This window comes from Neolamprologus brichardi, chromosome 11 (assembly GCF_056152115.1).
Source record: "Neolamprologus brichardi isolate AB-2024 chromosome 11, ASM5615211v1, whole genome shotgun sequence".
NCBI lineage: Eukaryota > Metazoa > Chordata > Actinopteri > Cichliformes > Cichlidae > Neolamprologus > Neolamprologus brichardi.
In genome coordinates this window covers 23,640,508-23,757,649 of record NC_142114.1, presented here as the reverse complement: position 1 = coordinate 23,757,649, position 117,142 = coordinate 23,640,508, and the positions used below count along the sequence as shown (strand labels likewise).

General features: G+C 38.0%; 7 protein-coding genes across 12 annotated transcripts in view; 3 read left to right on the top strand and 4 right to left on the bottom strand.

The window, feature by feature from the left end:
- Nucleotides 1-18,642: 18,642 nt before the first annotated feature.
- Nucleotides 18,643-27,603, bottom strand: rhbg (Rh family B glycoprotein). The gene is made up of 10 exons (XM_006791769.3): nt 27,246-27,603; nt 24,171-24,357; nt 23,244-23,394; nt 22,952-23,099; nt 22,494-22,660; nt 21,382-21,519; nt 20,956-21,089; nt 20,205-20,326; nt 19,852-19,925; nt 18,643-19,289 (listed from the first exon to the last, which is right to left on the bottom strand). The coding sequence occupies exons 1-10, from the start codon at nt 27,421-27,423 to the stop codon at nt 19,197-19,199; spliced, it is 1,392 nt and encodes a 463-aa protein (XP_006791832.2). The 5' UTR covers nt 27,424-27,603; the 3' UTR covers nt 18,643-19,196.
- Nucleotides 27,604-39,528: 11,925 nt separating this feature from the next.
- Nucleotides 39,529-44,646, top strand: hapln2 (hyaluronan and proteoglycan link protein 2). Its single transcript, XM_006791768.3, has 6 exons — nt 39,529-39,659; nt 39,815-39,919; nt 40,618-40,974; nt 41,345-41,461; nt 41,552-41,734; nt 43,917-44,646. The coding sequence occupies exons 1-6, from the start codon at nt 39,626-39,628 to the stop codon at nt 44,192-44,194; spliced, it is 1,074 nt and encodes a 357-aa protein (XP_006791831.2). The 5' UTR covers nt 39,529-39,625; the 3' UTR covers nt 44,195-44,646.
- A 1,711-nt stretch (nt 44,647-46,357) lies between these two features.
- Nucleotides 46,358-78,934, bottom strand: bcan (brevican). 3 transcript variants are annotated; one of them, XM_087848392.1, is made up of 15 exons: nt 78,716-78,934; nt 67,495-67,577; nt 64,223-64,630; nt 59,608-59,782; nt 59,079-59,206; nt 57,347-57,640; nt 56,247-57,119; nt 54,490-55,230; nt 51,731-51,970; nt 50,576-50,680; nt 50,306-50,464; nt 48,864-48,946; nt 48,545-48,689; nt 48,248-48,430; nt 46,358-47,694 (listed from the first exon to the last, which is right to left on the bottom strand). In XM_087848392.1, the coding sequence occupies exons 1-15, from the start codon at nt 78,718-78,720 to the stop codon at nt 47,579-47,581; spliced, it is 3,738 nt and encodes a 1,245-aa protein (XP_087704518.1). In that variant the 5' UTR covers nt 78,721-78,934; the 3' UTR covers nt 46,358-47,578. The 3 variants fall into 3 exon arrangements, with proteins under 3 accessions (XP_087704518.1, XP_087704519.1, XP_087704517.1); XM_087848393.1 differs by having other exon boundaries at nt 64,223-64,615; nt 78,716-78,933; XM_087848391.1 differs by lacking the exon at nt 78,716-78,934 and having other exon boundaries at nt 64,223-64,615; nt 67,495-67,675.
- Nucleotides 78,935-84,268: 5,334 nt separating this feature from the next.
- On the bottom strand, nt 84,269-89,263 carry isg20l2 (interferon stimulated exonuclease gene 20-like 2). Of its 3 annotated transcripts, none has more exons than XM_006791767.2 (4): nt 89,206-89,263; nt 87,272-87,999; nt 86,333-86,533; nt 84,269-86,006 (listed from the first exon to the last, which is right to left on the bottom strand). In XM_006791767.2, the coding sequence occupies exons 2-4, from the start codon at nt 87,875-87,877 to the stop codon at nt 85,887-85,889; spliced, it is 927 nt and encodes a 308-aa protein (XP_006791830.1). In that variant the 5' UTR covers nt 87,878-87,999; nt 89,206-89,263; the 3' UTR covers nt 84,269-85,886. The 3 variants fall into 3 exon arrangements, with proteins under 3 accessions (XP_006791830.1, XP_006791829.1, XP_087704516.1); XM_006791766.3 differs by having other exon boundaries at nt 88,934-89,250; XM_087848390.1 differs by lacking the exon at nt 84,269-86,006 and adding an exon at nt 86,086-86,190.
- Nucleotides 89,264-89,668: 405 nt separating this feature from the next.
- On the top strand, nt 89,669-97,116 carry mettl25b (methyltransferase like 25B). The gene is made up of 8 exons (XM_006791765.3): nt 89,669-89,982; nt 91,152-91,270; nt 92,066-92,282; nt 92,367-92,429; nt 92,644-92,781; nt 93,666-94,480; nt 95,345-95,529; nt 95,617-97,116. Exons 1-8 carry the CDS (start codon nt 89,881-89,883, stop codon nt 95,703-95,705), a joined length of 1,728 nt encoding a protein of 575 aa, XP_006791828.2. The 5' UTR covers nt 89,669-89,880; the 3' UTR covers nt 95,706-97,116.
- Nucleotides 97,117-107,233: 10,117 nt separating this feature from the next.
- LOC102778891 (protein S100-A12-like) lies at nt 107,234-108,386 on the bottom strand. The gene is made up of 3 exons (XM_087847818.1): nt 108,337-108,386; nt 107,682-107,844; nt 107,234-107,573 (listed from the first exon to the last, which is right to left on the bottom strand). The coding sequence occupies exons 2-3, from the start codon at nt 107,817-107,819 to the stop codon at nt 107,436-107,438; spliced, it is 276 nt and encodes a 91-aa protein (XP_087703944.1). The 5' UTR covers nt 107,820-107,844; nt 108,337-108,386; the 3' UTR covers nt 107,234-107,435.
- A 4,725-nt stretch (nt 108,387-113,111) lies between these two features.
- LOC102778311 (uncharacterized) overlaps nt 113,112-117,142 on the top strand; it is a 7,107-nt gene continuing 3,076 nt past the window's right edge. The window contains exons 1-5 of one of the 2 annotated variants that reach the window (XM_087848389.1): nt 113,112-113,565; nt 114,246-114,605; nt 115,404-115,760; nt 116,607-116,960; nt 117,088-117,105. In XM_087848389.1, coding sequence (XP_087704515.1) covers nt 113,176-113,565; nt 114,246-114,605; nt 115,404-115,760; nt 116,607-116,960; nt 117,088-117,105 — 1,479 coding nt within the window. In that variant the 5' untranslated portion in view covers nt 113,112-113,175. Of the gene's footprint in view, nt 113,566-114,245; nt 114,606-115,403; nt 115,761-116,606; nt 116,979-117,087; nt 117,106-117,142 lie in introns of both variants that reach the window. The other variant, XM_087848388.1, reaches the window with a different exon arrangement.

Genomic DNA, 117,142 nt, shown 5'->3' with positions numbered 1-117,142 from the left:
GACATATTTGCGATTGCAATTTAGTTCTATAGGAACATAAATTGTTGGGGACAAGTTTGAAAAGTGTTAGCAGATCCTTACTAATACTATCTATCTTGCCTGCGTGATCTGTACTCTTTCCAGCATATATTAAACATTACAGTTACTCAGCAAATGGCAAATACATGAATGATATCATGATGACTACAGCATCATAATAAACCATTGCTCTTGGCTAGCTCAGTCTGTAAAAGCAGAAGTAATTTTTCCAAAATTTTCCACTGCTTCTTAAAGACTCTGAGTGTAGCTCCTGGGACTAAAATACAAAAATACTTACAAGTGGTCCTAAATAAACACAAAGATGCAGCAAAGTCAAGGAGCTGATTCATCCCACCCCTGCACTTTTTCACACACAGAGAGACCTCTACCCTTTTGTTGTTGGCTGGCTGCCTCTCAGGAGGTGGCTGTGGGATTGGGCCTGACTACAGAACCTCCTTCCATGTTGTTCTGAGAGACAGGGAGGCCCCTCCACAAGCATCTATGCAGTATTATATTTGCAGCCTGCCTTGTTGTCTGGGTGGAGAGGCTGTTCAGACAGAAGGGAGGAGGCACCTCAGGCCTCATTACAGGGATGTTCATTAAAGCTGTCTCGGGTGTCGACAGAGACTGAATGCATACTCTCCATACCTGAATACTTGCAGTGTGTCCATGCGTGCTCGTTTCATGACATCTCTAGCAGAGGAAGGAAGACATCATTAGAATCAGCCCAAAAATGACAGTATAGGTTAATTGTTTGATGGTGGTTAAAACAACCAGTGTTTATTTATTAAGGTGACCTCTTGTGGTTGTGTGAATAAGTACTGTACTTGTAAAATCTCCAAACCTTTCAAATAAGCGATTTCATGGTATCTCTTTTCCTGACAACCATCCATATATTGAATGGGATGAGAGAAGGATCTAACATGTGGTCAAAATTGTGAAAGGGTCTGTTTATATCCAAACCATTATCTCCTTCTAAGACTAAACTAATTTAACTGCCCCCAAAATCATAAAAGCTAATTAAAAAAAATCATAATATTAACTAAAAAATAATATTGTTCTCACATGGGGCACATAGCCACCAGCAAAGTAAATAACTGGTGATCATAGCCTTGAAGCTTGGAAAATGGATTACTTTGGGTTTATTTTGTTTTTGTTTTTTTTGTTGTTCACTGATGGTATGGTTTCTTTTTGTTCAGTGCAGTAATCTCCATGAATACAATAAAATACTTTTTTGAATACCGCTTCCCCGAATCCAAGATCTACAGGCTGATGTTTTCATAGCTGTTGATCATGTTTTTTCTTTCTTCACAGTGTGACTGGTGTCATGCTAACATTTCAGCCAGGGGAGGATCCCCGAAGGAGCCTGCCAGGCACAGGCCCAAGGGCCTGAGGTTAAGAGATCCTTGGGCAGTTCTTCTGTTGACATTTCCTTTTAGAAGTTTAATCAACCAGCTACAAAGAGGGACAAGATAACTATAGCTGCCTTTTTAACTGCCTCCTTTTAGCCTGGCAGTGCCGTACAAACATGTAAATGCAAATTGACATTTCCCTTCAGTTTCCATCAAGAGCTGTTTTCAGCAGATCAAAATGTATTTGGACACAATGGGCTCAACATACAACCACACAGTGCAATGCACCATCTGAATGATATAAAAATATATACACGGTTCAGCAGGCTGAGATTTTGGTAACAGAACAGTTACGATCAGCCTGGCATAAGCAGAGCAAGTGATTTGTTTCGAGGTACATAAACGTGGTTCTTTGAATCAGTGTCAATTAGGGTTATGTGGGAGGAGTGAAGGGCCTCTTACATATCTGTGCCCAAGATCCCATTGTCTCATAGGCTGTGCATGGTGCCAGCTAGATAAAGAGTATAAAGACTTTTTTTCTTTTTTATATGTTGTTAGCGTACAACAATACCTCATTGTGAGTTGTTTTTATCTGAGATAATACATTTTTTTTTTTAGGAAAAGAAGAAATATAAACATTTCAAGTTTCATAAAAATAGCAATTTGGGGGGGGTGTGTGTGTGACTGAAGACCACGCACTATGTAGAAAGTATACTGCTGCTGCTAGGTTATATGGCCTTGTACAAAACACACTATTATTGTTATTATTATAATCATTACATTTACTTATTTAATTAATTAATGTATTTATTAAATATACAGAATCGGTTTTGACTCATATTTACCTGATTTTGTCACACTAGAAGACTGCCATCCGTTCGTATTCACATGGGTCCTGTTTTAGCGGTTGTGGCATTCATATGTTCCGAGTCTCTTGAGTCTTTTTAAAGCGTGAACTAATCCAATAATAACCAGAAACACATTCGTTATGCTGATCACGACTCATCAGCAGCACCAACCTGCTCCATCATGCCTCCTTTGCTAAGACGACGGAGGGTCGTACTTTTTGCTTTTGTGGAAAGTTTAGCGTATAATGTTTTGCGCATTCATGACCGGAATTGACTGATTGATTGATTGATTTCTCTCCCCCCCTCGTGTTTATTTATTTAATTATATCCTTGACCTTTATTCACTGAAACACTGAAGCCCAGAAGTGATTTGAAGAAGGCATTTAATTTTTATTTATCATTTCAAAATAAAGTACCCGAGACGTTTTATTTTGAAATAAGCTTTTAAACGACAATAAGGATTAATTCCGTGTAGCAACCCAAATGTAAGTAAACCTCTATCCTCCTCATTTTATTCAGTCTTAATTCATTTTTTGCATCATCCGATAGCTCATGTGTTGGTATAATATGATATCGATACTTCAGAAATATAGTAGCAGGGTACTACAAGTATTAAGATTTTTTTTTTTTTTAATTAAATAGAGGAGAAAAAACTAAAAGTTTATCATAAATCAGCTGCTGGGATTATAAAAATGCATTTAGAAAAATGAGTTAACTCTGTCCTCTCTTAGGTTGGGAAATAAGTTTGTGTTTGTGTTTTTGTGTTTGTGTTTGTGTTTTTGTGTTTGTGTTTGTGTTTTTCAATCAGTAAATGTGCTTAAACTGAATTTGCGTCACATATTAATTTTTATGATGTTACAGTGACTGTAAAAGATGAAAAGATGAAAAATAAAGAAAATATACATTTTCCAATGAGAAAAAGATAAACTAGAAAATGATCATTTTTTTATTAAGAATAATGATGAGTGAAATCTCCTGCTTCGGGCAACAGGAGTTTCAAGCAGCTCCTTGTGTACTAACAGAGCTGATCTGTATGTCCTGTAATCTAATATGGCTGAAATAATCACAAAGATGTATTCAAATGTTCGAAAACGAAAAAGCGGGCCTTTATTTGTGATGGTCACCGGACAGGAGCTCTTCTCTCAGGGCCTTTTCTTTCTCTTTGCAGGCCCCGCACTCTCTCCATCTCTCTTTCTCTTGCCCTGTCTGCTGAGGGGTGTCTAATCAGGAAAGACAAGCGGCTGACGGAATGACGATGCTTAATTGGCATGGAGTCGTGGGAACGCGTAAACAAACAGCTGCCATTTTCATTTTGCTTGTTTCCCCCTCGTCCCTCTTCCTCATGAATAAAAGCCGCCGCAGAGAAGAAGTGGAACAGCAACCTGGCAGCTGCAGGGAGGCTGAACTGAAGGAACGAAAAAGAGAAGAAGAGGAGGAGGAGGCCCGGATTGGAGATTAGCTTCACTTTAATCCGCCCTCAACCTCCTCCAGTGATGGGAGGAAAAGAACACCGCACAGATATACCTTTCTGAACAACAGAAAAATCTCCTTTTTACATAAAGGGGAACACATTTCCAAGAAAAGTCCTGCATGTGATTATCCCTCTTTTATACAAGCACAGATATGCCCTGTAAGGAAACAAAATACCCCCCTCCCCCCCCAAAAAAATAATCAATTTTTTTTCTCAAGAGCCATGAACTGCTCCATATAAATATAGCGTATTGTCTGTCCCTCATGGCGCTATATTCCTATAATATCTCTGTTATAATGGGACACACAATTTAAGATCATCTTTTTATACTACACATAAAGATTTTAATTGCTCAGACAACTTCAGTCCACAAAAATTACTACAATAAATTAGAAAATAACTATAAAAGTTTAAAGATGCATAAATGAGGTATACATGAACAAAAATGCCAACTTTTCTTTCACAAAAAGAATGTTTTGTATGTTTTTTTATTTATGTATTTTTTTTTTTACATTGAATACATTTTATTGGCTATTTAACTATAGTGTCCACCCAAAATCTGTCAATTGATTTATTTTGTGCCTGTGAATTGATCACACTAATAAACAACAGCCAAAATGATCCCATATCAGATCAAAATGTACAGAAAAAAGTGTACAACTTAAAAAAAGTTTACATATTACAACTGTTAGATTTAAAGTTCTGCATCAAAGGTAAGTAAGTACATTTTATAGTCCTACATAAGTCTTAAAAACAAATATTTCAAAGTGCTGCATTGAAAATAAGAAAATAACAGACTAATAACAGATGCAAGTGCAGTAAAATGCATTTCACCAAAGAGATATGATGTAAGCCAAAAGACCAAAAAATCATATGAGAAAAATAAGAAATTTAAAAAAATATTTAAATATTATTGTTCATGGTAATGAAGGAACATGCTGACCAGTTCAACAGTGGACCAAGTGAAGTTTTTAATTGTTCTATGCTCCTCAGGGACAATATATTTCTCTGTGGCATTCACTGGCAATTAGAAAAATAAGGTAGATCACCGATTTGAGTTTTCTTTGCATGACTTCTTGCTTCTGTGAATTGTTGTCCCTGATGTGAACTTTAGCCATTACAATGCAAACATATTAAACTTTACAAATAAATGCATGTTATCCTCCAGCACTGAATGAATGAAAAGGACCTGTAAAGGTCTGACCTTCTATACATGTCTCTTTTCTGCTCTTCAAGCTTTAAATCACCCTGGTCAGTTAAAGAAGAAACATACATTAATGATCTGAGCAAAAGTCCACTAACATGTCCTGCTTACTTAAATTTATCAACATGAAACCAGCAATTGGAGACGTCTTCAAATTCATTATCTCCATTAACAATGCCATTAATTCAAATGGAAGCTGCCTGTTTCTTTTCATAATGTGTTTTGATGGAAATCCTGTAATTTCATCAACTTAACTGAACTCTGAATAAAGCCATAACTGCATATTAAAGTTAAAATGTCACATAAAGAATATTTTACCATCCATGTCTTCTGTGAGCCAAACTGACAACTGCACACTTATGGCACTAATTTATCTCTGAAACATGTTATTCAACAGTTAGTATAAGTCTCCACATTAGCTGCTCTTCTTCTTTGAATACATTCTTATTAGCATTTCATTTTCAGCTATTTAATCCCCGCATATGTTCTATCAGAACTCCATATAGTGCCGAGCAGACATTAAGATTAAGCCTTGATTAAAAATGAGAATTAATTAATTCTTTTGAAGTTACACATGTTCTGATTGGCTTTTGTAGTGAAGCAAAACTTCATCCTGAAATGTGAGATCTGCTCTGACAGGCCTCTGCAAAGGTAGTACAAACAGGAGAGCAGTGCACTAACACAAATGTGATATGTAGACTGTATTTATAGAGCAAATCAAAGCAGAAAAGAGATATCCAAAGTTTCTCCTTGCTTAGCAGTTGATGCAGTTTTACACAGCTTGTCTATCTTTGATAGTGCCAGTTAATTAGCCCACTTAATATACACATAAAGGGAGCTTGTGCAGTGGGATGGTCGAGTTAAAAGTCATCATGACTGATTCCTTTCTTTATTTTCTATCTGGATAAAATCAGAGCGAGAATCTGCACCTTCAGGGTTTGATTCTAGTGTCTTAACAAGCTTAATGCATATCAAACTTATCTTCCTCAGCAGATGGGGTTTGCATAGCTTTTTCTTTTCTGAACACTTAAACAGCTTCCAATATTTTGTTTGTAGTAGTTAGAAGTGTTTTACACAAAGAAATGTAACGCTTACAACATGCTGCATTTTCTATTACTTAATTTGTATATTACTATTACATGAAATTTCCCCTGTCAGAGGGGGCGATTAGCAATGTGCCTGTATGTTTGGGATAAATGCTGTTTGGCTTGTCTTGTAGTGTACTATTCATCTCTGAAAAGGCTTATTGGTGGACATGAGAAATGTTTTTGAAAAGGAGTCCAATCAGTAAGCGAACTCCCACTGCTTGAAGCCAATGATAGGTGGGATGAACAGGGAGGGACCGTAAGCAGAGCTCTTCTTGTAAGGATTTAAGAGTTTGACGCACCTTTGATATGTTTCTTTAAATATAAGGGAGCATTTTCCTTTTTTTGTTTCCCGGAGTGGTATAATTGAGTACGGCAGCAGAAAGGGGACACCTCTGCAGAGACACAAATTACGCCATTTGCAAAGCTGTGCTGTATTTTCTGCTCATAAGAACATGAGGTGGTGTTGGGGGTGCAACAGGAGAAGAAAAGCAACACGACCACAATTGGACCAATGAAGCATATCACGCGCATTCACTTTGCATTTGCCACTTCCTTCGAGACTTTTCTTTCTTTGATTTCTTTGATGCACTGCGGCACTCCTCACATGCTAATAATAGACTTGTCCATCAACTGTCCCCACCCTTGGAGTTAATTGGCGTTGTGCAAAGGGAGCCAGTGTTGCTCTGAAGTCGGGCCATCATTAGATCAGTGGATGCTGACCATCCTCTGCTCACATACATCGCTCTGATCTGCACACGCTCCCCATCTCTTTTTCACCACCCCACCTGCTCTCACAGCATGCCCACACCCCTGCAGAGCTGACCCTCCCTTTTGCCATCCCGTGGTGTCTTCTGAGAAGGTCTTGAGAAGGCCGACCTGGCTCTTTTCACATCTTCGTCTCAGATGCTTCTGATCTGATCTCACTTTAACTAGATAGCTCTCTTACAGTACCCCCACACCCCCCTTCCCCCACAAAGCTAGAAGAGGGTACTCATTCTGCAACGGCAGCTCGGTTTTACCTTCATAAAATTCTCTAAAAATGCTCTGTGTTCGTCCGTCAAATTTTTCCATTCAAAGTCTTATTGGATCACTTGTTTCTCTTATTCTATTCTCCTTCTTATCTTACGTAAAATCTTTTGCCAGTTTGTTGAAATTACTCCCACATATTCTTACTGGTTTGGTATGACTGGCTCCTTTTTTTTTTTTTTTTTTTTACCATTTTTTACCCTTTCATTGAAATGATTTATTAAAAAAACGGATAGTTAGATTGATTTTTCTTCCCATGTTGAAAAGCAATGCTTACAGAAGTAGCCATGACATAAACACACTGACTGCCAAGTTCATGTGTGTGTGTGTCAGTGGGTGGGAGTGTAAACATGTGAACCTTTGGCGCACACAAATATACACAATGCATATGTGTGCCAGCAAGTATCGTCCTTGTTTTTGGCTTCTACTGTGATGTGTATGCACATCTCCAAAAGTGTGAATCTTCACTGGTGTTTCACTGATTGATATTGGTGTTTCAGCAGCTTATGGTGGATCATTGTTTAAACATAGAAGAGATGTGGTGGTGTCCACAAAAAGGCAATGACTAGAGTAGTAAAACAAAACAAAACCCTGAGAAGAAAAACAGGAAAATATGAGATTTTCATGGAGTGAAGAATTTGGACACCCAGCATGGGGTTCAATTGTTTTTACAGTTGTTTATTTTATGATATTTTCTTTTTTACTCTCATTGGTTTATTTTTTGTTATTCGCCTGCCACTTTCATGAAAAGAAAGAAAGGAATTGAATCTATGCCAATAACAAGTATTTTATTTGTATTCAAAGCCTTAAATATCTTGCTTCTCTGTGCCACCGAGCTCCATTGTTGTCCAAAAGCACATTAAAAACACATCAGCGAACCATACTGTTGCATTGGGTGACATGATCCTTCATTACCATGAGAACGCACAAATCTTTTTCTATCCCACATGCACTGCGTTGCACAAAAACACTCTGTAGTTCACTAAATGTTGATTAACGCACAGCTGATAAACCCAACAAATGTCTTTCTGAGAAATTTGTCACAAAAACTGCAACAAAAATGATTTGGATTTTTTCTATGACAATATATAGATTTCTGTAGAAGATGCTGATCTTTAGTAAAATAGTAACTATTACTGACTGTTAACATGTTTGTCCCTGGAATTTCATTATTTGAATGTTATATGGCAACAAAAGAAGGGATAAGATCAGTGTTTTATTCTTAATATGTGTGAATCTGTGGGGTTGTATTTAGATAGGCGGTGTTTTGAAAAGTTCCATAAGAAATGTGTTAATAAGAAAATTGTGCTGAATACAGAATGAAAAAATAATAATTCAGATCTTTGTTAGAACAAAACCTCTAACAGCTAATGCCTAAAATATTGGCACTAACCTTAAAAAGCCAGCAGTAGCTGAACCCTGCTACATACATGCAAGCCCCAATTTGTGCGTGCAAGAGAATAAATGTGTCCTTTTGGGAGTTTGTGTATGTATATGCACAGCAATGAGTTTCGAACACAAAACACTGCCTCATGCCCTCTTTGTCCCATCCTCCCCTGCCCTGGCAGCTCTCCCAAGATGCCCCTGCCCCCGGCTTCCTGCCTCTAATGGCCGTCTCTGTGTGCCATCTCGGGAAGCCTGACATCCCCTCCAGAGGCCGAGGGCCTGGCGTTAATGAAAGCCATTGACGGGCGAAGAAAGCCTCTTTTGTGGTGCCGGGGGCAGGCGTGGGCACCCGTTTGCTCAAACACAGCTTCCCCTCCGCACACACTGGGCCCACCGCTCAGAACTGAGTGCCAAGAGCGGAGATCGAAAGACAGGAGAAGCAAAGTGCCCCCTTACCAGGGAAATGGCAGAAAGCGATGGGTAAAGCCGAGGGAGAGAGGAAGGGAGGGGGAGTGCTGGTGAGAATGAGAGAGGGAGGGTGAAAATGACAGGGGGTTGCGTTGGCAAAGAAGGGGAAAGCAAAGAGGAAGGGATAGGTGGGGATAGGCCCGAGTGAGAAGAAAGGCCGAGAAAGAGCATTAGAGATTAGCCCAAGAAGACAAATTCAATTGGCACATAGGAGGAATGAATAAAAAAGGGGAAATGGGGTACAAACCTCGCAACCAAACACAGAACACCATAGAAAGGAAACCTGGAGAAAAGGGAAATTGAGCAGCAAAAACAAAGAAACGGAGGTTGGACTTGTCCATGTAAATGAAGCTGGGTGGCCTTGAAGGATAAAAAACAGTGGCAGGGTGCTGGAGGTCTCCCTCTGCCACTGTACAGCCTGTCAGCTTCTCACTAGCTCACACCCCTTTTGGTGATTTATAACACCTGAATTGTTCTCCTTTAACAGAGTTGTGAATGGGAGAGAAAGAAGAGAGCTGCCAGCATGCCAAACAGTCGCTCCATTATTGATAACCAAACAGATGTGTCCAGTTTGGATTTAACATCTGACGCTAAATCTGGGCTAACGGTTTTTGTTGTCAGGGAAATACTGTAAACTGGCAGCCAGGCGCTCAATAGAGATGCAGAGTTATAGTGTGTAATATTGGCTTCATTCAGTTCAAATAAAACCTGTGTTTGCTTGTACATTGGTTCGCAGGTGAGCTCCCTTCCTTGCTTCATTGTTGGCTGTGAAAAGCCTTCAGCAGAAATCTAAAATACACATTTTTGATTGTGTTTATTTAATGACACCTCAGGTTTGAATGCACATTTTGAGGTTTATGCATGGAAAAAAAAGAGCTTTTGTGCAGCTTTAAGCTTCTTTGACTCAACATCGCCACCTATTGGTTTGACATTCACCCCATCAGCCACCTCTTGTCTCCCTGCTGCGCAGCACACAGCCTACTGTATTGTTCAGGCCACTAATTCATCCCAACAGCTCCTGCTGCTAATTTCCAACCACTGGCAAAATGCCATTGGCGGAAGTGGCAGTGTGCGCTGCCTGTATCCATGCGCCACCGTGGGAGAGCAGCAAGAAAGTAGTGCCATATTTGTCCCAGTATGTCATCTGTTTAACACGCCTGATTGGCTTTCACACCATAGCCTTCTAATTAATATGCAGTGGCCCCTCGCCCCGCCTCTCCTTGCCATGCCCTAAGACAAAAGCGTATTGTGTGAGCACCTCCTGTTTTAATTACGCTCAAAAGGGAGCTGTGTGAAGGTTTTCAGTGTGTGTTCGTGCTGCATTTATGAATGCATGAGCAGCACTTGTCCACTTGTTTGTGTATATGTGTGTGTACACGCGGTATGAAAAAGTACAGTATGTGCACCAAGGGAATCATAAAACAAGCACATTCGTCGTCATGTCATCCTGCACGTATGCTCCTGCTTGTGTGTGTGTGTGTGTGTGAGTGTGTGCATACTAAAATGAGAAGAATTGCAATTCCATTGCTAGGGGAGGAGCTGCTGCTGTCCTCTCCCACAGGAGAGAAAAAAGTGTTGTTGCTTGTTGCCTTTATGCAAATAGGCATCCAATAAAGGTTTTTTGGGAGAGCCACAAAGAGGGTTTGTGATCGGAGCACTGGGGAGAATGGGAGAGGTTAGGAGGGGTTATGGGGAAAAGACAGGGACAAAATTCCCATCGGCGTGCCCAGACCCATCATGTTACATCTCTTCTCTGACTTTCTTTTTCCTCCTCTTTCTTTTCATCCCTCTTTTCCTCACATCCATGACCCAGTTATTAATTTGGTTGAGATTAGTCACTCGTTAATTAACGCACCCCCCTCAAATCTTTTAGTCTTTCATTCTTTCCTTCTTTTGATTGTATCAGATTCTGGCTATTTTCTTTTCCCCTTTTTTTTGTCTTTTCGGTGATGAGAATGAGGTAATGCACGGTGTGAGGGGAGTAAGAGGAGAGGATTGTGTGGGTCTCCTCGATTCCATCAGGGAGCCTTTCCAACACAGATAGTGAACACTTTAAAATAGGATGGTCTGAACTGCTGAATTTAAAATTTGATTTCGACAGCTGAGATCTGGACTGATTGCTTAGATCTTCAAACAAATTGACTGAATTTCATCCTGGAAAATGACACACAGAACACGTTTCCACCTCTAAAAAGACCTTGTCTTGTCTTTGTTCTTTTGTAGCTCTAGGATTTAGTGAAATTGAGCTCAAGGGTCTCTAATATGAGGCATACAATAAGATATATGCAGTAGTGTAAACAATTAAACAGTGAATAATATGACCAGGAGCAAGATTCAACTTGGAAAATTTTAAATTTAAACCCCCAGAATCTAGCTGGGAATATGTGTGGTTTGGCAAAAGTCTCTGACATTGTCCTGATTCTTCTGATTCATGTATGGCTTCCTGTAAAGCGGTTGTCTTGATGTCTTCTTCAATTCTCATGAACCAGCATGTTTAGTTGGCAGATTATGTATCATAGTATTTCCTTTTTGGTTAAGCATATAGATGATTAATATTTCAGGCACACTCTTATCAGTAAGAACTTAAGACATCTAAACATTCCAATCAGACAACATTTTTCTGAAACCAAATACATACATATATATATATATATATATATATATATATATATATATATATATATATTTTATAGCTTAATTAAACTTTTTCCTAGTCATCTACTGTGTATATCCTGTGCGCAGTATTCAGATGACTGCTGTTCTTCCAGCTGTCTCAAGCTCTTTATATTCAGGTATTCAGTAGTTTTTATTAACATGTGGCCAATTTTGAGGATTAAATGCTGAATACTGAGCGTCATGATAACTTTAGACCGAGACCTGAGGTCAGCATTATTTAATTAATTATATTAGCTTTGTACTTTGTTGTTAAAAGGCAGGCACAATAAAATGTTTATTATCCAACAAGGTGATGTTATTGATAAGGTCTCAACAAGAACGCCTTTACAAAGGAATTTTATTTAGAAAGGGCAGGTAAAAATAAATAAATACAAGAGTTTCTTTTATATCTGGATTCATAAGGGACCAAATTAACATTAAGCTCAATACTGTAAAAGCAGACAAAACCACTCCAGAGACGTGAGAGGTGGTGTGATGGGTTCTGCTGTTCATTCATACTGTCATCTCTCTCTCTCTGAGCTTCTCCTGCTCTGCCAGCTAAACTAGCGTGACTTCATAGCTGCTCTCAGCCCCTGGTCTGGACATGCTGAGCCACATGCTCCCTCAGTGGCTCACTCAATTAAAAGGCCACAAAGCCCCCAACCTCTTCCGACCTCTGCCGACCCCCTTCTGTCACGTATCTCCACAATGCAGCACAGTGGGATGCGTGCGGTGGAAGTGGCTGATCTGGAGCAGAGGGCTCATGAGGGGGTTGGAGGTTTGTGGTGGTGGGGTTGGTCAGTCCGCTTTTGTTCCAGTGGTGTCCAGCTTGCCCCCCCTCCTTCACCCCTGGTGTCTTTCATAAGGAGTGTGTAATAACTGCCTTTGTTGGTTTTTCCTCTTGTAATGGGTCCAGTGGGAGGCCTTGTTAGTGCACAGGGTGCTAAGCCAGGGGACCTCGCAGGAACTCTGGGATTAGAGGCTGTCCCATTCTGCCCTAAATGTGATCCTTCTCTGTCAGAATGGTCATTCAACCAGTGGATGAATGTTATTCTTTAGATCTTCCTAATTGCAAAAGCCTTTTTTGTTCTATCTAAAGGTCTTACGTTTCAGTTTACTTAGTTATCTACGGGAGAATTGAAGGCCCAGTACGCAGCTTGAGGAAGGATAAAGAGAAGTATGAGTTATAGAGTGGCACATCAATGATATAATGACCTCAAAGAAATGAAGTAATAGAGACTTGTGGAATGAGGTCATAAGGAAGCTGTTTAGTAGCAGTAGCAGAAATTGACTTGCTGTTTCTGTGGATTTGTGATAAGACTTGGATGCATTTTGGTGTTGATGTGTGTGTGTGTGTGTGTGTGTGTGGGGGGGGGGGGGGGGGGGGGGGGGGGTAATTCCAGTACTTGGGTCTTAGTTTTAAAACAACAAGAAACTTTGGTTTCAACCACTTTTTATTTTTGATAACATTTTTTTCTTTTTTTCATCTAAGCTTGCTTTAAAATGACTTGAATGCCAACTTTAATTGCATTTTAAATAGTTAGCAACACTCTCAACTCTAATATCTATAAAATGGTGTTGAATTGATACAGTTAATTTAATCGTAAAAAATGGATAATGGTATTAAAACAGTGCTAAATAATGCATCCCTAACAATTTGCAACACCTCTATTTTTGAATCAGTTGCTATTAAGTTGCCAGTGACACAGTGATTATAACATATATATCAGGTCTTTGAAGATAATGATGGCTAAAATATTGATCTTGGTTGAGAAAATTTTAAAACACACTTCCCTTAATTTCCAAAATGCCCGGGGATAGGGTGAGATAGATAGCTACATGTGCCCTACAAATTCATGGTGAATTTCTAACCCATGTTTGTATGTAATTTGGGCCATTATGAGTTCAAAAAATCTTGAATTTTGTTCAAGCGAGAATATCTTCAAATCAGTATTTGCTCATGCTGGACTTGAGGGGAGGTCCAGGTGTGACGGGTTGCACTCTGCTTTCACACGCAGGATTTGTCGACCACAGGCAAGCTATAAAAGAGGCCCATATTTGAGGGGCCCGAAATTAACACTGCCTCTACTTTTGTTGATTTGGCATTCATACAGCTAGCCATTTTTCAGGGAGGAAATTCAAGTGAAGCACTCCCATGTACTTGTGAAGCACACTGAAGGCAATTTCCCCTCAGTCAAGAGGCTAAAACCCACTTAAACTGAACTACTTCCTGCATTTAGTCAACACCCCACCACCGACACTGCTGCTCCATCATCACCCTGCTTAGCTGGCATCAGTCACAACCTCTTACTGGGGCTCTGCTCTTTCTAGAATGGGGACAAGGAGGCTACAACAACAGCTTTGTTTCTGAACCTAAACCACAATCACAGACATAAATCTCAAATGTGCATTTAAGTTTAGTTTTTGCATAACATCCTATGGTTTGTTTTCCCCTGCGAAGATTTTAAGTTGTAATGCTCAAGCAAAAATGTTTTCTGTGGTGTGGTGATTATACACACAGCTGACAAGTGCTGATTGGAGAGCTGATATGGCTTTTGGGATGACTTCAAAATTATAAGTGTGTGTTAAATTAGCATTGATGAGTGTACACTTCTAAATGTACCTACAAAGTGTTTATATTTGTACTTGTGAGTGCAAATCGCAGCAAGACGTTTGCTTTTGAGGGTCTCAGCAAAAGCCATAAGCAGATGGAATAATCATGCAATCAAAAGATTATCACTGTAAATTAAGAAGTAACCAAAGTGCATGAAGTTTTGCACTTTTAGATTTTACTTTTTCACTCAGGATTCAGAATTCATCATGGAACAAAGAAAGCACTACGGGTTATGAAGAGACTCATCTCTGTGCTTGTCATGTTAGGCCTCAATGCAGTAGTGCTCAATATTGTTATTATATATATTATATTATTTTAATACATAGACTAAAATACACTATTGTTATCAAAGTAAATGCACAACAGTGGTTTGAATTATATCCATCTGATAGACTCACAGTTGCAGACTTCCACAGGTTTCTGTACTGGGACCAATAGTTTTTACATTATACATGCTTCCTTAGACAGCATCATTAGAAAACAATGCATACGCTTTCATTGTTTGCTGATGATGTCCAGCGATGTCTCGCTATGAACCCGGATGACAAAAGTCAATTAATTTAATTGAAGGGTGTCTTAAAGACAAAAAGCCCTGGATTTTCTGACAAAACTGAGCTTCCTGTTCTTGGCCATAAATATATTACCAACAGGATGTCTAACCAGGTACTTACTCTGAATAAAATTACTTTGGCTTCCAGCAACGCTGAGAAATCCTGGAGTCATTTTTGTTCAAGATATGTCCTCCAGTGTTTACAAACAAATGTAGGTATCGCTAAAATTAGAAACATAGTGTCTCAGAGTTATGCTAAAGAACTAGTTCATGCATTCATTACTGCTAGGCTAAAGTATTGCAATTCATTATTATAAGGTTGTTCTAAAAGTTCCCTAAAAAGCCAGACAGAGATATATGCTTCTCCCATACATGCTTCTCTTCATCATCATCATTACTGGCCAAGGTGGCTAGCAAAACGACACTCATCTGTTACGATGATGTCACTGAAGCTCATTTATTTGCTAATGCTAGCTGTGTTTCCACGCAAAGTGCAGATAACTGATCTCAGAGCAGTGAAAGCTGAGCCAGAGGCAGTTTGCCTTGCACACATGTCTCCTATCAATTTACAGTCAAAGACAGGAGGTTTATCCACAACGTGCATCTACAATCAACCAGAAAAATGCTACCTGCCAATCAGCTAGCCCAGCTCTAATCACTGTTAACAGGAGACCGACACGCCCATACGACAGAGAGAGCGATAGTTCCTATGAGCGTGAAACACGTGCAGTTTCCAGTGACAATAGCTGACTGTGGCCACATGATGGCAGTATTTTAAAAGATGAACTTTACTATAGCCCTGTCAGAGATAAAAGGAGAGAGAAATCAATTTACTTTGGTATGTTAATTTATGTCTGTTGTTAGATTTAGCAAGGCAAGTACTGCTTAACTTGCTTGTCCCAATGATTCAGAGAATTTCTAATTAAAGAATGGGAGGTAAAGCCAACAGCTATTAGGCTGTTGGACGCCAACTCCCAGTTTGGATTAAAAGAGACAAATTCTTTATAATTTTCAGATTAAACTCAAAACTTTACTTTTTAAAAAAACCAAACAACCTTATAGTTAGACCTGGATCAGATAACCCTGAACTATCCCTTTGTTTTTCTGCTATAAGCTGACCTGCTAACCTGAACCTGAATTATTGTATAATTTTTGTATTTATTTTATTTTAAAATTTACATTTAACTACACTGGATTTTATACTTTTACTGCTCTATACTTCTGGATGTATTCCAAATACCACATTATAAAATTATCAAACTCTGATGGCCTTACTTGTTTGCGAAAAACACTTTGAATTTCATGAATTAATAATTTGTGGTTTGAGGTACATTTGCTTAAACATTTCAGGTAAATAAATGCCCCCATTTCATGCTATCCCTTCATAAATGATGTATTTTATTATAAATCTTATCAGGGTCTGATATCCTGTCAGTGTGTCAGATCAATATAGCGGTGTAAGCTTTACCCCATTATGGCCTCCACAGGACTGCAAGCAGACTAAGGGCTCCCACAGGGGACCAGGAGATCCTGAGGGAGCCTATTAATCCATTATGTTCACCTCCAGAGCAGTGTTAAGGATAACAATCACATACGAGCCGGAGGCAGGGCCACAGGAGGCTACAGCTGCTTAGGATGACCCGCGTTGCCTGGGGGACTGATCAGCATCATTCCCATGCTGTGTCTTGCCCAGTGACCACATGTAGAGAAGTACAGTTATAAGGTCAAGAGCATATTATTTGTAGAAATTTGGATGAGATGTTATATTGGAAAGTGAGAAATCATGTGTTTTTTAAATTAGATTTTACTGCCATATCAGGAAAAGTTAATATATTTTAACAATTTTACCAAAAAAATTCCATCATCATAATAATTATAAAAATGAATGAAGACAAAGACTTAATTCTAAAATGTCCCAAAAAAGGAGAAAATATGGCCTTTCCTGTCCAGGCTTTATTTAGATTTATTATATATTTATTTATACCAGCTCCCTAAAGGATCTACTTTGGGCAGTAGAGATTTAGTATCACCATTTTTTTTTCTATTATAATGATAGCTTTTGTACAAGCTTGACAACCTCAAAGGATTTTTACTTTTTTTTTTGTCATTGTCTTCAACATATTGCAGGTATGATGCCAAAGAAGCACATCACCAGAAGACATATTAGACAATAGAATAATTACCATAATCATGATTATTTTTCCTTGCATTTTAATTAGCCCTATGAAGCTCAATTAAGCTCTTCACTATAAGCGCCTATTCAGTAAACAGCTGTCCACCTGTCTTCTAGTTCTTGGGAAAAGGCTGTGGCGCCTGTTCACGCCAAGGAAACCATCACCAAACTGGGTGGGGGGTAAAACAAGGCCCCTGCAGCCTGTAAGGGGCCTCTTATATGAAGGGTGATTAATGCAATACAGTGGCAGGAAAACAACAGGGACATGGACTATATGCATGTATATAATCCAGACTGAAATTTGATGTGACTGATCAGAAAAAAAAATATAGATTGAATTTTGCTTGTTTAAACAAGCAAAAAGTGTTCTTGGCAAAGTTATCGGTTTGAAGAATACAATAAAATAAAATACATATATTAAAAAAGAATCAAATACTTTTTGTGAAATAGTATATAATATGTAACAATTTGATCCAAAAAATAAAAGTTCCACTATAGTGGCCATAGTTATTATGATTGGAGCAAAGGAGGAAGTTGGGATGTGGTCAAACATTGGACTGGAGGTGGTCAGTTATCTATGTCACTTCTTGTCTAAAGCATGTTGTTCTGTGTTGTTATGCCCCACTCTTCCAGAGTTTTACTTGTAATGTTCTAACTTGTTGGAATAAAATCAGGTAAAGTGGTTATGTTTCTAGATATAAACCATACTGCTGGAACATCCATACTAGCGTCTCTTAAATGTATTGATGCATAAAATGAAGGCAGAAAAAAAACCCCATTGTAGCTTCTGTTTGTATTCTTCTTTCCATTATTTGTAATAAACCTGTGTGTGGTTACCATCAATCAGTCCAGCAAAGAAAATATAAGGTTGCTATTTTTGTATATGTGCATTGTGAAAAGACACGCTGCATTAGGTACAAGGGTTCCTCATTGCATTCTAGAAAAGGAAACAAAGAAGTGTACAAGTATATTTTAGGCACTGTAGACAAAGTTTGATAGTCACAAGGCAATATTTAAAAACTGATTAAAAACCATACAAATAAGAAGAACTCTGTTTTTTTTTACATGATATACCATAATTATATTTATGGACAGTCATCTCAATGGACAAAAACTGGATACCAATTGATAACTGATTCTACTGACTGGGGGCTGATGCAAGGGAATAAGTTATTACAGTATGTGTCCTTTTTTAAAAGTTCTTCATCACGATGCAAATCCTGTCAAGTCTTTGTTGCTGCCAACAATAAAACAAAGTGTGCACACATCTTTTGTTTTTGATAGCGTTTCTGTACTTCTTTAGTGGCATTAAACACCTCTCATACAGAGGTGACCATGTCTTGTGAGGACACCTGCTTTCTTTGGTTGTTTCATCCTTGAAACAGAAACTGTGTAAATTACTTGTGAGAGACAAATCCCATATGAATTGAAAACATTAACCCATTCTGTCATTATTGCTATGCAGTCATTAAGCCTTCAAGACAAAAGAACTAATGATGACTGGCCTTCATCATAATAAGCAGAGACTTGATTACATAGCTCCTTGCCTTCCTACCATATTCTATAAAATTACTAAATCTTATAAGAGGCTAAAGAGAGCCAGACCTTTCTATGTTTCATTCTGATGGCCATTTTTTTTTATTATGATGATCAATAACTGAATGCAATTTGTTTTTATTCCTATTGGTTTTGACCCCATTAACAAAAAAGGGCACCCACGTAGTCATAAATATTAAATGAGACACAATGCACATTTGAAATATTTATTTTGCCAAAAATATTACAATATTGTCTTTCAAAATTATTTAACTTCAGATGTAACCTTCCTTAGGCCAGTCTCGTAAATGTTAAAATGTGTGTCATATTAACCAAATAGATGTACATAACTATAAAAAACAACATATTGTTGAAGAATAATAGTGGTAGTATGTAATGTTCTGAAGGTATTTTTTATTAGATGTCTGTCTTTGGTTTGAATTGTCTGTAAAACAATTACAAAGCACCTTTTATCAAATGGACACCTCATTTGGAAATGCAGCCTTTCCGCAGGCCAGTAGCACACAGTGATGGGGCTCTAGATCGACATCTAGTGGTTGAAACTGTCTAGAACATATTAGATGGACACTTGTGTTCTTTTTAGTTTTAGTTTTTTGGGGGATTTTTTCATTTTGAAAAGCAAAGATATGAATAAAAATGTAAAGGCTTCTAAAACAGCACATTTTGACAAATTTACTTTAACATTAGTACAATATAGGTAGCTTTATATATTTTCTTAAAAGGGTCTAGGTTGCTATAATCTCACAGTGTGTGTGCCTGGTTCTGTCTTTCTGTGTCTTTTTGTGTCTAGTTGAGCTTCTCAGTCTCCTCTGGCTTTGCGAACTCTTCTGTCTTCACAGTGGTCAACTGGCCCTCATGACCTCCCTCGTCCCCTGGTACCTGACAGATAGCAGGAGATTATTTAGTTTCCAGACTTACGATATCAACTGGTCTCAAACATCCTTCCATTTTCCACTATGTCACAATTCAAGGCGCTCATTAGTAGCTGCTTCTTGGTTTAATGGTATTAATTGTCTACTGGTTCACTGTATTTAAATGTCAGATGGATTGTAAAAATGGAACAAATGTATTCTTTTAAACGTGTGGTCATTCAAATATTCATAAACACAAACTCAAAAGCACCAAGGGCAACACAAATCTAAATGACGTCAGCCCAAAGTAATCAGATTCTGTGTAATAAACCAGGCTGATCATAAATTGTAGTGGTGAATTTGCTCCACCTGGTGGTTCAACAGCTTTACTAGCTATGAGCGTATAACCGTCTTTGACATCTGATTGTTGGTGAAATACTCCCATCTTGTGGCAAAATTAGGCACTGCTCTGTTTGCAGCAGGGAAGTCTGAATCTTAAACTTCACGTAGCCTATAGTGTAGTTGCAGTGTTTCTTTGGCTGTGGACAGATACAGAGTTTAGAAGTTTCTAAAAGCTTCTTTGAACTTACTTCCCAGTAGATGCTGTCCTCAAAACACGAGGCGTCAGAAGGAGCTCCATAGATGGGCAGCTTCATAATGAAACCTAAACAAAAGATTATTTGTATTAATCTTTTTTTTTAATTAAGATTTTTAAGAAGTTATTAAGATATAAGTTGAAAGCAAGGTTTTGGGTTTCTGCTGACCATTAAATTATAAATCTTGAGATATCGTTTACATAACATTTTTTGTTTTTTATTGATCTGGTAACTCACAGGTCACAAAAGTCCAGTAGATTGTATTTTATGTTTTGTATCAGCTACTTTAAAAGTGTATTAAATCAAAGGAGTATTAAAAAAAAACTAAAGGAGGGGTGTGAACCTACCAACAAGAAGCCCTCCCCCCAGGGCCATGCCTAAAGTGACAGCAAGGGAGATGGCCTGAATCCCACCTTGGTAAGATGCGCTTTTCTCATCAACTGCCACCATAGGGAACACGTCTTCCAAACTAAAATTCGCACAGAGGAAAAATATCAAGTAAGTTCATATTTAATTTATAGAATGGCTGGATGGATTTTTCACTCTCAAAATCGCACACCTCCACATCCAAAATATTTCCACCCCATTGCAATCCCCAACAATGAAAGGAGCAGGTTGAAGAAAGCCTTCAGTTTTCTGCATGATAATTTCTGATTTGTAAATCATCAAAAGAATGATTAATATGTATATATGATTACATTTTTTATATATATAACATTTTAAATCAAATATTTTTAATGTTCTTTTATATCCTGGTCTTGACAGTTAATAACTTAGAACATATGCTAAAGTACATATTTGTTTTGTATTTGTTCTTACAAAATTATGTTTCAAATTCTATTTTCACTCGTGTTCTTTGCCATATGCTCTCAACTCAGATCACTTCAAGATGTTTATTGGTAGTGCTCCTTTTTTCTCTATACTAGTAGAAGAAAAAAATTAGATGTTGCTGTGTTCCTTTAAATCAACATTCTTTATTGTTATTTATGTTCTCCCTTATCTCTTATTGCAATATTCTTTGCGGGGGGAAAGGTCAACATAATATTTGACCTTACACCTTTTTCTTTTTTTCAAACAAATACAAAAATAAATTTTTACCCGTCGCCATAAATCTCCTTGGTAGCCAGAGAAGCAGTGACTGCTCCCACAATAGCGCCCATAACACCGGGCATACCGTGTAGGTTGTGAACCCCACAGGTGTCTTGGATCTTCAGCTTGCTCTCCAAGATGGGCTGATGGAGAGAAAACAAAATGAGAGGATTATGTGGCAGATTGTTTTTTTGTGGATGAAACTGTTGCCAAACAACATCATCTATCCACAGCCCATTCAAGTTAATAATATTTTCAGGAAAAATTAATTCATTTTATTGTTTTTAACCCCACTTTTTAATAACCTGAAAACATAAATTAGCACATACATATTTTTGAAAGATTCACCAAAATATTGTGTTTTAGCAACCAGTTTTTGTTCCTTTCCCTTCCACAAGTACATCACAGTTCCTTGTTTGATTGAATCATCCTTACTGAGAGGTATTTGTAGCCCAGAACAGAGATGATACCAGCCAAGAAACCGACAATCATGGAGCCAAAAGGAGTCAGCATCATTTCTCCAGCTGTTCCTGCTGCCACTCCACCGGCCAGTGCAGCGTTTTGAATGTGGACCTAAAATAGTGACAGAAGGACTTTTAATAATGCATCGCATAATGCAGAATGTAAAGATTTGAATATCTGTAGAAGAGACCTACAAAATAATAAATGAACAGATGAGACCATCAGATGTGAGCGCCAAGAACTGTAAGATAATTCATCTTTCTCTAGCATACTGGTTTTGCACCACGTGCTAGTAAATAGGTGGACAATATTAGAGACAAGCTGATTCCTTCCAGTGATTGGTTTGTCTTTACTATCAGCAGGTTGTGTGGCATGTCTGTCCCCTTTGTCAATTTCACGAGCTGTTTATATTTCCCTCTTTGGTTTGATTCAAATCAGCACAGGAATGTCTCGTCTTGACTTCTTACTGTTAACAGATGGGCTTGACAACAAGCACATGTGACTAACTGACAGTGTCATTTTTTGGGAGGGAGTGTACCGTCAGCTGACACGTTTGTCAGTTTTTATCACAAGTGACTCTGTCGTGACCCGGATCAGCTGACTTTGACATTGCTGACAGGAGGGAAAGACCTACTTCTTTCATTACTTTGTCTTGACCACACCCTCCCTTCACTGTGTTAATACTGATTGTGCACTTCTTCTGACCTCTACAGATGTTAAGAATATTTTTAATTATATTTTTTATTCTTAAACCTTTAACCCATAAAGAAGACATTTGACAACCTCCCCTAAACCATTATAATAAGTTTTACACCTCAGTATGGATCAATAAAAATGTGGATTGATGTCCACTAGACTGCTTTCTGGGTTTTACTAAGGGTAGCTGCATAGACAGAGACCACCCAGGCTAACTTCTAATGCAATCTCAGTTCCACATCTTTGTTCCAAAAGGAGGCCTGAAATATGACAGTTTAGAAATAAGCTTCAAGGGATACTCCTATTAGGCTTTCAAGTGGTAAAGAGTTAAGGTGAATTGCTTTTTGAAGCTACAATTCAAGTCATAAATTATAATTTTGTATCCTCACCATGTCCAGTTTGCCATCATGAGCTGTGAGGGCAGACATGGCATAAGTAGACAGAGTGCAGGCTGCCAGGGAGTAGTAGGTGTTCAATGCTGTACGATGCTGATCGTCTCCGTGAGCTGTGATGGCAGAGTTAAAGCTGGGCCAGAACATCCACAGGTAGAGAGTACCTATTTACAACCAGTATAGAAAAGACAACATTTTAATATTTCATCAATACAGTAGTTTTGATTTAAATATACACTTTGAAACGACTCAAAATATAACTGTTCCTGTTTCAAATACTATAGAGTGTTTCTATGTGTTGTTATTTGGGTGATTACAGACAGTTCATGATAATAGCGCCTGGCAAGCACCTGGCAGCACAAGTGACCAAAGAGTTACTCTTAAATGAGACAACTATACATATAATAAGGAACATTTAGTATTTGTATTTCACAGAAGTAGTTGCAGGTGTTTACCGATCATAGCAAACATATCAGAGTGGTAGACTGAGCTGTTCTTGTGTTTGCTCCTGTGCAGGTTGGGTCGGTACAAGACTCGAGCCACCATCAGGCCAAAGTAGGCTCCAAATGTGTGGATGGTCATCGAGCCACCAGCATCTCTGGTCTGGAACAGGCCAGGAGTAATAATGATGAAAATAGGTGACAATTCAGATATGCATTGTGCATTTTAGGCCAAAGTCTTCAGTCCCAGTCTTTAATTATGTAGTTAATGTTTTCATAATATGAATATCTTTATACAGTAACTTACTCCAAGAAGGCTCAGCAGGATGAACTCATTGACTGCAAACAGTGTGACCTCAAACACAGCCATAACAAGCAACTGGACAGGACTTGTTTTACCCAGAACAGCTCCAAACGAGATCAGCACAGAGCCGGTGCAGAAATCAGCGTTGATCATACTGAAAGAAACAAATATGTAAAAAAACAAAACAAAAAAAACAACAACAATTGAATTCATTCAAAAAATGAATTTCAGAAACATAAACTTCACAGCACAAAGACAACATAACAAAATACAATTCATCTCTACTAATCCACAGATTTATTTTGTAATTTGCATGATGTGACATATTTTGTAGCATTCCATTTTTTTCTCAGCATTTAGAAAACCTTTTCAGTATGTTTATACTCAAAACTACTCTTGCTACCTAGAGTGAATACCAATTTTTTTTTTTTTTTTTTTTTTTTTTTTGCATTCATCAAGTGATAAGAGTATTGACAGTTTACTACATCCAGGTAACCAAAGATGTATGCAGGCTGCTTTAAATGCAGGATGTGCAACTGGTCACACAGTGAAGGTGAACAATATTTCTAGGAATTGCTTAACCATGAGGCATTAACACTGCAAAAGTAGTTAGCCACTCCTATAGTTTTGACAAAAAATATTCTGTCCCCCTTGTCATAAGAAAAGGCTAAAATAAGACCTTTATTGCCATTATTTTATAGTACACAACGTGCCAGTCTCACAGGCAGAAATCAAGACTAGCTCTAGAATAACAAATGAAACTGATTTGTTTGTACATGTATTTGCACGGGTTAAATTGTTTGCACTCGTGTTTATGATTGTAACTAAGAGGATTAAGCGTCAAGAAAAAATTCTATCCTTATCCTATGTATTTTGCATATTCTGTATGTGTTTGTGTACACATTCATATATGCATGGTTATCCACATACCTCTCCACTCCAACGTGGATTTTGCCTCCATGCATACCATGGAAGAAACCCTGCATAAGTGTGGCCCACTGTAAGGCTAAAGCTGCAATCAGGAAATTGAAACCAACACTGCTGAAGCCATAACGCTGGAGGAAAGTCATGAGGAAACCGAAACCAATGAAGATCATTACGTGTACATCCTGGAAACCTGGAAAGGGTGGATGAAAAGAGTTAAAAACTGAGAAACCAAGTGGTGAAATAATGAAGTACCTATGGTATTTAAAACATTTTCCCCTCATGTTTTTTTTAATCAAACTACAATTAATTTTTTGTTGGTCAGAGGAATTCCAACAGCACTTCAGGGAGGATATCACTCGCTTGGATTGGTCTGGAATGTTTTCCTCAATAGCTACTCTCAACAAACTCACTCAATTATTGCCAGCGACACTATGACTCAAGGGCTTTGTAGTCTAGAAAAAAACACAAATTGAATGGCTACTTACATAAGCTTTGGTTAACTGGAACAACAGGTTAAGCTGTGACATGCTTGGTGAAACATCCTACTGATTCTTGGATCATCACTTTATCACTTATATTGTGTGAAAGACTAGCTTTTGCGACAAGAGAGCATATGAATCTGAACTCTCTAAATTTGCACCTGGGTGTTTCCATGTATGTTTATCTATTTGTCTGATATTCCCAAACACAAAATTGCACTGTGCTTTGCCTGCTGTCACTGTGGTAATGGTTAACTGGCAGGACCGTGCAGAGGTGTTGTCTTCATTGCTGTTTTGGCCCAGATGCAGTTCTCAGTAGTTCCATACAGTAAAAGCAATAATACGCTTCACTGGGTTGAGTTAGATTCTAATATTTGGCTTCCGCTTAACCTTTAGTAATAACTAAAGCATGCATGTTGCATGTTTCCACATTGCATTGAATTCAAGACACTAATATTGTCTCTCATTTATTTATTTCTACTTTGGTTTAAAAAGAAAAGAAAACAAACAAACAAAAAACCAGTAAAAGCATTAAAGCGATTACAGTAAAAGTATCTATATTGCTTAATGACAAATAAAATATGCTTATGTAATTTAGGGTCAACATAGAAAGAATGTACACACTTCATAGTACATTTATACAAAAAATGTTTGTCCGCAGTGTAACTTGTAACCTTTAGACCACTGAACGATTACCTCTTTCATTATTTACTGGCTTTGTTCACCCTCAGGTAAACTATTGCACAAGAGTTTGTTCAATGGCACAGTTCTCAACTATAGTTCCTCAGTTAGATTATTTCTGTTTTTTTTCCAAACCTACCCATGCAAGTGTTTTTCCAGTGAAACTTATATGTCACTGGTTTTCATAAGAACATATTTCAGAGAACGTCCACGTTAGGTCTTCATTTTAACTATAAGTTGTGACCTGTGTGTTTGTCTTTCTGGAGGACAGTCCAGTAAAACACAGGCTTTGTACAGTGTAAACTTCTATGTTTACTCTACATTTTTTCCTAAGAATGAAATAAGGGTAAACGATGTAGGTTTTCCATACACACAGGTGAAGTTTTCTTTCATCTCCCAGGATATTGAGGGTGTCAGACTTCAATACACCACTATGAACCTTTTGTCTCTGCTTATTTTTCTTATTTTATGCATTTTAATCTATTACGTCCTGTACTGTTTGAGGCAGAGCTGAAGAAAATAGTTGTTATTTGGTCAAAGCTTTTTTAAAAGTACAGTTTGTAATGTTTCATTTTGTCCTGTGACATTGATTGATGTGTCAAAATGCAGTGGCTATGCTAACCAACTGATAACAGTTTAGCTCACCAAACACATTTCCCACGTGTGGGACTAATAAAGGTGTATCGTCCAGTGCAAAGAACAGATGTTGCTGATGGGAATGTGATGAGTTTGCAGGATTTTTTTTCTTTATTTAAAAAATTAGAGGGTCATGTAATAACTACGTAAAAAAATATTGCTGATCTTGTGGCTTTATTAGTTCCTGTAATTCAGTTTTGAAGTCACATGTAACCTAATTCTGCTGCAGTAGGTTCTGAAAGGTGACTTACTAATAGGCCAGGGCAGGATCAACACCCAAGTTAGCTGCCTGCAGGTGGGAGGTGGCTTGTAAAGAAGAGGGAATTCATCTCCCCAGATTCTCTTCGCAGAATGCTGTCTGATTTGTTAACACACGCCCAGCATAACACAAAGCTCCATCTTAACGAACATGCCCAACTGCTAAGCTAGAACTTTGTGCTCCATGACCTCCAAGAACTTCAGTGTTAAGTTTACCAATGTAAATGAAACAAAATGCCTATTTTCCATTATTAAGTCTACAACATTTCATTTTAGGTTCGGCTTAAAATATAATTCCTTCCTGGAAGTCCTATATATTGTCCTCTTGTGATAAGCAAAATGTGTCTTTTATTATGGCTTCATGTTGATTAAATATAAATAAAATTAAATATAATAAGAGTGGAAATACAATCATTTTAAGTTACTACTTAAAACTGACCACAAATCTATACTTTTATGTATCCAATGAGTACCCCTATAAAAGTTTTTGTTGTTGTTGTTGTTGTTGTTGTTTTTGCCACTACTGGGCAATGTAAATCATAAAGTTAACAAATAGCGAGGACAATGTTTTTGCCTGCATGCGACAGCAGTGGACTGGAAAACATTTCCATGAAATGTTCACTCATAATGAATAGGACTCATCCAATTAGGGAAAAGAGAGCTGGTGAAATGCAATTCAGCAGATTTTTCTCCTTTAATGCAGAAGAGAACATTTGTGTTTTGTTGAAAAAACAGTTGCATGCAATGATGAATTACGCAACAGTCTTAAAATAAGTGCACAGTGAGGCCATGTCTCAAAACAACAGGTAACAAAGAGAACCACTTTAACATATATCGGCCTTTGAAACTTTTAAATAAATTGCCGATAGGCTTAAGAACAAGGCAGAGGCAAGCTTACTATTACTACATTATTATTTAGCTTTTTGGTTTACACTAATCTGTAATATGCTATGTGCAAAAATAACGTTATATTAAGTAGGAGAAATGTACAAATTTTCCTTATCCATATCTACAAAACACTCACTTGGGTAGCGGTAGTAGAAATCGTTGTCATATTCACTGTGGTTCGAATGGTGCCACTTCCTTGCGTCTGTCTCTTTGTCATACTCCACCAGCACCCCAAAGAGGATGATGAGGATGATCTCCAGGATGAAGCAGGTGATCGGCAGTTTTAGCCGCATGTTGGTATTTGTGTCTGTCATGTTTTCTTTCCGGTGAGATGAAGACGAGAAATTTAATGAGGCTTGTTCTTCATGAAATTAATTACAGCTCTAGCACAGAGCGTTGGACACACTGTCTCTCACACACTCAGGGGCGTCCTGCAGAGACAAGAGGATGTTTTGTGTGAGAGTGGAAGAACTAGCTCACAGACAAACACAAGCGCTGATCTTACGTGTGTGTTTTTCATCTCTTGGGACACACCTACCGAACCTAAAATGGCATAATTAATATTATTCCCGCCCCCTTCTACTTTACTTTTTAAGGTGGTTTGAAGTGCTGGAGTTCAGCAAATACATTTATAATAAGTAATAATCCAGTACTTTTGATAGATACAGCTTGGTAATTTGTGTTTCTAGTGTTTTTAGACACTAATTTATGGGTAATAAGTTTAAGCTAGTTTAAACTAGTAGCTTAACACTTAGTTAAACCACTAGTTTATGGCTGCTGGATTACCACATTTTAGCCAGCAGCATGAGGATGCACAGCAGATCTTCTGTTCTCTCAGTGATCAAAAAAACTGTAGCCACTACGGCCTACTACTCATACAACTGTCAATTAAAATCACACAGGATGAGTTCAGAAGGAACAGGCCAAGAAGCCAGAATCAGCAAATACATATAGGGTTTTATCATTTAAAAGATTTGTGATAATACTAGACCATTAAAAGGTTAAAAAGCATGAGAAGAAGAAAATAGAATAAGTAGTAAAAAGTATACATGACCTAAAACATTCATTTTGCACCTTAAACCTGTACTGAAAGGTCTGAACGGCAATCAAATCTTCTCTAACGAGTCTCTGGTTTAACACTGCTGAGATAAATGCACATAGTAGAAGCAATAATCGTGATATTCTCACGTGCTAAAGCTACAGTTCTTCAGTTGCTGCATTGCTTATCATGACTTTGTAGCATCCCACAAGCACATTTGGGCATAACCACAGTTCTGCATCAGAACAAGAGAGAAACGATGAGCCTCGCTACTACTTCCAATTTATACTATTCCTTCTATCTCCTGGTTCCAAATAGAGTCTGTTTTGAAAGGTCACTGTCCCTTTGATAAGTTACAGCCAGGGCTTAAATAAATGTGGGACCATAAAAGTACTGACACCATCAAGGATCAGTTGGTTTCTAGCTGGGCCATCTGCAGTTTTATTTACACAGTGGAAAATGAAACATCCTGCGTGGTGTTCTCACTTGGGGTTGGCTCTCACAGTGGTGTTTTTGTGTCTGCTTAGGTGTAGCAAATTTAATTAAAAACTTATAGATAATATCTTATTTCATAGTGTAATCTTCACATTTTTTTTTATCCAAACACAATCTCTGTTGATTCACCCATTAATTATATTAACAGTGTAGCCCCTATAGCCAGTGCAGCCAAAGGTAGTGTGGCCACTATTAACTCTTCTCCAGCAGATTGTACCAAGCAGCAGGAAAAACCTGATCACTGGGTGACCGTGAGGAGGACGTGTAGTCCTAAACAGAGGCCCACAGCACACGACCAACCCATTCATGTCTCTCATCCTTGTCCCCCAGTCTGTGACACACCCACTGAAGGGACGGTAACCATCCTATTTTGGATAGAGCAAAATGTGACTAAATAGTTTGGACCAGGAAGCAAATGTAACAGTGTAGTATTATTCCACTTGCCACAAATGTTAGTGCAAGGCTGGCTGCAGTAATCGCTGCCAGTCTGCCGTAGCCATACGACAGTGTGCTATGCGGAGTGGTGTGGGGCCAGCCCTTTGATCTGATACAACACCGTTGTGTCCATTCAGGAAATAAAGTAGCAACGATAGATCAGAGACTCCTTGTCTTCTTAAAAATGCAACACAACGCAGAGTCGAGGAGTCTGTTTGGGCTGAACTGTTGCAGCGGGGTGAAGCAGAAACCGGTTACACAAAGTTGCAGTCTTACACGCCTCTCTGCAGCTTCGTTCCTAACCAAATCCCCTTAGAGACTGTGTCTGCTCTGAATGTGTGCTAAAGAGTAAAACAGTAAAATGTGAAACATTAAACATTAGGTCTCTTTCTTCTGAGTCCTTGTTAGTACAAAAATGAATAATCTCCTGTTACTGCTGCTTAATGCAATTTACCGCAACTCCTGCATGCACGTACATTTCACACTTTGAAGAGGTCTCCAAAGTGTCCATTACAGATTTTGCCATGATATTGAGTTGAGCAGAGTGGCATACTTAGCAAAGCCCCACGAGAAAACATAGGTATTATGAAACAAACTACAAATGACGATAACGTGCTAGTCGGCAGTGCCAATTCAGCTACTTATGAGAGTCAATGGCCATTTAAAATGCAGAAATCACATGCCACAGATATCCATCTTAATGCCGCGGCACTTCTCTAACTTTAGATTGTGTTCTGTGAGTCTAGTCAAGACCAAATCAAGATGTTCAAGTTGCTGATAAGAAAAATGTAAAAACAGCAATACTGTCCAGATGCTGCAGCAAAGACTCTGCCTCCAACGCAAACAAAGACCTGCTAATTCACTTCTTATGCTTTTGGCATCCTACTTATGTTGCCAGACTTTAATCACACACAAAGAACAAGATAAGGCAAATGTGACAGACACTAGAGAAAACAGCTATATATTTGTGAAAGGACTGGACAAGCTGAGGTTGTACAAAGCTAAGGGAAAATTGCATGTGCCTTCTCTTCCTCTTGCTATAATGTTTCATAACATATGTCACTCACACCTGTATCTTCATCTTCTATCAGCACAGGCTGCCTTTTCTTCGGAGCTGGCAAGAATGCTGTTATGTTTTTGAAGTATTCAAACTATTACCACGAGACACCAGGAGAGTCAAAGAGAAGCCATGAACTATGGAGATACAGATAACTCTTTCTGCCAGGTTCCTGTCACAAAGTCAAAACATCACTGATCGGTATTCTCCTGCATTTCATTCAGTCACATGATGTCATGTGACAAATTCAACATTATATAGTAATATAAGCTTTATGTCAATGAAAATATTTAAATTAACTGTGAATTCCTATGTGTGACATAATATTACTTATTATTCCTCTGTACCAAAGATTTAATCTAATATGTTGCTTTTTGAGCTGAAGTCACAGAAAAAAATATTATATTCACAAATATGCACTCTTTAATGTGTAATTGAGTCTTCCAACAACTAATCTTTTTGTAAATTTAGTATTAGTGGCAGTGTTGGCCCACAATCTTAAATGGAAAATCACCATTCTATTTGGCTTTTATGTGTGTGGCACCACACACATAAAAGTTTTGAGTTTGTGTGCCGTGGAGGTCTTTTTAATTCATATCTGCACCTCCAGAAACCAAATATGAAAGATCAGGCTTGCAACTACTGTTTCTATCTGTTCATGTTTCTAAAGTAGAATCACTGTTGCAGTCACTCTGAAGGCTCTTTAGGCTGGTTTCCAGCTTTGCTTTGCATTTTTGGCTTTATGTTCATATGTAACAAGTACAAGAAAGATCGTATCCCGCTTAAACTTTAACTTCAAGTTTAATGTGTAATACATTCCTTTCTTTAATTTCGAGCCCAACACTGCTCTGAAATGAGCTTCACTGACTCATCGACTTGGTTTCCTTTAAAGCCTCCTCCAGAGTAAATAGCTAAATATCTCCTTTTGTACCTTCTAACAGAAAACAGAAGAATACATTTAATTCCACATTCAAGCGGGTATAGTGTTGTTTTTTTGGGGGGGAAAAACCCTTTAGATATGCCATGTTTTATGATTTATAACCTGAATGAAACATAAAACTTCAAAGATAAGGACCTACATGCAGACATGCCTCATCTTGTCTTTGCTCTTGAACTGATCCTGTTCCTCATCGCTTTATCTTAGCCGTTAGAGACTTACATTTAAAATCAACAAGCTTTCTAAACTTGAAGCTGAAACTTTGTTTAACCTCCTAAGACCCAAACTCTTCCACGGCATGCATTTTTAATTTCTCTTTGATATTTGGGCATATTGGGGCCCGATGAATGTAAAAACAAAGAATTACAAGATTTTTTTTTTTTACCTTGTTTTTGTTTTTATAAAAAATAAGAGCCACATGTGAGGATATTTGTTTAAAATTTTGATAGAACAGTAGCAGTATAATGTCCTCATAAGTGGATATCAGGCCCTTGTAGAGCAAAACTGAGTATTTTGGTCTAAATAACCCAAAATGTGATGTCCACATATGTGGATGCCAGGTCCTAGGAGGTTAAAGTTCACAACTGCTGCTGCTGTTAACAGGGAAATGACAACATAGAGACCTCTCAGCTATATGAATGTGATGAGTGATGTGCAACAGCCTGAAACAGAAACTGAATGAGAAAGATCTTGTTAGAAATGTAAAAAAGAGAGGGCTGTTTAGATATCACAGGGAAACTGACAGCTGTCTCAACAAATGCAATCTAAACCTGGGACAGCAACAAAGAGACATAAAAGAAAATTAAAGTTTTATATAAAACAAACAAGGAAATGATTTACAACCAATACAGGGAATGAATCCCCTTCTCTAATAAGCATCCATTACTTTAGAGAAAAAAAACATTATTTATCATGGCAGTGAGATCAATATCAGTAAATCAGTATTTATCACATTACTGTAACTCCTTGTATGTTAGTGTTAGCCAGTCCTCCGTGTCTCAAAATGCTGCTGCACGACTTTTAACTAGAACACAGAAGAAAGAGCATATTACTCATGATTTATCCTCACAGCAATGGCCAGCTTTCCATTTTAGAGTTCATTATAAAATTATTTTCTTTGTTTTAAAGTGTATAAATGGCATTGCCCCATCCTACCTCTTTGAGCTGCTGCACTTCCACTCTCCTTTCCAATTGCTCAGATCAGCTGAGCAGCTGTGGATGTGCCAAGCAGACAGGGCTTTTGTTGTATAGCAGCTCCCTAATTCATTTCCACTTCACATTAGACAGACCTCTTCATTTTCAATTTTTAGATTTGCTTTTAAGAGCCATTCTGGCATTTATATTAAATTATCCTCAACCATTCCAAAAATTCTTAAAATCTCACATTAATATTGCAACACTTAAGATACTTAAGATCATTTTACAGTTAAAATTTGTGGCTCGTGGTCCACAAAGTACTTAAATGTTTTGACGTCCCAGACTTTGGATTTCATGCACAAATTAGTTACTCCAAAAACACAATGAGTAACGTTTTTTTTATACTGTTTACTGTAATACTGTTTTTATCAATAGATAATACAGCGTGGCACAGAGCAGGTAAACCCAAGCTGACATATATCCACATATCGCTCTTCACAATCAAAACATCTGGATAATCCTTGGCCTTGCAACTTTCAGTGTTTATTTAAATGGGATTAACCTGCAAGTGATGCATGTGTAAATCTCACTCCAACAGGTGCATCTAAAAGTGTTGAGGGAGGGGAGCCAGATGTAATGAATGTAATAATCCAACTATATAATGAGCAACAGCAATAATAAAACACAGTTGTTACCTTACTCAGTCGTGGATCTAGAAAATTTTTGGGGGGGGGGGGGCAAGACGTCTAGACAGGGTGGCACATACCTCTTCAGTGAGGTATGTGAAAATCCCCTATATTGAAATGGTGTCAACAAAGTACCCACAAAAACACTATTTCTTGAATCATTATCTCATCTAAGAAATGGTAAATGGCCTGTATTTGTAAAGCGCTTTACTAGTCACTAACTGGTGATGGCAAGCTACATTGTAGCCACAGCTGCCCTGGGGCGCACTGACAGAGGCGAGGCTGCTGGACACTGGTGCCACCGGGCCCTCTGACCACCACCAGTAGGCAACGGGTGAAGTGTCTTGCCCAAGGACACAACGACCGAGACTGTCCAAGCCGGGGCTTGAATCGACAACCTTCCGATTACAAGGCGAACTCCCAACTCTTGAGCCACGACAAAGCGGCATTTGTACAAACAAGCAATTAGTTATTAACACCCAAACACTTTTCTGACCGAAGTGAGTAGTAGCAACAGTGCTGTATAAATAAAAATGAATTGAATTGAATAGCAATAAATAGTAACTTCATTGTCTTCATGAGTAGATTTAAGCTAAATGCTAACTGTGGTGTGACAATATGCCCACAACCAGCTGGCCAAGTTCAATGCCCTATCGTGTAGTTATAAGTGTAGTGCAGTGCAGTGAAGCTCTTCCTTAACCATGATTTGATCAAAATTTTTGGCCAGTTAGCTTTCCTGTCCTCTGATGTCAAAACAGACAAACCAACCGACAGACAAATGGGCACCAGACTTAAAAGATACCTCAGCTGCACTTCTTCAACGATAAGGCTGAAACGCTGCTGTGTGAGATAAATTTAGAATGTTTGATATCTTTTCCAGATATTACAGGACAGAAATGCATACGTGTCACCTGACTCATTGTGAATTAGCGCCAGGGGTTCAAGCGTGCATACCACAGTTTTTTTTGTAGTACTGTGTTACTATTGTCATTCCAACAGTGCATTACTGGCTGCTCTGATCCACTGATAACACAATCTCCCCATCAGAGGCAGTATAGTAACAACAAACATAAAGAGCCCCAGCACCACATGAAAAGAGATAAACGCAAGCCTAAGCTTGCCTGTTATGTAAGACTGAGATAGTTGACAGTGGGAAGCTATACTGGTACTTCACACTTTTATACTGTACTCTGGGAACTTTTCCAGGCCTATGTGACCTTTTAAGGTGCATCTATTAATTGATCTTAATAGATGCATGAAGTTTCTTGTTATAGCGTTTTTGTTATAGACACAGACAATACCTGAAAAAAAAAAATATAGCTTCCTGTACAAAATGCCTGAAAATGGCATGAACACATATGAATGAAAACACATGAGTTCACATCTTGCTGAACACAACATAATGTGCAGTTTGAAAAAGAGGATCCCAGTAAGAATAAAATAGTCGACATAGTATGAAGCAGGGTATGCTTTAGGGTGTGGCTATTTTTGATGGACAATCCGCTGCTGCATGAGCATGCAGTGTTCCTTGGTTTCTCAGTCAGATCCCCCTCTCACGCATCACATCCAGCTTTCGAGAAGTCAAGGTGGAAATGACCAGAATGCTCAACTTAGGTGACATCACACTGGCTATTTTCATTGTTTAAATTCAGTCCATGTCACTCATCTGGATGTACAATATCATATTTTGCAAAATCTTCAACGATTTTTTTCTTTTTCATTATAATACTATGTGTTATACCTGCGGCACAAAATGTCTTGACGCAGTGTAAAAGTGACAAAATATGTGTCTTTAAATAGTGGCAATTAGTGGCAATGATTGCAGGAAATACTTAGAGGTTAAAAGGTAAATGATTGATATTTGAGCTGAAAATGTCGACTATATATATACTAGTTACCTAAAGAGTGTCCCTACACACACGCACACACACCTACACACACACACACACCTACACACACACACACATACAAAAATAACAATTCTGCACTTTGTTGTTTTTGGTTTCCAGTTCTGGCATGAAACAACCTGGAGGGACTCCATGCTCAAAAGGGGAAAAACATGTATGGGAACGTTAAGTTCTCTCTCTCATCTTTGCTGTGAGATTCATATCTACTTCTATGACTGTTGTATGTGTGTTACACAACTAACTCAGCTTGTGCCCCAGGCTCATTATTAAATCACTCCATGTAAAGGACAAGGGGTCAAACCACTGCTGTCGTTTTTAATATATTTTTTGTTGTATTATGTACAATGCTGTACAAAAGTATTCCCCCCTTCTTGATATAATGCAGATAAAATGATAAAATGTCATTTTTAAATTATTATTTCATTTATGTTTCAGTGGTGACGCTTCCCAGGAGTGGCCAGCTTATCAAAATTACTGACACTGACAAAATCCAGTGCTGATCAAAAAGAACACCAAGACATACCTCACATTTGTCAAACAAACAAACAAAAAAACCTTCTTCATCTTGATGTTCCTCAAGACCTTTGGGAAAATATTCTGTGCAGTGCAAAACAAAAATTGAATTTTTTGGAAGCTTTGAGTCCTATTACATCTGGCTTAAGAACATCACACCAACACGCAAACATGGTGCTGGTAGTGTGATGGTGTGGGGTTACTTTATTGCTTTAGGACCTGAATGACTTGCTCTATCAGTGATTGGAAACACATCAGCAAGTCTACCTCTTATTAACTTCAAAAAGCAGTGTTAAGGACTGTAACAGCGTGTGCAGAAACTTGAAAACGTCTTTATATAAATAAATAAATGTGTAGCAGTTTTTGTTGAAAGATTTTGTTCATCAAAACTAAGGAATGTTGAAGTGTGATAGGGTAGGAGTACTCTCATTAGAATGAGGAATCTGAGCAGCCAACCAATACATGATCCGCATCAGTGCTTCGAGACTAGCAAGTGTCACATGTCTTATATCGCAATAATCAGCATACCATGAAAACGTGATTTGTAGAAAATAATGGACAGAGTCAAATGACACATCGCACCGATAACTTGACAACCATCAGCGTACTACAGAAGTGGCATTACGGGAATGTTTAAATGCTTACAGCACGCTTAAATATGACACTATCCTATTGACATTCCAAACACAACCTTACACAACGTTAAATATAACGAAAAATAAAGACACAGTCAGCGCGACTGGCACAGAGAACAAATATCCTATTCAAAGTCAATGTCAATGTTGTTGTTGTGTTTTGTTTACTTAATTTTTACACAGTGCAAACAACAAGAAAATGCTGCTAAATTTGGAAAGTGAACTGCTGCCTTGAATTATGTTCACTCTTAACATTTGAGTCAACTGAGCATGGAAAATGTGAAGGCACGTGAACGGGTGAATGGTAAGTATACAAAGGTAAGTAAAGGACTGATAATAATGACTGGTGTCTCCATCCGGCAGCCTGCATGGTGTAAAATGTGTTTTGTTTCATGTAAAAACATTTGCCCTTACTGATGAACTCATCTAAAATTACAACCTGACTCTGTAGTACACCTCAGCTCTACATCTTACAAGCTTGTGTTGGTTTTAAATACAAGCAACTTCATTTTCAGTGTAACAGTCAGTTGACATTTCCTGATAACTGTTTTCTAAGAAACAGTGTGTGCCCATATGGGGTTTATGGTTACAAGGACGGTGAAAGTTTACAAGGACCTCTGAAAGTAACAGGAAAAAAAAACTACATTATTTCTCCTAACAGCTGGCTGTGAAAAAGAGACATGTCACTTTTGGTCTCACACATGTCTGCTGTAAACTTATGCACATTACTTGGTGTAAAATTAAACTAGCGCAGGAAAGGAGTGGAAAACAGCTTTCACATTTCTTATAAAAGATCATTATGCATTATTCTTCATAAGAATCAACAGGTCAAAAGGTTTTATTTCAGACTCCTGGTACTTAGATGAAATGCAAAGACAAAAAAAGCCACCTACACACAAGAAAGACACAGGAAACCTAGTCAGATAAGGAAGTGCCTCCAGTGACTCCTTAGCATTGGATTTTTTTTAAACTGTAAGGAAGGTAAATCTTTCACAACCCGTCACTCTCTGCGGATTCAAGAAGAAGGGTATTTGTAAGCATGTTAGAAGTTAGGGTGATGTGTCTTTACATGATGAAGTTTCAGAAATGTTGGCAAAAAGTACATACTTTTACCATGAGGCACTTTCATGACCTCAGCACTTTTTTCACAGATTTTGTCAACAGAGTCACGCATCAGTACTACATCGGGGCTGCAGGCAGGTCGACCAGCTCTCATATTAGCCCCACTCATCAACTCTAGATGGACTGAGTGGTTATCAAATGTGTCGAGATTAAAATGTTAAATGCTTTTAACTGACTCTGTGATTTGCAGCCCTGCTTAGAGCTTCAAAAGTAAATTGTGAAACACCAAAAACACATCCATCAACAAAATTAAAATTAACTGTCACAGAGTGCAAGAGCATTTACCTGCAGGCTTTAATAAGTAGCTTTGAGCCTTAGGCAGCTGCCGAGTATAAGAAAATGAGCCAAAAAGCTGAAAAGTGAAAAAAAGAACAAAAATATTTTTGTGAGGCTTTTTGAACTGATGTATATTTTTCATTAAAGAATAATTTTAAAAAAATGTTGAAAAATATAGATCACGGTTTGGCGTAAAAAAAATGTATTAAAAATGTATTAACCACATGATGGCACTATGACAAAATAAAGTTACTTATTGTCGTTATGATAGTTAAACTGCAGAGGGCAACATTTCTATGCAATATAAATTCACACTAACAGCACAAAGCCCTGCAAGCAATATTCAGCTATCTGTTACAATGCAACCAGAATCTGCAGAACAAATATCCTGATGATTTTGATTTTCTGTTCTATGATAAATTGGTATAGCTGCCCCAAAATGGCATAACATTGTGTTTCTATTCATAGACAGGAGATCAACACTCACAAAGACCATGAAAGGCTGCATTTTCATAGGAGTCCATACACTTGATTAACTGATCATCAACAAGTGTGATCTTCTATATAAAAGCAGGAGTATATGTAGTTTGCTGATCTGGAACATTCAGTCTGTGTTAACACAATGCAAAACTCTTCATAGGCAGTTCACCCAAAAGAGATTCTACAGGATTTAGTTTGCATGCTAAATATTAAACCTATGAGAGAACAATTATAAAACAAGCCTGAATATATTGGACCTGTTGGAAGGGTTACCAGAAGAAAGCTTCTCTCTATTAGGAGCATGACAACATAGCATAGATTTGAAAACTTTGATTTGAATAAATCAAAAGACTTCTGGAACAGTGTTGTTTGGGGACACCAGCCACAGGGCACATTGAGTCAACCATGAACTCTTCTGTATACCAGTTGAATGTGAGGCCAGGTAAAGCTTTGTTCATCAGCAGGCAAAGTTACTGAAATAAGAAAGAATCAAAGAGTTGTAATCATCCAATCAAAGTGCAGAAGATAGCTGTGCACAAAAGAATACCTTCAAACCTTAACAAACTGAAGCAACGTAATGAATGCATTGGTACTGTATATGGAGAGAGTTCTGTAGAGCCACTTGGTTGTTGTCACCTAGAGGTGTTTGTGCGAATACTAATTGGAGGACATGAAAGAGTCCCATTGATGACGGAGCACAATGGGGAAGCAACACAAGCAAAAACAGAAGAATCCCATCATTTAATCTTTTTTTCCACATTGGACGCTGTTTGTGTGTCTCCTGCCTGCTGTCACTGTGTGGAGAACATAACCCTCACAATGCCGCCCTTGTGCCGAGGACCGTGGTGGAATAGGAAACTAGGTTCGACACAGCTTCCTCTCCCACTGCCCCCAGAGCCATGTGGGCAATAACAAAGATGGCTCAATGCGCACTATAGTGCTCTTTGGCAACGACCTTATGGGAAAGGTTAGAATACACAGGCTAACTTGTTGTCTACAGGGTTCAGAGATGGCTCATCACTCGGTGCACTTTATTGTACAATATGTTTTTTGACAGCACAAGGGAATGTAAGAAAAGTGTGCAGAATTGATCAAAGTTAATACTTTTCTTTGTTTTAATGTGTAATATTAAGGTTCTCCTTCTTAAGTGTTCTTAAGAAGCAACACACAAAACTTATCTTTGTATATATTCATTGTTTCTTCAGTCATTTAAAACAGGAATTGAATAAGATTATAGATACTTTGCTATCTGGTAATTGATCAATCAATACATTGATGGACAATTAATAAATAATTCATTTATTCATGTTCTAAAGGTAACGTCTACCACTGACAGATTTAGTATGTGTCAGCTCAAACAAATCAGATAATGGCATGTTTTACAAATCAGTGTTTGCACCTTGACCTGCAACACCAAAATGTAGAATTTTAGGTGCTAATGCTGGTTTCATTCATAGTTGTAATCCTCTGAGAAAACTTTGCATTTTTCATATTTTGTCTCACATTTAATAAAAACAAAGAAAAAAAGACTATAAACGGAAACAAACACAAAGCTTGTGAGTATCAGATCTTCGTATGGTTACAAGAGTCCAGTTTACACACTGTCGTTTACAGAGTGGACCATATGACCAGAGCGAGGGAAGAGAGGGAGTAAGAGTTAGAGACTGATGACAGCTGAACATATGATGATTGGACAGAGAACCCAACAGAGATAAATAGTAGAGAAACAAAGTCAAGCTTTATCCAGAGAATTTTCTCATTGGACACTAAAAACATCGTGCTGGAGGATGCTGGAAGATGACCGAACGGCTGTATCTTCTCAATCACGCAGGTTTTTGTCTTTGTCTTTGCCAATTTCCGATTTAAAATTTGGGAAACATATTGGACTGTAAAATGTACCACAATTTTTCTTAACTTAAAGTTTTATTGATGATGCCAGGCCATCTGTGACAACAAAATATTATTCTGTTTTCTCATGAATCACAGGAGGAGGAAGAGTGACACCCTTCATAATGAACTGTGCAGTGATTCTTTTATTGATATCAAGGTGCTTCACCTGGTCTTCAGCTTTATATACACCTGAGAGAGCAGGTAAAATCCCATTACTCTCACATGATGGGTGATGTTTTGGCAATGGTTTGCAGTTACATATTCATGTACTGACCTGAGATTACTTTACATACTTGTTAATTTACTCCCTAACTTACGTCATGTTTGATGATACAATCTGTGAATTTATCTGTGTAACAGAAGAAAATTATTTCATATTTGAGGATGTTACCAATATTGCCCAGTATTGAACTCCTGATTGGTTTGTCTTAAGTAAAATGCAAATATAGGCTAAATTTCATCTACAGCACAGTATTTATTATAAGGAGAATATTTTTTATCAGTGCAGTGAAGTAAAGAAAAGAATATATGTTACTGTATACAATGTAGAAGGCAACTTCTAGTCATAGATGGAGTGCAACTCAATCAGAGCACTTAAAGTGCATCAGGGCGAACTTGGGGGTTTAGTATCTTGCTGCTCAAAGACCCAACCAATCCAACCTTCTGGTTGGTACTGACACGCTATCAATGCAAATATTTTTGCCAATAAAAGTGTCTTGTGAAGAAAATTTTAAAGCTTTAACCTGAAAGGGTAAAAATCTAACTTTTGCACTGCAGAAAAATTACACTGCACTGCTCGGTGTAGTGCAAACAAGTTGTTCTTTTACCCAAAAAGGTTGTCACATGGGAGGTTAATGTTAGTGTTCTATTTATGATGTTCGATTTTCTTTTGCCCACAGCTTCCAAGAAACTAAAGTATCTTCTTGAGCCGCCTGTGTCTGCAGACGTCACTGGTCAAAGAGGAGATAATGTCACCTTACCATGTATCATCAGAACCAAACCCAGCCATTACAAGGTTAAATGGACAAAGATTGAACCAGAGAAGGTTGGACCAGAAAATATTATCATGATATCCAATGCACATGCATTCAAGCCATACGGCCATCTTGGACAGCGAGCTTCTCTGCGGAAGGCTCATGCCATGGACGCCTCCCTGCACCTCGGCCGTCTTGAGCTGGAAGATGAAGGCACGTATCGCTGTGAGCTGGTCAATGGCATTGAGGATGAGAGCGTCGCCATTACTTTGAGGATTGAAGGTAAAATATTTTTTGTATCTGCTTTTTCAGGATATTGGTACATGTCTTATTATTCAATTATTCGTGTGGTATACACAAGCTAAAAAAGGCTATTTCTGGTAAAATAGTGGTTTGACCCATTGGTGGGTCATGGGGCAAAAACACACACATGAGAATAAAAATGATTTTTTTTTTGTAAAGAAAATAAGGTTTACCCATGTTTTTATGGTTCAGCTTGGATATTTTTTTCTCCTGCTTATCAAGAATAGTCTGAGAACCGATGATGTGAAAATATACAGGCTATTTTGAAATGTTGTCATAGCTTCATAGGGGCACTCATTTTGCCAGGGCAGAGACAAACCAGTACTGACAGCGGGCCTTCTCTTTGTAGGTGTGGTCTTCCCGTATCAGAGTAAAGATGGCCGTTACAGATTCAATTACCAAGAAGCAAAAGAGGCTTGTGCTGCGCAAGATGGCACATTAGCCACATACAGCCAGCTTTACAGAGGTACCCCACACACTGTTCAAAGCATTTATTCCGAATCAACAAATGGTATCTACTGCTTGTCCAGCTTTATTATTTTGCCTCTTCCTGCAGCTTGGACTGAGGGTTTGGATTGGTGCAACGCAGGTTGGCTCCATGATGGCACTGTTCATTATCCGATTATTCACCCACGACCAGTTTGTGGAGGCGAGTTGCCTTCAGGCATCCGCAGTTACGGCCCAAAAGATAAAAACAATGATCGGTTTGATGCTTTTTGCTTCACTTCGCAGATATCTGGTAAGAAAGGAAACAAACTTTTCTACTCTTGCATTTTTTTGTGTGGTTAAATATTTTTCAAATCTCAAACTGTTTGAAATATAGAATCACTGATCCAAATGCTATTATTTATTTATGTTGTAATACACTTGTTTAAAATCACAGCATCCTGCGTTTCATTTACAATCCTTCACATAAATTTATTTTTGGGATACTGTATCTTCAGAAAGAACCAATGAGCAGAAGCCGAGAGAGTCACATAACAAGGCGTGGAAGTATTGAGAGGCTAGTGTGTGTTTGGTCTTCACATGGGAGTTCTTCAAAATAGTATTATTTGATTCCTTTTCTAAGTCAGCTTCTTTAAGAAATAATTTAACACCAGATAAAGTGCAGAATGTCACACAATAGACTGTTTATAAAAGATGGACATAGCCATTGTGACCATACCCAGTGGTTTTATATCCTCCTGTAGGCTGTATGCACTCTTGGTTACACCCGTATGCACTCTTGGTTACACCCGTAATTATGAGAAAACAATTCTGAACTTCTATGAGTCAAAGTGACAAAATAAACTGACTCAACCCACAGTACTTTTGATGAATCCTTAGAAAATATAATATTTTTTGTATACAGTTATACAGTGTTTAACAAATTTATTAAACCACCAGAGAAAAAGTCATAAAAACAAGAAAATTCAAAATTCAAAAATCTATGCAGTGATCATTTTAAAAAAAGGGTTTCCCCTTTAGAAACCCGAGCAGTGCACCTCAAACACACCCAGATCCCAGAAAGTCACCACACTTTGGATTTCTTGGTGATGCCAGTAGAGCCATGGTCTACAGGGTGTTGCTTTTTATTGATGATTGTTTATGTTTGAGTGCAGTGATACTGAATCCGGATTCTCAGTAGAAACAATCTGCCCTTTAATACCTACCACACAAAAGCAGTGTGCTGATGTGACTAGTGATGGGCAAACGAAATGGCTCTTAGAGCCGGATCTTTGAAGTGAACGATGCGAGCCGACTCCTTATTGGGAGCCGTGGGGTTTTTTTTTTTCTTTCTCCTGCCCTCTCTTTCACTTCTTTTCGATTTACGCTGCAAGTCACCCTTGTGTTTGCGCTGAGCAGAGACGCCAAACAGAGCCTTGCGTTTGCGCCTCTCCCCCCTCTGCTCAGCGCTGAGCTGAGGGGGCGGGGACGGTAGTTACACGCGCAACAGCAGTAGCACACAACAAGAGCAGGAGGGAGAGGGAAAGAAAGAAAGCCGGGAGCAACAACAAGAGACAACACTGTCACATTGGAAAGGTACAGTAAAGAAAATGAGTGACACCAAGAAGTCTGGAACCATTTCAATCTTATTGACAAAACAAAGGCAGAGTGTAGAGTCTACAAGAAAAGGATATCATATAGAGCCGGCTCCACAGACAACATGCACAGGCACCTAAGAACTGTCCACCCATCAGTGCAATGGAAAGATAAAACGCAGTCAGTTGAGTGTGATATTAATATTTCTAAATGCCAACCTTTCCCCTAATTAAAGATATATATATATATATATATATATATATATATATATATATATATATGATTGTTTGTGTAGTAATAAAAAAACAATGGACATATGCATTCGATTAGTGTAATTTAAGTGATCTAGGAAGCTCTGTTTTGGAAGTTCAGTTAACGCTAGAAATGTGTTTTAGAGTTTTTACGTTCTTTGGAATTTCTAAGAGCTTTGGAGTTTGTACGTGTTTCATCTCTAGGGGTCCCCATAAATATTTATATATAAACATACATAAAGAAAACCATGTTTTTTTACATTACTAATTCCTTTTGTGCATAATTTTATATTGTTGTTGATAATTAATTAATTAAAGCAACAAAACAACCTGAAGAGCCGGTTGGGAGCCGAAAGAGCCAGCTCTTTTTAGTGAGCCGAGCCAAAAGAGCCAGTTCTCTAAAAAGAGCTGGAAATCCCATCACTAGTTGTGACATGATGGAAACACGCTCAGTGGGAAAATGCTTGTTTGTCTCTCCAGCTGGAAAGCCCTACTGATACTCCCACTCTTACTGTTGAAAATATGACAGACATGTTTGGACTTGTAAAACAACAAGGACATTTAAACAGTTGCAGATTCTTTTTGTCAGCATTTAAATAATTACCTATTCTCTATATCTCCTTCTACAAATGTTTCCTGCTCCCACAGGCTCCGTCTTCTACATAGCTGGGGCTTTCTCCTTCGAACAGGCCGGACACACTTGTAAAAATCAGGGAGCTGAGATGGCATTGGTGGGCCAGCTTTATGCTGCCTGGCATTTCCATAACTTTGACCAGTGCGATGGCGGTTGGTTAAAAGATGGCAGCGTTCGGTTTCCCATCAGTAACCCCAGGGAACGCTGTGGAGGCATCCCAGAGGCAGGAGTACGGTCATTTGGATTCCCAGACAAGAACACACATGTTTACGGGGTCTATTGCTATAGTTAATCCAAGAGCACGAGCAAGAAACACAGAGAGACCTGAGAGACCACAATACATGTGTATACAGCTTTATATACCAAAAGATTGTCCCAAATAAGAAAGTTCATATCTGAGGCTACAGACACGTTGCACTATTGTTATTTTCAACATTATAGTAAAGTAACTATGAGTGGGTATAATAATGATTAAAAATAACTAAAAGAATGAAAGTTCATGGAAAGTTCAACAACTAGTAGATTGCAGGTAAATGTTATAAAATAATGTTTATATGCACAATCATCTATCACTATGCCTTTAATAATAACAGCTCTGCAAACACGTGATGTGTCTATTTAACATAACTCTTGCTTTTATATGAGCATACTCTAATGAGAATAAACACAAAGGATAAACTGATTTGTGTAAATTAATGATACATAATTTAATTTACTGAATAAAAAGATGACCTGTTATCAGTTTGGATGTTTTTGTATATTTCTTTCCTTACTTTCCAAAAATATCTCAGCTGCTGGAGCCTCTGTCCTTATTTATCATAGAGTGCCTTGATGTAGCCTAACTTTAAAATACTCATTTTTGACATGCATCTAGATGCCATCAGTCGTTGGAATATAAATGAAGAAAGGAGTAGCCTCTTTCTAAACTGCACAGATAAGGTCATGATGTCAAGATGTGTGTCAATGTGGGTCCAAGGGTGCAAGGGAAAGCTTCTTGCCTCAACAGTGCATTGAAAGAAAATATTAAAGCAAGGAGGGACTTATTTAATGAGCCTTGCAATAGAAGTCAAAATAACAGGAATTACACATTTTTACACATATTTATGAAAAATATATCAAATAAAATAAAATATAGCAGTGATCTGCTTTCCTATTAAATGTCTAATGAGTACCGAGACAGCCCGGTAGCTTTATCCGTTTGTCTACATGAAATTTCTCTGATTTCAGTGTTGATACTTTCCCTCATCTAAAGAAATACCAAAATTAAAGGGAATCACTGATGTCCCCTTCAAGAAAATGTTAACATAGTTTCCACGTGGTGTTTAAATCAGTTAGACATGTTAGAAAACAAAACAAACTGCATCTGATTAAATCTGGAGCTAGTGTGACTCACACTTTAATGTGACCTTATCTACATGTAAACTGTATCTATACATTCTTAAGAGAAATAAAAAGAAATTTCCAAAGAAGTTCCCACCTCTTCCTCCTTCTCTTATCTCTGCCTTCAAGCAAGAAAACAACAACAGATGAACCAGTCCTGTGAAAACAGAAGAAAAGAAAGAGCCCAAACAAAGGGTTACTCCAGGACAGTCCCACTGTCCTGGAGTAACCCTTTTGGCCCACAACATATTACCCACAACATAATCGTGTTTCACCTTTCACCTTTATTAAAGGTGGCCCACAACATATTACTCCATATTGTTTGGATCAATGGATAAATTTGTCATCAGTGTACGCTATGGTGGGCAATCCTATGGCTACAAATGAGAGAAACTCTTAAATATTGACACTGTTTTTGAGACAGTTTAAAGACATTACTTTAGCAATAAACCACTTGACAACAACGCTTATCATGTTTGGGGTTTGTTTTGTTGCTTTTTTATGTTCACTGTAATTAATGTTGTGGTTAGTTTCGTTTGCTATAATAACTAATATTACATGGAAGATATTTCTCAGTTGCAAGATTCATCAAGTTCAAATATTGTATTGCAAAATATACAGTTGACTCACAGTCAAGTGAGTAGCCAAGTCTAAGCAAAGAATGTGTTGACAATTTAATCACATTGTTTAAAGACTAAAACTACACATTGCCTTGACTTACCATTTTTAAGTTTGCTTTTCAAGCCCACACATTTTTTTGTAACCTATAATGATCTTGCTAAAGAGTATACCACATAATTTCCTTTTATCTGAGATGCACTGCACTTTGAGATCTACTACCCACTTTCAGTGAAAACAGAACACACATGAAATCCCTTTTTAATAAAGGTGAAAGGTGAGACAAGATTGTGTGTTTGGAAATCAGCAAAGTTATAGCAGCTTCAAGAGCAATTTATAAAAGTAAAAAAATGTGTCCCTTTAATGAGCAGTTACATGCTCTTTCTCCCAGTAATGAAGCACTGTGCTATATTAGAACAGAATAGCAGCACTTCCTCGAGTGCAGCTACTCTAAGACCTCATTTGAATTTCTTTGATCGTTAGATATGTGTGAGCGATCTTAGGTTTGACACATCAGGTGGAGTTTTCAATATTAAAATTCACAGAAAACCTTCACTCATAAAGAAAAACAAGGAATCCATCAGACTGTAAGAACAACAGATTTTAGTGAATGTCAGACCAGCTGATGCTGACAATCAATTCACACTTTGTTACATTTAACACCTATCAGAAACTCATCAAACTATCATGAACAGCAGTTTGTTACAAATATGTTAAAATTACAGTGTGTGGTAGCAGCAGTCAAATTCAAGAATTCAACATTGTCAACAGGTTGATTTCAATGTCTGCTATCGTCACCTAAAACACAACAAAGGCCAGCTACAGAATGGCTGATTGTGAAAGTAAGTTGCATCGGTAACAGTGTTACTAAGTCATAACTGGCTACAGTTACTGGTTCATAAATATTCCTTGATCTCTTAGCCGCCCGTATCGTATTAACAGCTTGGGTCAAATTTTTTTTTTTTACATCATCTACTTGGTACTTGGTTTCCATTTGATTTGGTGTATTTCAGGTATTACAGGCTAATCATCATACATAGATACGCAAGACCTAATTGTTTCCATAATCTACAATTATTGTTCTAATTATACCACAGATCTCTCATCTTCTAACTGATTCTAATTGATTTATATAAAAGTTGTCCACCTGCTTAAAAGTTGTCCTTCTGTTTTAAAAGTAAGGATGTATTTCTTCCATACATACTCCAGCAAAAAATAGATTTTTTTTTCTTTTTAAACAGAAACCCATTTATTCAAAAAAGGAGGCGGATGATTGTTGCACCAAAGTGTCGTCTACTGATCCAAAATGCATGTTGGATCCTACTTTATCTTTTAATAAGGTTCATTGGAAAATTATTCTGGGAATCATATTTTTTTACATGCATGTCTTGATTGAACTGCATTTTTAAACAATATGAACAGATTTTCCTTGATTTCACAAACATTTTAGACACGCTTTGGTCAACACTGTAAAACACAAATTTAAATTAGAGCACTTTTCCAGAATTGTCCATTATTGCAGGAACTGTGACCTTGAGATGATGTTAAAATGAACAACTTGTTTTATTCGGGGCAATTTAATGCAGAAACTGGGCAGGACTGACTTATAAGAAACAAGAAAAGTGTGAAAACAGGAGAAGGAATGTTTGATTTTTGCTTTAAATAAGGCAGGATGGCTTTAAACATTCCAGTTAATGTCCCAGTAGAGCGGGGCTGCTTTCTCTGTGGCTGTACCCATGGCCTCCTCGCTCTGCTCAGCATGTACGTTAACTAGGTCCTCTTCTTCTGAATGAGCTAAATGTGTAAAGAAACAGGGAAAAAATAAATGATTGCAGAGATTAAAAGACTGATTTACCATATTTTTAGGACTTTTTTCCATGTAAACTGCTTTAGATTAGTTTGCTCTCTATAATCTTTGTATAAATGAGCTTCCTGTACTCAGCTGACACTCCTACAGCCTCATAATGGACAGTCTCAGCTGAATCTGAGATATTCTTTCTTGCCAAAAGTTGGTATGTTCAGTACACCTTAACACCTGCAGACACTTTTTTTAGTTCCACTCTTGGCCATTATGTCACGTTACTTCTTGTACTACAGAGGTCAATACATGCATGCCTGATTTTCTATTATAGTGTTCACTCAGACTGAAGAATTTTATTTTTAGGGACAAAAACTGGAGCAATATTTCACTGATCTTATATCTGTTGTAAGGTTTTTAGGTAAAAAATATCAGAAAAGTGCTTTTGTATGTAATTTACATTACAGTCACATGTTACATTGCAGAAGCACGTGACTGTTTTATAGTAATAGGTGTAACTAATCAAGCTCAGACATATGATGGACTCACTTGGCATGCAGGTAATTTGAGGCTCTTCCCACTGGCCACCAGGCAGGCATTTAATGACAGGATTCATTTTCTGGACAAAATCCTCTTCACAGTAGTATCGCACTTTGGTGTTTGTCTCGTAACGTGACCGCTTTTTCCCAAACACCTTGGCATAGGGAACATGGGGGGGCTCACCACAGGAGGCTGTTGGAAACCACTTTGAGTCTTAGATCTTTACTCCTTTTTTTTCTTTTTTTTGTTAAGAAAAGGAGTTTAAAAAAGAAGGAATTAGGCGAGATTAAAATGAGGTGAACTCACTGACGCCCTTCTTGCAGGTGTATGACAAGTGGTAGTTGCATGGCACGTCGCTCCAGCGGCCTCCATCATGCCACACCATCACCGCACAGTCCTCACCAGACAGGAAGTAGCTGTCAGGCTGCCCTTTGTACCAGTTTTCATAGAGCTGACAAAGAGAAGTGAGCAGATTTGAAATTACATAGTAATCTGGTTGATTGTGCTCTCATTCTCACAGTCATAAATTAGGTGACTAAACAAACCAAATGTAAGAAAATCATGTTAAACAGCTGATAAATCCTCTGAATCTCAAACATGTCAGGTCAAAACTAATAAAACTCACCAGTGGGTTTCCATCTGACCAGCGGAAATCTCCCTCAATGGTCCTGTCATTTAGTCCAATCCACTGATATTCTCTGTATTTTTCTAAAATTAGCATAAGAATATATGTATTATATATATTGTTTATTAAGTCATTGCACTTTTTTAAGGACAATTTGTAGACAGTTTTCTGTTTGTTGCCAATTTTTTTTCAAATTAGTAAACCCTATTTTGCCACTCTAAGATGCTCGTCTTATATCCAATCAACTTTTGCCAATTAACCTAATTAAATTATGTTTGTCCAGCTGTTTCTGTGTTGTACTGTGAATAATGCACTTTATGACATTTGCAAATCATTCTGTTTTTATTTACATTTTACACAGCATCACAACTTTTTGTTGTGATAAAAAAATGCTTCATGTTCCCAATGTAACATTTACCCACAGCATGTAAACAATATACTAATATATTATTCACACTTAAACTGTTTGTCAGCAACAATAATTTGAATTAAAGTATGTTTTGTGAGAAAATTATGAAAGAAAAAAAATCTTTTGTGGTACACATTCCTGCTTTAAAGTTCTCTGCTGTTTTGGGAAACCGGCTGCTTTTCACATTTTACATAAGAGTATCAGTTAATAGGATCAGTGCCCACTGCCTGCCGAGCACAAGGAGCCGCCACCACAGCGATGTCAGATAACGATGTCATAGCCCCTTAGCAAGACAAAATACCAACAGCAGCTGTGAGTCACTGCCATTTTCTTGGAAAGAAAAACAAATTCCAAGTGATGAAAGACACGAGAGGTTATTGTTGTGTCTTGTCTGGAGAAAATCTCAGCGTCTTGTTCCTAAAACAAACTCATGACTTTTCATTTTTTAACAGTTTGACTCATGTTGAAGCATGAAAAATGACTGGTTTGACACCTGCCTCTGCGTGGCAAGGCACAAAACCCAAAGAGCACTCAGCTATTAGAAACAACAAAATTCATACTGTCCTTTGATTGGGAATGTGACTGTTTTTTTACAATGAATTTTAGATTTTACGCGTGGAGAACAAAATATATTATGCATTACTGACCGCTGTGCCAGCATCTACCAACGTTTCTCCACTGGGATTAGGTTACGGACATTTGAAACAAATGAACAAAAATATTTGTACTTATTACAGTGACTAAACTTAACAAATACCATTAAGTTTTTCATGGGAGCAACCCTCATACTCAACTCTGCTCCTCAACCCACACATGCGGGGAAATAAACAGGTTTTCCAACTGTATAGGACTTACTGCCAAAAAGCATTATTACAAAAAAGAAATAAATGACCAAATACATACTTTTGTGTGATATACTTGACGTTTCTTCAGCTTCAAGAAGTAACATTTAACTCGTGCAGTCAAATTATGTTTTTGCTTCCTGATTACAAAATCTTTGATAATCATATGAGTCACTTGAGTCATGTTTTACCATTGATGTAGTCCTGCTCCTCAGGAGTCATGACAGAGAGTAGATGCCCGCCGCACATCCGACAGTGCTGCTCAGCTGCCTCCCAGCTCTGCCGCTTGCTAAAATGACGATAACAATATCCTTGAAATTTCTCCCAGCCTGGCTCACACATCTCCAGGTCTGAGACAGAAGAAAGGACAGAAAAATATCAAGAAATGTATTAAGTCTGTATAAGTAGAAAGGTTGGCTTATGTTTGGAAGATTGTACATCTGTATTTTACGGTGCTATACCTTTCTGGCAAAAGTCTCCTCCATAACCGGGTAGACAAAAGCATCTTAGCGATTCACCGTCGACACACGTGCCTCCATTCAAACAGGGATTCTCCAAGCAGGAGTCTGTAGATATGAGAAATGACAGTTATAACAGAGATCCAGAAATATTTCAGATGTGTGCATTATTCTTTATCTGTGAAACTGATATTTATGAAATTAAAAAAAAACTGCATACTTTATTCATTGTATTAAATTGTCAGAGTCCATGTATACAAACATTAATTTCCCAGCTGTTTTCTATATTAATGGGGATAATATTCCATATGTGTCTTATTTTATTGACAATTATAAAACTTATTATTTGTAAGTATTTTGTATTACTTGTTATTTATTGCTTAAAAACTCAAAATACACTTAAAAAAAGGAAGAGATTATAAAGATAAAACTGCTTAATTGACTACTAAGCTGTCTGATTTTCAAATGTAAAACCCCTTCAAAGACACACCAGCAGAGGGAGCTGTTGCCTCAAACATGGTTTCTCCAAATTCGTTTCCAGTTTTTACTCTGTTAGTCAAATTTTAATATTGCAAGTCATTTAATGTCGTTTTAAAAATGGGTTTCTTTTTAAAAATAAAAAATAAAATCTAACGTTTTTAATTCCCTAAAGTGATCCTGCACATTAAGAAAGAACATCCTTCATTCCAGACTTACACATGAAATACAATATTTGAACTATAACTACAACAAAATCAACTCAAGGGATTTTACGTTACACATTATGAGTCCGTGATGACTTGACCTGGCTGTTCTTTACACTAAAATAACTAAATTATGTAAATAACAAATCTAATCTAAACTAATAACTGATCCATCCGTTGAGTTGCATCAGCCTGAAGTCTTAAACCAGCAGTATAGGACTGGGCTACTTGATGAAAATCTAATATCGATATATTTTGGGGGGCTCTATCACAATACACGATATATATCGCAATATGTTTTGAGCCGCAGCGCCCCTGGTACCAGGAGCAAGCGGGAAGCTACAGTTTAACCCTCTGTGCAGTATAAAATAAAACTCCACATTTGGCATTTTCCTAATCACACCTTACTCTTCCCAAAACACTGATAAGCATCAGCTGCTGTTTCTATTAGCACTTCTTTCTGGAGTACAGATACCTGAAAAGCCTCCTTGTCCTGCAGCTGAAACTTTGGCAGCAGGCAGGGAGGCAGCCATGGCAGTCTGCTCGTTCCCTTCAAAATACACAGGGTATATGGTGGGAGCAATGATAGTCATATCACTGTTGTCTGTGGTCAGTGCTGAGCTGGAGATCTCCTCCTCTTCAGGACGCCATGTGCATATTTTAACTGAAGGCTCGTCTGTGCCGCTCACCTCCATACCACCATGGGATCCATGTTCTGCTGAGACATTTCACTACATGTTCACAAGTTAATTTTAAAATCAGACAACAACTTTCTTGGAGTTTGTGTAAGTTGTCTAGCTCTCCATGAGTAAATAAATATGTGGCTTATTAAAAACAGATATGTCCAGACTTCAGTACAACGCACTATGTAAGATGGTAGAAGAGGTTACTGTTTGATAAACAAAATATTTTTTGTGAAGTATCTAATAAAGGCCTTTAGAGGAGATATATTATTCACAATCTACTTTGCCACTGCTGTGTGCATAATTAGGTATCCCCACTGTGTCGAGACACATAAAACATGAGAAAATAATATTTCTTTGATTTCTTTCATTTAGGTCAGCAATCATATCTGTGAACCAATAAAATTTGCAGCTGTGGTGGCAAGCACAGCACTCCATCCATAAATAGGTATGCCTGAAAAGCAAGAACTCATAAATTGAAGACAAACTAAGGCAGTTTGCCACTGTTATTTCACTGCTACAGCCACCAGAGCATGTCAAATGCTGTGCTTTTGCTGAACGAGCAAAGCTGGGTCTTTACCAGAGATGGGCAGTAACGCGTTACTTGTAACGCGTTACTGTAATCCGATTACTTTTTTCAAGTAACGAGTAAAGTAAGGGATTACTATTGCAAAAACGGTAATTAGATTACCGTTACTTTCCCGTAGGAACGCTGCGTTACTGCGTTACTAAAACCGTGATTTTCTTGCGAGAATGTCTCATGACAGTGACGTAAGCGAGTGCGAGGTGTGTGACAACAGCTGTGTGCAGATCAACAATGGATCATATATCGAGTGCGGGAGAGAGTATGAGCGTGCAGCGTTTAAAGCGTGGACGTACTGACCTTATTTTGAGTTTGATTCCGTAAAAAGTGACAAAAACATTAGTGTCCATTGTGCGTGGGAAGAAAACTTCTTTTTACAGCGAAAAAAAACCCCTAAACTTCCAAGCAAGCACCGAGTGCGCTACGACGTAATGGGAAACTCACAGAGAAACTGCCGTATCCTTCCACTGACCGCTGCGGCACACCTGCACCAGGATAACCCTCCGCCTACCCTACTCCTGCTTTACAGGTGAAAATAGAGCAAAAGGACCGCTAGTCTTGACTTTATTTATTTTCTGCTGTGTTTTACTTGCATCTGAAAGAGTGAGTGTAAACACACACATGTATATATATATGTATATATATATATATATATATATATATATATATGTATATATATATATATATATATATATATATATATATATGTATGTGTGTGTGTGTGTGTGTGTGTGTGTGTATGTATGTATGTGCTGGAATGTGCAGAAAATAGGTTTAAATGTTAAACTAATTTCTTCCAGTCACAGAATGGTGCATATAATTAAAATTTTGCTTCATGCATAAAGTTAAAAGATTAAAAATAACAAAACAAGTTTTAAAAAGAGACTTTTCCATTTGATTACATTTTGTATGATGGATTATGTAGAAAAAGTAGAATTGGGCTGAAAGATCTATCGCTTTATCGCCTATTCAGGTTGTAAATCATGTTTTTAAAAAGTAACTAAGTAACTAAGTAACTAAGTAATTAATTACTTTTGAAAATAAGTAATCAGTAAAGTAACGGGATTACTTTTTTGGGGAAGTAATCAGTAATTAATTACTGATTACTTTTTTCAAGTAACTTGACCAACACTGGTCTTTACACACTCCAAGTATTTAGAGGACATTTGAAAAGAACAGAAGATTCATTGATTTACTATTATTTTTGATAGAAAATGGAAAATCTTAAGTGTGCCATTACCTTGATAGGCTAAAGATATGCCAAAAGAAGTCAAGAAGCAGGTTGCAAGTTTTTGCTTAATAGGTTAATAGGGCACAAAGTCCTGCTGTTAGAGTGATGTTACCAAGGACGAATGACCCTGAGGTTCATTGATGCTTAGATGGAGTGGCATATGCAGTAGTCAGATCCACATGAATGCCAGTATCTGAACTGTCAGAGCAGAACATTGCTTGATCTCTTCTAATAGAGGTTTTCTCGTCTACATTTTTTTCTTAGTTTCTTGTGACTGAAATGTGACATATAGTCTAATTAACCATCCATCAGTCAGAAGCCGTTTTCCATTTTTCTATAATAATACTATGTCTCACACATGACTTATGAATGACAGTGATTTCATATAATGGTCACTTAAAAAGTAAAGGTTCGTCATTAAAAGGTTACCATTTCCATCCATATCAACTGACTCACAGTCAACTGAAGGAGCTGTTACTCCCATTTGCAGCTCTACTGTGTCTGACAGAAATGTTATTGTAACAAACAGCAGCTCTTTTGGAGTTATAGCTAAAAACATGCTAAACAACAACAACAACAACAACAACAACAAAAACTGGATGGCACAGGCCTTTAAACAAGGGTTTATGAATGATCTGCATGGTTTCTTCAGCTAAAACATACAATACACATACTGGGAACATGTGCGCCCTACATTTATTTGTTAGAAAGGGGTGTCGGACCCTTTTAAACTTTACCATTAATGGTCCCGGTGTTGATCTCTTGCTCGTTAGAAGCATCATCAGTTTCCTCAGGAGCAGCAGGAGGCTCGGCGCTATATTCTCGATCAGACCGAGACTCCTGTGGTGTGGCAGGAGAAAGCTCAGGTTCCCAATTGGGTGTGAGTGTTAAACGAGGGATCAGAGTGATTTTTATCTCTGAATGAGGTGCATTCGTGCCAGCATCACCATTAACTCCTTCTGAATTGGTGTCCCCTGAGTTTTCTGGGTTTTCTCCTGACGATTTACCTGGTCCTTCTGTGACATCTTTTTCGGTCTCCTCTGGTGCAATATTTGTGATATTTTGGGATGTACGGAGGATAATCACTGAGCTGTCTCCTAATCCCTCCATTTCGGGTTTATCCTGAATGTCGTCCAAAGGCTCAGCCCCAGATGAAACGTTGCTTTCTGGTATGTAGGTTATTATCTCTGAACTGGCTTCAACTTCAACAGGAGGAGGAGATAAGGTTGCAGAGATTGGGGATCCCAACAATAAGACAGGTTGGTTTTTTAGAACAGGAGCGTCGATGCTGGAGCCTGTGTCGTCTGAGAAAGTGATGACCTCTGCTGTTGAGATTATAGTTGGAGGGTTGTGTCCACTCTGCTCTGCCAGATCATCTGTTGTCACGTCTCCTGAAGTGCTACTCAATTCCTCAGCGCTATGCTCAATTGGGATGGAGGACTCCGTTACATCTGAGTGGGCTTGAGTAGGATCGTAACCTGCAAACAAAAAAAAATATCTCTACACCTCTGAAGCAATTTAGACTGATAATGGGGAAACACAATGCATGGTGTAATGCTAAAAACTAGTAAAGTAGCAAAGCAAAGTAGCATTTTGGGTATTGGAAATATAAAAACCGTTTACAGGCCTAGACAGAAAATTGTGTTTAAGATATACCTAATGTCACTGTGGGTCATTTGGGCAACTTTTTGTTGGATACAGATGTGGACAGGCAGGTGGGCTGACAGTACAATTTAATGGTGCTCAGAAATAATGTATGCAGAACAACATACACACACACAATCTCTACCAGTAGATGAAGTATACAAATTACAACCTTTAGAATGGTAAATAAATGGTAAATGGCCTGTATTTGTATAGCGCTTTTACTAGTCCTGCCTAGGGACCCCAAAGCACTTTACACACCCAGTCATCCACCCATTCACACACTGGTGGAGGCAAGCTACAGTTGTAGCCACAGCTGTCCTGGGGCAGACTGACAGAAGCGAGGCTGCCATATCGCGCCATCGGCCTTTCTGGCCAACACCAGTAGGCGGTAGGTGAAGTGTCTTGCCCAAGGACACCACGACCGAGACTGTCCGAGCCGGGGCTCGAACCGGCAACCTTCCGATTACAAGGCGAACGCCCAACTCTTGAGCCACGGTCGCCCACTCTAGAAACCTAGAACTCTAGAAACTCTAGAAAGAGTAACTCTAGAAAGAGTAACTCTTAATGAAAATAGACTGCCATTTACTCTGAATGACTAATCAAACAACTTTAAACTACAGCTCTTATTTAACCATGTACTATTTTTTCTATATTTTACATATTTAACCACATCTAATCCATGGCTAGTTTTAGAATCACTAGTTAACACTTTTGGGAAGAAACCCCCAGACACAGATGGAGAATGACCGCAGCCAGGGTTCAAACCCTCCTGCTGTGAAGGCACAGCGCTAATCACGGCACTACGACCCGTCTTATGGGCTAAATTTCACATTTAAATCTCACTTACTTGTATCAAGGTTTGACTTAGTGACCACTTTGGTTATGGCAGTGGTGTCCAAATCGACTGTCACAGAATGCTCCTGTTCTTCGTCTGGAGAATCATCAGATGTACTTTTATCAAAAGCAAAAGCTGGCATCGGTGAAGTGGCAAGAACATCTGTTACCTCAGTGTAGAGTGAAGTCATTGCCACTGATATCTCCTCAATAGTACCAGTGCTGGCTTCTTCTGGCTGTTCTGAAGCATCATAAGAGGTGCTCACATAGACAAGCTCAGTCACTGAGGCATTTTCCTCAGGGACATATGGAGTGTGGTCCGTTTGCAAAACAGGTAAATCCCACTCTTGATGCACCTCATCAGCTCCAGATGTGGCATTACTAACTGGCACATCTGGATTTTCAGTCATAGAAATATGATGCTCTGTGGGTTCTCCACTTTCTGGATCTGCCACATCAGTTATGGGTATAATGGAGTAATAACCAACTGTAACTACATTATCTGTGTTTGGAGAAGGGGATGAAATTATATACGACTCCTCGTGATCTGTGTCTGGATCCTCTTCGGGTGCTGGCTGATAGGACTCAGGGTAGTTGGCTTTCTTTACCAGTTCCCAAGTGTCAAGGGTGGACATGTGCTCTTGGTGATCAGACAGAGGAGTTGCAGTCTGAGAAATGTCTGCTGTCAATTGTGATATTGTCACTGTGTGAGCATCGACAGTACCCTGCTTTATTGGATTTGTAGTCTGGGCAACTCCATCTGTCGTGGCTTCACTTTTGCTGACATCCTCCCGTGAGGACGTAGTTACAAAAACAATATCTTGGCCAATATCCTCTGGCTCAGTGGCTAAATCCTGGGGAGAATCTGTGTAGGGGCCATTATCACCTGGAGAAAGAAACATAATTTGAAAAAAAAAAATAAACTGAATTCACAATATCCTTATGTTTACTGGGATCTTCATGGCAATAAATGTAAAAATACCAAGTTGAATTTTATCTAATAAAGCTATATTTCTTTTCTGTCCTTTTATCCATGAAACTACCTAAAAAAGCACCGGCACTGAGGGGACAGAGCATAAACTCAAATAGAAATTACACGACTTGCTCTCTTACTTCTGAAGCAGTAGACATCATGTCGAGAGTGGGTCTCAGGAAAGCCCGTCTGGTTGCTGTATCTGTAAACGGTTCGGACCCCAGGTTCACCACCTCCACAGCGCTCTCTAGGGGTGACAATGGGGTACCGCACACTCCCGTCTGCCAGCCACCCTGGGCTGCAGTGATTTAGTCCGTCATTCCAAGCTGCATAAAGCTGAGCAGTGGTGGACAACTCTGCACCATGACTGAGACAGTAGGCCTTTGCCTCACCAAAGGTGAAACGCTGGGGGGTGGAGCCATGGAACACCTCACCTTTCAAACAGAGAAACAATAATGTTGACACGTTACTTTTGCTACATTTTTACTAGTGATGTGCGATACCACTGATTTCCTTTCGATCCGATACCAAAAACTTAATGTTCATTGTATTTCATAATACAATATATAATTGTATTATGTAATTGTAATAATAATATAATAATATAGCTTCATAATGATTACAGGACATCAGACTACTTGTTCTTATTGCTTAATAATGCAGAATTATCATATAGAAATTCAGTTCCCTTCAACATAAGCTCATCATATTCTGTGATATGATTTACTCTGAGGTGTTTGACAAGGTCAGTGGTGTTGCCACAAAACCTCACTGTCTTGCCACATATATCGCAAACAATGTCTTGGCTGTTTGTGGCGGTAAAATACGTCCACACATGACTCCGTTTACACTCAGCTATTGTTGTGAGTGCGCACGCCAGGGGCTGTAACACATTTATACAGCCGTATTTCACATATGACTACGAAAGGTGTAAGAGGAAGTAGTTCCTTCCAATTTAGACGATCTGAATGATATAGTTTCTTTTCACTGTGTTCCTGTTGATGAAAAACTACAAATGTACCCCAAAGTACTAAAATATCAATATTTTAATATGAGAATCGATTCTAGAACATAAATTGTTGGTATCGGAAGAAGATCCGCACACCACTAATTTTGACATACCATGTCTAATAAAGCGGGCAATTGCCATAAAGGTATTTTTGATCATTAAGGGTTTCAAGGCATGCTTTCAGTCCAACTAGGCGGCGATATGCTTGCTCAGATTTTCCAACAGTGGTGACAAAATAAACAAATTCACTATAAACCACTAATTTTAATGTTGATGTGTCATGTTGAATTGTCTGCGCATAAATGCAAAATGTGTAAGAAAAATGTCTTTCTTCTGGTTTTCATTCTTCCACATATATGATAAACTTTGGCCACATCAAAAGGGTTTTGCAGTAGATTCTGAATGAATCTTATATAAAGTAATAGATGAATGTAGTGTTTACTACAGTTTAGGTATCTTAGAATGAAACTGAGCTTATTTTTCGGTAAAAACCCGGTAATTACTAAACACTGCAGGCAGCCAAGTATCTGTGTGTGAATACGGTTTTTTTCTTCATTTTTTGTAACATTTAAGTTTAATGTTAATTATTATTGTATCTAATTTACCAAAGTTTTGAGAACCCCAGAGATCCTCTAAAAATAAATTGTTACTAATCATAGAAATCGCTTTTATGTTAAGAGGAAAGAAACAAGCAGGTTTTACACATTTAACACATCACAGAACCATATCATATTACTGAATCTGCAGTTATTAAAACTGGTGACAAAAAGAGTACAAAAATAAGACACAGGTTTTATCATAAAATACATTTAACATTAAAAACTTGTGAAATGCATTTTACAAGTTTTTAATAGTTGTATTACCATGAATATTCTCCACATAGCAGTACACGTCATACAGCTCATCGGGCTCTAATAGTCCATAGTTCCTCACTCCTGGCAAGCCATCCATGTCTCCAAAACAGCCCTCTCTTGGCATCTGAATGGGGTATCTGTGGATGGAAATGCCAAACATCACTGAAGCACCTCTTCTTCTCTAATGGCAGCACTCTAAACGTGGCACTTGTGTAAGTACATTTGTGAGTAGGTCTTGAAGAGCTGAAATGTCTGGTTTGAGATCAGATGAGTGACTCTCAGGTACTTGACGATCTCTGTGTTATAATGTGGAGAGCATATCAAATATTAGCTGTCTGAGTGGAGCACTATCATCCCCCCGAATGACTGACCTCTACACTAAATGCTCTTTTTTTCTACCTGATGTTTGTTTGGAGCTGAAGAAAGGATTTGGATTGACTGCAAATGTACGCTGAAAACAACCGTGAATTAATTCACATAAAATGCTTAAAAGGCCAAACATTGCCAAGTAATGTGCCCTGTCCTCTCAGGTTCTCACCTCACAGAGTGGTCTGAGAGCCAGCCTGCATCACACTGCTCATATCCGCTGTTATAAGCAGCAAATAGCTGCTCTGGGGTAGCGATGTCAGCCCCGATGTCCTCACAAGCCTCTTTAGCCTGCTCAAAGGTAAAAGCGTAGCGGCTGGATGCATCACGGTAGTGAAACACCACTCCTGCAAAAAAAAGAAAAGCTTTGTGAAATCTGTGCAGATCTTGTAAAACATGTAGTACTAAAAAAGCACTCACATAAACAGATATCGCAAAGAAAAGTACATTATTGCAGAGCACATTATCAACATGATAAAATCAAATCATAAAATTATAAAAAAAAATAACTTAACTAACTGTGATAGAATGCACTTTGCAGTTTAATCTTTTGACTTAGCTTTAAGATTCCTGTAATGGTTTCATTACTCCATCAGTGGATGTAAGTATTTTTAAGCTTAATTGGCTTCAGCTGAGCATATCCTGCTTGGCTACCTGCTGAGAATGTCACCACTTAAACAAAAGATGGGCTGCATGTTGTATTCACCGTCATTGGGATTCGTCTTGTATATTAGAAGGGGACATGAAACGCTACACATATAAAGGCTAAGGCTGCTCAATTCCGATTTTTGATCAAATCCGATTTTTTTGTCTGCTTGTTCACACTACAAATAAAATGCCCGCATGCGCAAAAGAAGACGTCACACACAACGCGCTCTGTTTAGACCCAGAGCAAACAGTATTGTTTGACTGATGGCCCTTAATATAAAGACTTCGGACTTTACGTTTCCCAATATTTGCTTTAAGTTATTTTGTTATTTACATAATAATGTAAATAACCTAATAATTATCCTTATTGCTGTTTTAGAGAGGAGCGGTGCTTCAAATGATAGTTGCAGATTCCTGTCAAAATCTGCAGATTATACAGTACAAATAAAATGTTCACGTTGTCTTCCCAACAGTTTCACTAACATCTACACTGGATGGCCAGGAAGCGTCTTCTCGGGCGCTGATAATTAGCATCTGTCTTGTGTCAGTGACGTAAAAGACGGATTTAATGCGACATGACCGTTCAAACAGCAGTAGCTTTCTAAAACATCGGATATGTATCGGATTCAGTACCACATACGAAAGTGACCCAGATCGGATTTGAAAATATCGGATTTGTGCCGTTCACACTGTCATACCATGATCGGATTTGGGTCGCATAGGGTCAAAAAAATCGGATTTGATGCGCTTTCGCCTGCAGTGTGAACGTATACACCATTGAGCCTGCTCTTGAAAAACAGACATAGGTGTAACATCGTCTGTGAAGCTGGATTTAAGAAATAAGTGCTTAAAGTTTTAAAAACATGTTTACCACCATCTTGTGTCTGTGAGTGTGTCATGACATCATGTGTTTGGTTGGTTGCGGCTAACAGACTTAGTTTAAGCTAAATAGTGATAGAATCAATAACTCAGTGGAAAACAAGGACTAATGTAAGTCTATTAGCCGCAGCCAACCATTCAACCACATGACATCACGTCCCCTACTGACAGAAGACAGCGGTAAACTTTGGCTTCAAGGACTTATCCAGCTTTAATCCGGCATTACATCTATGTCGGTTTTTGAGAGCAGGGCTCAGTGGTGTATATTAGCCTTTATATGTGTAGTGTTTCATGTCCCCTTTAAATTAATTAAATGGAATCTGAAATTAATTCCTTTCTTCTGTTAACTATAAGAAGAAGTTGGTTTATTTCCTTAAATTTACATCCCAACAGCCCAAACTTATTGTGACCTTAGTGAGCAATACAATGGAATTCTTGTCATTATTTAATGCAAACTTCGTGAAAGCAGCATTCAGAGCCTGATATATTGGCTCACAAATTACTGTGGTCAGAATATCCATATTGTATTGCTTTGAGAGGGCAAAGTCATTCATCACACATGCTGAAACTGTGCATACTATTGATACAGAAAGAGGAGAGAAACAGCAGCTTTTCTTCTGTTCTTTAGGGAACGGTTGACCTTATTCCTTTTCATCGTATTGACTGGGACACTTTTCTTTGACTCGGAGTCAAGACACACCTGACTTACACCACCGACTCACTCATGCCTGGGCAAGGCCATTTCACTATTTTACTAAGTCATTGTGACATTATTGCTTGTGGAATAACTACATGATGTGGTTCGCTCTGTTTATTTTAGTACAAAAGGTGGCACTCATTGCTTTCTTGTCTGTGTAAAAAGGTTGTGCTTTGAAAAGCATCACGCACAGCAAAATGCACTAAAAAGACATTGAAGGAGATTTTGCCATTCATCTAAAAGAATGTTGATATTTATTTGAAAAGGGAAGGTGAAAAACTCTCAGGTCGCTGTCAAAGTCAAACTCCACTACAGGCCCGTTAAATAAACTCCCCGTGCACAGATTTCTTGATAACAGCTAGATATAAACTCCAAATCTGCTAAACTTTCACCTCTGAACCAAAGCTAACCTGATTCTGGCCTTAAATGATTGGAATTATGTTGAATTCAATCGTTCCCTGTAGTGTTTCAGACTAAAGACCAGATTTAGCCCAGAAAACAACATTCATGGACAAGTGATGCTGGGGGTATATCTGTGTAGTATCTATCATCATACTGTTAACAGTAGGAAGATTTCACAGCTAAACAGATAAAAACAGATGTTTTAAATCTCAAGTAGCAAAACCTTGACTCCATATACAGTGGGGCAAAAAAGTATTTAGTCAGCCACCGATTGTGCAAGTTCCCCCACTTAAAATGATGACAGAGGTCAGTAATTTGCACCAGAGGTACACTTCAACTGTGAGAGACAGAATGTAAAAAAAAAATCCATGAATTCACATGGTAGGATTTGTAAAGAATTTATTCGTAAATCAGGGTGGAAAATAAGTATTTGGTCAATAACAAAAATACAACTCAATACTTTGTAACATAACTTTTGTTGGCAATAACAGAGGTCAAACGTTTACTATAGGTCTTTACCAGGTTTGCACACACAGTAGCTGGTATTTTGGCCCATTCCTCCATGCAGATCTTCTCAAGAGCAGTGATCTTTTGGCGCTGTCGCCGAGCAACACGGACTTTCAACTCCCGCCACAGATTTTCTATGGGGTTGAGGTCTGGAGACTGGCTAGGCCACTCCAGGACTTTCAAATGCTTCTTACGGAGCCACTCCTTTGTTGCCCGGGCGGTGTGTTTTGGATCATTGTCATGTTGGAAGACCCAGCCTCGTTTCATCTTCAAAGTTCTCACTGATGGAAGGAGGTTTTGGCTCAAAATCTCACGATACTTGGCCCCATTCATTCTGTCCTTAACACGGATCAGTCGTCCTGTCCCCTTGGCAGAAAAACAGCCCCATAGCATGATGTTTCCACCCCCATGCTTCACAGTAGGTATGGTGTTCTTGGGATGCAACTCAGTATTCTTCTTCCTCCAAACACGACGAGTTGAGTTTATACCAAAAAGTTCTACTTTGGTTTCATCTGACCACATGACATTCTCCCAATCCTCTGCTGTATCATCCATGTGCTCTCTGGCAAACTTCAGACGGGCCTGGACATGCACTGGCTTCAGCAGCGGAACACGTCTGGCACTGCGGGATTTGATTCCCTGCCGTTGTAGTGTGTTACTGATGGTGACCTTTGTTACTTTGGTCCCAGCTCTCTGCAGGTCATTCACCAGGTCCCCCCGTGTGGTTCTGGGATCTTTGCTCACCGTTCTCATGATCATTTTGACCCCACGGGATGAGATCTTGCGTGGAGCCCCAGATCGAGGGAGATTATCAGTGGTCTTGTATGTCTTCCATTTTCTGATGATTGCTCCCACAGTTGATTTTTTCACACCAAGCTGCTTGCCTATTGTAGATTCACTCTTCCCAGTCTGGTGCAGGTCTACAATTCTTTTCCTGTTGTCCTTCGAAAGCTCTTTGGTCTTGGCCATGGCGGAGTTTGGAGTCTGACTGGTTGAGGCTGTGGACAGGTGTCTTTTATACAGATGATGAGGTCAAACAGGTGCCATTCATACAGGTAACGAGTGGGGGACAGAAAAGCTTCTTACAGAAGACGTTACAGGTCTGTGAGAGCCAGGGATTTTCCTTGTTTGAGGTGACCAAATACTTATTTTCCACCCTGATTTACGAATAAATTCTTTACAAATCCTACCATGTGAATTCATGGATTTTTTTTTCACATTCTGTCTCTCACAGTTGAAGTGTACCTCTGGTGCAAATTACTGACCTCTGTCATCATTTTAAGTGGGGGAACTTGCACAATCGGTGGCTGACTAAATACTTTTTTGCCCCACTGTAAATATTTTTCTCTTTAACCATCAGATGTGTAAATAAGTCTGTTTCTAACAGATTCATGACTTTCATTGATAGAAATTACATTTGCGTGTTATTCACTGTGTGAAAGCAGCTAAGAGTAAAGTAGAAGGAACAGTATATTTCTAAAACGATTCCGAACACACTGCAGGTTCATGGTATTTGGTCCATGGCCATTAATTCATAAATAATTTAAGTGTAGCTTAATTTTAAAAGAGAAATTCTTAGTATGCTCATTTATTGACCACATTATATTATGTTGCTGACTGACAGTCTGATAAAAAATATATATACATGTCTCACCTTTGACCTTGACCTGCACAACATCATTAGCATCCTCGAGACCTTGCTGCACCTCACAGCGGTAAAAACCAGTGTCGTTCTGCCTCACGCTCTCAAGACGCAGGGTGAGGTCAGCGGGGGAGTAGGCATAGTTGAACAGAGAGGCCCGTTCCTTGTAGGCCTCACTGACCCTCACTCTGTCACCACGGGCCACCAGGATCTCTGTCTCCATGCCATGATTCAGGATACTCCATTTAATCCGGGGGACAGACAGCACAGCGTGGCGACCATTGGTAGAGGGGGATGGCGGAGGGTGTGCCAGAGACACCAGGCAGGGTAAAGTCAGAGAGCCACCGAGCACCGCAAACACAGGTTGGGTGGCGGGGATGGTTACATGGAGAAGCTTCGAATCATCTGAGAAGAGGCAAGCTTTAAAGTAACAAGCGACCTTTTGTAATGCACTCTAATTTTTTATAAGAATCAGTTGAGAAGGTCAAGACCACTGTCATGTTTGTGTGTTAAGCACAGACACAGAGTCGGAGCAGCTTTAGAACTCCCAGTTTGTCCCTTGTTGCCTGCAACAAAGAAAAACTGACTGACTGGGTTGCCTGCATCTCAGTCTTTTCCCAGCATTTCTTCCATCACCGCTGTATGTCTTCCTTTATTACATCCATGAATCTTCATTATCCTTTGCACATATCCAAACCCTCACAACCATGCCTTTCTAACTTTCTCTCTAAAATGCTCAACCTGAGATGCCCCTTATATATATATTCATATCTGGTCACTGTGCAACTCTGCTACCTTTAGCTTTACCTCCTGTCTTTTTGCTACCATATCCAAACTATGCATCATAGTGTAGGTCTCACTGCCATCTTCTAAACTGCCCTTTTCACACTTGCTGCTATCCTTCTGTCACATATCACCCTTGACACACTCTCTTCTTCACTTCTTTTATGCACCGGCTGACCCCAGGCATATTCACCTTCACTACCACAATCTTTGCATTATCTACCACTGAAGCAGTAGAGAGCAGTGATGCGGCTGTAGTGTACACATTTCAAGGTGGATTCGGGGTAAAATGAAACTAGGCGTAGGGTGACCTTGGACGTGAAGAAGAGGTAGTGAGTGAAGGTAGATCCAAGGATGAAATAGTGGAAGTTGAAGAAGGAAGAATGTTGCAGGGAATTCAAGGAGGAAGAAATTAGGTGATATGGTAGAGTTACCAGATGCATGATGAAGGAAGCTGCCAAGAAGGTGTTTTGTATATCCTATGGACAAAGGAAAGTGGATAAGGAGACTTGGTGATGGAATGAGAAAGTACAGATAAGAATTGAATGGAAGATTTTGGCAAAGAAAAAGTAGGATAGTGAAGGAGTAATTTGAGGCTGTGGTTTACAGCAAATAGAGAGGTGGTAAAAAAATGAAAAAGACTTATAGTGATTTGTATGTGAGGCTGGAGACTAAGGAAGGAGAAAGAGACTTGCAGCATTTGGCTAGATAGAAAGACTGAACTTGAAAGGATGTGCCGGAGGTTAGGATGATTAAAGATATATGTGGTAACATACTAACAAGTGAAGAGAGTGTATTGAGAGTGTTGAAGAAGTAGTTTGAGGAACTGAGGAATGAAAATGAGAGAGAGAATAAGACAGATGGAAAAAACGGTTCCTACGAAGCAAGTGAGGGCAGCTTCGGAGAGGTTGAAGACTAGGAATGTGATTTGTCCAGAGGACATGCCTGTGGTGGTGTGGAGATGTCTTGGAGAGAGGGTAGTGGACTTTTAAACCAGATTTCTGAACACAAATTTGGAGAGTGAGAGGAGGAGTGGAGAAGTGAACTGGTACAGATTTTCAAGGACAGGGGTGATGTACAGCACTGTAATAACTACAGATGGGATAAAGTTGATGAGCCATATCATGCAGATATATGACAGAGGTGTTAAAGCTAGGTTAAGGAGAGAGGTGACGATCAGTGAGCGGTAATATGGCTTCATGCATTACAGATGTGATGTTTGCTTTGACAGGAGCTGCGCTGTTTTTTTGTGTATCTAGAGAAAGCATATGATTGGGTGCCAAGAGGGGAACTGTGGTATTGTGTGAGGAAGTTAGAAGTGACAGAAAAGTATTTGAGGTTGGTGCAGGACATGTATGAGGATGGTGAGACAGTGCTGAGGTGTGTGATAGGAGTGACAGATGAATTTCAGGTTGGCACGAGATTACATCAGAAATTGTCTCCGAGCCTTTTCTTCTTTGCGATGGTGATGGACAGGCTGACAGATGTGGGCAGGCAGGAGTCTCCGTGGACTGTGATGTTTGCGGACAATGATGTGATTCAGTCACTGGTAAGTTCAAAATCAAACTCTGGTGGGTAAAATATGAAACATGGCTGAGGTTTTAAATAACAGTGTCGGTGTCTCTGGGAGTGAAAAGCTCAGATTTTAGACTGGTCAGAATGCTCCGTTTCAGACAGTTTCTTCTACTCTTATCTGTATAAAAAAAGGATACTAATGTGTTCATTTCAGACACACAGCTTTGGCTGTGAACACGACAGTATCACCCACCTGCTGTTATGTTTGCAAAAATCACCAAAGCAGAGGAAAGTTGACTTAAAGAGAGGGAGACATTACATTTAATTCATGTTTGTCAGACAGTGGAGGAACCGAGGGTGTGCACCAAAACCCAGAAGGAAATGTGAATCACATAAAATTGCTCTAGGAGAGCCCAAGAATAAGAAAGAAATGAAACTAGAAATGAGCATAAAAGGTCAATTTTAATTAGCTACTTCTTAGGTTATTATACATACTATTCATTGATGACAATTGTGTTTTAGTAATATTATATAAATTAGGGACACACAAACATGGCTCAGCCACTTCTCTTAAACGTAGACACAATGATGTTTTAACAAAATGCTAATGTTAGCTAAATACAGTTAGAGCTTTCATCCTGATGATGGTACTAGATGAAAAGTTAAGGGATTGCCTGTTGATATACAAAATGAGCCATTTGATGACTTTTTCTTTAATTTTCTTATTCTTTTGCTGACACAACAAAAGAGCTACATTTACATAGCGGTATCAAGTAACCTTGATTTTTAGCTGGAACACTCAGATACCTTTGAGCATGGCTTCCACAGGGTGCATGTCAGCAAAAACAATAAATGACATCAAATGATTAAAGAGGACCCTACTGCCCTAAAATGGTAGAGGTCAGGTGTGATTTAATGAAGCTGTGGATGTCAGTAGTGGATGGCAGTGGTGAAAGTGACGGAGATAGAGAGGGAGAGGTGCATACCAGGCTCATGGAGGGAAGTAGAGGGCGATAGCAGGACAAAGAAACAGATGGCGCACAGCAGCGCACGCAGAGGCGCATCCAGCCTGTGGGTAAAAGACAAGAAAGGAGACAGAGGGGCATGATGTGCGAACCTGAATATGACAAGGAGTTCTCCAGTTTGAACAACATGTCTTTTAGGCATACTACTTCCTAATGCCCTATCTTCACTTTCAGTTATAGTACCCAGTGCATTAAATTTAAATCTCTTTTCATCAAACAAACAAACCAAAAATTCTAATTAAATTAAAAAAAATAAATGATGAGTTGAAGTGCGAAAGAAGCAAAGGTTCTGACAATATTGTGAATTAATCTAATGTTTTACATGTTATCATTTGTTTCTCATTTTTTGTCCAAAACCTGTTAAAATACATCACTGAGCCTTCCCAGGTGACTGTATGCCAAATACTCAGCGGAGCACCAAAACAAAACACTATAAATAGTATGTAAGTGCTTTCTAAAAACGTAAATGTAAAAAAAAAAAAAGCTAATATGCTTTAAAGAGGGAGTAGAGAGTTGATACCTAGAAGACTGTAGGTTTTAGCCTTGTGAAGGATTTTGACAGAAGCGCCAAAAAAATAAAACAACAGTAAAAACAGATAACTCTTCTCTCTGGATGATGTAACATTCAGAGCTACTTAGGTGCTTGCATGTCTTTGGTAACTTCACTTTCACAAGCCGATGAAAAGCTTTTTTTAAACATTGACACTTTTTCAGTTTTCTTTTTTGTTTCTATTTTGTTTGTTGTTAGGTTTTTATTTGTTACTAAAAATGACAACTGCAGTTACCCGTTTTTGAAAGGGTCAAACTCTTTTGATGTCAGCCGCTGAAATGCAGCTTTTAAAGAACTACAAAACAGCGTGAACTTGACTTCTTGTGCCAATGATGCAGCCTCACTAAAAAACTTGAAGGCAACTTTTTAGAGTGCACTACTTTTATCCTTTTTTAAGCATTCTTGGTTCATGACATTGTAGACAGCTGCAGCTGCTGTTCCACAACACCTGACAGCAAGTATCTGCAAATATGAGTGTCCCACTAAGGAGAGAATAAAAAAGACACGCACTGATTTGAGAGATTCATCAAACTCAAAGCAGATGGGTAGTGACACCTGCTTTCATATCATGTTTAAACTGTCTAATAAAGCCAGTGATCAGATAACATGAGCATCTTTGCAGGAAAAAATGAGAGAATGATGAGTGTAGCCATCAAAAGTAATGCTGATACAACCACAAAAGATACAATTTAGAACACTGCAGATAGGAAACACAAATGACTTTTTATAATATTATTATAATAACACCTTCAAGAATAAACTAAAAGCCACGAGAGGCTAAGACTGGGCCTGCATACTTCAGTGATGCATTCTCCAAGAATAATGATTCACTGAGATAGAACAGCTTCAGCTGTTTCATCTGATTGACTTTTAGTTAATGATTTCCAGCTTTTTTCATTACTTTAGCTAGCCAGATTCATTGTGTTTATAACTAATAGTTTTATTTGTTTACTCTAAGAAAATGATTTTCAGCTGTCAGCCATGCATTTAGTGAAGTGCTTCAACCATTTTTTACAATTTCTCACTACATTTTCTATTGACTATGTGGGAAAAAGAATCATGCTATTTGTGGATAGAATCAGAAAATACAGAAAAACAGAACAAATTTATTAATTATTTAGCTCATGATATTCATGGGAAACTACACCCAGGTGTTCTGAGAAAAAAAAACCTTGAGTCATGATGAATAATATTAAAACAAGTTGTGCAGATTAATTTTTTATATAAATTAATTATGAACAAGTTTGTTCGTGACCGGCTGTCACAATCAAATATTTTCATCAGCACTGTTGTTTGTGTTACTAATTTTTAGTTATATTGGGTAAATATTTTGAACTTGTATGTGTGGGAGTGTGTTTGTACAATTATCATTCTTATTCTTAGTTTGAGCTTGATGTTAGTTTAGTCTTCAAATTACAATTACAGTGGCAACCTTCTCACAACCCTTTCGAGGCCTGTTTGAGAGTTAAAACTTGGTTTTAGGGTTAAGGTTAGGATCAATTTTTTACAGACTTTTTTTCAAGTCACAGTTAGACTGTTAGTTGTGATAGTTAAGGTTATTTTAAGGGTCTATGCAATGTATTATGTGAATGAATGTTCCCATAAAGCTAGCTTTTCAAACATACCCGGGTGTTTTCGCTTTTGTGTGTGAGTCTGAGTGTGTGTGTAGGAGACAGAGAGAAGGACTGCCTGTGTGTCCTTGGAGCTTTGTGGCTGCTGTGAGTCAGACTTCAGGAGCTGTGGAGTGTGAGCTGAATTCTGATTTCTAGAAAACTCCCCGGAGGGTCAGACTGAAACCCAACCTCCAGCTTAACTAGATTTACCATTATTAGCACCCGTGTTACCCTGAGCATATTGTCTTTTGCTTTTGGTGTCCTGTTTTCCTTTGTTGTATTTTTGGTAGTCCTAAGGGTATGATACACCATTTTATGTTATCTCCTTTCTGCTTTTTCTTCACAATGGCAGCTAACAAACAAAGTGTGAAAGGCTTTTATCCAAGAGGAAAAGGCCTTTATATTACGAAGAGTTGCAAACAGGCTGCCGAGCTATAATATTACATTCTTTTCTCAAGAACTCTTCATGCAAGTTAAGACCAAAACTCAGTCAGTTATTGATTATACTTTAATTTCTACTGTAACAGCTTGTGGCCTTAGGACTTGAAATAGTCTTATAATCCATTTTTTAGTAAAGAAAAACCTTCATGAGTTTGTAATTTATTTCTAAAGCTACGTTGAGAAGAAAAAGCAACAATTAAATTCAAAACCTCTTCTATTTCTTTTTTTTTTAGTTAGAATTATCAACAGATGGCAGATTATTGGCCAGATGATTCAACCACAACCAAGCAAAAACCGAGCAGGTCACTCCTTCCCACAGGGGACAAAACCTGACATCACTTCGCCGGCGGGTCTGCATTAACGAGAGGTTCGACAGGAGGAAATAAATGAGGCTGAATGAGAGTAAATGGTTCATTCAGACTCTTAGATCTTTTATGCAAGCTCTTTTTACAAGTTGCCTGTGGAGAGGAGAAGAAGCTGGACTGTCTGTCTGCCTTAGCTGAAGATGAATATGCAACTCTGGAATCAGACAGTTGTGTCAGTGAACGTTTTCTTTTGACTGAAAGGAGTATTAAACACGTGATGACGAGAGAAACTGAAGTTTGTTTTATAGTCTCAGCAGGGACAGACTTCTAATCAAAACAGGATTAATAAATAATCGCTCAAAGGCTCTTATAATGGATAAATATGAAGGCTTTGAAGGCTTTGAAGGGAGAAATGCCACATGGGATAAAGCTGGCCGTTCAAATCAATTTAACAGAACAGAGATTTAGACTGACAGGTACCGATATCAACTAAACTTAAATGGGAACGGGCTAAAGAAAAGAAAAGTGAAATTCACTATACACTAAAAATTTGTCATATGAGAAAGAGTGCCCTTGAGAAACATTTACATGTTACATAAAGATTACCAAAGTACAGCTCAGCACATAAAAAGGTGTGGGTAACAAAATAAATAATTTATTAATTTAATAATTTAGACAATTCAAACAAGTTTGATTTTACATGAGTACTTTTATTTTATGCAACTTAATATTTTACCCCAGAATTTACACAGTCCCTTCAACTGCTTTTGTTTAGCGTACATCATCACTATAAAAGAGGGTCTCCAACAGCTGCTCCTCAAGAAATCCCATCTGTCGCTGGCATCAGCATTGAAGCCTGGGCTGGCTTCAGTGTCGATGCCAATTACGAAGCACGATACTCAGTTCTGTCTATTCTATTGCACCAACTATTTCACTTTTTTTACAAAAAATAAATATGTGGACTGATTGTCTGCTCAATTACCAGCTATAATCTTAAAAGGTTTAAACATAGTTGCAAATGAAATGCTGATGTCTGACACTTTTTAGTCAATTAGCTTATTTGACTGGCTGACTTCAATATCTCCTGGCCAAATAGATAGAACTCAATTCTGTCAATGGGAATTTTGCATATGTAATATTACTAAGTGTTACTGTTAAAGAGTTCACACATTTGATGAGCAAAGTAACCAAAAGCAAAACACTTTGCATGACACACTAAGGCTGTCAAAAGCAAATGCATTTCCAATTTCACCCACAATCTTACTGGTTGCTGTTTTTTTATATATATATATAACTGGGATGTCAACAGCTCATCTACAAAACTGGGATTTATTAAATGAGCACAACACCAGCTAGCTTGACTTGCTGATAAAATCTGAGATGCGAGAGCTTTAGATGTCTCACATAGAGTATCAATGAATAAAAAGCAGCATACAAATATGAAAATATTGTAAAAAGAAAAAAAAGAAGAAGCAGTGGATATAGTCACGCAAAGAGATATTTTATTAAGATCATTTCAAATTCTAACATTAATAACTTCTATAATAGTTGAACAAGCTTGAATAAATAAGACAGTAATTGCGTCTTCCATGCTCATTTTATTCATCTTCAGGTCACACTGATGTGAAACTTTCTGCAAACTATCAGCTATCTGTCTCCCTCACTTGATAATTCAGCTCCTCTGTGGGCGTAGCCTCCCACCATGACCACATTTCCACAGGGCATGAAGTTTATAGAGACACACAGAGTGAAGGAGAAATAACAAGAGAGAGAGAGCTCTTTTTTGCCAGGCAATGGATGCATTCTGGTCAACAACAGAAGTGCAAAGTCAGGCATCACAAGTGACTGAATAGTCAGTGACTTCACCTTAAGGGAAATGCAGTGAGGGCCAAGAGAGAGGATGTTTGACCGCTAAGTATGCCAGGAAAGGTCATTTGAGGCTGGAAGGGAGGAAGGAGGTAGAGGGGGTGAACTACATTCTTAAGGACTGCACCAGCTTTGTGAGAGTTTGGCCCATTTGTCACTTTACCCAGGATGTGATGAGAGGGCTGATGCAGCACACATGCTGACATTTCTGTAAACGGGTTGACTGCATTACTGCATTTTTAGAGCATCAACCACAGTCAAGTTGTGACAAAGTGGAGGAGCAGTTGCAATGCTCTCCATTTGTCCCATATGTGTTTACCTTTTTTTTTGCACATTGTACACATTATTCTGTTTCTATGTATTTGCTATGATTTTCTATTTGTCAAGTAACATTGCTTCACTCACTATCCCGGGTTTGTTTGTGTAAGCGTTTTGTTGCCGGCAAATCAAACATTCTGCAAATTAAGGCAAATACTCAGTTACATGTTTCTTTATATTTTATTATGTTACAGATTAAGTCATTTGTTCATACTTACTTTGTCTTTTCAGTATTCATGAGGGTCAGGTGTGGGGAAACGCCCGCCTAGCATTTCCTCATTTTAAAGTCCTGATGATGTCACATAAGACATCAGTAGGTCAAACCAAGTGGAGGGGTTTCTTTTTCCATAGAGATGCTTCCTTTTGTTGGTGTTAAGGTGTAAAGGGATTTGTTGAATGTTTTTCCTTTCGTTAATACTAGGGCTGCCACGATTAGTCGACTAGTCACGATTACGTCGACTATCAAAGTCGTCGACGACTGATTTAATAGTCGACGCGTCGTTTGAAGCTTTGTAAGATCACAAAAGATGCAGGAATAAGTAGTAGGATTTAAGAGTGTAATAACGGACTGAAACAGAAGATGGCAGCACTGCATGTACAAGGATGCCAGCTGCCGTTAAACCCCAAAGAAGAAGTAGCTCTGTCCCAGAATTCATAGCGCGGCCCAGCTCAGTTTCCAACAATGGCGGCAGCTAGTTCGTTTTAATATTACTCTTATTATTCTTTCTGGGTCACAAAATAAACGTTTAACATATTTTTAGGTGAGAATGTAGCTGTGTAAACCTCAAATATCTGCTCAGTTTATCAAGACGCCACATATTTTCAAAAGCGCTCTGACGTTTTCGGAGACATCTGTTACCCACTAGCTCGATAGCTAGCCGGGGGCAAGGCTCACTAGAGCCCGTGAGAACACCGGACTCTGGCAAATCGTTTTCAAACCCACCGCTGTCTTTCGCTACTCAGGTTAAACATATATAAGTCGCTTAGATAACTTAAAAATGTTATTGTTTGGCCTTTTTTAGTATTTTATTTGTTCCTGAGTAAATCAGTTTGGCTGAGATTAAAGTTATAGTTTTTGCACAGCTGAATAAACGTCAAGCAGACAACTGATTATCAGAAGTGTGAGATGCTCGAGAATATACTCCGGTGTCCCGTTATATTTTAGATAGCAAGGAGTTTATTAAACTTCACCAAAACAATCTGCAAATTTCATTAAAATTTAATAAACTATCATCTTGTCTTTATTTTTAGTTAGCACATACCTTAAAAACTTAAAGCTGTAAGCTAATGATAGTTATATAAGAGCAGATGCTGCTGGTGCAATAAGCTGTATGCTGTACATCCAATGGATGCATGATGTGATTAGTCGACTAATCACAAAAATAATCTGTGACTAGTCGACTATCAAAATAATCGTTTGTGGCAGCCCTAGTTAATACTGCCATTTAGTTGTGTAAATGTACATTTAGAAGTGTGTAGAGGTTTCGTGTTTTTAGATCATCTGTGTAGAGTTTGAGATCCCTCAGTTTGAATGAGTGGTACAGGCTGGGCAATTGGAGGGAAATTGATGGCCCTATTTAAAGCCAGTCTCTACCAGATGCAGCAGAGAGGAGAGGTGAGCTGTGTTACCAAATCCATGGGCTGTTGAGTTTTGTTAATTGAGTTGATTTGGGGGGAAGTTTTGTTAAGTTACATATTAAATTAAGTTCACTGTAAATAAATTGCTCACCTTTGGAAACCTGAAATGTCTGCGTAGTCTGCTTCCCTACCACCTTCCTTGACGTTCGAGTCTGACTACTTCACACAAGTGTTTGCAAAAATGAAGACATTTCAGTTCTGTCATTGTGAATTTCAAAGAAAAGCTACCTTTTGAATTACACTAAGCTTAACACACTAAAGGTTTATGACAGCAGTGCTAAGTTTACAGTTTTTAAAATTATTTCACACTTTTTCACTTTTTGTAGTTTTTTTTTGTGTTAGGTCTTAGAATACTACCTCAGCTATTTGTAAATGATGTGATGCTGTTAAGTTTATCAATGCTCCAGCCTTTTACAAATAGCAGCGAGGAGAACAAGCACATCCAGGTGTAAGGCTATGATTCTCAACTGCAAAAGTGTGCATTTGGCATTTCAGGAGCATTTGTTGCTGCTTCAAATCAAGGATTTCAAGTGTCTGGGGTCTCGCTGTCAATTTACTCATTGATCTGCATGAGGGTGGGAATGGGCTATGAGATGAACTGATAATATTATGGATACGAGGGGTAAAAATTAGCTTCCAAAAGGTGTCTTAGTCTCACCCTTACAGATCGTTTTCACTTTGGAGAAAGAGTTTGTATTTCCCGAAAAGAACTGGAGGAGTTGGCTGAGGAGAGAGCGGTCTGGGCTTCTGTGCTTGGACTGCTGCCCCGGTGACCCAGATCTGTACTGGCAGTACAAAGGGAATGGATGGATTTAGCTTTCCTTAGCTCTTTCATTTACAGTAAGGAACATGCAAATCTACTTATGTTAGTTAGCATCAAAGCTGTAAGCAGAATTTACACAATAGTGAAGATCAAACTATTTTTTTCTCTTACTGAATCATATTAAAGCTGTGGTATGTGTGCTTTAGTGATCAGTAGAAGAAGCTACACTTCTGAAAGACACTAGGACCTTGAGTTGTAATACAATCAAAACCAACTTAGAGGTTGTAATTTCATGTATATATATATAATGTCTATTTTACTACTGTAAAATCTATATTTTACTACTGTATTTTTACAGCAAAAACATCATTTACAATAAAGCTGCTGTAAATTTAATTCATTGTACTGTAATTTCATTTGCAAGAATTGTATTAAAAATAAAAACATATTAAAAATTTGTTAAATTTTTTTACAGTATTTTACTGCTATCTAGCCTCCAGTAAGTTACTGCTGAACTTATGATAACCTGTTCACAGTTTGTGTACAGTTTAAAGTTACTGTCACTTTTTAAAAAAAGTATTTTCAGTATTTTCATATATATATATATATATATATATATATATATATATATATATATATATATATTTATGCTAACTGACATCAGATTTTAAAGTCATATTAGGCCAAATTAATTATGAAAAAAGAAGAAGTTTAAACAGAATTTATAAGTACTTTTATTAAAGGATTCGAAATTAATAAATGCAAAGGAACTCAGTAGCACCGAAAGCCTTTCACCACACAGTCTAAAACTGCCTCTTTTTGCTGCTGTCATTCAGATTTAAGAATGGATTCAAAAACTACTTGCCAGCCCATCATTGGTCAAACCTGACCTCCACTGTACCCCTCCATTTTCTCTAAGAAAGGACCCCCACAGTAAACTCCTGTCGCCCCTCGGCAGATCCTCACTACCCTATCCCACCAGTCCCACATCACACCACCTAGAATGAATCAGCCTGCCCATCTCCAGGGGCAACCTGAACACCCCCACCTCCCACCACGAATAGACACAATCTGACAGGAAGCAAGGAGTAGCCAGGGAGGGCTGGAAGCAAGAGAAACCTCAAAGAGAATAGGGGAGGCAGAAAAGAAGAAAGAGGCTCCATACAGCATGACTGAGTGCTGAGAGAGATGTTAAGTTCACAGGAATGATTTGGAACAGCTCACCAGGCAGCCTCAGGCAGCAGTCATGTCTTGTTAGCTGTTAGCCGCTGACTCTGTGCGCTGGAGGGCAAAACTTTTAAAGCAGTGACAAAAGCCATAAGCTACAAGTCTCTGGGTGTTAGCTACAGCAGCCGTTAGACTTGTGTGAGTGTGTTGTAGTCTGTGTGCCACAAGCCGATTAGGCAGATCTGCTGTGAGTTTTAAGGGCTTATGCCTCAGACAGAGTGAGAAAAAACAACAGCACTGGTTTCATTATATACTTTTTGGAGGCGATAAAAACTTGGTGCTGCTTTAGAGAAGCAACACCTTTTGAAGTTATGGGAAAGGGCAGTGAACACAATGACCTGATTGCTTATGGCCCCCACAGAGAGCCAGCTGTATCATCTGTTGCTGAGAGCCCACAACTAATTGATTGAGTTAAAATTTACCCTATTGGAAAACTCCACTTGCCACATGCTTATATAGAAATTAACAGCAACATTTACATTACATTTACCATATCCACTCAAAAAATGAAAGGAAGTGATCAGATATGCACCAAGTTGTAATGCCCTTTACAATTCTAGAATTAAAAGTAAAGCTGATCCATACAAACAGATTAGCCAAGTCAAACCTTGGTCCTTACGTAAAAGTGGTTATATAAACATGGAAGGGTTGTTACATTCTCTAAAATCTATTATGTGCTGGGTTTGTACAGATGCAGTAATTCCATTTGTATAGCAGCCATTTCCTTGAGGTAATGTGTGAACATTACATGTAAAGGTCAAAAGAATAAGTTTCTTAGTGACTCCCATATGTGCAGAGCAATCTGCATATCAAATCAAAGTTGATGAGTTTCTGCAATGTTCAGAGATCAACTTGTTGGTCTTGATTTCTCTGCAACAGGTTTTCAAGAAAAGTGTGTAATATGGTCTGTGATCATGTAAGTATGTGAATCAGTATTTAATGGATTTTAACAGAAGCGCTATAAATTGTCTTTCCAGAACTCTGTTGATCTACTGAAACCTCTAAATTTAAACCGCTGGATCAGGATTCACATATAGAAGATGAATAGACAGAAGTAAAAAAGTTCACAGATTATGATACTGTACACTTTAGATGTTCAGAATTTGGAATGAGAAATAGATTCTGTATAAAGGATTGTTGGTTACACAGAATTCAAATGAAGGACTGTTTTTTTTTTATTTAGAGTTATCAAAAAGGTTTGACTTTGGAAAATGATCTTAGTAGTTTGTTAATATGTAAATTTGCCCCTAAAATAAACAGTAGATCTGCATGAGTTCTGGTGCCTTTCTTTTCCCGATTGCAAACATTCACCTAACTGCCCAAGTTTAAATCAAAGTTTTTTCCATGTGGAATAGTAATAATAATACCCTATTTGAATTCCTATATATGAGACTGACAAGAAAAGACTTTCAGTGATGCTGTCTGAACAAGTGCAAGCTGACTTATATTATAGAGAAAGGTATTTTCAATTATTATATGAATATTCAAATTAAGGACTGTATAAGTAAACAAAAGTGGAGAGCTGCAGGATAACAACCAGGTAACAATTCAAACTTTTCTCATTGAGTGTGAATGTAACCCCAAGATTCAGCACTTTACATAAATGCTGAATTTTGTATCATTTCTGATGCAGCACTGAAAATTGATGCATACACTCATACATTGTGTTGAATATATGTGACGTTTTTACAGCTAAATGAGGAGAAAACACATCTCAAACCTGAACTAATTAACTTTAAAACTGTTTCTCCAAAGAGAAAATACCAAAAAAGGAAATACATCAATCAATCAATAAATTTTTAAAACTTTATTTGTATTAAGGTATTGATTGCATGTTAATGGCACAGTTATTTCCACTGGCTTATACTTTTTTTTTCCATAATTGATTTATTTATTTACTTACTTACAGGTTATATATATTTATATATATATATTTACCAAGTGCAACATAAGGATAACAAATTTGGCTAAATATATAAGACACAAAACCCTGAAAACAAGTAATTCTGCAAGATGAGCATTTCCCCTTTGATGCCTGATGCACAATGTGCTGATTATTTTCCTTCTATTTCTAGCCTACCGCGTTAGAGTATTTTTAAATTGTGCTATCACTACTTTTTTCTTTACAACATCCGATTATTGCATCTAGCTCTGCACATGCTATCACTAAACATCTCTGGGGTAACGTTGTGATGCTGAGGTTGTTGAGTGATGCTGTTAGCGCACTACTTTGTATTACCAAGCTGTATCACTCATTGTTCGGCATTTCAAGTTTAACGATCCAAAAAATTCGTTCCATAGAAATGCAAACGGTGTTTCGAAATAAAATGCATGCGTAGCAAGGTCAGAGGCTTAAACAAATATCAAACACGGCACAAAAAGAAGTCGAAAACCTAAAAGCACGATTTTGCTTGCGCGTTTTACACTAATGAAATTTGCAAAACAGATATAAAGGACTTACTTCATGTTTAGACTTCTCGGCTTGGTTTTGCAGAAGTTAATCGGCGTCTGTTCTCGAAGAAGCCTCGGCACAGGTGCAGGTGTTTGTATCTATTTCCCGACCGAAATTCCTCCAGGAGTCTCTCACTGGTGAAGCGACTGCAGATGAGAAGTAGAGATTTTCACTCCCGTCCTTCCCCGCCACCAAAATGAGAGGAGGTGGAGAGAGGAGAAACTGGGATGTGAGCACTTTTAAAAGCCCAAGAACCCCCTCACTCCCTCCTCCTCCTCCTTCTGCTAAAGAATGAACAAATGAGGATACTTATCATCAGTATCATAAGCGGGTCGTCGCCATAGCCCATAATTTGATGCTGGAAAACTAGTTCATGCATTCATTACATCTAGGCAAGACTATTGTCATTCAGTGTTATCTTTTTCCCCTTAAAAGTTTCCTAAAAAGCCTCCAATTAATCCAAAACGCTGCAGGGAGAGTGTGAACAGGTGCAAGAAAGAGAGGTCATATTTCTTAAATACTGGCTTCTCGTCATTGGCTCCCTGCTAATTCCAGAATATATGCTAAATTTAAAATAGTTCTCCTGACATATAAAGTGAGGTCTCAACTTTTAAGACTTAAAACTTTCCTTTTGATAAAGTTTATAGTTAGGGCTCAATCGGGTGAGTTGAATCATACCTTACTTATGCGGGACTTCACGTGATACACCATGCAATTATTCATCTCTTACCTCTTTTCACCTCACTGCAGCATGACATTAAATGTTCTTCTTCTCCCATAGCGTCGACGGTTAGAGTCAATAATTGACAATTATGGCCACTAGGGGGAGGAACAATTCCATAAGAATCTGACAAAATGCTCGAATATATAATGCCCTTATTAAGGGCTAATGCCTGCACTCTAACCCAGATTTCCAGCAGACTCAATAAAATTTGCATTCAGCTGTAGTCTCAAAACATTACCACTCACAATCATGTCTGGATCTCCAAAGAAGGAAAAAAGTGACACATTTTCTGATGATTTATGCTAGAATCTTGGGAGATCTGCATCTCATTTCACAAACTGTGTGTCACATAATTACAAGATAACATCTCAAAATATAATTAGTCAGTATTCTTGCATAATGATATTGTGGTTATCTGACTTCCCGTTGTTTGTTTCTTCACTTTGGACACAAATTGATGTGACTAATTCATCAGTGGCAATTTGTATGTCAATTACAATTTGCAAAGTCCATCTATGAGCTCACTAGCTAATTTGGTGTTTAATAAATATTTTTCTCTGAGCTTTTGTTTTGGCAAAGAGCTCAAGAGTAGTGATGTTGAGCCATATAGTAATATGTGTATCAAAACTAATGCTGTAAGATACTAAAGCGCCACAAAACTGGAATATGATTGTAAATGTAACGTTAGCGACCAAATATTGAGGTAAGCTGGTAGTTTTAGCATGTTATAAGTGCTTGAGGTCATGAGATCACCATCCAAAAATTAAGCAATGTTCATGGAATTTGTAATTTCTAAAAATAAACATGTTTGTTTATTAGTTTATTTATAAGGAACCCCATTAGCTTCCACAAGAGTGGTTGCTAGTCTTCCCAGGGCCCAAACCATCAAATACAATCAAATAAAATATTACACAAAAAGTGGATGCAAAATATCTGCAATAAACAATAATAAACTGTTAAATAAGAAAACAATCCAAGGGTCATCTAAACCCGTTTTTCCACTCACAGGTTAGCTCTTTGACCCTAGAGTGACCTAGTTCATCTTGCATATTTATTAGCGAATCTTATACATTTAATTATTCTATGAGATCTATAAATGTTACAGGGGCGCAGCAGTTAAGAACAACTTTGTATTCACTGCTGGGTACTTGAATGTCACTGGACACAGTAAAAACCATTAATGTGAGATAAAGTGAATGAGTTAACGAGTTATAGGGAATTCAGTATGCCTCTACCCTATTTTATAGTGTATTTTAAACAGATTTGTAATAAATCTAGAAAGTTGCTTATTCCAGAGATTTCTATTTCCTCCCACATAGTTTTCATAACCCACATGCATGACGCTATAAGAACCTAAGCTTCCACATATCCTGACCCTGCTACCAACCCACTGTATGTACTGTAGGTTAACTAGAAATCTGCAAAACAGACAAATTCTTGATGGCTTGGACATGGGCAATAAAAACTGATTATGCACATAGAGCTGAGGCTGGGCCATGACTAATATATTTGCTGTGTGATATGTGTCTGAAAAGGGTAATCTGCAGAGTCTAGCTCCCAATAACTTGACCCCGGGGCAATAAATTCCATAAAATCCTTATTGTATGGCATAATGACACACACCGTGGTCTTGCATGTATTCCAAGGTCTAATTAATCCAGCAGGTAGTCACTTAATCTTCTTTAATTTCAAAATTCAAGAATAATTTAAATCAATAATGTGCAATCACATTTAACAAAGGGAAATGTTGACCAAAAGAATCAGTGAGCCAAAAGTTGTTTCTCATTTGAAATGGTCAATATAAAAAAGATTTCAAAAATATTAGACTTAATACAGCTACAGAAGAAAATCCAAAGCCTCTTTAATTTAAAGCTCTGGCTTTCACTTTTGAATCTAATAACAGGGAATAAAATCAAAGTATTCACATTATTGGCCAGATGCAAAGAGATTAAGAGGGGATAAACAGCATGGGATAATCTAGAGAATGAATTAAACCACATGTCGCTTCACAGCAACAAAGGGGCTGTACGTGGTCTGCAACTATATTTACAGTAGATGGATGATAGTGTCAAAGTTACATCCACATGAAAGCCAAGGCCCAAAATTTCCCAGTAGAACAAGATGAGATGAACAATATTCATTCCACTTGTCAATTATTTTAATGTTCTGGCTGACTGGTGTACTTAATTACAGTGGTCTGTGGGGGGGCACCTGCTTTTTGGGACATTGATTGATTTCCTCTCACAACTTCTGTTGGTTAAACACTGTTATCCTACTCTGTAATGTTACTTATGTGCTTTTTGTTGTAGCAAGTGTCTTAGCCTCTGTATCTAAAACATGTTGTATTAATATACACTCATTATATTTGGAATATTGTTTCTCGGTTGGCTCTGGCCTTCTGATATCTATGTCTCAGTTTAATATATTTGTTGAAAATAGAGGAAAGAAATGTCATGTTATATTACTTTCATGATTTAAATAGTTGTGTTACCAGTTGCCTTTTAAACAGTCTTACATTTGTTATTTCAAATGTAAATTTCCCAGCATTGCACATGAATTGAATAACATTACATTTGACAGTTAGGTCAGCAATAGTTGTCTACCTACCTGCCTACCTTGTTTTGCCAGAATTTTCCAGATACAAAGTTATGAGCTCAGTTTGCCAGCTGAGAAGCCAAAACAGCTGTTAACAGATTATGAAAAGAAGAAGAGCAAAGAAGGACGTGAATAGCTTGGTGTTAATTCGTCTGCCATGGATGAAGTTTTTTTAGTGTTACATCCCTGCAAAATTATCGAGATAAATTTGATTAAAAACCTGTTAAAAAAACACATAACATTAAAATTTCAAGTTAGGACATGATTCTTCAAGGCTTCCTGCTCCTTGTGAGTGCCCTTGTGCTACCACAATCACATTAAACAGACCCACTGTTGCTAAGAAATTACCCCAATTAATACCAGTATAAAACAGAGTGGATGTGTGCTGAATCCAATAAATCTGTGCTGCTGAGCTCTCAGGGTGTGACAGCATGGTGTTTTGGTGTATGTAGAGATTTTCTAACAAAGACCTAGAAAGTGCTGGTGAATCACTCTTGGTGTTTGTACACAGTATTGCCTGTGACGTTTGGTATGTTCTTACTATTTTAATGAGCTTCTCTGCTATAGCAGATGTGTCTGCTTTTTCAGGAAGGATGGCATTCTGTATAATTAATTCACTAGAGCTGAATTCACAGTGGGGGGGAAAAAATGCTGATACGGTCACCTTTAAGGACAAACAGCTGCCAAAGGGGACATAAAGTGGAACAGTATGAGACTGTGGAAGAATCGTATGCTTACACCAGCAAAGTGGTGTAAAGTTGGAAGAGTAGAAATATGTTGATGCAGCTGCTGATGTGCTCTGTGGAAAGGCTAGCCTACAATAAAACAGGGAATTCATTTGTGCCGTTTGTCAGATGTGACATTTGACCAAGGTCTGTTCTGTCAAAAGACTTTTAAAAAGGGGTGGATGAGTTCTGAGACGAAAAGTAACACTAACAATAAGTAATCTCAGAACTCAGCTATCAGGCCATTGGAGCCATAATGATTGCTGTTTTAGATATAGACATCAATTCTATGCATCTGCAGGATGTACCAGAATGCACTGGAACATACAAAAAAGAATAATTATTTTAAATTTTGTCCTTCAATCTTTGTTTTGGTAAAAGAATCATCAACTGGCAGCGATTATACTCTTGCAGACCTTTGACATTCAGCATGCAATTTATTGAAGGAATCTCGAACAACATAAGTTAGAATTGCTGTGCTCTGCTTTTCATTTTATGAGTTTTTTGTTTGTTTGTTTCAAATTAAAATCCAGGATATTGACAAACAGAGTACCAGCCCACAGCTTCTTTAAATACTTTTTGCATCCTTTGGAGCTTTGTCATTGTCCTATTGGAAAAACAAACCCGCTCCAATCAACTAGTATTCACACTGAAAAATAGTCTAACTTTCCTTATCATGATGCCTTTGATCATCTACAAATCTCTCACTTTGCCTTTATATTTCCCCACCAAATGGAATTGGAGATGTAAAGGTATTTCCTGACAAATGGCATCTAGTCTTATAAATAAACCCCTGTTAACCCAAAATCTTATTTTCTTTTTGAATTTGCCTTGCCCATCTTAACCATTCCCTCTATTGGCTAGGGCCAGACAGGTCTTTTTTTTTCTTTGCAACTCTGTCTACAAGGCCAGTTTCCCGGAGTCGACTGTTCACTGTTGATTTTGAGACTAATGCTTTGTAGAGGGTAATGAAGCTGCCAACAGAGGACCTGTGAGGCATCCGTTTTTCAAACTGATGTACTTCCTATTCCTCAGTGGTGTATCAGAGACTACCATAGAACTCATTTATGCTGTTCAGATGAGGAGATAGTATCAAAGTCTTTCTAAAAGAATTTTTAGGAATTTGCAGACATCAACGGACACTTCCAGGCACCTTTTTTGGGAAGCAATTTTAACCTTTAATTTAAATAGGTCAAGAATTCACTGGGACAGGAAATCTGCATTCACAGACTCACTAGCTTCATGGTCATATTTGGGGCTCTTTATGTGCTGCCACTTATGAAGTTTCTACACACTGATGCAAACGGGCACTACAAAGACATCTTTCACTACCTCAAATGGCCACAGATGGCACCGTTGCTTGTTTTGTTTTTTTTCCACATTAAAAAACGAATGTGGAAAAAACAGCGAGGATTGTTTCAAAGTGAAAAGTTAAACAGTGTTTTGTGCACATAAGTATTTGAACGTTATCTCAGTTTTGTTGGTTTCTTTACACCCAATTACAGTAACACCACAAAATTCCTGCTGTAATGATTTATAGATTTTAAAATCAGGATGACAGTAGAGTGAATAACATATTCCAACAGACATTGCATAGGAAATTGCACAAATTCAGAAAGTCACCACTTATGTTTCTTGAACTTGGTGGAAAAGAATTCGAAAGAGGGAAGATGGTTAACTGGGCACTCAGACCACTCCTGTAACAGGAGAAATGGAAGATCAAACCAGTCGCTAGCAGTGTGGACCCTGAAGTCTAAACAGAAATATTTTGGGGAGTGGGAATGAGTTTAATATTGATCAATTCTTGATTTTAAACTCCAATAAATTTAACAATGCAAGCTTTATAGATGTCTGTGATATTAACAATTCAGTCCTTAAAACATATTAATAAAGTCTACACAAATGACTCATGGGTTAAGTCTTTGTTGAATTGTAGCTATGGTCCTGAATAAAATGAGATGTTTGACTAACGCTCTTTTAGTCAGGGCTGACTTTCTTTTTCACTCGCGTTCACATGGTAAGAATATAAGACCATTTATTTGCAGTGTTTACATGACTGTTGATAAAAATGCGGTCCTACTACAGCCCAGTGCTGATTTAGTAAAAAAACAACAAAAAACAAAAAACATGTGAAAAGCTAGAAACTGTTTACATCACATAATAATGTTCCAGCAAAGACATGACTGCCCCCAAGTGGCATGAGCACCATTTGAACACAGTGTAAAACCCTGACACAAAATGTAACTGCTGCAATTAAAGCTTGATTTATAGTCCTGCACTGAATCTCTGCAGGACCATAATGGCCATTGCAGCTTTTGCATGTTTACTTTTGGAGTTTGGACAAATGCGTCTTCATTACTCTTCCATTAAGGATGACACTGAGCTCATCTTGCTGGACTTGCAGCAAATACATATAAAACACTCATCTTTACTGAAGCAGAAAAGAGAAGTGTCTTCAAAAACACCTGCCTCTATACCAACACCAACGTCCTTCTAGAAAGTCCCAGCAGTGAGCAGACTCCTCCTGGAATTTACTTGTGCAATTATTTACAAGCATGTACAGAATTACTACTCACATCTGATTAAACTTGATTTAAAAGCCTTGGTAGTTATACTTCTACCAATATTTCTGCTGCAGTGCTACCATATATTTCAATGTAGGCTTCTTTAGGTGGGTAATATATCTGTCTGTATACAGACTTTCATAGTTTAAAAAAAAAACACTGGCTGAAAACTGGCAACTGTGTTAGCTTTTTTGAGAAAGCCAGATACAACTGTGGCCTATTACACATTGTTTCAATGAAACAATATCATTGTGTTACTCACATATTTTACTACCAAATGGACCAATCCAGATAAATTTCTGGGAAGATACAGATGTAATGGTAAGGCATAGATTTCATCCAGTAGTACAAATCAAGCTTAAATTGATGTAGAAGAAGTTTCAGCTCCAACAGATATTCACATTCTTCCCCTCCACTGACAACAGTACAGTTTTATTTAAATTCAGGCAGCTGGTAGAAGGTTATCCGGTTTGTTGAATGAGCAATTGCAGTTCTCCTGGTTTTGTTATTCACACAACAATGGGACAGTTAAATTCCACTGTCCAAACTGCACGCCCGCCATATCAAGTGTTTTACCCCAACATGGCTGTTGAGTTAGCAGCAAGTTGCGTCTCCCACTCATGTTCCACCACTTTGTAAAGCTCCATAGTGGCTCTAGCATCCTCCACAGAGGAGTGGCCTTTGTTCCCAGTCTGAGGACACAAGAGAGGACATGTTAAGCATTATGTTGGTCACATTTATAAAATCATGATGACGTTACATGATATTAACCTTTTAGTTGAAAAACTGGTTTTCTACCCAGGTTTCAGTTTAAATTTGTCATTGACAAACCAAAAATCTTCTATGGTAAATATTTGTGTTGAATTCGATATAATTCTGTGAGAAAAACACTGTCGTTAGTGATTCACATAAAAAAAATTACTGGTGTCCAGATGTGTAATAATGTCAATTATTATAATTTCTAATAAACTAGCTCCACTAACTGTACATATCTTCCATTTTGAGAACTCTGTCTTACCTGAATGTCACGGTTGAAAATGGCCTTCGTGAGCGTCTTCAGTGAAGTGCACTTATTCCCTTCAATGCCGGCCATCTGGTTCAGGAGAGGAATTCGAGAAGTGTCCCTGGTCAGCTCGGGGGGATGACAGTATCCAATCACCTTAAAGTCATTGTGGATGGCATGGCCAACCACCACCTTACCCTTAATCAGCGACAGTATCTGTAGTACCAACGGATAAAAAAACATCTTATTCACTAAACTCATATGGTTTATACAGAGTAATGGATGCTGCAAAATCAAATCCTACAATGGAATGAAATAATGTCTAAATTAAAGTTAATTTGGACATCTTAACCCAGTTGTGATTCTTTTTTCAAATTAAGACCATTGAAAGGACGCATACGCATACATGTTAGGTCAATTGGAGATTCTATTTTGTGTGTAAATGGTTGTCAGGTTCTTTGTTGTTAGCCCTTTTAAAACCCTGTGATAACCCTGTGATAGCAGCTAGACAGCTACAACAGGCTCCAGACCAACTGTAACCCAGAACAGGATAAACGGCCGAAAATGGATTAGGATGATAAATTATTCCTGCAGTTGTCTTTAATTGCTGTTATTTACTGTGTCTTTACACTAGCTGCAACTTGTACGGTACCTCACACATGTTGTGCGTTCATCCGGATTAAAATGTGTTTTATCTGACAATATATTTTAGTGCTGGTTAGCTGTCAAATTAATAACTATATTAACCATAACTATATAAATTATATATTAGCTATAATAACACTGGTACTTACATATCTTCCAGCACCTTTGCAGTTGTTGAGTTCTCCTTTACATTTAAATTCAATATTTTTGCCCATATCTCTCTCTCTCTTAACTCCTCTGATGACAAGCATTTTACACTGTAAAAGAACATGCTAAATCGTTTTTTAAAAAAAAGTACACTTTTCTCACCTCCATCCTGGCCTTGGCGAATGGCATGGCATTGACGAGGTCACGGCGTCGGATGCCGCTCCATCGAGTGCGATAGTCTGTGACTCGTGCAGAGGGCTTGATAAACTTATCGTAAATCACATCTCCTTCATAGGAAACTATACTGCAGCGTGCAAGCTCACTGAGGCTCTTTGGTCCCGTGCCAACCATCTCACAGTCAATAGCGACATACTTAGAAGGGTTCCCTGATGACATGGTGATGGGCTTACAGGTGCTCGATACTGAGGACCCAGGGCTGCTGGCTGCTGATTTCAGGGGCTCCTTTGGTTTTTCACCACATGGAGGCATGGAACTACTGTGTGCACTGGCCAGACACGATAAACTTTTGCTTTGTGTGGAAGTGGAAGCTAGTGGGCATTTAATGGACGCACCATTCTGAAGTGGTGTTTGGCTCTGTCTGAAGTCTTGCCTATACTGGTTGTTCTTTTGTTTACCTTCCCTGTACCCCTTTGCTCCACGGTTGTGCCTCTTTCTACGCAGCCACTCTTTTTTCCTGTTTAGCTTGCCTGCTGGAGCTTTTTTCGGTGCAGTTTCATCAAGAGATAAATTAATCCAAATGTTTGACATGTTTACATCAAATTAAATAAATTCAAAACACACACTTTCCCACAAAACAATCTCATAAATCTGCTTATTTGTAATCCTTCAACAGGTCCTTGTTGGGTTTAGTCCAGTTTAGAAGTCTCATCCTGCAATGCAAACACAATATTATCATACTGTGCCTGGATTTGCAGAATTATAACCAATCAGACCAAGTGCCAGAAAATGCCTGCAAATTTTCAGATACTTTTCTAGGCAAAGAACACTTCAGGAAATCATTGTTAATGTTCTCTGTGGAACTGTCCAATAACTCTTCTTTGTGTGAGGTGCACACACTTCTCAGGCACAACATTTTACAGATATATCTCAGTATTTTAATGTTATACAGCCATTTGTTAGATTTGGAGTGTATATATCATTCACTAATATAATTTCACTAATTTCTTGCACAATCTAAGTCTTATCTTTACTTTTTAACTCATTTCATTTCTTAAAATGCTCTGTTTTTAAATCCCTGTAGTATAAAAATTTGTGCACTTTTTTTCACTCAAGTTGTAAAGTCATCACTATGAGCATGTAGCATTTTGGCTTCAACTATGTTGCTTATAATTGTAGACTGTACTATTTTTTATTCTTTATCCTGTTGTTATAACACAATGATTTTGCTCGTAAAATTGAATAAAGTATCCATATATCTAATTGTCTAACCAATTTGAGGACGTAACATCAATCTGGACTTGTCCGGGAAACTAGAAAACACTGAAGTTGCCAGATTGACAATGTAAACATTGGTACTATTCCATCCTTTCCCAATAGATGTTTTCCGTTTTAATTGTTTACTTTTTGCGACCTGATAGTTTGTGGTCGTGGATGGAAGGGTGAACACTTTTCCCAACTTAACATGGCAACCTGAGGGATTCGGGAAATATAAAATCTTAAAGCTAACTTTATACGGGATTTATAAGCAACTGGCAAATGAGCAGGCACAGTAACTGTCCCATCATGTCGCAGATTCAAACTTTACAAACCGTACTGTTTATAAAGTTGGGGAAACCTGAAGGTAAGGAAACCTGATTTCCTTACCTGGATGACTGAGCAGGCATCAGGAAACCTCATCAGCTGCACTTGGTGGATGCCACTACTGCTAATACTGCTATATCTTCTAATACTAACATTAGCTAATAACTGCTAAGGTTAGCCCGCTAACGCTAACGTTGGACACCAAACACTGTTTATTGACTGTCTCTCTCAATGGACAGTTTCTCTTTCTGCTTGTGAACATTTGTTCGGTCGATAGCGATATATGTCCTCAAAGTAAATGTCTAAAATTAACTTTTAGAAACATAAAACCAGACCTGCTACACGTGAACCGAAGGAATCCTCCTGCCCAGAACAGATGATCTACATCCGGGGCATGTTGCCTTTGGATACCCTTTGTCCATCTTGAAGATTCCAGATTGGTTTGAATACTTTTATCTCTGATATCTCAAAGCCTCTCTATTATATTTCTTTGAAATCATAAAATATTTTAAAATTGACATGCACAATAACTTTGAGTAATATACTAAACTAAAACTCTTTAAACGTCTTTTGTAGTATCCTTTCCACTAATTCCTAAATAATGTACTATTTGCTCACAGTAGGGAGTGATTTATTCTAAGTTATTAATAAAACCCCATATCAGATGTATATAAGGAACCAAGTAAAAGACTGTTTTCTAAAGTTTAAAATTAAGATTCTAATTTTAATTTTTTTTTGTGCACTTGTGTCTAAAATTACGGCGAGTACTTAAATGCATCACGATTCTATCAAAACACGTGAAAGTTGCAGGTAGCGACGGAAACAAGCTAGTGGCTAAAAGCAATTATCAGTTCAGAAATTTAAAGGAAATACTTTTAACGTTAAAATTTTATTTTATGGAGATGGTTGTAATAGTTTTGGTATTTCAGACACACCCGGCCTTAACTAGAAAAATAAAATAAAACGACGTTAACGAGCTAACTTGTTAGCATTACCTTCAGGATGTCGAGATGTTTACAACAAGTTTCACAGCGGAGCAGCAGAGGGGACTAGCCAAGCAACTCGCCACCTTTCTGTCTCAGTACAGACACCTCTCCGACTCCTACATAATTGTGCGTATCGATAGATATTTCTGAAGTATGCAGCTTGCCCAGTGGTTTTGTTTTTTGTTGCGTTTGGCATAAGAAAATAACCAGGTCTCTAAAACTAAATGTTATTGTGCACATTTATTTACTTGTTTCGTACATGTCAAAGCCAATAGTGCCAGCTAGTGACGAGTGATTGTTTACCTTTGCGAGACAAGTAGATCAGTGAAACTGGGGTTTGCAAGAATTTCTTTATGCAAAACTCTCTTAAGGCTCTACCACAGCATTTCATTCAGGTTGAGGTCTGGACTTTGACTGGACCATTGGAACACATTGATCCTTTTCTTTTTCTGCCATTCTATTGTAGATTTGCTGAGGGCTTGAGATCATCAGCCCCTTGCATAACCTAGTTTAACCCAGGCTTCAGCCGTCAGACAGATGATCTGATAGTTGGCAGTAGATTACTTTGGTATACAGAGTTCATAGTCGATCTAATGACTGCCCAGATCCTGTGACAGCAAAAGAAGTCCAAATCATCATCCCTCCAGCACGGTGCTTAGTAGTTGGTATGATGTGTGTTGTGCTGATAATCTAATGTGGTGCTGTTCATTAGGGCCAGATATCTCCACTTTGGTTTCATTCATATGTCCAAAGGACATTGAGGAATTTTGTAGAGATCCAGTTTTGTAGAGATCAAATTCTGCAAAATTAAGTTGATAATTTTGAAAACAAGTAAAAAAAAAAACTTGTTTTCAAACAAGTTAATACTTGTTCAGTCTTTTTCTTGTCATACTGACATGAGCTTTAACATTTAACATCTTAACTGAGACCCGTAGTCTCACTCTAAGATGTAGCTCTTGGGTTTTCTTGGGAGTTTCTCTAAGCACCGACCTCAAAGTGAATTTGCTGGGACGTCCACTGCTCGAAAGAATGTAGATTACACCTAAATGCTCCAGACCAGCAAACTGCCAAAACCTCTGCTTTATTAAGGGTGGTCATGCTTGCTGATGATCAGTTAATCAAGTGCATTTAATTAGCACTGAGTGGCTGTTATGTACCCTTCTAATTTCTGTGGAAGTAGTAAGGGTTTACTTAGTTTTTCACATGACTGTAAAGTATGGTATATGAATTGTAATCAAGCCTTATTTACACAGTGCAACAGCTGGATTCTTATCAGTTTGTTATCCCTTCTACAGGAATTTTTCACAGAAGATCTGTGGCACACATTACCCAGAAGCTGGCAGCCTGTGTTGCAGGACCTGTCATATCCACAGATTGCAGACCTATTGCTGGATGCCACTCATGAAGACAGGAGGTACTACTGGATTGTTATTAGGCCCTTTATATATCCTTAAAGCAAGGTTGCAGATATCCAAATCAAGCTCAAAAAAAACTAAAGAACCAAAAGCAAAGTTGATTTTAGCAAAGCCCAGAAGGTTTGGTAGCCTTGTTTTACAAAATTGAATTAATTCATACATTCATTTGTTTATTTAGGCAAAGTAAGCATAAATTAGACAATGAGAAAAGCTCTAAACAGAGTGTCTACAGCAGTGGTTCTTAACCTTTTTGGAGGTACCGAACCCCACCAGTTTCATATGCGCATTCACTGAACCCCTCTTTAGTGAAAAATAAAATAAGATTTTTTTCAAATTCAAGACATACATATGTTTTTTACTGGTGCACAAAATGAGCCGTGCATGTCACGGCGGAGGCTCAGCCGAACCCCTGAGACCAACTCACCGAACCCCTAGGGTTCGATCGAACCCAGGTTAAGAACCACTGGTCTACAGGTTCTAAAAAGCTTTTAATTCCTTCAGAAAAGGCTTCACAATATTTTAAAGTTTAAGACTTTTCTTGACTTTTAAAAGCAGTAATATTATGTTTGTTTGTTTTTTGTTTTTTAAATGTGTATAAAATGTAAACAATGTTCTGAAGCATTTCACTATAGCGTGATTCGAGGTTCATTTGTAATCAGCTGTAATAGGAGTTACTACCTAAATGTTTTTCCTTTTTTCTTCTTTGAAGAAGTTTGTGCCCTTCATATAATATCATATCAATAAAAACATCCCCTTATTAGGTAATTAATTGCCTAAAACCTTTCTCATTACAGATATCCTTCAGTGTGGCCTCTGTCTCTCTTGGCTTTCCGTGCCACAGCCCATGCCCTGGCATTTCCTAGGGAGAGCAGGAGTGAGGGATGCAGAGTAGGCGGGTCAGTGAAGCCAAAGGAGTTCCTGGAAAATCACAGTCAGAGCTCCCTCCTAGGTCACATTTTCAGGAAGCATGTTAAACCCAAGAAACAGCATGAGATTCGCAAGCTCGGCACAGTATGTATGCTTACAGGTGGCTGCTTTAGCACGTCTTGGCTTTTCTGCTTAGAATGTTTTTAATATATATTTTTATATTTGCAGCTGGTTAAGCAACTTTGTGAGCAGACTGATTGCAACAGAGTGGTCGATGTGGGCTCTGGGCAGGTATCACTCATAGTCGCATGATTTTAACACATAAGCACATCAATACATTTTTTAAGGTAGCACTTTAATGTTAATGGGAATGGAATTAGATTTAATGGTTCTGTAGTAAAAGTCTATAAAATCAATTTTCATGCAAATTTTTAAGAGTTGAAATCAAAAATGAAGCAGTAAATCTTGCCACAGTAAACCCCGAGTTCAATTTTTGCCTAACCAGGGTCACCTGACTCGTTTCCTGTCCTTTGGACTTGGACTTTCTGTGACTGCTATTGAAGCTGATCCAACCCTGGTTACTATGGCATCCAAGTTTGATGGACAGTTGGTGTGGGCCTTGGAGAAGGAGAAGCAGAAAAAGGTTAGTGATTTTCTAATATTATTGCACACCTATACGTTTCTAAATAAAGTTTGGAGCTCAGAGAACTCTAAATGTCCTGTAAGGTTAATAGAATACTTAAGTATTTTGTATAATGCTCTACCATTGACTCTTCCTTATTAATTATTATTTACTATTTTCAAACCTATTTTTTCCATGTTTTTCCTCTTTATAAAAAGCCTGTTGTCAAGAAGAGCATTCTGGGTCCAAAAAGTCCAAACCTATAAATAAGAACTGAACTGTGTTGAGTTGACAAAGCAGTGTGAGTTAAAGTCAGCATCTCCATAATGTCTGTTCAAAGGCAAGATTAAGCCTGACACTTCCATTTTTGCCACTTGGGGGCAGCAAATACAAAGTGTAAACACTGGCATATCACCCTTCTGGATAATTTGTTGACCCTCTTAGCAAACGGTGGGCTTTTCCACCTTTAGCAGACGCAGGGCAACATTGCCATTCACCTGGAATTTGTTTATTTCTACCTGATAAATGTAAGCACAGTTATTCACTCTTTAAAGTTGTAGTTTCCTCTCTATCAACTCTTGGAAAAATATGAGCTTCTTTACCTGTTAGATACTCTCTTCCCTAGCTAGTCTCAAACAGTAGTGGTTTCTGGATGCTTTTTCACTGAAAAGTAAGGCTGGATAAAAACATAGTTAATGATCAAGCTTTAAGTTTGAAATGTTGACCTCAAATTTGCGTAAACGCTCCTTAAAGCCTAGGGGAACAACATAGTGATGATTTTGTGATTTACCAATCAGTGACAGTTATAATTATGATTATATTTAATGAATCCATTGTATAGACATTTTACCTCCTACTATAGTGCATATCAACAGAAATATTAATGAACATCTTTTGCTTCCTAGAACTGCTCCTCTCACATTCCAGCACAAAATCTTCCTTGCCACATCACTGGTTGGGTAAACCCGAAGGCATCATGGGAGGCTTTCATCGGACAGCTAAAAGCTGCAGATCATGTCAGTGAAGGTCCCCCAACTCCATCTGGACCCAGCAAAAAGAAACTGCGAGGCTCTGTGCAACAGGGAGGCCTCCATGTAGTTCAGACTTCTTATGCTCGTTCTGATTCTAACTCTCAAGAGTCTGAACTGTCAAAACAACAAAAGTCAAAAAAGATGTCCGGAGTGGAATTCGTTGACGAAAAATGCTGCTCATGCATCCACTCTGACAGTCACGAGGGGGTATACTCTGAGGAAGACAGCCTGCAAGGCTATCCAAACTTTGTCCTGACTGGTCTCCATGCCTGCGGTGACCTCAGTGCCACCCTCCTCCGCCATTTTGTCAAATGCCCGCATGTGCGTGGCATCACCTCAGTGGCATGCTGTTACATGAAAATCACAACCAAAGAAAACCCCACCCCTCCAGGACTGGTCATACCGCCTGCTCCACCAACACCGGATCAAGAGTCAGTTCAGTCAGAGTTTGGCTACCCGATGAGCTCCTGGGTGTCAGGGCTGTCGGGACATCAGTTGTCCTATAAGGCCCGAGAAGGGGCGTGTCATGCTGTTGAGGACTATGTGCGGCGACTCAGGGAAGAAAGCGAGTTGCTCAGGTCGCACTGTTACAGAGCGATGCTTGAGACCTTCATCAGAGACACAAGGCCAGATCTGCGCAGGGCAGGAATCCAGACCATCAAGAAATCCCACCTATTACCTTTTATAGAGTGAGTAAAAATTGCATCCATCAGGTATTTACACAGGTCTTTCATTTCAGCTGATATGGTTTGTCAGTTGTCTAAAAATGCAGCAATAATTGGTACAACAGGAGGAGGGTAACTAAATTCATAATAACAGTGCATGCCCATGTTATAGTATTGTTTAGCCTTTCAGTGCGTAAATGCTAAAATTTGGTAATTTTTGCCCAATGCTAGGTGGTTGCTAGGCAACATGATTATAATGTTTTACTATATGAAGTGTAAATCCACTTTTGTGGATATAAATAAGATATTATAGTCATGAAATGTAAGTAATGCATTGTGCTCATATTGGTTTGTAAAGGCAAAGTAAAATTTATTTCTACAGCACATTTAAAACAACAACTGTTGACCAAGGTGCTGTACAATTAAGATAATCAAGAAAAATAAAACCATAGGAAGACATTATAAAAGTTAAGAAAAAGAAAAGTAAAGCCGTGAAGGCTAGAAAATTTTAGCCTGCTACTAGATAGTTGCCAGAGAACATGATGGCGACATTTATATCTTGCATAGTTCAACTTTTGTGGATGTGAATTACATGTTATTGTGAAATTAAAGTGACATGAAGGTGTTATACAGGCCATGAATTGGTAATTTAGCCCTGTTTGCTCAGTAGTTGCTAGGCAACTGGATGATATCATAATATGTGATATAGATAAAAACCTCTTAAGAGGCACATGTGTTTGGTTGCTCTGACCCTGGAGGGGTTCTGGACAAAGACAGGCAGAGATTTGGTGTCATTTTTGCGTGTATAATTTGCGTTCTGTAAGAATCATTTTAGTTCCTGACTAAAGTATCCTGTCCTGTTTTGTCTACATTTGTTATCCCTCCCAGATATGCTCGTTTGGGTCTGGCTCGGGTCGGACTGCCTCCTGAGTTGCCCCTGGACTTGGGGCGAGTGGAGGCCATGTTGAAGGAACAGGGCAGGGTGGTGGTGTACTTCAGCTTGTCCCTGCTGCTGGCCCCTGTGGTGGAGACAATGGTGCTGCTGGATAGGATGATCTACCTCCAAGAGAATGGTTGGACAATTAATGCTGTCACATGACTTAAATATTATGATTGTGTGGTGTAGCCATTCATCTCAAACCTCTACTGTCTCTCTACAGGTGTGAACAGTCAGCTTGTTCCTCTCTTCGACCCAAACTTCTCTCCAAGAAACTTTGTACTGGTGGCTCTGAAGTGTTGTGGACAATGACAACAAAAGGGGAATTCCCACTTATCCACTCTTTGTTTTTAGGAATTTTAAATATTGAATATTAAGAAAGGTTTTAAGCTTTTAATCCATCTGAACATCATGATCCTGACGCATACATGTACCACTGTTTATCACTTAAAGCCTCTATGACAGCTTAGAGACATGCATGTGTTAGGTATCAATTTTCTTTGCATGGTTTGGTTTCTGTATAGACAGACATTGTCTTTGTGGTTTGTTGAATTGTTTTTATTTATTTTATTTCTTGCGCCATTTTTAGTAAAGGAAAAAGGGAACATCATATTTTACTGTGTGTAAACAATATATCCATCCATCTTCTTGTGCTTATCTAATCCAGGGTCATGGGGAGGGATTAAGGATAGATGTGGGCATCGTCATCACCAAGAAATGTTAAATCCTAGAAATTGTGCCAATAAGCTGCTTTAGAGCAGGTTATGTTCAGGATAAAAGATCAACAAGTTGCAAAATCACCTCTTACCATCTCAAAAATAGAGTCACCATTCTTGGAAGATCACTTTGATCTTGGTGACCAAATAGTAACATGACCTAAACACTTTCACAACCATATAAAGCAGGGACAATAAACTGATTTTACATTGTGGGCAACATACAGCCCACTTTGATCTTAATTAGGCCGAACCAAAGAAACTCTTCTTGCTTTAAGTATAAAGAAGTTAAACATAATGCATTTAATCCCTGCAAAAATTGTAATATTAAAAAAAGAGCAATTTCAGCAGTATGTCTCAGTTTTTCTACATGACAAAAGAAATGCGCCTATAAATCAAAAACAAATCTGTCACGTTTGTAAAGTGTTTAAAATTACAGAAAAAGTTGTAATAGCTCAATGCTAAGAAATGTTGAGTTTTTTCTATAGTAGACAGTGAAAAAATGGATTTTTTTCTCATATTTATTATTTATTTATTATGTAATTACTTTGGTGTATTAGTAGTAATGGGAGAGGGCTTTATGAGAAATGTTGTAAAGCTTGTGAAAATACAGTAAAAACTTCAAAGTTTATGTCCTTCTTAATATTTCCAGTGGGCTTGATCAAGTCTTTACCAGGCCAATTCTGGCCACTGAACATCTAAGAAATATATATATTTTTTGGAACAACTTTGTTGATTTTTTTCCCTCCTGCAAGCAATTTTAAAACACTTTTGTTTTTCTGTAGAACTTGTTACGGATTCAAATATTGGGGATGGATACAGGAGGAAAACCAAAAATAACCACACTGGTCCGGCCGGGTTAAGTCAAACGATGATTTAATGAACACACGCGTGGGAGATGGACACCATACAGCAGACAGCATCAGATCTCAAAATGGTGGAGCCTTGATCAAACTCTTATAGCCTCTAGTGGCCCCCGCCTAATCATAAAAGCCTAGACATTCACATTCTTTCTCACACACAGCGCCTAAGCTACGACCTTGGCTCCCTGTTTATCTGCTCCTGCTGAGATGGGGCAGTATGCCCTGTTCTCTTCTAACCAGACAAATAAGGCGATGACTTTCTGGAACAGTATTTCTTATAACTCAGCAGTATAATGCATCATAAAACAATATCATTCATTCACAATAAATCAGCAGTCTAATGTAATGCAAATCAGTTTACCAAATGTAATAGTTATCACCTTCTTCTAATTCAGGAGCATAATGCAAACTAAAACTACATAATAATTCACAATCTTTAATTAGGGGTCTAACATGGCATAAAATAATATTATAATCCGACAAACTTAATATACAAAAAAAATAATACCTGCAATACCTGTTCTTACTTGTTAACTTTACATTAGATTTGCACTAAATTATAATTTAATTTATTAACTCTATATGTATTCTTTACTTTTTCTCAGTGCTGAAAGTTTGAAACTGTCTTACACAAATATAACCATTAATTTAATGGAATAAGCAGGTCTAATCTGTCAGATTCTCCTGTGTCTTAATCGTAGCGCTGATACTCTATTCGCGCCCTTGGCGTTATCAGCACCTGCAAAGGGAATTTTTGTCTTCAGCTATTGAGGCTGAAATAAGTTCATCTAGTTCTAGACTGTTCAGTGGAAGTTTACATTACGACGCCACACCTGAGCATGAACACAAGCACTTAAGCAATTTAAATGAGAATAACAAATTTTCCATTACATTTCCAACCTTTTGATTAATCACACTAAATCATACAAAGGTAATTTCTAGTCTAACACCATACAATATCAACAACATTGCATACTCAGAGAGGTTTCACAATGTGCATCATTCTACAGTATCAGATACAATTTTACACTTAATGTTCATCCCACTCTCACTATCCTCTCACTATGACCCTTTGGTCATTTATAATCGTTCTTATAGTCTAAAAGTTGTATGCAAAATAGCAGTAATGATACAAAAATTCCAAAAATATCAGATTACACATGGAAATATGAAATAGCATTAGTTGTTCAGCTTTATCACTTTAGTTAAATTAAGTTGTTCATTTATGAGAAACTGTTGTTAAGATAAGGAAGCCATTTGGTCTGAGACATGTTTCTCAAACTTCATTAAATGCATCAAGCAATGTTTGTAATTTAGTGACTGTTTCTGTAAAAGAACCATTTTCAGCAGTATTGTTAGGGATGGAGTTACACATGCATCACCAAACATCACACACACTCCTTTGTGCTGCTTTATCAATCACATTTAGCTCTGAAAGAAGTTCATTCTCTGGGTAATCAAAGCATGTTGAAAGCCCAATAAAATTCCTTAATGAAGTGGAATGTCCCCAAAATCCTATTTTTAGGGTTTCAGGTAATGTGTCAGAATTTAGTAGAAATGTCAAAGGAACTTAGAACTGTTGCTGCTATATTTACTAGGGTAATGAGGATCGAATGCACTTAGGTGTCAGGAACTGGCTTACTAGAGAAGTGGTCTAGCTGCCATACAAAATGTGCGCATGTCAGAGAGGGGTCTCTCTCTTAATCGCCGCCTGATTGTCTTCAACTTACTCACAATGGCTTAACTGTGTGTGTGGAACAAAGCACAAAACATATGTGATGCAATCCTATATGTATGTAACTAAGTGACAAAAAAGTAATATTACTATTACTAAAGTGATTATTTCAGAAAATGAAGAAATTTCCACACTGGCCATTGAGTTGGCAGCAAGTTGCCTCTCCCACTCATGTTCTACCATTTTGTAAAGCTCCATAGCGGCTCTACCATCCTCCACAGAGGAGTGGCCCTTGTTCCCAGTCTGAGGACACAGGAGAGAACATGTTAAACATTACGTTGTTCACATTTATAAAATGAAAATGTGACTGAGCAAAAAATGAAAAATCTTAAATGTTCACGATGTTGAGTAAAACTGAAGGACGAATAAAAAAAATCAAGTGCCTTTCTTTTAATTTTAGGATCCACTTCTAATAAACTAGCTCCACTAACTGTACATATCTTCCATTTTCTACTCAACCAAACAGAGAACTCCGTCTTACCTGAATGTCACGGTTGAAGATGGACTTCGTGAGCATCTTCAGTGAAGTGCACTTATTCCCTTCAATGCTGGCCTTCTTTTGTTAATTTGGCCATCCTCACCCACTTTTGATTCTTTTTCACATTAAGACCATTAAAGGAACCATTACCGTATTTTTCGGACGCACTTTTTAATGCAAGGATTTTAAGGCGCACTTAAAATCTTTAACCCCTTTTAGCAACTGTAAATGAGGACGGAACAAATTAGTTTAATTTGACCGTGTTCACTCGAAAAACTATTCACTCGTCAGGACCTGTTCATGGAAAGAAACAAAACACTATGTTGTTGGGCAAGTTACTTTGAAAAAGTAATTAATTATAGTTACTAGTTACTTCTTCAAAAAGGTAACTGAGTTAGTAACTGAGTTACAATATTCTAAAAGTAATTAATTACTTGAAAAGTAACTATTGCATTACTTTAAAAAAAAAAACATTCACCCTCTGGGGTCCAGGGTATAATTGGCCATTTTTAACTACTTTTTATTTTACCCTCTACATTTTACCTTTAAAAACGATTTACTTTGCCTTGTTTGGTATCATCCTTTTCAGCACAGCCTCACGTGTCTGAATTTACAGTCATGTTTTCATTTTTTACATACTGTATTAACACAATTGATCTAAAATCAGACAAAAAACATAAAATCAGAGTAGAAAAAGTTATATTTTTTACTGAAACAACCACAAACATGTTTAATGAATCATATTTCATAACTTTAAATGCAAATGTAAATTGTCAATTTTAAAATCATATGCACAAGTTTTACAAATAACAAAGTTATTTGCAGCCATTTACATTTTACCCTTTTTTTATAACCACTTCAAACTATTTACAGAACAATCAGCTGTTCTGCATTCAATAAGATGCCACACAAATTATTTGTGCCACTCCAAAAAAAATAGTTTCTGTCCACTATAAAGGAGAACATCACAGCCTGATACCTGCAGGTCTGACAGCAGCAGGTGTATCACTTAGTGATGGGATTTCCGGCTCTTTTTAGAGATCCGGCTCTTTCGGTTCGGCTCACTAAAAAGAGCCGGCTCTTTCGGCTCCAAACCGGCTCTTCAGGTTGTTTTGTTGCTTTAATTAATTTATTATTAACAATAATATAAAATTATGCACAAAAGGAATTACTAACGTAAAAAAAAAAGGTTTTATTTATATATGTTTATATATAAGTATATGCGGTGGCCCCTAGAGACAAAACATGTACAAACTCCAAAACACATTTCTAGCATGAACTGAACTTCCAAAGCAGAGCTACTAGATCACTTAAATTACACAATTGAAAGCATGTGTGTATTGTTTGTGTATTTATACACAGGCACTCATATATATTCAAATAATTTAAAAAAAAAGTTAATTTACCTGTTACTACCACACATCAAATCCGGTCGTTGGTACTTGCTGGCTTGTATAGCCACTAGGTAACAAAAGCTCAACACTGCGCCCAGCATCCTGGAGCACTTCTGTTGTCTTTTGTACGTGTTTTAAGTTTTTACGTGCTTCTGAGTTTTTACGTGCTTCGGAGTTTGTACGTGTTTGTACGTGATTTGAAGTTTGTATGTGCTTTGTCTCTAGGGGTGTTGGGATGAGAAAATTATTTTACTGTTACTATTCATAACTATTATTATTACTGTTGCATCACTTATGATTTATCATTATCATTTCATTAGAGCATTTATTGAAACTGTTGATGTTACATTAAAGTCTGTATTTCAGGTGTGAGCTGAATTACATAATAATATTTTATTGCAGGTGCAACTGTAATCATGTTATACACATATTGCATTTTTGTGCTAATTAAAGAGTTGAAGCTCGGTCAAGTTAATTAATGGTCTGAAGCTTCGGCCGACGCGATGTTCGACCGACCTATTGAGTAAAGTGACCCACAGCTAATGAAAGATTGCATACATGCTTACAATTCACCACATATTATATAGGAATAGAATAAAGGCCTGTGTGCCCTCATGTTGCACTGGAGTCTGCCTGGTAACACATGACTCAAACGGAGTCAGGAAGTATGCTTCTGAAATGTCTTTGTTTGTCGAGTAAGGTCATGCACTGAGGTTAAGACACAGACACATAGGCTGCAACTTGTTGTACCTGCATACGTGACAGTTTAATTCCACAGATAAGTGAAGTGAAATAACAGGAAGCATCTGGAGGAACAGAGAAAGGAGCTGTTCTTTTTTAGAATATGTCCAAGGTCCAAGAATTACTGGAACTGATGCAGGTCATTTATCTGTTTTGACGCATGTTGCTCGTCATCAACTATGTTATATATATGACACCCCATTTATTGTTCGAGGAAGATCAATGCTGTTTGAGTGATTGTGCTCGGCTTCCCACATATATATGTGTTTTAATAAAATCATTGTTTGAAGCACAATGGACCTCCAGTCGTCAGTCTCATACCTCAAACCACCGTAAATATACTTTTATTTATTCACTCCACATAAAATGTAATAAATAAATCATATTATACAAAATCAACTATTCACATTTCAAATTTTAACTATTTAAATTTTCAGCTTTTTCCTTTTACAAATTTAGAGTGAAACAACACAAAACACTGCAAACCACAACACAATTAAATATAAATTAAAATATGAAAACAAAAAGAACATGCATATTCTCTGTCATATGGGCCCGCATGAATAAACTTTCTGAATGCTTTATCATCTGCAACCGAAAATAGTTGTGGATGATTACTATACCTTTCTAATGTGACGTTGTTGTCCCTGGCTCTCTTTCTCTCTCTCTCCCTCACTCTGTTCCTGTGCTACTGAGTGTAACTACCGCCCCTCCCCCCTCTGCCCAGCGTAAAGCACAAGGCTCGCGTGCGGAGTGAAGCGGAAAAAAGTGCGAGAGAGAGGGTGAGAGAAAGAAAAAAAAAACCCACGTGACGGCTCGCGATAAGGAGTCGGATCGCGTCGTTCATGTCACAGAGCCGGCTCTAAGAGCCATTTTGTTCGCGAACGACCCATCACTAGTATCACTCCTGTTTCTACCTGGAGACAGCAGTCGCCTCATTGTTCTGACACACAACACAAAACTATCCACAACACTACACACTAACTACAAAAGAAAACACATTAACACTCCAAACACGCGAAACGTCACAAATATCTCACATCTCAAAACGCCCTCTCCCTCTCTCTCTCTCACTCCTAAAACGTCCCGGTTTTTTTTTGTTTTTTGTTTTGTTTTGCTCATAAGTAGAGAGTGCTTGCTAGCGCTGTCCTTAGACAGTAAACGTGACGAAACTATTGAGGAAAAAACACACGTATATATTGTTTATCATGACTCTGGTTTTACATGGCCTATCAACACAATTTATAAACTGGTATATATCACCTTGTTGCTTTGTCTTTAAGTGGTCGTGTGATTGGCTTACCACGACTACTTTATTCTTCCTCAGTCAAACAGCAGCACTCATGCGATTGTTTCGCCCCCTTAGCTCCAGGTGTTGTGCTAGACAGTGATCGTGATTACCGTCCGCGGGAGCGCGCACAGCTGTAGCGTCCAGATTACTTACATAGTCAGCTACTTCCGTGCAACTGATATAAGATGAACCAGCTGAACACAGCTTCAACCGTTTGTTTGTTGAAAAATAGTAACGGACCGCATTTTCTTGTTAGTAACTGTAACGGCGTTGTAACGATAGGAATAGTAATTAGTTAGATTACTCGTTACTGGAAAAAGTAACGCCGTTAGTAACGCTGTTACTTGTAATGCCGTTATTCCCATCACTGGTTGTTGCAATCCTGCATACTGGAATAGGTAACTGAAATCTCTGATTATGCTTGTGTAAGCTTGACCTAGGTCAAAGCTAAGAGACAGTCTGGTACATCTGGGGAGAACAGAAACTGAAAATGGGGAAGATCTTAGCTTGACCTTGTTCAGTGGAAAAATACCCTTTATTCAACAGTGTGAATGTAATTTTGTATTGCAATGCAGTTTAAAGTATAAATGATTGTAATCCCAATCAAATCTAGGAGGCATCCTTGCCTGACTCCCAAACCATTTCAACTGGCTTCTAAGCTTTTCCTGTGTGGCTCTGTCCTTCACCCTATAAGGGAGAGACCAGCTGCCCTTCAGATCAGTCTATAGGTCACTACTCATGGCCACCATAGCTGAAGGTAAGAATGTCGACTCATCTGCAAATCTGCTGATTTTCAAATATGGACATATTGTCAAAGTCATATGGTGTTGGTACAGAGAGAGGTGTATACAGTATACTGAAACTAGGTGAACAAGGGAGCCTTCTCTTCCATAGGGCCACCTTAAGTGAGATAGTATGTGACAGCTGCAACTGTATAAGTTTAGACAGGAGAGTTTGCCTTTATTCTGTGTTTTAGCAAATGAGAACCCACACGTGTAACAGCATCACGGACCGACTGGGAGTCTGTTTCTTTATTGTCTCAAGGATGGAGTAACACACAACACTACAAAACAGGACAACTGGATACCTGGTGAAAGAATTCAATTTTTCCCCTCTCCTGGAAAACAGCATGCAGAACAAATCTTGGCAGTTAAGCTCAGTTCAGAAAAGCAGAAAGCAAATAGGACATTTGAGAGGAAGCACATTCCTGCTGCTGCTTTCACTACCCACAGCTCAGAGTCACAGTGAAAGTACCCAACTGAAAACAGCATTAATCATTTTTTAGTTTGCTTTATTAGAAGTACATTAAGTGTGCTAATTTAAAATGCAATAAAAATAAATTATAAATGTATTGACTACAAGCATACTTATTTCTTAGTAGTACTTCAATATAATTACTCAAAGTGCAGTAATTAGGACTTATAATTGAATGTGTCATATGTTGATACAATGCCAAACTGTATTATTGGAAAATTGTGCATATAATACCAAAAGAAAAATGTTTCCCATCATTGTTGAATGGCTATTACTGCTGCACATGTTTACGTTGCGTTCAATGTAATACTTTATATTATATCCTATTTATTATATTTGATTTCAAATAAATGTTATTTATGTAAAGCTTATCTTTAAGTTCAATAAGGAAGATTTGTAGTCACACATCTGTCTGCTTCCCATGTGTTGGTGGCTTATTTATGCCACATCACTTCCACTTTCCCATGCTGTCAAGCTCATTGCGACATCACTGGTGTAGTCCAATCATCTTTCCACACGTCTTCTTAAAGGCATTCAGAACTTTTCCCTGCTGATGTTTTTTAACTAGAGTATTTAATAATTGAAACTATAACCCATGTTTCCAGAACTCTGGTGTCAGTCTTCATTTTATGCGTCATGACAAAGTGATGCACTCTGGAGATTTACTGAGGTCTTTCAATAAAATCGGGTCACAGGGGTAAATTCTTTCTGTGTTCTTAGTGCTGTGTTATCTCCAAAAGTCTCTCCCCTTCTCTTCCAGAACAAACTCATTTATTTTCTGTAGTTGTGTAACTCTACTCTGTCCAACAGAAACACAATGTTGTTATAATATCGTGCAGCATTCCAGCTGTCCACCGGAAGTGACAGCTGGAATCTCTCAGATTCCCCTGTGTTGAAGCCACAGAGATATCCCCCTAAGGATTGGCTTCAAAAAACCCTACCATGACTATCCTTTCCAGCCTTACTGACTAAAGTGCTCAAAGCTCTCAGATATAACATGTGCTATCCTAAAGCTGTTTGGTTGGGGGGGGGGGGGGGGTTTGTACAGCTTTTGTAAAATTACACATTAAGACTTTTTTTTTTTTTACTTCACTTCAGTCTTATATACTACACGTATCATTCATACCGATTGTGTTTTTCTTTTTAAAATACACATTCTGTAATGTCAGTACATTGTTTTATCGTGTAACTATAATCTGACACAATCACAGGCCAACAAAACACAGTGTTAGCTTCAACCACTTGCAGAACCACCTTTAGCAGCAATAACTGGAAGTACTGGTTTTCTGTATGGCTTTATCCATCTCCAACATCATTGTAGAGGAATTTTGTCCTGCTGTTCTTTACAACATTTATTTGTTTCACTGAGGTTTATTCATTCTAGGTTCAACCACAGCATTTCATTTAGGTTCAGGTCTAAACTTTGACTAAACCACGATTGCAACTATTTGAGTTTTTTTAATCTTTTTTTTTTAAACATTCTGTTGTAGATTTCATGTTGAAAACAAGTAGAGAGACAAGTGATGGAGCCACCAAACAGCAAGAAAAATAGAAAAAACAAACATAACTAAACACAATTAATGTTGTGAAGGAGGGCAAGCATAGTGTTTATGTGGCAGTCGAGGGCAGGTATGAGGTGTTTTTGTTGATATGCAATGATTTTCTCCAAATATGGCACTAGCCAAACATCTCTACTTTGGTCTCGTCTGTCCAAAAGACATTGTTCCAGAGGTCTCATGGTGTTCTAAGTTGCAGCTTTGCAAACCAAAACTGTGCTGCCACATTTCAGAGAGAAACAGTCTTCTTTTGGCAACTCTACCAAACAACCCATAATTGTTCAGTCTTTTTCTGATTGTGCTGTAGTGAACATTAAGCATGTCTCCTAAAACCTGTCTGAGATGTAGCTCTTGAGTTTTTTTGCCGCTTCTTTGAGCACTGCACAATTTGACCTATGTTTTGAATTCTCCTGTGAAGACTGAAAACTGTCATGAAGGTTTTGGTGAACAAAATCTTGTTCTTCTGAACAATCTGCAGAACGATGAACCTTATAACACTTTCGAGGTTTATGCAATTCAAGGTCGTTGTTGAGGTTTTTCCTCCTTTCACTGTCACAACACAAACATCAATGCTCCAGAATCGCAAACTGTCAAAGCACTGCTTTTATATGTCTTGATGGATGCTTAATTATCAAATATGTTATTTTCATTCAGTACTTTAAGAAGCTTTGTCCCACCAAACCTGTCATGGAAGTTAAAGCTATAATTTGTGAGGGTGTGTGTGAAACGCCAAATATGATCACCTATGTGGTTTATTTTGGTTTTTTATTTTGTTGTTTTTGTTATAACAGAATTATATTCGTTCCATCAAAATCATTTTTTCACATAATTATTTTTTGGACTCATCTCGTTTTTCGGTTCATATTGCAAGAGACAATCGACTAATTCTCTTAACGGTAAAGCAGCGTGCACTTCTCGAAATAAAAATCCCATAGACCCAGAGACACACAGCTGTTTTTGTAAAGTATGTCAACAGTTGTTGTGTTATATGTTGTGTGTATATATATTTCAGCTCGAAATCTAATTTATTACAGCATTTTTATGCAGCACATTCTCGGCCCCCCCAAGAGACCAATAAAGCACATAATCATAACCACATGTTGTTCTTCTATAGCTCTTAATCTCTACGATGTAAGACTGCTGCTCTGAGACCAGTTTGGCTCTCATTTTGTGTTGAAGTTTCACATGTGGTCTTGGCATTGCTCCTAAATCAGTTTTGTTTGTAGAAACTCCATTGGTGGAGTCGTACAGATCCATGATCTGTGCTTACCACAATCAGATCGAGAGGCAAACCACATATAATTCATACATTATTTATACCCTTTTACTTATTGGTTAAATTGGGCCGCAATGACATTTTTAGTGCAGCTGGTTGTGCTCATAAAATGGAAAGTATAGAGAGTTCTATTAAGTGCAACAAAATATATTATAAACATATTCATTACAAGTACGCTTCTCTTTTGGTAAAACCTAAAGGTAACTACAAAAACTGTAATAATTTAAAGTTACATTTAAATTGACAATTAGTGCATTGACAGAGCATATACTTGAAACAAGTTTAAGCCCAAGTTCCACTGAGCCTTCAGTCTCAGGATCATTAGAAGAGCTTTTATCAATATTATAATATTTATTAAATATTTGTTTGAGGTTTTACCCTAAGCTTTATATGGACCAAAAACCCTGTTCTCAATCCAGTGTCATAGCACCTCTTTTGATCAGCAACAGCACTGATTTGTTATAAAACACACAGTAGAAAACATTTCAGAAACTCGTTACATCAACATGATTTTAAAAAAAGACACACCAACCAGATTTAAATACACAACTATATAAACTCTGAGAGTTTTAATAAATTCACATTTATGTTATCAATCAATACAAAGGTGAAAGAGTTGCTGTAATGACAAAAAAATGATATTAACTGGGTTGAGAGGACGATATTTTCTGCTGAACACAGTCAACCTAAGATCTTCAATTCCAATTCCTGTGTTAGAAACAAGCTGAGAGTAACAGTCTATTTTTGTAAGAAGTAATGACCGCACATCATCAGTCGAGTCACATAGTGAACAAACTCCTCAAAGTTCACACAGTCGTGTGGGTTTTCATCCAGCTCCCTCAAGATGTTGTCACGTTTTGTCTTATCCTTGCAGTTCTGAAAAACAATGGTGGCACAATGAAGACTCAAGGACTGATAAGTATATTTTTCACATCATGACTAGATTTGGACTTACGGTGGATATACAAAGAGAATGAGTTGTACCTGCAGCCAATTATCCAGCTCTTCTCTCAGGGTTCTGTCCAGCTCTTTTTTCCTCATTGTTTTGCTCTGTGTACATGTGTAAACCTTCTGTTTAAATATGTCAAGAACTTCTTCCATTGCCTTTTCCAGTTTGCTCATTTCTGTTTCCAATGCAAATGTCCTACTGAGAAAGTCCAAGGGAAGTGAGGTTAGACACATTTGAATGTGCCTGTGTTTAAATTCATCCACTGAACACTGAAAGTTTTACAATGCCTGAAGTATCACTTCTATTTGTAACTGAATACAAAAATGATTTACATTAAACTCCATTTATGCCATATTTTTTCAAAGGATATCCACACAGCACATAAATAATACTATATATTCAACAATATTGTGAAAACAAAAAAAATAAGAAAAGCAAAACACAAGGAGAGTGAACGATAGTTTCAGTATTAACATTTACACCTAAGCACGAGTCTGTAATTTTGTTCTGAATATTTTTGAAGGTAAACTTTTCTTCACATTGAATTTATTTTACTGGCTGAATAGAGAAGTAACCCTCATCCCCAGTGATAAGCATTACTGGACATGACTAAATGTTAACTTTTAAAACTTCTAATTAGTAATCTGTTGATCTAAAGTGTCATATATTATCTCAAAATGATGTACTCACCTCTGCAAAGATGTTGAGGAAAATCTGAGGATTTGAAGATATAATGGGCAGCTCACAGTTTTTATAGAGGGAGATAAGAATGAGGGCCGTCCTTTTGGGTGTTGCTCTAAGTGTCATCATCAACATCATCAGATGTAAGTGTCATATTTCAAGGTTTCATACTGTAATCTGCATATTGCATTTTAATCAATTGTGACTGTTACAATATAAAAGTTTACTTTCTGTTTATTTTGGCTTTGTCATTTGTTAGTTTTTTCTCTCATGGTAAATAGCATGCAGAAGAAATATTGACTGAACTATTGATATTCGGAAAACAAAGTCAAATGCAAAGTTAAATTTATTCATATAACACATTTAAAACAAGGGCTGTTGCCCAAAGCGCTGTACATCTAAAATAATCAAGTAATAATAATTAGGATTATTAGGACTTTACTTAAACGTACTTATTGATAATTTGAATTGACGTCTAAGCCAGATTGATAAAGGAATAATTCAACAATAATAAAAGATTTTTTGTTTATACTTTGTTTATATTTTATTAGTCTTTTATTTACCTTTTACTTATAAATATAAGTAAAGAAATACCATGTTCCAGTGATGTGCAGTGACTTTTATTAAAACTCAAGCAGAGACGATCTATTTTCAAACACAAAAAAAAAAATCTCGGTAAAAATAAAAGTGTATTATAGGAAAATTGTGCATAAAATATAAAAGGTAAAAATAATGCATTTTTTATAATAATTCTTTATATTATATTATATACATTATATTCAATTTCAATTCAGTTTTATTTATATAGAGCCAAATCACAATAGTGGCTAAATATTGTAAGGTAAAGAGCTTACAATAATAGGGAGAAACCCTAACAATCAGATGACAGTGGGAAGGGAAAAACCTTTTAATTGGAAGAAATCTCCAACAGGACAAGTCTCAGGTTAGGTGCAGCCATCTACTGTTTGGGACTATTTGGGAGTTGGGGGAGAGAGACAAGCCAAAGACATGCTGTGGAAGGGTTGGTGTAAGAGAGCCAAAGGTCAATAATAACTCATAATCCAATACAGAGTAGTGTATATACACATAATGTGTGAAAGAAGAGGAAATGTTCAGTGGACCATAGTAAACCCCCAGCAGCCAAAGTCTATTGCGGCATTACTAAGGGTTAAAGGAGCTTGCAAACTGAAGAACCTTCTCGGATGAGAGGTGAAACGTCTTCAAGCAACTTAAAGAAGTCCAGACGCTTTTCTTTGCAAGCTCCTTTGACTACGATGACCTGGATGACTGAGAACCTTCACAGACATTACTAAGGTTATGTTGCAATCGCAACTTTATTCTGAACAGGATCATCTGACCCACTTCCTGCTCTTTCTTTATTTTCTTTATAAGGTTTATGTCAAACCTGCCCTAAACTAACATAATTGGTAATTATCAATAATCAATAATTTTTTACATTTCTGTAGTGGTTAATTTATCAGTATGCCCAAGATTAAAACAATATTTTAAATAATAAAATCTAGTTATTGTTGTATTATTGTTGTACTATAAATTTTCAAATGTATTGTTCATTATTTGATGCTTGCCTCTATCCATAAAAGACATAAACATAACTAAATATATATACATACATTTCTTTCTGTTCGCACCACAAACACATGACCCTATACTGTGCTCACTGCATCATTCTATTTTTGCACTGATCACCACCTGCATTCATGTATATATCTACCTGCTTAGCACTTTTAATTTTAATTTTTGTGTTTATTTAAGCATTGTCTGACAGTATCTTTGCACTAAGTACCGCAGCAATTTCATTATGTTGTAAACCTGCTCAACATTTGGCAATAAAACCCTTTCTGATTCTGATTCTTCTTAGAACTGGCTCAGCTGTTCACCTTCCACTGGACACCGATTCATCAGCTGGCAACAATCCTAGTGTTTGTGAGAGGGAGTAAGAAGTATTTCATTGTGATTCCTCAAAGTTTAAGGAAGATTATCAAATGTGATGTAAACCTAAACACAAAAATACATTTTAGGGCAGCGGTCCCCAACCCCTGGTTGGTGTGAAATTTATGGTTTTCAGGGTTTTTATTGTTCTTTAGCGTAATTTTTTCAATCGTTTTTATTGATAACTCGGTTTCCCTGGGTCTTTTCCCGTGTGTTATGAATAAATCTTCTTTTTTTGGTACTAGTACTCGTCTTATTTTGTTGTATTTATCCGCGACACCTTAAAGGCCGGTCTGTGAAAATAGTGTCGGACATAAACCAATCCGTGGCGCAAAAAAGGTTGGGGACCGCTGTTTTAGGGAACTTAGATATGATTAATACCTTTGTCACATTTGCAAGATTAGCATGAAGCTGCAAGCATTAGTCAGCTCTTGGGTAATACAGAAACTGGGGGGGGGGGGGGATGCAATTACTCTTTTCAAAGGAAAAAAAGGAGGTTCTAACAGTAAAACTAGGAAAAGAAAAAACCCACAATGTTGTTAGAATTTGCTGACATAGTATACAGGACACATGTCCCATTTTAACTTCGGGACCTGGAAATCCCGAAGTTAACCCTTTAAAACCGGTCAGAGCGGACACGCTCTGTTTTGCTTAACTATTTTTAAATCCCGGTAGCACTGCAACCACATGAGCTAGAGCAATAATTTTTTTTTGCATATGAAACCGGAGGAGTTGTACTTACATCTTATGCCATCAGCTTGTCCTAGGTCACAGTTTCCTTCCACATATAGCTTTGCAAAAACTGCATAAAAAGCACTTGCAGCAACAAAAACATAATATTCCAGAAACACGCTTTGCCGATCCGATCAGCTGGTCATAACACTTCCTACGTCCATCAGCACGAACTATCTCATGTCCGCCATGAGCTGCCCGAAACCGGAAGTGACGTCATTTTCGCGGAAATGTAGTTTTTTTTTACCATCAAGGCCTCATGAGCCTATACTGGTGTTTTTAAAAGTTATCTTTGACTTTATGACTTTCTGTGTCGTTTCTGGGATGCTTAGGACTCAAATTGCACTGCTGGAAATAGTTTATTTTGATGCATATGCTGCTTTTTTGCAAATTTGCACTATAATATTTATTTTTGTTTTTCCTGCAGTGTATAGAAATTGGTGTATTTCAAAAATAAAACTATGAAGACACTCAAAATAAATTTCCTGTGTTGGGAAACTATTTTGTGCAACTTTTTTGTATTTACAGTTTTGAGGGATAAGCCTCTTAAATTTCTCTAACTAGAAATATATGTTAAAAAACACAAATGATTTTCAATTTTTTTGTAGTTTATTGCACTTTTTTTGCAATTTATGTAATTACTATGCACTTAATGCATGTATAGCAACTTGAAATGCTCCCAAAAATGGCACTACAACATGTAAAAATATAATATAAGCTCTGGCGGACTTGGTTCTATGGTAGGTCTTAAGGGGTTAAAATGGGACATGCGTTGTTGCAATCGAAGATTCTGTGGGATTTCCAAATACACACAGAAAAATTCATGATAGCTAACAAACCACCCATGGCAGTCATGGACAAGCAGAGGAAGAAGGCCATAGTGATAAATGTAGCTATACCAAGTGATAGTAACATCAGGGAAAAGGAACACGAGAAGCTGGAAAAATACCAGGGCTGAGAGAGGAGAAGATAAAAGATGTGGAGGGCAAAGGCATCAATGGTCCCCATGGTAATCTGAACACTTGGGGCAGTGACCCCCAACGCAAACAAAATACAAACAACACAAACAACACATCTGGACAACTTCTCAGACTTCCGTTGATTGAGCGAAATTGATGATCTTTAAAGACAGACAACCTGACAGGTTGTTTCATCAAGAAACCCATCCATATTTTAGAAACCCATCCATATTTTGCACTGATGTCTTTTTCTAGGTCATATTGCATGAGACTATCAACTAATTGTCTTACCGGTAAAGCAGTGCACTCTTCTCGAAATAAAAATTCCAGAAATGTCACGTGTTCACTGCTGTTTTTGTAAAGCAGTTATTATTTTCTAAAACATTCTGAGGACATGTTTAGGTCAAAGTCAAATTTATTACAACAGTTTTATACAGCACATTCTCAGCCCCCGCAAGACACCCATAAAGCACATAATCATAACCACGTGTTGTTCTTCTATAAAGCTCTTAATCTCTATGATGTAAGACTTCTGAGACCAGTATGGCTCTCATTTAGTGATGAGGTTTGTATTCACATGTGGTCTTAGCTTTGCTCCTAAATCAGTTTTGCTTGTACAAACTCCATTGGTGGAGTCGTACTCCACCTCTAAGGCTTACAGTATGAGACACGCTGGTTTTAACATTTTTCTTACCGTTTTCCTGCAAGTACTAGAACTAATACGAATTTGATTCTTAGGCTATTCAGTGACATCGGATTTTATATTGTAGGCTGTGTGATGAAGTATTCTGTTATTTATCTGGTAAAATCAAAACTTGAGTCACAATGACAGTAGAGTACAGTAAAGTGTTCACATTTACTTTGTAACTTTGTAACTTTGTTATTTTCTGACCAGATGTCAGGGTTATTGTGCCAGCGTTTGCCAATACACTCTCACCCCTAGGCGTGAAAGCACATAACCACAAGCAGATGTTTTGCTTGCAACTAAGCTCAGAATCAGTCTCCTGCTCTGAGATCAGTTTGGTTCTTATTTGTGTTGGGCAACCTGTTTAAATGTGACCTTAACAGTGGTCCTAAATCAGTGCCTTGTTTGTAGAAACTCCATTTGTGGACTCATACTCCACCTCCACATTGGAGACACACTCATCTCAAACCTCCTAAAGCTTTGCTAAACTATCCAGGGCAGTTTTCGAGCTTACTACGAGCCATGAAGCATTTGTTTTTGGCGGTTTTGGGTTTGCTGTCTCTTCAGTGGGTACACAGCAGGAGCAATGACAGGACAAACTGCAAGCCATTTACAGCCAGCTTTTGTCAAGGTGTGGGGTACACCACTAGCCTTCATCCAACGGGAGTTCAAGGCTACAACCTGCAGCAAATTGGTCAGATTGTGGAGACTGCTTGTTCACCGCATGTTGCCAAACTTATGTGTCGCATTGTTGTGCCTGAATGCAGCTCAGAGGACGATAGCAGGTTGAAACCATGCCGAGCTCTCTGTGTACAAGTCAAGGCAGACTGTGAATCCACCCTCAGAGCAAAGTTGTTGTCCTGGCCTCTAAGGCTCCGATGTGAGACTTTACCTGAGAGCAACTGTGTAGGGGTGAGTATAAAATAATAAGAATGTAAGATGTAAAGATGTAACGTCTTACGCTGTCTGACAAACGTAACGCAATATAGCTGACTGAACTCAACAGTCATAATCATGAATGTTTCTTTTTTTTTATTAATCAGCTTTTAGCATCTATATCATGGGATATTCAATATTAAAACTGTACAGTCTTTGCCACTGTGGATTTTTGATGGTTTTTTTTTCTCCTGATTATTAACTGGAAAAAAGTGCTTTTTGTTTAATGTTTCATGCATCACCTCAAATGTGGAATAGAGCACAAGTTAAAGCATATGAAAGGTCTCATTTTCACCCAATTAATTAATGGATTGCTTCACAATTTATTGTTGCATTGTCCAGCTTTGGCATAGCCCTTTCACTGACATTAACAAACTTTAAATGGGAACATCCAGTTATTGTAACACTTCATGGTATTGTCCTCATCTCCTGGCTAATATTCAGCTCATCTGTTTGTGTTTTTCACAATTTGTCAATTTATGCAGTCATTCCACAAGTATGTAGAAATGAAAATGCAACGCCTCTTTAAGACTCTTCATTCCATCAGATTTCATGTACAAAACCAAATGCACCAATACCAGAAGAGAATGCATGCCTTTTTACTCCCATTAATATTAAAAATATAAACTAAAAGATTTATGTTTGTGTTCATCCAGGCGTCATCAGTCATCAGTGTTATTCAGACACCCCCTTCAGCATGTCAGCCAATCACGGTTCCTTTCTGCAAAGACATGACTTACACAGAAACTGTGCTGCCCAGGCAGGAAACCCAAGACAATATAGCCTTAACAATAAACCGGTTTAATCCACTTGTGACATCAGGATGCTCCCCTCATCTGAAGCCATTCTTATGCTCCGTCTACGTTCCCGAGTGTGTGTCAGGAAAACCTCGTCCACCTTGCAGAACGCTCTGTGAGCATGCAAGGTCCCGCTGTGGAGCACAGATGAGAAGTTTAAGTTTGAAATGGCCCGAAGCTCTCAAGTGTGAAGCATTTACCACAGAGTCCTGTGAACATGTAAGTAATATGAAGATAAACAATATTCACAAAGACGCTTATACACTGTGATGAAAGCTCTGACTCTTTCACTTGCCTTTCTGGCTGAGTAGCTCAAATCTGTTTCAGCTCTGCATATGTTTGGGAATATGCTTTTTTGGACTTGTAACTCTATCAAATAGTAAGTGCTGGTTAATGACAATAAATGATAGTACATTTATTCATCCATTTTCTTCCACTTCTTCAATGTGGCAGGGGGGGAATAGACCCTGGACAGGTTGTCGCAGGGCTTCCACAAAGAGACAGACATCCAGTCACAGTCGCATTGACACCTTTGGCCAGTTTAGAATAACTGATCAACCATTACATTTCCCCTTTACAACAGTCAGCTTTTCAGTTGTCTTAGAATGAAGACATAGTGAAGTCACTCTTCCAGCATGCTCTCTAGTTAGCCAAGTTTTGTCCAAGGGAAACTTTGGCTGCTCGCAAACCCTTAGACCTGATAGAATAAGACAGACAAGTATCACAGGATGGACAGAAAAAAAAAATAGTTTGGATATACTCTCTTTGGCAATAAGAGTTAAAATGAGCATGCAGATTTGTAGCTAATGAGCAATGGCATTGTTCATTTATTCTTCTAATCATCCACTTAATTACCTGTTTATTATTATTATTATTTACCAGTTCAGGTTCATGGGTGGGCAACACAGCTACACACTTCAAACCTGGAATCCTCTTACTGTGACGCTGCTAGCCACTGCACTACTGTGCTTCCCAGCATTGTTGACATTTAACTGATTTATGTTTCTGTTCATCCAGGTTCCAGTCATCAGTGTTAGTCAAGCACCCCCTGCAGCATGTCAGCCAATCACTGTTCCTCTCTGCAAAGACCTGCATTACACAGAAACTGTGCTGCCTGTGCAAGAAACCCAAGATGTTATAAGCCTGAAGATAAATCGGTTTTATCCACTTGTTAAAGTGGAGTGCTCCTCCCACTTAAAGCCGCTATTGTGCTCTATTTTCGTTCCTGAGTGTGTGTCAGGGAAACCTCGTCCTCCCTGCAGAACTCTCTGTGAGAAAGCAAAGTCCGACTGTGAGCCACTGATGAACAAGTTTGGCTTACCATGGCCTGAAGAACTGAAGTGTACAACATTTAATACAGAGTCCTGTGAGCATGTAAGTCTGACACAACACTCTAACACTGTCGTGTCAAACTCAATTTAGTCATGGGCTACCTATGACCCAGTTTAGACCAGTAAAACCAATGCACTGTAATGGAATACATTCTGAGATCATTAATCTGACGAACAGCCGAGATTTTTAAAAAAGCTGAAACCATAAGAGCAATAAGACACCCAACACCTTACATTGTTAAACATTTGCAAGACAACAGAAGCTACTATTTCCTGTGAAATTATTTCTCGTTTAATAAGTGATCTGTTTACATAACAGATGATGGGCAGCCCTTAGACGCCTTAAGAAAAAAAGTGCAAATTAACAGATTATCTCATTTGTCCCCATTTATTATGTAAACGTATTCATAGTAGTATTTGTCCATTTTTATGGCTCAACCAATCTACTGAGATTTTTTTTTTTTAATACTTTTCATACTTAAAAAAAACATCTTTAAGGCCACAGGGTATAAAAAACTTTTGATTGTAGGTTTGTACAAACCAAAAAATGTCAAAACTAATGAGTCCAGGTTTCCGAGTGACATACAACAAAAACAGATTTATTTGGACAAAGACAGTTTTTAACAATACAAGCAGGAGTGAGTTACAACAGCACATGATTACCTTTTGTGGTGTCTTGTTCTGCTGATGTGTTCATTTTTTTCTGTCACCATACTGATATTCCCATCATATTTGCAAGTCTATGTATAATTTGGTATTTAAAAATTTTTCAGGCTTTAGTTGGATTTTTGTTTCACATATTTACGTTTAATTATTATCATTATAAAAGAAAGAATCACATGCTGAAGGTAACCAGAGCTGGAATGACATTGTGTACTTGTGTCTCCAGTATGGAGTGAGCAGCAGCGGTGGGGTCTGTGAGCCAATCACCATACCAATGTGCCAGGGTCTGTCCTACAACCAGACCCTCATTCCAAATCTTCTGGGACACACAAGCCAAAGAGAAGCATTCACGAAGATGTCCTTCTTCAACTCCATGGTGCAAACCGTGTGCTCGGTGGACATACGCGTCTTCCTGTGTCGGGTTTATGCCCCTCAGTGTGAGGCAGGGCGAGCGCAGTGGCCCTGCAGGTCATTCTGTGAGAAAGCCAGACGGGACTGTGAGGGACTGATGTCCAATTTTGGCATTTCCTGGCCAGAAGAGCTGCAGTGCAGCTCATTCCCAGAGGAAACGTGCATATCAGTAAGTAATCGACAATTTGTTGATGGCCAAAGAACATTAACAATTTAACTTAATGAAGTAAAAGGAGTTATTTTTATTTTTCAGTTATTTATCTTTACTTGACATCTTCCTTTTTTTTCTTTCACAGGAAGAAAAAAGGCCTAAGGTATTTCAGTTCTTCAGAAATTTAAAGTAAATTTGAT

Excerpts from the sequence above, each read along its gene's own strand:
- LOC102778891 (XM_087847818.1), bottom strand. The coding sequence starts at position 107,819 with ATGAGCAAACTGGAAAAGGCAATGGAAGAAGTTCTTGACATATTTAAA. Across the intron at positions 107,574-107,681 it reads AGCTGGATAATTGGCTGCAG|AACTGCAAGGATAAGACAAA; the intron begins GTACAACTCATT and ends ATTGTTTTTCAG.
- rhbg (XM_006791769.3), bottom strand. The coding sequence starts at position 27,423 with ATGACAGACACAAATACCAACATGCGGCTAAAACTGCCGATCACCTGC. Across the intron at positions 20,327-20,955 it reads AAGGAGATTTATGGCGACGG|TTTGGAAGACGTGTTCCCTA; the intron begins GTAAAAATTTAT and ends TGCGAATTTTAG. Across the intron at positions 19,926-20,204 it reads GGGGGGAGGGCTTCTTGTTG|GTTTCATTATGAAGCTGCCC; the intron begins GTAGGTTCACAC and ends TCTTTTGTTTAG.
- hapln2 (XM_006791768.3), top strand. The coding sequence starts at position 39,626 with ATGACCGAACGGCTGTATCTTCTCAATCACGCAG. Across the intron at positions 39,660-39,814 it reads GTATCTTCTCAATCACGCAG|GAGGAGGAAGAGTGACACCC; the intron begins GTTTTTGTCTTT and ends CATGAATCACAG. Across the intron at positions 39,920-40,617 it reads ATATACACCTGAGAGAGCAG|CTTCCAAGAAACTAAAGTAT; the intron begins GTAAAATCCCAT and ends TTTTGCCCACAG.
- isg20l2 (XM_006791767.2), bottom strand. The coding sequence starts at position 87,877 with ATGTCAAACATTTGGATTAATTTATCTCTTGATGAAACTGCACCGAAA. Across the intron at positions 86,534-87,271 it reads TCGCCAAGGCCAGGATGGAG|ATACTGTCGCTGATTAAGGG; the intron begins GTGAGAAAAGTG and ends TTGGTACTACAG. Across the intron at positions 86,007-86,332 it reads TTTTCAACCGTGACATTCAG|ACTGGGAACAAAGGCCACTC; the intron begins GTAAGACAGAGT and ends TTGTGTCCTCAG.
- bcan (XM_087848391.1), bottom strand. The coding sequence starts at position 67,675 with ATGCCTAAAAGACATGTTGTTCAAACTGGAGAACTCCTTGTCATATTC. Across the intron at positions 59,783-64,222 it reads TGTGCAGGTCAAGGTCAAAG|GAGTGGTGTTTCACTACCGT; the intron begins GTGAGACATGTA and ends TTTTTTTTGCAG. Across the intron at positions 59,207-59,607 it reads CTCTCAGACCACTCTGTGAG|ATACCCCATTCAGATGCCAA; the intron begins GTGAGAACCTGA and ends TTCCATCCACAG.
- mettl25b (XM_006791765.3), top strand. The coding sequence starts at position 89,881 with ATGTTTACAACAAGTTTCACAGCGGAGCAGCAGAGGGGACTAGCCAAG. Across the intron at positions 91,271-92,065 it reads GCCACTCATGAAGACAGGAG|ATATCCTTCAGTGTGGCCTC; the intron begins GTACTACTGGAT and ends TTCTCATTACAG. Across the intron at positions 92,283-92,366 it reads AGATTCGCAAGCTCGGCACA|CTGGTTAAGCAACTTTGTGA; the intron begins GTATGTATGCTT and ends TTATATTTGCAG.